The sequence below is a fragment of the Falco peregrinus genome, chromosome 11 (assembly GCF_023634155.1).
Source record: "Falco peregrinus isolate bFalPer1 chromosome 11, bFalPer1.pri, whole genome shotgun sequence".
In the NCBI taxonomy this organism is placed as follows: domain Eukaryota; kingdom Metazoa; phylum Chordata; class Aves; order Falconiformes; family Falconidae; genus Falco; species Falco peregrinus.
This window is the reverse complement of record NC_073731.1, coordinates 16,920,820-17,064,998: the sequence shown is the minus strand read 5'-3', so window position 1 is coordinate 17,064,998 and position 144,179 is coordinate 16,920,820. Positions and strand designations below refer to the sequence as shown.

Below are 144,179 nucleotides of genomic sequence, written 5' to 3'. Positions count from 1 at the left end.
CCCTTTGCAGTTCTCAACCCAAAGGTAGGCAGGCTCACTCTGAGAAGATGCCCCTGAAAACAAGTTAAGCAAAACCAATGTAAGCTGTAATGGTCTTACCAAGCTGCCTACAGCACTGCTCTGGATTGCCTCCCTTCTGCGAGCCTTACTGTCTTCTGCCTGTTGGTATACTTTCAGTGTCAAGGGCATATTTCTCTTGGCCAGGAACATGGATCAGAGGAAGAATCTCTCTGGCCTCAGGATATCCCCTGAAATGGGGCAAAAATCAGGCTCCAGGAGAGCATTGCAGTAAAATAAAATTAACCTCCTAGGTCAGCAGAAATGTTCACATACCTTTTCTGCTTAAAGCAAATAAGCTACTCGCCAAAATCTACCAAGACAGACTTTTAGCAGCAAGGTAGGAGAGTGTTCTGCAAACCAACCAGACTAAGTTTGTCACCTTAAATCACCTTGGAGAATTTTTTCTTTTTTTAACCTTGACAGATGAATAAAATAAATATTTTGTGTTGTAGGCACCAGAATAAGGTTGGATAAGCAGGTCTACTAGCCCAAGATGCCAGTCTAGCTCAATCTAAACAAACATTTCAATGCTGTTTTAGCCAAAGACAACTTTTAGTCCATATTCCTTCTTGTTGGCCTGGTCATATTACTAAAAAGATGTTACCGGAAACATTTAAGTAGAATACAATTCAAAATCATGTATGATCAGCTAGGAGATTTAAAACACTGCATACTAGCACAGGGGAAGATTCCTACGGTGTTGAAGTACTTTGATGTTGAAATCCCTCCAAAAATTCAGCTTGGTTTGGTCATCTACATCCCTTTTGCTCCTTGGTACTCTACTCTTGTTACATTTAAGCAAATGGTAATGGTTTAAAAGGTTGTTCTATCTCTGATCTTCCATCATCCTCCCTTGTTTCTGAAGGAAGGGGGGAAAAAAATAATAAAATCACTTAAAAGACAGTTGTCTATGCTGGGGTGAACACATCAGCAAGTGTCTTGAATTATTTTTAAACTTCTAGCATTTCCTCCAAAGGACAACCAACATTGGGGAAAAAAGAAAAAAACCAAAACCAACAACAAAACCAAAACCCAAAACAGGTGTAAAAGGAAGGGTCAGTTACAAAGCAGGGATGACACGACGTGAGAGACCCCTCTGAGCCCGCTGCAGCAACTGATAATCTCCAAGAGAGGGCAATCTTGGACTAGAGATGATTCACAGAGAGCGTTCTTCTTAACAGCTGTTTTCTGCCCCGTTTTACTGTATGTACCGAAGAAGCTCGATGTTTAAATAGCAACTGTTCATCAAAAAAAAAAATAATCTTGGCTATATGTCAAAAATTACAAGTTAGCCTCTTGCAAGCTTCAAAGGGGAGGGAAATATTATTTCCCATTTACAGATGCTATAACATAAGAAACAGCGTTCTGCACATGGATTTAGTCCAACAAAAAAGTATACAGTTAAGCACATGCTCATCTTTAAACACACCATCAGTTTTACAGCAGACAACAACACTTTTCCTCGCTCCTGAGTTCACCAGCAGCAAGACCATGGTGAGAGACTATTGCACAAGTTCTGCAGGACCAGATACCAGCACAGAAAAAAAAAATATCTGCAATTTACATAGCATTTTCCCCCAAAGACAAAGGTTCTTCTGGGCTTTTGTAAAGTGGTAAAATGTTCCACTAATTCCCACTGCTTCCAACCCCTCCATGCTTTAGACTCATTGTTTTGATACTGGTATTTCCAGCCGGAGCACCAGCTGATTGACAGTGGCTCCCAGGCCCTGGAGCCAAGACACCAAATTTTGGGTGGTTACACTCAGAAGACAACTTCGTTGGAAATAACCCAAGTCCTAAAAGCCATTTATCCCTACTCACACCAATGCCGAAGGCAGAGCCACATGCAGGAAGCAGCACCCAGAGCTCTTGGGGACCAGGGGCAATGGTGTTTGTACTGGAGTCACGCAGAGTAGCAGCGCAACAAGGACAGATGCAGACTGTCCTTCAGGAGCACTGGAGAAATGTTTACCAGACTAGAGACGGAGGAACGGTTGTAAGCATAGTACTGCCTCAGATCAGTTCAGCATCAAGATCCTGATGCACATACATGAGTATCCCACTAAGGCCCTGAGTCCAGCTGCACAGCATCACACTCAACAGCTGCTCTTGCCTTGCAGGTGGCAAAGCCTGCAGACACGTTCACCGCAGTGAAAGAAACTTGACTCTAGTGAATTCTATTCCTTCAACCAGAACCACCCTCAGCATCTTAAGAGATGCACCTCACCCTTTTCCCCCATCTCTTTCTCCTCCAAGCATTCACATGAAGCCATCTTTGTTCATGCTGGTGACCAATTTAACTAAAGTCTGGTTTCATTAATTTCACTAACCTGTTGAAAAAGGTCACACACTCCATTTTTTTCCCCAGTAAGGTTAACCCACGTGGATATCAGGAGTTTCACAACAGCAGTGAGACTTTTGGGGGCAGAACACAACAAAAAAGAATACGGGGGGAGATCTCTTAATGGAAGTTGAAGTTCCTTACTGTGATTTCAGGGGTGCAGAAGGAAGCAAACAAGGACCTATTTTCTCACTTCTGTTACTGCCGTACTCAAAAATCCCTCCAACAAACACTCCACCAGCTTCTGCTTCCAACAGAAGAACACCACGGGAAACACCAAACAACTCAGATAAAAGTTGCTGCCCAGCATGCATACCTGGGAAGTTTTGTGGCTGTAATGAGACTTTCACAGTGGCTGTGAAGAGGCTTTTACAGCTATGCTATCCCCCTGGCCTTTACAGTGGTAATACTCAAGTACTTTTGCAAGCCAGAACAGCTAACCCAGCTACCACTGAGGTTAAAAAATGATTTTTCACTGGTTTCAGTGAAAGTTGGACCGGGTTGTAGCATTGAGGCTACCTACTTGGTAAGGTGCTTGGGCAAAAGCACCGAGGCAGGATTTTGAAATTCTCTTCACAACAATAAAGCAACAACGTACCTCAAGAGACCATGGCTTTTAAAGAAGACAAATGATCACTTCAGTAATACACATCCAAAGCTGGATATTTCAAGCAGCTTGAAAGAAGTTGAGTCCTTGAAGTGCTAAGCAGCTACAGTTCCCAAGCTCCAAACCAGAAGAAAGGAACCCAAAAGCGCAGAGTTAATTAACCTAATCACAGAACTACAAACACCTGATTTTGTAGGGAAAAGGCAAGAACACATGTGTTTATGCCAACACAGTGCATGTCTACAGAGAGGTAAAGTATCTTGCTTTAAACATGCAATACATGTCAAAGCTAGCCCTTACACAACCAAGCACAGACAAAAGAGTAATCCAAGAACATTACAGTAATTTAGGCCAGGTGGTTTGGGTCTTTGGAAAAAAAACGAAAGACGATAAAGAGCACTGGGATTTAGGGTGTGAGGCTCCTCTAAGGAAGCTGAGCCCACACCTGGCTGTGATCAGTTGCATCCCAGGTGCAAGCACTTCACCAGTCAGGCCTCACTTGCCACCACTGAGAAGAAGGACCAGGCACCTGCACACACAACCACACACTTTTTACACCCTGGTTTTGTAAATCAGAGAGTCATCTCCACAACTGTAATGCAACTAGGAACTTAACTCATTCTGTAAGACTTACAAAGCAGTTTATAAAGCTGAAGGCTGCAAGCGGGACCTAAAACATTTTTCTCCAGCAAAGCTTATATTAATCTAAAAAAGGGGTATCAGAAGACCCAAAACTCTCTTCTCCCCACTTGCCCCAAACCCAGAGCACATGCAGTACCTAGAAGCTGGCTGCTCATGACTGCTAACAAGTGTACTTTAAACCAGTGGCCTTTAAACCAGTCCCAAAGAAGACTTGGAGCAAAAGCATCCAATCTAGAATAACAGCAACCCTTTATACAACTAGCAGAACTGCACCTAACATTTGCCACAGACAAATTGCTCCATAAAACAAGGCGGCAGGAGTCCCACCTTCACTGACACCACCCTTCTCCCCTGCCCTGTGCCTGCCCAGCTCAGAGTGGCAGGGAGCACACCTGACCACACACAGGTTGCTGAGCAGCTGGGACACTTCTGCACTTCACCAAAAGAAATTTCTTTTTCCCCTCCTATCCCACCTCACCCCTTATAATTACAACTTGCAAATCATTCTTCACAAACTATTACAGGTTTTTTAATCGGAGCAACACTTCCTCTGGGACTGTGCAGGTGAAAATAAATGAAAATAACACTGCACTCTTCAGAGCATGAAAACCCACCTATAACACCCCTCTCCCTCTTACAGAAAGGCTTGTATCACTCACCCCTGCATCGCACTGAAGCTCTCCGACGATTCTTCATCTCTTGCTCTGAGAGCCAGCCAGTGATGTCCCTTCGGCTGTTGCTCCCCGTGCTCTGAACCTGCCCCCGGCCCTGCCCTGCCGTGCGGCAGGCGGGGCTGGGCTCCCGCCACCGCCCCACGCCGCTCCCGAGCGGCTGCGCGGGCAGCCCCGGGGTAGCGCCGGGGCAGTCCCGGGGCTCACCGGCACGGCGAGGGAGCAGCTGAGTCGGACGCGTGTCGCAAGCGGCGCGGCGGCCCGCCTTCCAGCAGCGCCGAGGCGCAGGGTGCGTGCCCTTTGAGGCTGCTGGGCGGGCGCGGGGAGCCGCAGGGTCTGGCTGATGCGCTCGGCTGCGGCTCGGCGGGCCCGTTCTGCTTCCCTTCAGCTGCGCTGCCCTTGCCCTCGGCCCCGCTCCTCAGCCTTCCGCTGCAGGGGAAAAGATAAATAAATAAATAGATAGATAAATTAATAAAGGTTTTGATCAGGTTTGTTAAGCGTGTTTACAGGTAGGAGCATAGTTTGGGCTCAAAATGTACAGCTGAGGTCTGAAATCAGCAATTAACTGAAAAGAGCCTGAGCAAACTTTTTGCAACAAAGCTGACCTCACAGCCTTTCAAAAAGCCCCAGCTTCTAGTTCAGAAAAAACTCTGGCTAGAGGGCCCCAGGATGAAGTTGCTTAACAGGAAGCAAGTTTCAGCTGTCTTGTGGGTTGGAGCCTTCCTTTCGCTTCCAGGTTTGCCCCTGGATTTGGTGCAGCCAGCCTCCTTACGGCAGAACAATAAATGAGTGCTGTGACGTGTAGCCTTGACTAGTAGGTGAATTAGCAAACGTTTTGGTTTGCCAAGATCAGTAATTCCCAACTCAAGCACTAACAAATCACAAATTAACTGCCAAAATCTATGGGAATTGTGACATTATTATTTTTAATCATCAACTGGGGGCTCTTCATAGTGGCTTCTGAAACTTTTGAATAGCTTTATGCTACAACCCGGAGGGTTAAAAAGCTCTTTTTGCTTGCTGTGGTTGTCTTGAAATCAAACCAGCTGTAAAATACTGCCTACTTTTAGGATTAAAATAGCTGAAACCACCAAGTTCCCTGTGGTTTTACATGAAAACATACGTTTTGTGATGAGTGAGCCTACTGTTGTAAAATAAGGGTATAGGGCACAACCAGGCAACTCAAAGGGTGTATTTGTCACCCCAGCAAAGGGCAAGAGCTGATCAAAGCTCAGAGGGACCTGAAGCAGGTAGGGAAGTTTTTTCTGTTCTTTGCTGTATTGCTACTTGACTTTATCAAAGTTATTTTCAATAATTTTTTGAGCTGTAGTTCCCAGAAGCTAGGCAGAAATTGCCACTTAAAAAATAAAAAGGGAAGAAAAAAAAGAAAAAATCCCAACAACCGAACCAAACTAGTTTTCACCAGTGTGGGAATAAGTTTAAAAGTGTATCATGGGTACCCATAGTGGCTCAGAGAGCATCTATCCAGGAAAGGCTAACCTATTTATTTTTCTCCTTGATTTTATGATTTGGGGATATGTATGTGTTTGGAATGTGTTTATGGTGAGGCAGCTGTCATAAGACTATTTAGTATTACCTCCTGTGTGCAGTAAATAAAATGCAAAAGACTACCAACCCCTTCTGCCCTTACCCAAACGTTAGCGTTGAGTGAGTATTAAACATAACGTTTCTATGAAGAGACCCTATTCTGGAACTTCCAGTGCTCTCACAGCTGTGACTAATTCTAGCTGTCATTTGAATTAACAATATTAAATTTAGATTGATATGATCTCTCCTGTTGATTAAAACCCAAGAGTTACCAACAATGAAGAGAAGTTTTCGAAGTCACTTGTACTATTGTGAACTGTATTTACGTACAGGTTATCTACAGGAAGTGTTTTCAAATTCAGCACAAAACAAAGGACAGGCTTCTCTAAGTTGTCTGGATGACATTCTTATGATTTTCTTATGAGAGAAAACACAGATTTGAAAGCAGCTTATTTACAGGTCTTACTTTTAAGTAATTTAAAAAAATAAAGTCAAATCACAGGCTGCCACAGAAATCCTAAAGTGATGAGGGGGCCCAGCATTTCAATGAGGGCAGTGGCCACTTTTGCTGGAAAAAGAGGAACTGCAGCTGGGATAAAGCTTCTACTCTTTTTTTTTTTTTTTTTTTTAATTGGTCTAGCTCTCTAAATCTGTGTATGTAGGTCATACCTATAGCAAGCATCCAAGCAACCTCACTTTGTGTGCTTAAATTTTCTTTCAGGAAGATTGTGTCATCATTCATTTCAATCTTCTGCAGATTTTTCTGCCTGTGTAAAGTGGACCCTCCTTGTAACCTTGCACTGCTTCAGAAACGCAGAGGCTGTGGAAATGCAAGAAGACCCTGCACTCTACACTCATTCTGCACTGTCAGAAAACTATTCAGTCACACCTGGATCTGAGATACACTTTTCTCTACTGCCTTGATTCGGACAGCCTTGTACATAGCATTGGTTTTGTAAATACATTGCCACTGGCAGGCTCAAAGAATATAATCTTGACTGAGGTCAAACTTAAAATGGATATATGATAACCTGAGTAGGATTAGACTACACCCATTTCACGTAGACCTGCATGGATTTTTGGTTATCCAGCCTGATTGTCAAATACTCTTTATGTTGTTTTCCTGTTAAGAACACAAAGCAAAGAGAATGCATGTGCATGGGGATATATGGGTGAATTATGCTTTGATTCTAACAACACTGGAAGGTTGATAAGATTGTAGTTACTCTAACCTGACGTACCATACGGTAGATAACTCCTCACCTTTTCTCAACTGGAAATATCCTCTACTGCGTGAGTAAAGTAGCATTAAAAGGGTCTAGTCATATTATAACCAGGCAAAATACCTTTTATTGGGGCTATATCTGATACCTTTCCTTACCAGTGTGGAAATTTCAGAAATCATGATACCTCAGTTATAAAGAATGTATGCACTCACCAGTGCTTGCTGGTCTGTTGCTGATGATAGAAACTGCATGTAACTACAGAAGATGGCACAGCATGGAGGGGAATGCTTCTGTCCCAGAGGTAGAGACAGCCCTAATGCAGAGCAAGATGTCTGCCCGGTGCATGGTAGTGAACACATAAGAGAATATTATATTCTCCTGAGCACCTCCCTCCATGCTAATAAACCCAACTCTGAAACCCCTCTGTGATAATTTATTATAGTAAGCAAAGTCACCGTGTTAATCCAAGGAGGTGAGGTCAGATAGAAAGAACACATTCCAAAATTATGTCTTATTGTGTGTAACTTCATTTGGGCAGATGAATGCTCCTGAATGATGCCAAACATGTTAGTGAGACAGTGTGAAGTCAAATGATGTCATTCAGTCACAATTTTCTTGAGGAAATCAATTCATTTTCCATAATTAGGTTACAGTGCATATAACAACAACTAAAATCCTGCATGTATGGTCATTGTAGAGAGGGAAAGATAATAAAAAAGCAGCCAAAACAGGGGCAAAAAGAGTGCAATACATTTTGTAGATAACCTTTTTAAGAATGTAAAAGAGCATAACAGCAAAACAGAACATGTAATGGGTTTGGGAAAAGCAGGCAGCCAGCTTTTTTACTGTATAAATCACAATATGAATAATGATGAGGCAGTATAGAAACAAGCAGTACTGGTTCAGGGGCCCAAGTAGGTTTTGGAGTCCTTGACTAAACTGTGGAAAAAGGAAATTTTATACTAATTTTGTAGAGCTGTAATTGACATTACAGGATTCGAGACAGCACAGTATTGCTGTCATGGCAGCTTTTAGTCAGAAATAATTACGCAGGTTTTCAACGATATCCAGAGTTTCAGTAAGGAGTTTGGTGAATGGGCTTTGGTATAGGACCTTTAAAGCATTTAAAATGGGAAAAGGCTTTTTTGGACACCTGTCAGGAGCTTCTGCAGTTATTCCAGGTAGTATTAGAAATAAGCTCTGAATAAACAAAATTATTTGCAAAACCTGAGCTACTTCTGCTGCTGGTTTCACTGCAGTCAGTGTATCAATCACCAAAGAATTAATGAAATTTTTGCTTCCAAGTGAATTGCTCCATGTTCTAAGCTCGAAGTTTTGGTTAGGTTTTGGATCATTGGTGGGGTCTTTTGAGTCACGGAAAGGCCAGTCCTGAAAGATGAATGCAGTCCTTCTGTTGGCTTTCCATCACTATAGAAGACGGTTTCTCCCATTGCTTATGCCTACCTGAATTTCACACTGCCTGCAGGTTAGTTGGAATATAGGATCCCTTCAGAGAATGACAATCAACTGACAAATGTAATTTCTTTCTATGTAGATGTTGTTTGGATGGTGTTTCACGTCTGAGGTAGTTCTACTTTCCTCTTTATAACCACAGCTTACTGCATTCATTGCAGGGATGGGAGCACTTTCAATAGCTGGCAAATCTCTCTATTTATTTTTTTTTTTAATATTCAGGATATCTGTGTTCAGATGAGATGATTCACTAAAATTAGAGTGTAACTATATCTCTGCTTAGAAAACTTAGCATGTACACTGAGAAAGGATGGAGATAGAAATGTAGCTACTTGAGAAGCCATCTCCCATGTTCCGAGAACAGAGAGGTACCACACATGCTGTTAGCAATCAGACCTGTGCCCAAGCCTGAGACACGATCACAGAGCTGACACCATGACTTTTTTGGATACCTGCTCTTATTCTCCTCCTACCCTGGGAACCAGCTCATGATGACAGCTGTACTTCAGAGTACCCCCACACTAATACCACTTGCATTAAATGTCAGCCTGGTTACTCAGCCTGCTCCATCTCATACTGTGTGGTCAGAACTGTCTCAGTATGACATTAGCATTTGAAATGTGGTTCTCTTATCAACAATCCTCCTCCAAAAAAGGATAGTTATTATTTCAAAGATAAAAAATAAGTTCTCAAGCCATGAAGACTATATTTTTTCTCTTATTAAAAAAAAAATCTGACATTTTATAAACTTTTTTGGATGGTGCCTTCCTCTTTATGACTAACTTTACTGAACACTAATAATATGTCTGTCTTGATATACATATGTAGATGAGTCCCTTCTCCCAGAACATTACCATATAAACAAAGGTCAGATGAATCAGTTAAAAGCCCAAGTTGTTCCTAGCACAGCTCTACTTTTATAAATGGAGCACATTACTTATTTATACTAGCTGACTTTTTTTTTTCTCTCAAAAAGGAAGTAGAATTACAATAAGAGCAATGGAAGCACAAGTGCTTTTTTAGTCCAGTGCATGGAAGTTGATAATCCAGGACACACATATAAAGAGCAATCTGGGAGACAACGCTAAGCGTTTTAGAGAAGTAAGGCAAAAAGAAAGCATGAAAATCCTTATAGGACAAAGATACAAAAGAAGAAACAAGTCAAATATATGGACTGAATAAAGAAAGGAAGCTAACAAAAAGCTTTAAATGGCAATTGCTCCTGAAAAACAAAGCAAATTAATATCACCAAGACTGGACTCTCTCATGGAGAAGCTCTAGGAACAAAGAACAATAGATGACTCAGAGGGGAGCGAAAGAGCAAAGAAATATTAACTGAACATAGACACTCTTGATGTGAAAGGCAGTCTCTGTCTTCAATCTGCATTTGTGTTATTGCCTGGGGAGGAAGCCAACATTGCCCCATCCCAGGGCACGCATCCCTGTGGCAGAGTGTAACCCGGCTAACGTCACGGCTCTCGGTTCCCTTCATATTCTCCCAGCAAGTTCGACAAGTCCTAGAGAACATTTCCATTTTGGGAATTTGCATTTACTGAAAAACTTAACAACACAAGAATATCCATCCAGCCTTCCCAGCTGGCTCCAGGTCTTCATACTTCATCCCTAATATAACTCCTGCTGAGGTTTCCTACCAGTATGACTCATCTTTGTCATGCTGGCTATCAGCCTCCTGCTCCCTGAAGGCAAATACCTACAGATTCTCTGTCAGCTAAAATCTCTAGAGAAGTTGACTAAGCATACCCTTTTTCCAAGAAGCAATTCCCAGAGTTTCCCCTTCAACAATTCTCAAAGGCACCTAACAGCTGTTCTTCTAATGTTAACTGGGATGTTTCTAGCTGGTAAGGACTTGGCCCCATTCCCCATCTTCTCTGCTGCTGCTACAGGCAGCCATCTCTTCAAATGGCAGCATCATGCAATAGTGGGAAGGGGAGGAGGAGAAGGTCATATCAGTCTATACAGCACAACTCAGGAACGATGCTGACCATCACAACACAGTCTAGTCTCCTTTACCTCCCCGTTTTAAAGACAATACCATGAGGAGCAACAGTCTTATATAATGAAGAAGAAAAGTGCCTGCTGTAGTTGTCATTCTTGCTGCCAGATAAACTACTGTGGCAACATAACGGCAAAAGAACACGTTATCATTCTATAAGGCTTGTCAAACCATTCTGGAGTCCAGGAATGGTGAATGGGCTTGAATGGTCAGATGTAACGGCACGAGGAGATGAGGCTATACAGACAAAGATATAACAAACTTCAAGGAAGTGTCTATCACCAACACAGTTACAAATATTCATAGTATTGGAAGATGGAGCACATGCAATCCTCAATAGTCTCATGCTCTGTGTCTCCATTTAAATAGCAATTAGAGCTCTCTGGAATGGATATGTAACTGGACAGGAACAGCCTATAGGAAACTCTTCTCCATTACTGAGCTTTCTGCAAAAGCACTCTTCAAAAGAGTGTGTCTGGGGGTCTGTCTGTGTGTGAACAGTATGCCTAATTGTAACCTATATTGTCTAGGTGGCCACGTAACATTTTACCACTGTCCAGAACCAGGCAACAGCATCACTAGATGTGGAAAGCTCATAAACTTAGTCTTAGACACAAGACTCACTACACCTCCAATGGGGAAGCTAAAGGAGCAGTATCTCATCTACAGCACAAAAAGGAAATGGAAACCCAGAAAAAGAAGTCTTGGTAAGAGAGCAGAGCACTGTGCTGTGTGGCGGCTCACTCACCAGGTGAACAGGTTATTTGGCGTTTGCAGACAAGCTGACCATGAGTCAGCAATACACCTTAATGGGGCATGATGGTCAATGGCATACAAGGCTGCATTAGCAAAAATGTAGACAGCAGGTCAAGGGAAGTGCTTATTCTCTCTGTTCAGCACTTTTGAGACAACATCTGGAGTACCGTACCCAGTCTGCACTCCCCAGCAGACAAAAGACACTGTCAAACTGAAAGAAGTCCAGCAGAGGTATGCTAAAATGACTAGAGGACTGCAATACATGAATGAGAGACTTGGGTTTGTTCAACCTACAGAAGAAAATTGTGTGCGCATATATCTGCCTGCTGTAATAACTACATAATGGGCAGTGCTAAAAAGAACTGAGCCAGATCCTTCTCAGAGGCATACAGACAAAAGCTGAGAGGCAACGAGCACAGGTCACAGCCAGGGAAACTCTGATCAGATCCTAGCAAAACATCACAGTGAGAATGGTCCAGCACCGGAGCTGGTGCCCAGAGGGGCTAAACGACCCTTGTGATCATGGGCTCAGTGTCACTTTTTTCAGGTGGGAAAAGCAATTTCCAGCTCCTTGAGTGGAGAAGCATTTAGTCGAGCTGAGCCTTTACTATCACTCTACAGAGTTACCCTCAGCCCAGCAATTAATTAGAGCTTGTTTCTGTGTATGCCAGTGGCTCCACGCTGCCTGGCTGCTTCACTTACAGTGCTTGCTGGAGGAACTCGGGCTGTGCTGGGAGCTGCACTTCTGGCTCAGGACGTGGGAGGATGTGGGTTGCTGATGTGTGAATAAGAGGGAGAGAGAGGTGTGAGATTTGAGGGTGGCGTAGGTTTGCATCCGGAGCTGAGATGCCAGTTTGTAGGAGTGAAGAAATACAGTAGGCTATAAAAGAGGTCTGTCTTTTCCTGTGTATATGCATTTTCCCTTATGGAAGGAGTCAAACATACCCAGAAACTCAGTGTCTCCTAAGTCAGATTTGAAAATCTCATGTTTTTCAATCACCTACCATAGAGAAAGGGGAAGAAGAAAGTACACACGTTATGGCGAAAATCAGAGAATCCAAAGACTATTTTGTAAATATTAGGAAAATATCTTTATTGATAGTACTGTGGGCATCAACAACGTGCATTTTCTTTTATGTAAATCATGGTTTTCCCCAGAAATCAACTAACTGGCAATGAGAATAACTTTTGCATCTGTAATGACTCTTGATTTTAGTGCCATTTTGGTGATAAACGATGTGTTAGTATTATGCTTGAGGTTTTAGAAGGTAAAGATGAGGTTAAAAGTCTCAAATCAATACATGCACCAGAACAATGAGATACAATAGCTACTAGCGTATGACCAGGAGGTTCTATGCTGGCAGTTGTAACAGGAGATAAGAAAGAAAACAGAAGCGAAGAGATTTTGAAGCAGTCACAGCTGTTTCACACTCAGTATCTGAAGGATATTGAAATAGAAATGATGCTCAGAAGTAAATACCTATCAAACCGAAAGGAACCTATGCCAGCTCTTAAGAATGGATGACAGGGTCTCTAACAGCTTAGATAAGCTTGTTGCTATCATCGGTGTCAGATGCCTTTCAATCTTTGTCTGATATTTTCCAAAAAGGGGAAAAAGCAATGTGACTAGGTCATTTGATTTATCTGTAGGTAACCCATCAGGATAATGTATGGAAAAATGTCTTAAATGAACATTTGCCAAAGCTGATTAGAGAGCTTTTGCTGCCAAACAATCTGGAAGACCTGGAACATCTCTGAAGCATGAACACACAGAAGATTATATACAGCTGGCTGGTGGATGTGGTGGGATTCAGAAACAAACAAAAAAGAAGATAACTAAATGTAAAAGGTGTTTGAGGAGGAAATGGAGAAGGGATGTCAACAGTCAGCCCAAAAATCAGTAAACAAGGATGGGAAAAGGAAGGCTGGGCAGGACACAGAAGGTACTATCATACCCAGCTCCCTCGTTAAATGCTTCTGCATTTCACTAACGTCTCCTTCCTTCAGAAAATACTCTTCAGAAATCCTCTTAGCCTGTTTTAAATTAATTGGGGAATATGCCAACAGTGGAAACGTATTCACAGACAAAGCCAAAACATTCCTTTTTGGGAAGCTCAAATAAATGAGGTAGGTTATTAAATTATGAGTTCTGCCCTGAAGAAGGAAGGTTAAAAGTTCAGAAGAAAAAGAAATTAAAACTGAAAAATTATATTCAGACTGCTGAGAATAATTGACTTGAGGGATGACTTCAGTGTTTTTATCTATTACCTAAAGAAAGTTACCTCACCGATGCGATCACCTGACATGGACTGTTCAAGGCCTTATACCATCAGGTCCTCACTTCCCCTTGCCTTACAGAGCATCCAAACTCTTCCTGTTAACACAGACCTATTACATATTTTGTCTGTTTTGCACAAGACAGAGCCATAAGAGCTGCCTCCCTCTTTGACAGTCCTAGTATCTACTAATCCAGTGATTAGACTGCTCACTTGGAGAGATGTGGAGATCTAAATTTGTATCACCACTCCAAATCAGAAGGAGGATTCAAACAAATCCAAATTCTAAATTTCATTTTTCTGAAAAATGTCACAGCTTGAAGCCATCATCTCCAACAAGTGTGAATCCTAAAGGGAGAGCAAAAAGCTACCCCTGAAGAAACACAAGACAAAGTCTGTTCCTCCTCTTAGCACTTCCAGATGGCTGTCTTGAAGTGTCACGATACCAACCAGCAACTTCTAAATTCCTTTGAGTTACTGTTGAATGCTATAGTTCCTAAATCCCTCTCTCTGTTTTGTCCTTCATATACCTGCCTCAAAAATGTAGGAGGCAGGTTTCTAAAAGTATTAGGGCACCTAATGACATCTCCATGATTGTGTGAAGGTTTAGTCAGTATAATTTGTCAAGAGCAAATAACCAGCTTAGGCGTTTGCCTCTCATTAGCTAAAAAACATAGAGGTGTCAAAGTCATTAATTGGGTGTTTGCATCAGTACAGCTAAAGATGACAAAAACGATGGATCCTGTAGAGCTAATGGACAATAATAAGAAGAAATACTATGAACTCACTGTTTAACAGATTAAGATCTGACACAAAGCTCTCAGAATACAATTGATTTTTGTGGGTTGTTAGGGTTGACCTTAGGTTGTCCAAGCTGAAGAGAAAGTCTGTGGTGGTCTGGACAATGAAACCAGAACAACTGAGTCTATTCTGTCTTCTAGCCACGTGATCATCTAATGAAATCCACCACTGAGATGGCACTTGTTTGAGTTTTAAACTTTTTAAAAACTGAATACCACTGCTGTATTTACCAGCCCTACGTAATTTGCTGTCAGTCAAAAATCTAACACATGGTGGAGAGGCAAATAAGATTTATTTTGATATCTTTTGAGAATTATGCAGTTACAGAAGGTCATTCCCCCCCACAAAAGGCTACAGTTTTCCTTCTCCATAGTGAATTCTCTAGAAACTTCTTTGAAATTCTTTCATGCAATTTATCAGATTCTTTTTAGATAGTGAAGATTACTGGGCATTTTCTTGCTCTTCCAATATAGTATTGCATGACTTTCATATATATATATACTTTGAGAAACTTTATCTAGGCTTTCTTTTACCATTGCTCATGACATTTTAATATGAGCAGTTCTTAGCACTGAGAAAACAAGACATGTCTGCAGTCCCTTGTTTTCCTTCTTGTCACACAAAGTAAATTGAAACTACCTCTTCCCAACTGAAATTTTCTTTGCCTGGACTCAATCCACCAGCAAAGCTTTGGACATTCTAAAAAGCACTGCCAATGTTTTTTGACTACTAAGATATTTTTCCACACAGACTGATACACACTATTTTGAAGAGAAGGAATCAGCAGGTCCAAGTCTGATCCAGTGACCACTGAAGTAAAGAGACAGATTTCCACAAAAAGGAATGTATTTCAGCAGAGTTTCACTTAAGTAATTGTCCTGATTTTGTCCATATTACATGAGCTCTAATCTTACTAGTTCAGCTGATGTCTACAAGGATGTCATCAGTTCTGATAATAGCTCTAATATAGGTGATAGATCAATGAGACATTCTTTGGAAACACTGATTTCCATTTGAGTCCTGAAAACAGTCTACACTGAGCATTTAGCACCTGCTCTGTACAGTGTGCAAACCTATGTCATCCAAACTGATTGGGTAGCAGCAACCCCACATGATTGTTTCTGTCTGTTGTTCAGGACACCTCCCATGAACAGGCTTTTTTAGTACCCGTTTCTTATAATAGACTGACAGGATAAATAATCTCTTCCTTTTAATTTCATTTGATTCCATTAGGTCTGGCCTACAGCCTTCATCTATGGCTAAAAGGGTTGGCCTGTTTTGCCCTGCAATTGTTCCTCCACATTTTCTTTCATTCTCAAATATGCCAGACGCTATAGTTTATACTTCCTTACGTTTCTTCCCCAACAGTGATTACTTCAGTGCGTGCATGGCAGGCTTGCATTTAGAGATCTCAGTAATGCAATGTCACAGGAGATTCCCTTAATGTTTCTGGAAGCGTATGTTCCAAAAATGCCTTCCACTGTGCAACCCTCCAAACACTGCCACTGTCATTGGGCTCTAACCAGCTTTACAGACTCAAAGCCTTTCAGTATCAGTACACATTCATTACATAGAAACCTATGCTTTGGTAGCTTTATCTTTGCATACCCCAGCTATATGGAATAGATATGTTGTGTATTCAGTAATGTTAGTGTTTTAGAATGGGCCATGCTTCCTTACATGCTCTTACTCTATTTGTGCCTTACTATGGTACTCCTTCTGCATCTGTTAAAATAATTCTGTATGCTTTGTTGCTCTGATAAAGCATGACAGCATCACCATTGCTGACATTCTAGCTCTTGAACTGTTCTCCAATTATATGCACTCTGTATCTCATGTTTTTCTGCATACTTATGACGTGCATTTGTGAAACAGTGAAAACCATTTCTCACTCCATACAGATTTTCCATGTTCTCATGTGCATGACATTCCCATTACTGTGCATGAGGCAACTCACATCTACTGTAAGTCTTCTGTGTCTGTGCCCTTACATAATTTTTTATCTTACAATGATGGATATGGCTGGCACCTAGCAATTCTTTCCTTATCCCTTTCTTCAAGAAGAAAGTCTGATTGTTGGTTCAGTTCACATTTCTATTATATGTACATTGCAATGGTGCAAATAATTTATTGCAATTGAGTACTTCCATTTGCTCTTCTGAAATGGCTTTGACACAATTTTTGTACCTCTTAATAGACTTTTTTCTGCATTTCTTTTGGACATCCATGAAGTTATCCAACAACAACTACATCTGTCAAAGGCCAAGCTTACATAGCTTTCCCTGTGGAAAACAACAGGCTTTGAGTAGATTGAGCACTACCACCAGCTTTCTAGCTGCCTCTGTGCACTTCCCAGTATAGGCTGGTGCTCTTTCAGGATTTCTTTTTGCCCCATATCCATTACAAAAAAAAAACAAACACCCACACACCTGCCTGCCTCTCAGGTATTTTCCTGCCTCAGTTCCTGTGAAGATCTGTTCTCCTAATTACTGCCTCTTTGTTCAGTTCTCAGTTGGTTTTGCTTCATATTCTGCAAAAAGAAGCACAGCTCATCTTTTCTTCTTTTGGTGTTCTCTGTCTTCTTGATTAAAACTGTTCATCAGAAATGGAGACACTAGGATGGGGCAGAGTAATCAGATATTTCAAAGGTACATTTGTGCTTAGCTGTTCAGTTCACAGGGAGGAGAGAAATGGCATGAAGGAATCAACACCTTAGAAACACTTTGAGAAATTCTTTTAAAAGCATTTACCATCTAACCATGACAACACTTCAGTGTTTGCTGCAGAACTGTTATTTTAATCTAAGTAAGACTCACACTTCTTCCCGTTTTCCCTTCTCTCTCACTTTCCTCTCATCAGGAATGACAGCATCATCTTCCTACTCACTAAGCACAAGAAGGGCACCATCTTTACTCATCCCCCCTCCCAGATTGCCTTGTATCTTGGCTCTGTTTAAATCTTATCACTCCTTCCTCCACAGCTTTGCAAAGACCATCATGTTTTGCCTGAGAGACTGCCAAAGTGTTTGTCGATGGGATGATAATCTTGTTGCTTGACTACTGTCACCTACACTTTTCCAACTCTGTTGCCTCCAGTTCTTTTGTCGTTCACGTCTACGCCAAACACTAGTGCTGTTCTCTACTTTGCATTTTGCTTATGTCTCCAGCTCCACCTTGCTTTCTTTTTATCATCTTACTACTTTAAACATAAGCTTCCTTCTTAAGGCTTTAAAGACTGTTGCAAGGTAACATCGCTATGGTAATTAGATCTTTTTTGGCAGAAAAATGACAATGGCAGTTCGATATTCTGCTAACACACACCTCTGAATAACTTTCCTGATCTCTTTTGATTGATACGTGACACGATATGAAAATTGCTATCAGAACACAGGTAAACTTCACCAGTGCATTCTTCAATTTCCTTTTAAAGTCTTTTCTTCTCCAGGTCTTCTGGTTAATCATGAGTATTTTGGAGGGTGAACTAAGACCACTCTGCAGCATGCAGAATTACACAGATGAAACTGCATCTTCTCTACCACAGAAGCCAGGAAACAGGAGGCAGGCAGGAGAGAAAGTAGGAAAGATTGCTTAGTAATCACAGCTTGAAATCAAGTCTCAGGTAAACTGCATCCTGACCTGGCTCTACTCCAGGCTGCATGTTGGGGAAACTCAACATCATCCAGTTTTCCAGGCTAGAGAGACAAAGGGCTCCACAACCCTGCAGTGACAACCCTGGTGCAGCAGGCAGACAGCGAGGGCAGCACAATGGCCAGTGAGGTCAGCACGGCTGCTCCCTGCATGGAGTTGTCTGCAGGGAGAATGAGAGGCTTGAGAGACAGAGGCTACCATTTATGAGCACAGCATTAGTTTCTCTGATTTTGTATCTAATTTTTCAGTGCTAAGAGTAATACCATCTAGTTTCATGTTTACTCACTTTATGTAGACTTTGAACGATGACAGAATTTAACACCTGTGACAGGGAGTTTACCTTTTCTGTCTGATTTTTTTAAATGAAATCTCTTGGCCAGGTTTCCTGCACTTACTTGCTAAATAAACAGATCTTCAGAAAACATCCATCAGCTTACCTCAACTAACATCACTTCTGAAAGGGCACCAAATTAGGCAGATTTACATATGATGAAAGTACCCAACATGAAGTTTTAAAGAAACGACTAAGCAGCTAGATACCTCCAGTTATAGTCAACTTTAAATTGTTCTCTTCTGAAAATAAGACTTTAAGGGTTTGATGATACAGAGCCTGGAAGAAAGAAGGTCCAAAGCAGAAGAGTATGTGATACAACAGGACTCAGAAGTGAGATAAGCTTCAAAAAAATAGGTGGCATAGAGAACAGTCTAGTTTCCTCTAGCTTTTTTCTGCTTATAAGCGGAAGCGACCTTCAATTTGAGAAAAGGTAAGCAAGCCATAGTAATCCTGCCAAACGTTTGTACCATCACTTAGAGTTCAGTCCCACATTGCTGATTTGGCATTTGTCACAGATGACAGGGGAAGACATTTCAAGTAAGGGAAGGGAAAAAGTCTTTTAAATTAATAAATAAGTTTGTGAAAATGATAGTCATGAACTGGTTAACATTGACAAGCTCTACTCCATACAGCTTAGAGATGCTAAAATATTCAGAAAAATTTTTTAAAACAATGTAAGAATGTAAAATACATGGTAATAGCAATTAAAAAAGCTGTAGCATTAATAAGCTCAAATTTTCTTACATTGAGAGGGTAGACAAATTAATGACTCTTGTTGATGTATGACTGGTTCCTGCTGTACCAGGACTGGAAAGGAAGGGCCTGGGGTTAAATTTGCACCCTGCATAACACCATTAGCTAGATTTGTACTGATGACAAATATGACTTATCTCATTCTGAGTTTCATTCACTGTGACCCTTCTGCCTTTTCCATCCTGGTATCAGGATTCAGGGTCTTCAGTTTAGTTATCCTTATCTCATACTTGCCAGTAACAGAATGGATAAAAGACCAAGTGGCAGAGAAAGCAGCAGAAGCTCCTCTATCACTCCTCAGCATGGCTTCCTCCCAAGCAGCAGTGACTTCCTTTTCCCTCTAGCCGAGCAGAGCTGAAGGAACCTTCTTCCTCTTACCTACCGCAATCTTCAGCTCTGACATTTGACTAAAAGAAGCAAGTTTTTTTTGCCTTCTTCAACCAAAACTGTCACTCTTCACAGATGCCTGGTGGCTCGTCAGTGTCTTCCAACCGGCAGCTTCACTACACAAAAGTCTTCTGTATTTTCCTTTCCAGCTAATTTGCTGTGTGGTACCTAGAAGATACTGCCCTGCCCTCTGCAAGGAGGAGAGGCCCACAGCCCATTCTCTCCTATCCTACACTCTCTCCGGAGTGTTTACATACAGCCACTCATCTTTCCAGAATTCCTTGCTGTAACTGCCTGCCTTGAGTGTATAGCCCCCAAATTTCTTTGGTTGGAGGGGAATACAAGGAAGGCAAAGCTGAGGTCAGAACCTGTATTACAGGGGTCACGTTTTTGTTTTTTTTTCCTGAGGCAAGGGAATACTCATTCAGTCAGCTCAAAAATACCCTGTGGCTGAATAAATTCTGCAGAAACTGAAGTGGAGATTAGAGGACCAAATCCCAGGCAAGGGAAAACAAGCAGTTGTGATGATTAATAGACACAAGGACAGCTCATAGGAAAAGAATAATGAGACATGGAGCATGATGTAAAAGAAACAGGCCAGATGGCAGTACAGCTGTGGGGAAACTCAGCTAGCTCTGAAATGAGTCTTCAGTTATTCAGACTGCTGACTGCAAAAAAAGCTCTGGCTGTCTCAAGCAAGTGGCAGTTTGTTAACAATTACCCAATTGAAAGCAAAGTGGAGCAGGTGATACTAAGAAACCTATTATGGCACATCTGATGAAGAGCCATACAAGAATACCCACAGCCTCTTTTTCTTGCAATGGCACAGATTTAGAGACACTTTAGAAAGTAGAGGTAAACTTAACCTTTAAGTAATGCAACAGTTAATAACTTTACTCTGTATCAGATTATTCAATTGATATCAGTTCCAGGAAGTCTTTTGAGGTCATGCAATACCTTCATGGATGACTCTGTATGAAAATAGGAAAATGAATTAGAGCAGTATTGTGAAATAGTTTGAATATGTAGTCGTATGGAATTTCTGTTATATCATACATTTCATGAATGCTTGCAGTCTACCAGTGACAAAAAACACAAAGGAAAAAATGCTAATCTAACGCAATTCTTATGTGAATTAGAATAATTCTTCAGGGACACCAGTGCTCTCATATTAGATTCCTAGCTTTCATGCTAGATTTTAAAGCAGCTACTAGCTACCTAATATATAGCATGATGCTGTTCTTACAGTAGTTAAATGGAGCAGCATTTCAGTCTTACATTCAGCACACTGCTCTAAGTCCCAGAAGTCTCTTCTGGGACTGGTCTGGGAACCAAAATCCAGTCTCCAAAGAGTAAAAAATAAGTAGCAGCAATGACCTCAAGTGACTTCACATACAAGTTCCTAGAAGCTGTATGTTATTTAACTAGTCATGTGGGAATTAAAGAAAAATTCTGCAGCAGATATAAAAATGTCTAGAATATTGCTGTTCCTGTCTATGCTACTAGAGAAGAAAAATAGCTTCAAGCATAAGAAAGGGAGAGTTCAGTGGCAGAATATTTAGGTATTCAGAGACATTTTAGCATACACCATCAAGTACTAGCTGAATGGTTTCCCTAACTAAGCAATGCCATCAGTCTGCAATTTGTTGGTGTTCGCCCATGCAGTTCTAGTGGTTTTCAGTGTATCATGACAGATGTCAGTTACAAGTGCTTGCCCTTGAATTATTCACAGCTGGATCAGCTTGTAAGTCAGATGGGAGGAGGGCAACTGTCTACCACTATATGATCAGTTTTAAGGAAGGTAGAAAGGATACACTAGATTTCCCCACCTGATTAAATTCTTCTCTGTATATCACCTATTTTTGCCCTGTTTTTCTTACAGCCTATTGAAACATTACAGAACATCTATGTGTTTCAAGATCAGATCACTTTGGGTTTGTACTGCTTCATCATCACACCCCTCATCTACATAGGAAAGGAACTGCTCTTTCATTGAGAAGCATCAGCTATTTGTTATTGTAATGACTGTTATACCTAATAAAAAATCTCTGGAATTATTTGCTTACTCTTAGTTCTTCCTCTCCAATATCAGCCTTCTCTGAAATTCCTGACTGTAGTCCACAATATTCAGATGTAAGGATGAAAGGCATCTTATGAGAAGCATGAGCCATGTGATACAAGCCATTGGTGTTTTTTTCTGGTACTTCACTTTTGGAGAACTCCTCCTGATGCCCTATCAGCCCTGTAGACTATTTCACTGATAATAAACTGTTTCCTTCATAAAAAAATAATTTAACTGAGTATGGTATAAGAACGGATGATGCAAATATGTACTACAGCATTTTGTCAGCTTCTTCTGTCTATTTGAATGCTATGTGTGATGCCATCTTAAATATCCCAAGCAAGACATATCTTACTAACATGGGAGGCTATTCTATAGTGTAACAGCTATTGCCAGGAATATCTGACATTGTATGTTTTTCTCTTCATACTTTGTTGTTCTCTTTTCCATACTTCAGTCTTAAAGTAAACCACAACCAAGGAAAAAGACAACCATTACTTTCAACAAATATTGGCATGATCTTGTGTTGTGCTCACTTTAGACAGCTTTGACCAGTTAGACTCCAGATTAAAGAGATTTCTGTCAGACTCCTTGATTTTAGATGATTGCTAAGCAACAACAAAAGAAGCAATAACTAAGCAAGCAAAACAAGCAGAGGAAGAGAAATTAATAGAGGATCAGAGGAGCCAAGAGGAGATCAGGGAAGAAAATATTAGGAAAGATCTGTAAAGGAAGACTGATGTTCCCAGGTAAAGCCCCAATGCACTGCTGGATCAACAGAGCACAACAAGGTTATTCTGCGAGTTGAACCAGTTCACTGAGACACTCTTCAATATCTTCATACTGATTAGAGCTGACTGAAGAGTATAAAACAGGTTACATGGCATGGCTGCCTACAATATCTGAGAACAAACCTAAAGAACAGTTCTAGTCTCATCTTTCTAATTCAGCCTGCATTAGACAAAAACCCCACTGTGAGCCTAGAAACCATTTAGAAAGAGAATATTCATACCTCTCTCCAGTCATAAATCATACTGCTCATTTTTAAAGGTTCTCTATGAGCCTTAGCTTGGCACCACTGTAAACCTATTTAGATTATGTAAGCTTAGACTTTGGCTCAAAATAAGCAAGCAAAAAGAAGAAACATATATCAAAACCTCATTCCCCACTCCCAAACTCGATTTGGTAAATAGAACCAGCCATAAATCCTGAAAATGTTCTTGAGTGGTTCTTTTTCATTAAACTTTATCACCCATGCAAGTCTGGGGTATCAGCTAGACACACAGACTAATAAAGAGGAAGAACTCCTACAGCAAATGGAATTTGAATTAGGAATGCCATGCCTGATTTAGAGTTTGATGCAGAAGAAACAGATTATAGATTTACATTACTGGCTGGATGCTTTTCCTTTGCAGCTAGGTTAGCATTCATCACTTCAGGAAGAAGAAAGTTACTGCCATGCTGCAGTTCCAGTCCACTAATTTGCTACTGCAAGGCAAAACACAGATACCCACTGTTCAAGCACACCATGCCCTCACACCTTCCCAACTCTCTCTGTCACTCCCCTCACAGGAGTCTTTGGGGCTTTTAAGATCTCTACAACCTCTCTCTCTCATTCCAACCCCTCCATGCCTTCCTGGCCCATCCAGCTGTTCACAGCCTACTAAAATATCTCTCTCCTGAGAGTAAACATTGCAGCACAAACAAACTAGTAGGCTGCAACAAGGCTTTTACCTCTGTCAGAATCCACTGCCCGCGCTGTCTCTCCTTCCTCCAGAGGTCACCTCACACTCCTCCTCCTCCAACTAACCACTCTCTCCCACACTCCTCAGGGCTATTTAACTACTTAGCAGGAACTATCTACAGCTGCACATCATCCATGTCAATCAAGCCACTGCCTTCGAGGCAAGGCCACAGCTGCATGTTATCAATGCTAATCAACCCACTGCCTGCATTCCTCTACAAATAAGTAAGGGTAAAGATTAATATTGCATAATCTGCAGATCCAAAATCCTGTAAGAAAGAGGAATGGTAGACATGGTTTTCTTGACAGACTCTGGTCTTCCCACACGGGTTGGTTTGTTTTTTTCAAAAAAACAAACCAAATCAAACCCAAACAGATTATTTGCTTTATTGAGAGAATAACCTCAGTTTCAATAGAAGGCCATGAAGAAGATTCCTAATTTGGCTGAAGGTCTGGGTCATGAAAGGATTTCTGACCAGGCAGAAGCAGCAGCTCTAGCTGACTAGAAGACGATGGACAGCAGCTCTACCATTAGTTAAATAGTGAAGAGATATGCTGCCAGTTGTTGATATGCCCTGTAGCCTTATCTCCATCTTAGTCCTTTTTATGAATGTATTGTCACATAGACTTCTCATGGAGCAATGCCACTGATGAGGGTCTGCCTTATCACCTCACTGAAAAAATTATGTTCTTACACAGAAACTGTGATCAGACCTATCTCAGTGTAGACAATAACTACATTATTATCTACAATTATAAACAGCTATCATTTTTTTGCAGTCCAGTCCTATGACTTCTTGCTAAGTTGTAGCTGAAACACAGCTTATGGTGGAATAAAGGATAAGCATCTTGCACTGAGCAGCATACATCAGCAAGAACTCTTGGCTACTTTCAAGACTACAGAATTTTGAGGACACGGTAAAGACACTGACAAAAGCCTAAACATTTTGCCATAACAGAAAGCCAGATTTGTTTCTGGACAAACACCTGCCTGTTACCAAACAAATGCTTTGGCTATTAGGCCAACAAGAAGTTCTTGTATGGTGAGATGTACAGAGACTACTTCCTTTCCCTTTGCAAGGTAAAAGATTGAGAGAATCTGACCAGACTTAAATCAATAGATTTCTGTAAGAGCCTTGGCATTTTAGAGACAAGAAGAACGTTAGGTGTTTGAAAGCAAAAGTCAGAACATGTAATGTGATAGCCACTGCCGAGAAACACTAACCAATTTAGTCTCTCCAAACAGGTCTTCCTGGAGTCCCTTGTTATCATGCCCTAAATCACTGGTGGACTGTTATAGTTTTATACCCTTTTCCAAACACAAAACATTGTCCAGCCATTTAGACTGAGCTCTGAGATTACTGTTTGCACAATATCCACTCACTAAAGTCTAAACTTAGATGCTGTAATAAGCAGCAGGAACAGGACCAGGTTTAGGCACAGGTCATTATATGCCTTCCTATATTCTTCAAATCCTGGGGGCAGAAAGGAATCCAGTCTGGTCTCTGGCATGATTCAGAGCAGCTTTCTATCTTAAAATTAGAGCCTGCTTCACTGAGCCAGTGGCCTTTGTGGAACTGTGGAACTGTCCTACTTCCTTATTCTAAAGGACATCACTTTTGTGGGTGAATAAGGGTTGATTATTTCCCTCAACAGAACATTTTTTTTTTTTTTTTGAGAACCCTGTTAATTATCCAACTTTCATAGCTGCAGAATGACAGCAGCTGAAGCAGGCCCCAAAGTCAGGTCCTACAGATGTTATTAAGATATTAAGGATTCCTTTCGGGACAGGAAACCAGCTTGCTACTCCTCCATTGTTAACTCACATTCCTGGGCAATGAAATGAGCTGAATGGCAGGTGCTGGCTGGTGTAGTGGGAGCATATGTAGTAACAGGAAAAGTGGATGAAAGCTGCTACAATAAAGGAGAGAAGAAATCCAAAAAAGGAGCAGAGCCATGAGGACAGGAAAGAATTAAGCAGCAGATTTAGGGTGACAGGCATGATGATGCTATAAGAAAAGAGGAAATTACATGCCGCTCAGCATACATAAGTTACGCATAACCATAAAAAAAGGACAGAAGCAGCCTCCATTAGAATGCCTAAGAAGCAAAGCAATCGCTATGGGATGTAAGGATAACAAAGCAGGAAAAATAACTGGCAATTATTTTAAAATACTTTTCACCATTTCAAGTCAAACGATTTTGTATTTTCCAGATGCCACTTTTTTTGAGAGCTTATTTGATATAAGAAGAGACAGGTATCTGTGTATAAAACCCATGTAAAGGCTAGTTACTAAATGCATGTGGTACAAAATCCATTCTGAAGCCCGTTTTATGCATTAGGACACATTAGAAATGGGCTTTACTCTGCTCAAAATGCTTCCCTGCACTCAGCGGAGTGCAGGACCTTCTGAGTGAGAATCAGCTGTTCCGGAGCGAAAATCCTGCGCGTTCGGTAAGGATATTAACAGTAAGCAGAGTCTTTCCAGCCACAACTCCTGTTTCCCGGTGAAATGTGAAGACTCGTTTTCCCTCATCCCGGGGGCTGGGGTGTGGACGGGCGCTGGACGGAGCAGCCCGGCCTCGGGCTGGAGGCAGCGCCGGCGCATCTCAGACGTGCCGGCACTACACCGCAGGAGATGGGGAAGGCGGAAGGTGCCGGGCCAGAGCAGGGGGCAGGCAGCGGCACACAGAGCCCGATTTAATCGCGCGGGCTGCGTGCTCCCGCAGACCCGCCCGGTGCCCCCGAGGCACCCCCGGCGCCGGGGGGAGCGGCCGCCCCGGCCCGGCCGACGTGACCGGCGCGGCGCGGCGGGCGGCCCCGCTACGTGCGGCCGCGGCCGCCGCTTCCTGGGGCCTCCGCACCGCCCCCCGGCCTACGTGAGCGCCGGCAGCCGCCGGGGCCGCGCCGCGGGGGAGCCGTGCGCCGGCCGGCGGGGCCCCTGTTAGCGCAGCTGCCCGTTAGCGGTGCTGGCACAGGCGGCCGGAGCCCGCCGGCGGAATCTGCGCCCGGTCCAAAGCTGGCGTGCGCGATCCAAGCGCAAGGAGACGGGCGTCCCATGGGAAGAAAGATGGCCCGCGGAGGCTGAGGTAGCAGAAGTGGGATGAGGCCAAGTCCCTACTTTTAGGGACGAATAATCAGTTTCTGCTGTAAACTGGGGCATTGCCAGTTTGGAAGCAACCGAGAAGGAAGGATCCAGGCTGTGAGCTGCCACTGGTGCCGCTATGAAAAAAGGAAATGCGATCCTCGGTGTTACCAGTATGAAATGCCACCATACCAGTGCGTTCAGGAGACTATAGTTGAGATGCTACATGCAGCTCCAGTTCAGTCATGTGATTCTGGTCCCTCACATACAAATACAGGTGAATTAGGACTAGCAAACCTGCTGAGAAGGCTTAAAAGGGAGGTGAAGAGAAGGGACAACCTGTAAACCTTTGCAAAACAAAGACTGAGAGCAGATAAAATCACTTTGCATAAGTACCTTGGGTGATGTAAGCCTGAGAAGGGGGGAGAACTATGTAAGCTAAAGGTGAAGTGCTTGCACAAAAGCAGTTAAGGTAACCTGTGGCAAAGATGTTGTAGTTGGAAATGAGGGGGGTTTTTTCCCTGTAGAGAGTGATAGCCTGCAACAGCCTTTCTGTGGAAGTAGAAGGGGGAAGAACACTGAATACAGAGCCAGCTAGAGCTCTACTAGTTCATGACAGTAATTATATATGTATTTGCAGTAGCAGGGGAACTGGACTTGACCAGAGCGTCCTATCCAGAAGTTTTCTTAAATGGGCCAGGAGTATCTAGATACCACAGCAATAAATCATGAAGAGAAGTAAATACATAAATAGTAATGACTATGTATGTTTCTAATGTACTTATACAGGGATCTGCAATGGCTATGCAAATGTGAATGCCTGATATGTGTGTATCACTCAGGAAAAAGCTAGGCAGATATTATTAGCTTCGTGTTGAGCTGGGAAGACTGAAGTATTTGAGTATCTGGCATGAATCTATTTCAAAGGTTTTATTTTCAGTGATCACAAAGCTCCATTGGGCTAACTAACAGCACATAGAAACTCTGGAGTGCAAACACCCATGCAGAAAGCCTTCATAGAGCAACAAGTAAGAGGTCTATGCTTGCCGGCTTTAAGAACTATCTGCTGCTTAAGACCGGATGAGGGCCCAAAATTTCTTTGGAGTGGCCTATGTTGTACTGTAATACAGTATTCTTTATCCTGGGGATAATAGAAAATAGTCAGAAGCAGCTATGTTAATTAGAGCAGCCTTGAAGTGGCTCTACATTTCACTGGAGGACATCACAATAATGGAAGAGTTCTCCCCTTGAGTGAAAGAACAGGGTGACTGAAAAATAGGCCATGTGAATAAGCGGCAGAGCTGAAAGAAAACCACAGTAACCCTAAATTCTATTCTAACCACAGTGAATTTTAGTCTTCATTTACATTCAACCAGCAGCAAAATGAAAAAGCCTATTACTTTGCATCAGCCCTCGTTCACTGGTCCATACTTGCCAGATATTTGTCCATGCTTTGCACAAGCTTGTAAATATAGGCAGTCTAGTGAAAAAGCAGACACTTCTCTTTGCTAAACTTAGCCCAGAAAACAAACAAACAAACAAACCCAAACAACTGGCAAAACTCAGTGACAGGCTTTTAAGAATTTATCAGAGGAAGAGTGTTGGTCTAGCTGTGTAGGCACATACCTCACAACAAAGGTCAGCTCTCAGGATGCTCATCAGTAGTAAGGGAAAAGATTAAGTTTGTCCCTGGTCTCACATGATCCTTGCTGTTCCACACTACAGCCCTGTGGTCTCAGGCAAAGCTAAGACACTTAGAGATCTCACCTAGAAACCACCACTGTCCCATTATATCTGAGTTCTGGGTTGAAAACATTTGTATATAGCAAATCATCTGTCTATAATGGGTTCTCTGTTGTTTTCACTTTTCCCCCACAGGTCATTTTTCTGTTCCTTAAACACCCAGCTTCTTCCCTTAAGCATTAGAAGAGCCCAGCAAAGCCCTAGCACTTCAACATTCTAGCATTTCCAATATCTGCAGCACTCAGTGGTAAGCAGAACCACACCTTCTTCTATGATGCTGAGTAAACCTTGGGGATTTATCCCAGTTCTTTCATTGATTTGCTACAGGGTTCGTACAAGTGAGTTCCTTTGTGTCAGTTTTCCGCAGTGGAAAAATAATAGTTCAGTTTAGTCTCATGATGTATGGGTGTCTCAAGTCACAATAGGCTGTCAATGTACTGGAGAGAAAAGAATTCCCATGGAATGCCTTTTGTTGACATGCAGTTTTGTTACAGCTGAGTTATTGGACAGCTTCATCACAGTAATTTTTGATACTATGCATTTATGTTTCTAAAAAAAAATCCATGCTTCAATCCTTTACCTGGGAAATGAAATGGAAAGAATGAAAAAAATGGCATTATGCAACCTCTCTTTTGCAGCAGACATCAGTGTGGTTTTCTTTGTTAGAATTTTTCCTTTCTGTGAAACATCATGTTGACACAGCACATATGGCAGAAAGAAATTCTGGGATGGACTCTGTACCATTGGTGCTGAGTCATTTACACCGTTGCTAGCAACCACCAAGTGAAATGGTTGTGTAAACCTCCTCACTGGACCTTTATAAATGAAGCCAAATGCAAAACACTGGAGGATCATATATTGTGTACTTTCTCACGTATTCTAGGCTTTACATTTTGGCACATACAGTGTAATTTCCCCATAATTCTAGGCAGTAGTTAAGTTTGCATTTAGGCCTGCATCAAACAATTCCGTAAGCTCATGTGAGGCCAGAGCTTGTCTTGAATAACTAAGAATGACAGGTTGGAAAATCCATTTATTTGGAATTTATGAATGCTGGATAAGGTTATTAAGTTGCTGTATCATGGAAAGGTTAAGATTCTAGTGAATCTGCAATTTGTTATCACAGCTGGTGTCATATAACTCCCTGAAAAGGGGAAAAAAATCTGAGTCACTGACATTAATAGTCTTCCATTTAAACAGGACTGTCTTAGAAGAAATGTGTAGCTACCCTTGCACCCAGTGGTCTGTGAGAGCTGGGGGTGTGTCATGAAAAAAAAAACAGCGAAAAAGAAGGAACAAAGAGCTGGCTTTTGAAAACATGGATGTTAAAGAGTTCAGAGGACTCAAAGGAGCACACTTTGTCTGAGGGAAGTCTTTTGACCATTGTACTGGGTGAAGGAAGATGACTTGTTGTGGGAGGAGATGGGTTTTGGAGCACACAGTCTGTGGCAGACTTCCTCTTGGGAGGGAAAGAGGCAGAAGAAGGAAGTAGGTGTGTGAAAAAGATGGAGCGCAGGAGTATGGCTGTTACAGGGAGATGCAAGAACTCTGAATGTGTGCAGTGAAATCTTTCCACAGAAACTAAAAGGCATGCATCTCCCTCATCAGTAGAATTGGGGTTTTACAGAAGAAATCTGAAAAGTTGTGGATCTTTGGGTTGTTATTTTAATTTCAAGAGCTTACTTTCTTCTGCCTTCCAGTTTTCTTTATTTTCAGTCTCACTGTATTAGGATTGCTGTTCTAAATCACCAGTCTTGGCCTGCAGTCCCACTTCCAAATTACTTTCCAAGCAGTGTAACATTAGGGATAAGCAACAGTCATCACAACGTGTCTGTGAATAACCACCTACTCTGGTTGCATTTCCCTACAGAAAGCTGAGTAACTGCAAGGGACCCAGACAGCATGGTAAAATGGTAATAGGGAAAGGAGCATCTTCACATTAATCTCTTTCAGCTGGTGATTATCTGGTGTGATGAGTGTGCATTGAAGCAAAACAGAGCACAGTTTAGAAGGCTGTTTCTTCAGTGTTGCCATGGGGCTGGAGTGACCATAGCTACACCTTTTAGCAGTGGAAACTTCCATTTTATCTTCACATTGAGAGGAAAACTGAGCCCCTGTGCAGCCAGTACCAGTGACTGGGGAATGCAACTTTGCTTGCAGAGAGCAAGCAGAGAGGGCAGACAGCCCTGTGCAGTCCTCACTCCCAGCAATGACTTGCCAAGCATCATTTCAGGTTTTCAGTGCTGACACACTGGGGACTGGCAGGCAGTTAGTTCAGTGCCCTGCTCTCTGAGTAATGGCAACAGGAAGTAAGGAGAGGAACTAAGGGGTGGTTAGCTACTCACTTTTTATGGACTGGTTAGAGCGATAAAAGCAGCTCAAAGCTTTAGGGGAAAGAGACTGTCAGAGACTTACACAAATGTCCTGGGCCGGGGTGGTGGGTGTCAAAACAGAAAAAAAATGTTGCAGCTTCACTTGATTTTTCATTATCTACAGACTGGGCATTAGATTTTAAGGGAAACCATGGGAACTGAGCCACCAAATAAAATTGCACGTGAATGTAAATTAAAACACATTTAATCACAGGTGCAAATTGTGCTTTTTAACAGTTCAAGGAGTACAGTTTAGGTTGTATTGATGCCGAAGCATTTCTTGTGTAAGGGCAATAAGGTCCCTAGGTGTCTGAATAAATAAGGTGTATTTGCTAATAACAATAGACACAAAAATTAAAGTCACAGGTTCTAAATGATCACATAATGTTTTCAGAGATGTGAGGGCCATGTTAAACCATGGTTTAAAATAGGCAATAGCTAGTTTTTAAGGGCCCTGTCTCCTGGTGACATTAGTCAGCCCTGAGACTCATTCAGGCTCTCTTTCTAAACAGGGAGAAGCTTAGGTGCTTTATCCTTCTCCTTCTGGAGCCTTCTGGAGCCACTTCTACTTTGAATCAAAAAGTAGATGCAATATTGAGAAAGGCAGCAAGAGTCCAGCCTTACAGCTAGCTGATGAGAGTGGTCTTCTAGGGTGTCTAGGGCTCAGGGTTGAACCTCTGGCCTTCTGGACTCAGGATGCAGTCTCAAACAAGGCTTTCTTGTAAGCTAGATGAGTACTTTAGCTACATGCTTAGACTTACCAGAGCCATCTGGAACATATTTGTTCTGTCCCATTAATATTGCAATAGGGAACTCTGTTCATTTGCACCTGCTTAATCTTTAATGGTCTGTTTTCCCTCTGACCTAGTTACATGACCTAAAACTTTGATTGTCTAGGTCAAACTCAGATGTCTGTAAAGTCTAAGCATGCTGATCTGAAAAAAACCCACCCAACAACCTTTGCTTTCTGGAAAGTTAATGGTTTCATCTGATAAGAAATGGAGAAATACCTTCAATCTTCAGAAGTTTTAATGGCATGGGAAAATGATTTATTTACAGTTGTAGTGCTGTTGTAGAGAACTGTGATAGAAATGCTAAGAGTGGTGTGAATGGGAATCGTCTGGGTGTGGAAGTACTGGAGGGGGCACAATGTTAGAAAAGGGCTATAGAAATGGCCTGTGTTGGTGGCACCTAGATTAGCAAGTCATCAGGTCCCTGGCACACATACATGTGCAACTTCTCAGCACACCCATGTTGAGAGACAAAGGCCAGTAAATCCTCATTACTCACAGAGGTGGGACAGGATGGACAGACTGGTCACTGTCAGCTCCAAAAGAATACAAAAAGGCGTATGCAAAACCAGCACATGGTCATCAACCTGCAAAGATGCAGATGGATGAGAGGAGGACTCAGTAGCTGATGCCCTTGTCCTCTGCATCATTGCAAGGAATCCTGTCCAGACTGCCTGAACACATGTGTTTTGGTGCCAGTGTGATGGATAAACTGCTTGGATACTTCCACACACACACCCACTGCCTGACTGCTCAGGAGGTTGCTTGGATGCACACATCCTGGTACTTGTACGTGGTGATGAGAGCGCCTATGTGTATGACTGACTTCTGTTTTGTTTCAGGTTTTGATTTTACAATAAAATCACCTTCCCCTCCTATAGGGTCTGGCATTGAGATTTGATAGACTGTTAATACAGTGTTCCAAAAATTGCTGCACTGAATATTTCTGAAAATACAGACCTATGGCTTTATGCTCTTAAGTGACCTCCAGAATCCAGTTTTTGTGTGTTTGTTTGAGTTCACAAAGTGATTTATATTTAAATAGTTTAAAAGGGAAAGTTAGATCATCAGTTTCATTTACAGCCACTGGTTTAGACAACTTTTCAGCAATCCCCATGGGTGATGCCGCTATCCAATCAGATAATAAGAATGAACACAAATTGAGTCATTAAGCCTGTGTGGTTTTAATAAAGCAGAGAAAGATCTGTGGCCACCAAGACGCTGCAGAATACAGTTTGCTGAGTGAATAGGGAGACTTCCTGACTACAAAACAGAATTGCGGGGTGCTGTGTACATCATTCTGGCTTAAATTAATGACAGAGACTCTTACCCAACCATGGATCATTGGCGTGGGTTTATCATTGTAGACATCAGAGTGAGTGTTGAAGGCAATGCCTCCCAAGTGAAAAAACAGATTTATGATTTTTATTAGCATTGCATAAAAGATCTCTGTATTAGCAGGAAAATGAAGAAACTGATCTCACTCTTGGATAAAAAGGGGTTTAGTTATATATATGGGTATGTGTGTATACATATACACACCCATATGTAGACACATCAACAAATACGGCTTTTACTCATCAGAGATACGAAGATGCCACTAAACATAATCATGACTCAGCACATACCTCTCAGTCTTTGTTTGAAAGGATATTAGGAGGGCAATAAATAACTGATAAATTTGAACAATCTAGAATCTACAGGGTTTTTAATCCTTCATAAAATATGGTTGTTATTAGACTACAGTCTTCTTCTGACCTTAAAACTAGGTTTAAAAAGAGAACTGACACAAATAATCTCAGCCTTTCTATTTACCCCCCATCATAACTGCTGAATGTCAGATTTGTTAAGCTGGGTAGTAGACAGGCCTCAGAACTACAATACCTAAGCTTAGATTTTTCTTATTCCTCTGTCTACTTTACTTGTCCCCAGACAAGTCATCTAAGCCAGTTTCAAAATCATCAGCCTAACATTGGTATTGCACTGTCATTAGTGCTCAGATATCCCTTTGTGACCTTTGATCCAAAATCACAAGCTCAAATTCAGCTTTGCCTAAGCAGAGCTTTAACGCTCGCAGATACCTCATTCTTGTGCTGAGAGCCTGGTGGCATTATTCAATGGCATGCTCTCATGTCAGAGAGCGTATGTATGTATAAGCAGGAAACACATATCAAGATAAAGATCAGAAAATCTAAAATTATCCATCACCATTAAAGTAATTATTTTGCTAGGACTCTTTTATCACATGCCATTGTAAATGGCACCCCTACCTGGATGTCAAGACATAACACCTTCCCAGAAGAAACATACTCTTCCAGGCAACTTCAGAAGTCTGGGGGCTAATGTGTGCCTTAGATGCTGCTGCCCTGCATCACTGGTTTTACACCAGACCAAAATGAGTCAGCACCTCCTGTTTCTTTAGAACAACAAATCCAAACCTTACGTGGAATCCAGAGGTGGTACTTTTTTCTGCAGTTGCCAATGGTGAAGACTGCAGTGTAAGATAGTTAACAGGCAGGGCTCTGAGGCTTCATTCCTTAAAGTACCATGGGCTCCTTCTATAAACCCTCATCAAAGCCTTTAAATGCGGTGTCCAAATCTGTTCATTTCTAGAACAGATCTTGATTCAAAGCTCATTTATCTCAAAATACAGTAAAATATAAGTATGTTTTGGATTCACTACAATTTTTTTAAACAAAAGATAAAGCCACTTTAACTATAGATGTGCATGTGTGTGTGTGATATGTGTATATAAGCTAAAAACTTTGAGCTTTTATATGCAAAATTTAAAATAAACTGTTCTTTCAGCAGTATTTTTTCACTGTTATCATAACTCGCTGGCTTTCGGGAAACCTTTTTTTCCTATTTCCATTTCAAAAAGAAAATTGCATTAGAAAATATATAAAAAAAGAAAATGCAAAGTAATTGGCATATTTCAACCAGTTCATTAAGAACACTGCAGATTTTACTCGGGTATTTCTGTTCTGACATCATCAGGCAGAGATAAGTAATCTGTTGGGAGTAACCTCTGCTCCAAGACCCCCTCCGGGCTATGAAGAAGGTTTAGGAACTCCACATCAGCTTTTCTCTCAGTCTAGCATACAGGGAAGCTCAGGAGCACAGCTGGTGGGTGCTAAGCCTCTGCTTCACAGGACCCTAAGACACACAGTGCAAACGGCACTGGCCCCGAGGAGGCTCTAGCTCACAGTAAGAGTTGTTGCGGCCCCTGCAGGGCTCCAGTGTATGAATCCAAAGGTAAACCAGAATTCTGCTTCCTTGTTTGCGATCGTTTCCCTCCTGCCTGAAGTGCGGGAACTGGGTAGCTGAGCATAAGATCTGTTAGGTCCCTCTTCAGCACTAGGATACAGAAGCCCAATTTCTTTGATTTTTTTTTCGTTGTGAAAGGTGGATATACAAATCAAAACCAGTACTTCTGGCTCTTAAAGGTTTTATTGTAAACCGCAGCCACTAGTCATGCGATTACAGAATTACACAGTAAACACTTTCAAGTTTCCAGCTTTCATAATTATGAAAACTCCAGAACAAGACTTGAAGCCCAGAAACCAGATGTCAATTTAAAGAGCTCTAAGGCTGTTACTTGCTTAAAAAGAAAATTCTCATGATTTTTAAGCCATTCATGATTTTGAAATCCGAGTCATGATTTTTGAATACTTGGGCTTAGCAAAGGAGGGGAAACTACTGATTTTGTAGCACTGAAAACGTCGTGGGTGCAGTCCTGAATACAGTTTTGGTGTATAAACTGTTCTTTCAGAGGCACCCTCCATAAGGGACAGGAAGAAGAAAAGATGCAGCTGCCCTTTTTTAAACTGAATTTTGTGGTATGTGTTATAACAATAGCACTTCTCACTATAAAAGTTGCAACTGCCTCAGGGAGGCACTAAATCTGAAATGCTGTCTTTGTCTAAGAGTTTGTTAGAGTCTATTTTTTCTTTCATTTTAATAGATACTCTTTATAGCTGAGTTTTCATTTGGCTCCCTTCTGTCCTACTACCTCTGCAGCACTGCAGAGCCCCAGGATCATCACAGAGACAAGATCACTTCCATATGAAATAAGGTGGTTCAATAAATCCTGAGTCATAGTTGACCCAAAATATCCAGTTTCCTTTCTGTGGGTACCTTCACAAACTGCCTGTAACTTCTAGAACTTAAGCTCGTTACCTCAACTTTCTTCAGACTTTAGGGTAAGGGTGTCTCTCGACTATCACAGAAGTGCTCATTGGGCATTGCATCATGACAAAGATGAAACTGGCGAAATTCTATAAATGCTGTCAGACCGTTGCTACCAAAGGCACACACTGTGGTTAAAGCCGCTGTTTTCTCTCTAGCTCTGTGTTATACTTAGAAGCTTCGTTCTTTTCTTAGTAATAACTGTTCGATCAGAAGGGCTTAAACAGTGACTATGCCAGATCAGAAAATTGGACAGTTTGGGACTATTTCAGCAGATGCTAAAGAGCCAAACAGTCAAATACTGCAGTTAAGACATATATTTTTGAAGTGAAAATTAGAGAACAAAGCCTGAAAGAGTGTGTGCTCTATCTGCTTTCACACTTCTCTGTGACCGTCATAAAAATGCTGTGTTGCCGAGATCATTTATACACGGAATATCTGATGTTGATAATTTTCTTTTTTGCCAGGCAGCTAGATCAAAAAATCAGTTAATAATAAGCAGAAGTAAGTCTCACATGAATATCTAACCAGAAATTCCTAAGGACTAGAAGTATAGACACAGAGATCACTCACTTTCCATCTTATGTGCAGATATTCACTGGACAAATCATCAGCTAGTATGTCCCAAGAATAGAGACACTCTTGGAATTGACACAGTAACAGACTGTCTTTGATTTTCCTGTGGGTTTTTTTGGTTGTTTTTTTTTCTTTTTTTTTCTGGCATGTACCTTTCAAATGTAGAGTTACCTGCTACAGTTTTAGCAAGGACATAAATCTGGCTACTTTGCAGCTCTCAATTCCTGCCAGCCACTAATGTGAAAATTAGATGACAACAAACTTCTTCTAGTAAAAAAACTCCTTTCTGACAAGAATGTAACTTTCTCTAAATATGCTTTGGTTTGAATCCTTTTGAAGGGTCTCCAATATTCCAGAAGCAAAAATCCTTGAATTGAAAACAGAAAAAATGAAAGTTTCCAAAAGAACCTTTGGAAAAAATGTGCATCTTTCTTTTAAAGGAAGTATTTCCATCTCAATCTAAGAATAATTGTAATAGCTTTTGAAATTCCAGGATCATCTCCCTTCTCTTGTGACAAAGCATGGAGTAGGGAATAAATGGGACACCATCTCCCACAGCGTTAATATTTATTTTCCAATGACTAAAAAATGCAGGGATGAAGCCTGCTGTGATGTCTAAAATAGGAGCTGATAATTACTTTGTACACTGCCTGGCTAGGGAACTCTTGGTCCTTGACAAAAGGCACTGACATAACCCTCTTGGTACCATCTTGGTTCTTTGTGGACCCTAGTCTTTGGCCATCCCTTCAGCAGCTTCAGCTTTGTCCTCTTCCTCACTGGTTGACTTCAGTGAAGTTATCTGTGAGGCTTATAAAGCATGGATTTCTTGTAAAGAATGCATCTTCCAGCATCAGTTTTCGGTGCTGTACCTTGGCAGCCAAAAGCTACTTCAAGTTACAGTGTAGTGGCTCTGGCTCTGTTTTAGCATTCACTCTGTTACCCTGTATAGCACAGAAAGCAAAGCTTAGTTTGGTCATTTACACTCAAAGAGAGCAGCAGTACCTCAGCACTTCCAGGGGTGCTAAGGGGTACAAGTTGGTAGTTTATTTATGGGGTATAATGTGCACAGTACATATGGGAAGTGACATTCCTGAAGTTATCACTACAGGAGCATTGTTCTGACACGTTACTATCGTATATATTTATAAACCAGAAATCTGGATGCTTTATCATTTACTGATATTTCATTTTGGTCAAGCTTAACAATTGTATTAGGAACAGGGCCTAGGAATGAGTGTGTTTCCATCAGGGAGAAAATCTGCTCACGTACAAGCGAAGCTACCTGCCTTTTGTGAAATTCAAGTGCAAACTCCAGTTTGTAAGTTGTATAGTTGAAGTTATTCAAGTTGCTAAACACCGCCTTGAGGTGTTGCTCTGTGATATTTATCTTGCTCGTCACGTTCTTTCAAGTCAGAATGGGGAACAGTGCGAACACTGCAGCAAAAGGAAATAACATGAGGAAAACTGCCTGGGTTTTTGAAGGAACCTGCTGCAGTATTAGGGAAACACTGGGAGGATAATGACTTTTCTGTCCTTTGGTGTGATTAAGCGCATAAACACTTTGGGTTTAAGGACACATTGGTAACTCAGATGTTCTGGTATTTGAAGCTGTAGGATATATGTCAGTTTAAATCCAGATAGCCAGGGATTAGTATCAAGGCTTATTTTCATACAGAAGCCACAAAGGATTAAAGGAACTACTTGCTTTTCTGCTCATACAGAGAGGGTGAAAATAAATCCTGGAGAGCTCAAGATTTATGCATCATTTAAGTCCTGCTCTGATGCTGCTAAGTAGAGCATTGTGATGTCTCTCCGCATAAAGGTGACCTTAACCCAGCAGGGGTACCCCAAGGTGTTTATCTGGCCCCTGTCAAGGCCTGTAAGAGAAATGAAAGTGTTTCTAAGGGCAGATTTATAGCACTAGCAAGAACCTGATTAAACTCTCCAAGAAGTTTCCAAGGGGTTTTTGGCAAAACCCTCAATCCAAGTATTTTATTTAAATATTTCTTGAACTCCAGTAGTGCGTTTCATGAAAGGTATGTGTATTATTTAAATGGCTCCCACATTACTATTTATAAATCTTGCTTCTAATCTAACCCTTTTAATCAAGTTCTATTTTAAATTAAACCTCTACATTGGGATTATAGAGTTTATTGCTGATTTGTACCCTAAATCACTGGCTTTCTAAAGTCTTCCAGAATATGACCCAAACTGCAGGAGACTGGAGTGCTGGAATTTTTGCTGGAGCCTGCACACCAGCAGATATACAGCAGTCTTCACTGGACACACACAAGTTAAACTCCCCTGTTGTTATTAGCAAAACAAGATCTTTGTCTCAAAGAGTTTAAATTCAGTTATATCAATTATGATCCTCTAGGCTGACTTCTTCCAAAGGGCTGACCAAATAAAGTAACCCAGGAATTCCTATTTAAAGCCTGTAGCTCTTCTTTGAAAAGTAGTCAGACTGCCAGGAAGGCATCCTCTCTTGTCATAGAGACTATGAACAGGGAATTCGGTACACCCAATACCCAACTGTCCTTCACTGTTAAAAACATGCAGCTACAGCCTGAACTGTAGCAGGACTTTCAGATACCCATATTGGCTAGATCTCTCACTCCTAATTTTTGGAGTCTTCCTCCCCACCTTACCATGGAATTTATTGCCAGTCTATCTCCTACAGAAAGGCAAGCTCTTTTCTTTTTTTTTTTTTTTTACCCCTTAGGGAAATTTTATTGTGACCAGCAATCATGACACTGAATAAAGGCACAGAATCTAGGCGCTCTGAATGGCTGTGACTCCTGGGGGTCTGTGGGAGCAGAAAGAGTTCATCCATGGCTATGAATGGCAATGCCTGGCATTCAAGCTACCTTTCCCTTTACCACTGCCCTCTACTTCTGTGGGTCCAGAAAACCCACAGAAAAAGTCTGTGGGGAGGCAAGCAGGAAGGAAGACACCATGTGTGTTCAATCACCAGCCTTTTGTATCAGCACAGAAAGCAGTCACATACTAGTTCCTAACAGAGATAAGAAAGCAGGATCAGTGCATTGCTGTGGGTCTGAGGGACAGATAAATGCCACACCTAAATATTAATTGAGGAGTTTTAATGATTTAGCTAAAAATATGGCATCGCACTGTTTTAGTTCAACCCACACAGCTGTGTATGTGCATAGTCCATAATAGTCCAGGGGAAACTTCACCAGGATACGCAAGGTTTGAAGGGACACCCAGTTAAACTGGTGCGACATTATCCTTCTAATGGCACTGATACATTTTCTCTGTGTAATGAACTGGTTTGGAGACCCCACTGCCCTGTCTGCATCATTGTTTACACCTAGAAGAAAAGGGTAACTTACCAAATCAGCAGATAGGATACTTCTTATCAGATCAAAAGTTCCCAAGGCGACTGCAAAATCAAGGCTAATCTAATAATGCCTTAATGCTTTTCCTGGTAGGTTTCTTATTTTTAAAGCAATCCAGGAAATGGCAGGGACTATAGGTCAGTATGATTGATCTCCATAAGCCTCTGAGTATGGGGGTAATTGCTTCTATGACATGTTTCTGTTTCCACCCAGGTTTCTTAGCTAAGCAAATTCCTCTGTGTAAATAATCTGATCAAATGACACAGGGACAAATACTGTCCAGCCTGTACTCTGTATGCAAGGTGCCAGCCATTCTAGGACACTGTATCTGTGGATCCCAGTGAAATGAAATCCTGTCCAAGAGTCCACATGACTACTACCATCTGACTAAGCACAGTGAAGGTCCTTGATGCTTCCTCCAGTATAACAGCACTGGAGTGACTCTGGAAGACTGTGGTACCCTGGTGTGTCCTGCCTACCAGAACAGTTCACTCCTGCCCAGCTCAGTAAGCTACAGCCCTCGAAGGCTGTCAGTCTCAGAGGGAGAGCAAGCGCGCTCAGAGGACACAGTATTTCATGGATTCACCCCTGCAACACGGCAGGGATTGAGCTCCAGCTGTGGCACACACATAAAATGTGTGGGCTCTGCAATTGCTCTGCAGTCCACTGTTATAGGAAGTGTCAAGCTATGGAAAACAGAAGGTGGGAGGGGGTGAAAATGGATTGAAGGTCTATTTCATTCCTTCTGCCAGATCCCCTGCCAAACATACAATGCCAGAAAGGTCTAATTCCTGTTCTTTACTCCTTTAAGATCCCCCACCTGTGGCACAGGCTGCATAGAGAAGTATAGGCTTCACAGTTAGATAGACAGCTGTGAATAAACAGAGAACATATTTATGTAAGAACTGTCCTTCCCACGTAGCCCCGATAGCCTGTCCACAATGGAGTGCAAATTCTTGCCTTGCTGTCTCTCCTTATCCTCAGGGACAGGGAGTCCATGACACCTGTGTGTTTTGAGGTAAACAGGGGCCACAATGCCAGTCACAGACACATGAGAGGAGCTAGGATCTGTCACAGTCCATTTGGTTGTCAACTGTATTCTGATACTGAAGAGAAACATTATCCCTTGCTTTGTAAGAATAAGCTTATTTGATCAAGCTTTTTATATGAGGCATGACTCTAATGCTGTCTGCTTTAGCTGTTCTGCAAGGCAGGAAATCTGCAGTCTCTCACTGAAATTATAGCAAGTCCCATATTTGCTGTGTATATGTTATGTAAGAGTTACTATTCTGGGCTGTGCTAAATTTAAAAGAGAAATCTATCAGGGACTCCTACCAGCAACTTGGGCATTGAAATGTTCAGAAGGATCTCCTGCTTTGATTAGGCAGATTGTGAGCAGAAAAGCAGAGTTTAGAAGCTTAATTTAATTCCAAGTTCAAGCCAAAAGAGAAAATTGTAAAGCCCTAGACAAATTGTCAATGATATCGTCATTTAATCTACTCACAGAATAAAGTTTCAGTTACAGTGGTACACAACATTTATAAGGGGGCATATCCTGAGGCCCTTCACCAACAAATTAAGTTCCTCACCTAGACTGGCTGGCGGGGTCTGTTGTGTAAGTGATATTAAACCATGGATGGTCTATACTCAAGCCCCATAGGCTTCCTGGAAACTTATAGAAATCAGCTTTCTTCACTCCTGAATATTCATGGCTTAGGTAGGGGTCACACAGAGACATTGTACTGCTTTAACTCCTAAAAGTGATTTTTAACTACTTTTAAGTAGCTAAAAGTTGAGGCTTTCACACTAACAGCACTTCACTAAATAACAACAATAATTTGTTAACTACTTGATTTACCAGTGCTAGGAAAACAAAGAAAAACATGAGGTAAACACTAAAAGCTAGATTTTCAAGTGTTTACAGGCACTTAAGTGTACAGCATAAACCTGTAGAAACCTAGATGTTTTGACCAATGCTCGTAACACTGAATACCAACTGTCTCTGAAAACTTTTCATTCAATGATATAGGACAGCGGATTGGAAAAAAGTGTAACACTTTTTAGAAAGCTTTAGCAAGAGGGCAGATAAAGTGAGACTCCCCAAAGGTTGACACTGTGACAAGCAAGGCAATACCCGAAACTGTGACTGATCCCACTTTGCTATCTATCCTGCTCCAGGCCAATCTCATTCAGTTCAAATCCAGCTCCAAAGCTTATGTAAGCCCTGAGAAGGTGTGGGAGCTTTCTGTCCAGTTTTACCTGAGCTGCTTTGTGCCTACTCTCTGTTGGTGTGGCCTGGGAGGCCCATTCAAAACCTGAGGTATAACAGCTTTCCTCACCAGCCTCAGGGTGACCACCATTTGAGGAATAATGGAGCTGGTCAATAGATATTTTTCCCCAAATGCTCACTTGAAATTCAGTGTCTTACCAGAAAACACACTACCATAGGCCAGGTGCTAGGCGAAAAACAGTGCCTGAGGATTTTAAAACTTGGTGAAATGCTGGGAGCTATATTTTCAGCCATATGCACTTAAGAGCTAGGTATAGATTCACCTTGGACAGGAATAATGCATGTTTATCACCATGGTATTTTACCTGTTCAGCAACTGGTGTGTTGTAGCGTGAGAAGCAGTCCTTTGCTGCTGATGTTGTTTCCACTGGGAAGATGCCTTCCTACACACTGGGAAGGAGCAGGACTCCTTGAGGCACCTGAAAATCCTCACACCAGGGCGGCAGCTCTCCCCACCAGTGCGGCTCTCCACCTCGGCGCACACCCAGCTCAGTGAGGCATCGGAGTGGGGCTGCTGAAGTTGTTGGCCACTTGCTTGCTACACCAAGATGCAGGCAGCTCTACAACACTTTCAAATGCTTTTTATTTCCCTCCATAACAAAAAGGGCAAGGCCCTCCCCAGCCAGCCCCCTCTGCGGTGACTGGCGGTGCCGCACCCCTCCCGCCTGCCTCCAGGCACCGGCCCTCAGGGAGCGCAAGATGGCGCCGTGCTGGCCACGCCGCTCCCACATGGCCGCCACACCAGCATCACGGACAGTGGGAGCTGGGCTAACCCCTGCGCTATTGCTGAGCATGCTCATTTTCCTACGGGCAGGCTTCTCCTCTGCCTAGGAATGGCCTCCGTACTGAAAGTGCTGACTGAAAGTATCCCAGAGCCTCGGATGTGAAAGCCTGGGCCTTTAGGAGGGCTGGGCCATAGTGAGGGCTGTGTGGGCCCCGTGGCGGGAGCAGCTCCCCGGGTGCTCCGGGCTGCGCGTGTTGAGTGACTGCAGCTGCTTTTCAGGTCCTTAGGAAAAACTCCAGACCAAATGTGGCCTTCCACCCACCCTTGTGCCTGGTGCCTCTCCAGTAGCACCTGTCAGTCACGTACCTGGCACATAAAACAGCAGGAAACAAGCGGGTTTTCTGCCCTACAAGTTTAGGAAGGGGAAAAGGACCAAGCAAGCCAAAATATTCTGGTGATCTCCTGCAGCTCTGCAGAGCCTGAACCCCTGGAGGTGGTCTCAAGTGCCATGGAGGAAAGGCGCTGCACTTGCTGGGGACGCAGGCTCAGTCACCCAAGCATGCACCGAAGGACTGGAAGACCCTTGCTTATGGTCAAGCAGTAACACCTAACACATGCACAGAGCTCATCTTGTCCCCAAATTTTCAGTTTTCATTTTCTTTCATTTAAGAAACTAAATAATCATATGAAGGCCTTCAGCAAAGTCATGTAACAGGTCAGCAACAAAGCAGGGCACAAGCAGCAGGCCACTGAGCTGCTGGCTCTTTTGGGAATACTCATGCTTTAGCTGGGATAATCAAAATAATGGTTGCTGGATCTAGTCAGAGCTTTTTAAGCAAAGGCTCTCCTGGAGCTGAAACCCAAACGTGACTGAAACCCTGGTATCAAAAGCAGAGAAATCCCATCCCGTTCTGATATGCTGTCAACATTAACAAGGCTAACTGGGATCTTGCTGCTCCAAAGCATTACCACTGCAATTGGTGTATATATATATATATATATTAGAAAAACTATGCCACGTTTCAATCCAAAGAGAAGATAAGCAACACCAGGCAAAAGAAAAGGTTTAGAGATGAGTAAATGTACAGAAAAATCTTGATTTTCATCTTTTGAACAATACTGAAGCTGTATGGAAGTTTCAGGTCTGTAGTCTACAAATAGGCAGAGATCGCAGATGCGTTAGTGAGAAAACTAAAAAATACAAAAATCTCTGCACTTTTAGAATACTTTCCATTAGGATAACTCAGCAATTGCTATCATCATTTCATGCATGGTGTAACTTGCCATGGAGGTCAGTGCCAAAGCTGGGATTTTAATTTAGGACTTTTAACTCTCAGCCAGCCTCAGCTTTGGTCCCTGTGTAACAGTGCTATGGTAGAAAACTATCCTCACAGGGACAACTGCAGCTTTGGAAATTTCCAAGGTGGGGTTCCCCTTCATGCTGAAATGGTGTTCAGCTGTTGAGAGCATATCATCCTGTGTCTTCCTCCCAGGACCCTCCTGGGACTTGAATGATCCAAACTACACAAAAAAGGAGTGGACAGGCTTAGGAGGACACTCAGTACCCCTGGAAAATCTCCAGAAAATTATGTATTATTCCAGGCTGTTCCATCCTCCTGTGAAATCACCCTGCCAGAGCACCCAGAGCGGCTTCTAGGGCAGTGGCAGGGCACAGACTACCTCCTCCTTGATGCAGCATCCTCTCAGATCCCTGGAGGACATCTGAGCTTGTAGCAACCCCATTGTCTGCAGGGTAATCCTGTGAACAGATCATGGAGGCATTTCTTCCCTCTACCGCCTCTCCTGCAGATTTTTCCTTGGGAAGGAATGATCTAAACCCATGTGATTTGGGATTAAATATTTTTATCCTAATGGCAACTGTAGTGCACTTCCCAAGTAGAAAAAAAAGAGTTTTGCTTCATTGCTGTTGTTTAGCAGCTGCTTAATAGTCCATACAAAGTATACCTCTGTGTCCAAATTCAGGCTTCTCCTTTAAGTAACTTACAAACTAGCCTTCTGGAAATGCCTTCTGCTTATTTAAGTGCCAGTGCTGCCCTCATCACTGGGGGAGGAGGGGAGAAAGCCGAAATATGAGGTCATGTTCTAGTCATGTGACTGCTGCAGCATCTGTCAACTGTGATACAATTACTAAACCATAACTGTGCATTTATGACATTCAAACCTGCTCAGCAAAGCCTCTCCTGCCTCTGGTGCCTTCGCCCTTTCTATGCTTAGGGATCATCTTAAAAGTTGTCTAAGCAAACCAGTACCAGGAAACACAAAGCATACATTTTGGTGGTCATCTGTTACACCCAGTATTGCAGTGCACCATGAAAATCACATTCTGATTACATTTTTTCCATGTAAAAAGCTTCAGGGCTGTCTCTTGGGTGGGACTGTTTGGAGCAGAAAGTTTAACCTCTGTGTTTCAGGAGAGCTCTGAGCCTGCTAGGCTGAGCAGGAGTGAATGCATGTCCTGCCCAGAGGAGCTGGCATTTGAGACTCTTTTTCCCAAACTGACTGACTTCAGGATTCTCACTTCAGCTGCAGTGTGGCTGCATAGGATATGCAATCATTGGATAAAGTAGTTTTTGGGTTTTTTTCAGTGACTGTTTTATGACTACAAGAAAAGCCAGGTCTGTTGCGGATTATATCAGGAGGTGCAGCAGCACACTTGTGTTTTTCCTCTCTCTGTAGCCTGCGTTCTGTATTGCAGACTCAGAAGCATTGCAAGCACAGTGTGGACAGATTCCCATTGTTTACAAGTTTCTATTTTTATTTGGTGAGCCATGGCAGAGAAGAATGAGTACTGGCTGTATACTAGGTAAACCCCCAATTATTAGAACCATATATATATTTAATTACATAGGGTCCAGCAATATCCTATTGGTTAAACCCCCAATTATTAGAACCATATATATGTATATTTAATTACATAGGGTCCAGAAATATCCTATTGGTTGCTAGTAGTAAATTCACCAGAATTGTACAAGTCTTTACAGATGAGCCCCTGTATGACACAGATTACTCACTATAACAAACTTATTAGCCAAATGCAGAATTTTTTGGAAAAATGTAAGAACTTTCATGCCATACCAAAGTCCAGCTAGCTCAACATCTTATCATCAACAGGAGCCAAGGTTGATGCTCATGGAATGTTTCTCTCTGGAGTATATCTTCTCCTAGAACATTATGGCACCTTTTGGCAAAGCTGAACAGTTTCTTGAGTCAGAGGTTGCACTTGGATCATCCTATTTAATAGCCAAGGATGGAATTATCCTCCACAAATCTTTCCAATCGTTTTAAAGCCCATTTATCCATTTTTGCTGCCACAACTGATGGTGATGAGTCCCACAACAGTATTAAGCACTGTGTTAAAGCAATTGTTTTCTGCTTGTTTAAAACCTGTTGCCTGGTAATTTCCTTACATTTCAGTTCACGTCAGTTCACATTTATCTCATATATTAAACACCACAAAACTATTAATCACATTTGGGGAGTTACAAGCTGATGCATGTACATGACTCCCTGCTCAGCAGAGACTGAGAGAGAAAAGTAAGCAAGCTATTGAACTGGTGGGAAGAAGAGCCAGGATGTTTGCTGGCAGCATTTGAACTGTCTCTGATGCTGGTGCTGGGGATGTGGGAGATGAGCTATACTCCGTAGCTACCCCATAATACCAATCACATACCCTCAAAGGACAAAAGAAGCCCAGTAAAGGAGGAATGCAAAATCTCTAAGGTTTTTGTAGCTGTTGATTGGAAAGGGTGAACAAAGGAGAAAAATAGATCACCAACAATTCCCCTCAAAGCTTTGAGTCCCTTCTGCTTCTGTTGGCCCACTGGAGAGAAACTAGAGATACTCAGCTCTAAGCTGCTTCCTGTATTCTCTAGCTTGAAGGACAATGCTTACCCAGGTGGCAGCGAGCTGAAGGTTAGGGCAGGCTAAAGATCACAAGCAGATGAACAATATAAAGTGTCTGGAGGATGTGTTAGCCAATAATGCTTCAGGATGGAAATTGCAGTCGCTGGGAAATTTGTGATCCCTGAATAATTTTTACAAAGTCTACAAAAATTGGTAGAGGCTAATTGATTAAGGGAGAGATTTCTGTGAATACTGGCAAGGGAGAAGTTGAATGGGCCTTGAAAACAATTTGCTAGCTATCCTTAGTGACTAACAACTGACAACTCTGATGCAAGTATCAATAACAACAAGAATGAAACCATCCTTTACATAGCCAAATTTCATAGAATCATGGAATGGTTTGGGTTGGAAGGGACCTTAAAGACCATCTACTTCCAAACCCCCTGCCGTGGACAGGGGCGCCTTCCACTGGACAAGGTTGCTCAAAGCTCCATCCAACCTGGCCCTGAGCGCTTCCAGGGATGGGGCATCCACAGCTGCTCTAGGCAACCTGCTCCAGTGCCTCACCACCCTCACAGTAAAGAATTTCTTCCTTTAATCTAAATCTACCCTCTTTCAGCTTAAAACCATTATGCCTTGTCCTACCACTACCTGCCCTTGTAAAAATTCCTTCTCCACCTTTCCTGTAGCCCCCTTTAGGCACTGGAAGGCTGCAGTAAGGTCTCCTTGGAGCCTTCTCTTCTCCAGGCTGAATGGCCCCAACTGTCTCAGCCTGTATTCAGAGAAGTGCTCCAGCATCTCTGTGGTCCTCCTCTGGACTTGCTCCAACAGGTCCATGTCCTTCTTATGTTGGAGGCCCCAGAGCTGGACACAGTGCTCCTGGCGGGGTCTCACAAGAGCAGAGGGGGAGAATGACCTCCCTTGTCCTGCTGGCCATGCTGCTTTTGATGCAGCCCAGGACACGGTTGGCTTTCTGGGCTGCAGGCACACATTGCTGGGTCATATTGAGCTTCTTGTCCACCAACACCACCAAGTCTTTCTCCTCAGGGCTGCTCTCAATCCGTTTTCCACCAGCCTGCATCTGTGCTTGGGATTGCCCTGATCCATGTGCAGGACCTTGCACTTGGCCTTGTTGAACTTCATGAGGTTCGCATGGGCCCACCTTTCAAGCCTGTCAAAGTCCCCCTGGATGGCATCCCTTCCCTCCTGCGTGTCGACCGCCCCACCCAGCTTGGTGGTGCTGGCAAACTTGCTGAGGGTGCACTCGATCCCAGTGTCCATGTCAGTGTCAAAGATGTTGAACAGCGTCAGTCCCAATACCAATGCCTGAGGAACACCACTCATCACTGGTCTCCACTTGGACATTGAGCCATTGACTGCAGCTCTTTGAGTGTGACCATCCAGCAATTCCTTATTCACTGAGTAATCCATCTGTCAAATCCATGTCTCCAGTTTAGAGACAAGGATGTCATGTGGGACAGTGTCAAATGCTTTGCACAAGCCCAGGTAGATAACGTCAGTTGCTCTTCCCCCATTCACCAACACTGTAACCCCATCATAGAAGGCCACCAAATTTGTCAAGCACGATTTGCCATTAGTGAAGCCATGTTTGCTGTAACCATTTGAATCAGTCTCATCCGATGCTTTAGTTCTAATTAAAATGTGGTGTGAATGTGATGTTTGCAACCAAAAAGGGACAGGAATTCTATCACATCCCTTGGCAGAAAATGGAATTGCATGTCTGTAGGCACTTGATATATGAGAAAATTCAAGAAAAAAGAACAGCATAAAACAAGGAAGAGCTTCATATTCGCTCCTAGGAATAGCTGTCTGTTAGGTAGCATGTGAAATGTAGCATGGAAGCTGAGGTCATCCCTGCAGTATTTAATGAATTATGAAGTGGTGTCAGGACCATCTTCTTCTCACTTTGGACTGTTAAGTGCAATTCAGGCTGCAGGCTGTGAGTTCTGGTTGCATCAGCTGAAACAGTTTGGTGTGCACTTTTCTGCCCTCTGCTTCTCTCCTTGTTGCTTCTGACACTTCTCTTGCATTCTGCATCCCTGCAGCAGCTAGGTTGTTCTCAGACTGAAATCTCCTTGAAGAAGGCAACACCTTACTGCAGGTGATAATACGATAGAGCCTCCAACTGCAGCAAGGTCTCCAGGAATTTTATTACTATGAATGCCTTCATTTGTATAAGTCTTCCTTTGCATTTGATAAATAAGCTGTGCAATGAGAGAGACTTCCAGATGCAAGATACTCTCTGTGAGCTTCCTTAATAGAAAAAGCATTCGATGCTTGAAAGAGCATAGTAACAAGTTGGCACTGCATCTAAGCCTTTTATAACAGTTTAATTCACACCCTCTCTCCAAATGTAAATTAATCCAGATTGGGAAATGTTGGAAATCTGAAGTTATGTATGTAATTTGGTACTAGTGTAGGGGTGGGGAAGGAAGAATAAAATAAAATATCCTGCTCAGACCCTTATATGAGCATTAAGACATTTTTTAAAGCCTTCTTGTCTTGAGGCTAATAGTGCTGCTAACTCCGACATCCAGAAACTGAGAGTCAGACCCCAAACTTCCATCCCCAGACCTGCTGAAAATTCCTCTAGTGTTTGAAACTTTACAGTTCACCTTTCCACTTTTTCTTCACAATCAGGAGGGCAAAAATTTTAATGAAACCAAACTAAGTTAGGACTTATGAAATTATGACTCCACAGCACAGATTTGGAGGAAAAATAAAAGTCTCTAGGTTCTTCATAAAAACAATATGGTAGAGAAACATGATTCTTGCAAAAAAGATCTTGCTATGCATGTATCAGAAAAACACACATACAGACTGTATCACATTTGGAAATGCTTTGTTCCATTTGCACAGATATCTGTAACACAGTTGCTTTTTATTTGTTTGTTTGTTTGTTTATTTCAAAATTTGCCCCTCTAATGATGGCATTTAAAAAACCTGGCCACTTCCCATTAACATGTTCCTAGGCATACCCTAGCAGAGCACAAAGGCTGGCATCCTGCAGTCAGTCGGACAGGTGGCAGGGCACTTGCATAAAAGCTTCTTCCATTAGCATAAGCACTCCACTTTTGGTTCTGCTTGGGCTTTTCGCACTTAACTCTTTTCCATCCTCTTTTGAAAGGATGGGTGGATAGGGTTGCTAACCTGGGAGCTGTCTGGGGGGTGAGTCCATTTTTGTATAGATGATGCAAGTGAGATTGAAGGCATTTTTCTTACTGCAGATTACTATTTGAGAAATGCACGACATAGCAAACAGGACTGATTCACTGTGGCTACAAGAGAAGTAAATTAATGAAGATAGCAATAATTTTACAGGCCTTGTGTTAATACAGCACCATTGCATGCAAACACACAAAACTGACTTCCACATAACTATGCTACATCCAGCTCTGCTGTCAGGAAAGGACTTGAGGTTTTTAACTTGGTCAAGGTTGTCTATGATTTTGGAGTACTCTGCAAGGTCATTCATAATTATGCAGTGTTACTATCTTAGGGGGAAGGTGACCTATATTACTTTTCTCCGATGTCTTTACTGTATGCACTGTTATTTCTGCAAATGCTTATGTCCCTAAGCTCCTGTCTGCCTCTGGGTTTCTCGCGGTCAGTAAGATACTGGAGATCCACACACAGGATGCAGCAACCTCTTTATCTTTTCCAGCTACAGGACAACACAAAGAGTGCAGTTCCCTGCCTGAAAACATGAAGTAGAATTTTCTACTGGCTTTTCAGATAACCCAAAGCAGGATGACCAGTAAGGGAACTGGGATTTGTCTGAAGCCAACAGACAAATCTAGAACAACTCATGAAGCCTGAAATTAAAAAGATTTACAATGATTACTCCCAGCATTTTGGCAGCTGTTGTCGTGAATGAATGATCATATTACTTATTTCTGGGAGAGGAAGGGGGCACAAATTGAAACATGTGAGATGATGTCCAGTTTCATTTAAGTATTTGTGAATTCAAAAACAAGCCCATTTTGACTTGGCAAGAAACAGCACTCTGAAAATATTTTGCCTGGTTCCAATCACACTTAATCACTGGTTGCCACAGAAATCTTCCTCAGGGGGAGTGTTGGAGTTGTCTGTGCCTGAAATCCTTTTGTTCTTCTTGCACTGCTCAACAGCGCGAAGGCTATGTAAAATTTATTTCTAAAGCAAGATCTGCTTTGTTTGGATTCATCCGCTAACCAAATTCAGACATCACAGAAGCTGATGCAACTGGGCTGACTCATTCCACCACTGATTTATTTTCAAAGTCTGTTACTATAAGGTAAAGTCTACATCAGTTTTATCTCCTTGAGGTCTTGTTACTGCCCAGCATCAACTGTCAATTTCTGATGATGGTTTAATGGGTGGAAGGAGTAGTGAATCTGGGAGCAGTGCACTCATGCACATTCATGAATATGTGAACTGTTGAGGTGTTTTGTCATTCCTAAGTTGGCATGATAATACCAGTTTTTCAATAGAAAATGTTTCTTCATGTTATTCTTTAAAATTTTCATTTTAAATGCTTGAATTAATCTTTAAAACATTTTTTCTTTGCTTTTGTCACCACAGCTTTTTCAAGGTGTCCTGGGAGGAGGGGTTTCAGGTTAAGGAAACAAAAGGTTAGAAAGGTTGTAGCCACCCTTAAGAGACAGCTGTTGTATACAGTTTACATCAGAAGATGGAGGGGGTGAGAAGTGTGCATCCCCTGTTTCTACTGACACTGCTGATCCTTTACCCCTATTATCCTGTCAATATTACTGACATGCCACAGCATTTCCATCCTATTTTAGAGATGTAAAACTGAAAAATTAAGTGATGAGCTCATGGCTGAGATTTGATAGACCTTGGACTAAAGGATTATATTACCTGTAGTCTTAGGTCAAAACTTCAGCTTCATTCTATCTTTCATCCATATGCGGCTGGGATCAGAATTTTAAAAGGTGGTCATGTACCACACCAAGAGCCCACTCAGGTACTTCTGAAAGTCCATCTGCAAAATGTGACAGTGAGATCCACTGAGTATTTTGGGATAACTACCCTTCCCTACCCCCTGCTAAGAGATAGGAGCTGAGCTCTGTTGAAAACTGGTGCAGTGTTTGCAGCTTCAAACAGTTATGCATACATATTTAAAAGCTAGTTTCTCTATATATACCTTCTAAAGAAGCCTGTTCATCCTTAGCTCAGTGTTTTCTGACTGCCATTAAAAACAGAATCCATGAAAGCAATAAAGAAAATAGCAATATGGTGGTGAACCCCACCACTGGTATAAAAAAAAATCCAGTCAGCAGGAAAACGTTCAAAACCAAATCACCCCCACCCCCACAGCATCCCCCCCCCCCCCCCCCCCCCCGCCCCTAGCCTACCATTCCTTGATGCATCTGGTCCTTACTAGAAACTTCAGAACTCCAGTAGCTTCAGATTTTTTTTCTCATCCTGAATCACAGACCAGCACATTGCTAAGATGCTTTCTCAGGCAATATTTTGAGCATCAAGGAAAGAGTGAATTTCAGCTCGTAAAGCATCTTTTCTTCTTACTGACTGACAAAACCCTTTAATTAATGCAAAGTTAGGATTTCCTGGCAGTAGCTGGAGCCCTTATGAAATATCAGCTTCAGCAAAATTCAGACTTTTGGAAGTCAGGAAATACAGAGTTTAGGTCAACATTCTGGCAACCTTTATTCTTCCCTCCTGGGAGCTGGCAATAGGAACAGGGAACTGGCAGTATTTGCTGAGCTGAGTATTGCTGCGTCAAATGGTAGCAGACTTAGTAAACTATGATAGTAGGAAAGATGGGACGCCATACCCCTCAGATGGGGCCTTAGCACCACAGTGCTCACCACTTCTATGGATGGGATCAGAAGAAAAACATACACACACGCCGAGACAGCTGCATGCCTCTTCTCATAACTGAGTTCCGTACACTGAATCAGCACTGGGAGATGGAGATGTTTTAGCCACTGGCACTTGTGCGAAGTAAAATAGGAAAAATATTCTGTGGGCTTAATAATACATATGTGACTAAATATTGTTATCTGGTGAGTAGTGGGAAGGATTAAATTTAACTATTTTGGAGCTGTTTCTAGGAAACTGGGTCAGAGTATGCATGTAAAGGAAGTGTCACTGTCAATACAGCCCACTTTTCCAAAGAGAACGTGTGCCTGTGCTATAGTAGTTACATACTATATTCTCCAAAAGACGCTCACTGAAAAGGTGAATTATTTCCATTACAGATATACTGAGGCACTGCTATAAGGGTTAGAATTAATATTGCTTTATTAGCCTCTGTATTTCCTGGTTTCTCAGAGATTTGAATTATGCTGAGCTCAGCTTTACAGAAGCAAGTGAGCAATCTTAACCATACGTTAGTAAATCTTTTCAGCAAAGGAATGTTTTTAAGAGGGATGTATTTTATTTAGATCTTAGAGGTTCTTTAGGTGTTTGTAGTTACAATTGCAACAACAGCATTACTGAAAGGAAGTGAAGGGAACCCTGTGACCTTGAAGCCCTGTTCTCTCCATTGTTATATGGAAGGGGGTTGTCACCACTCACTGAAATGTTTGGAAGGTGAAGTTATGAACAGTGTCATGAGTCAATCCGCTGAAATTCTGGTTCCACGTTGATTACAATAAACACCTAAGAAGAAAATGATGGATCTTTCCTCCCTCTCCTCCATTTTGTATCAGGATATAATTAACCCTGCCTGAGAAAATTTCCAGCATGCTCTTCCCTTCCAACGCTATTAAGCCATTAGCTTTTTAGAAGCTATTACACTTAAGGAGTTTCTCACGCTTAAAGCGAGCCACTGACAGCCCATGGTTCCCTGCATATGCTAGATTCCCCAAGTCTGGATTTCTGTCCTCAGGTCTGTTTTTTAATTCCCTCCAGCATTCTCAACATGCCAAATTACATGAGAAGTTGTTGAAGAGGACAGCCAAAGAAGGACTTAGCCTTTCCTTCCTAGAGCAGGGTGGATTCAGGTCCTAGAGCAGGACTGAGCAGGGGTACTGTGAGGTTCCCCTGCCTTCCCATCCACTTTTCCCATTCTCTGCCATCCACCCCCATATCCCAATATCCCATCCATCACCATTCTTCACCTCCGTGTGTCAGTAGACTTTACTTCACTAGGAAGTTGATAACTGGCATGAGTTAAAATATGGCTACATTTTTCTGCCTGAAACATCCTCAAATCAAGAAAGATGTTTGTTTCAGAATTTGGTTTTACAGCTGAATCTTACTGGTGTACAGAAGATTAACTAGTTTAGGAGCTTGCTTTTGTCTATCAAGCAGATCAAGAGTCAGCTTCAAAGAAGGTAATGAAAGAAGTCCAGACTTTGTGAAGATTCAAACCCAAATCCAGACTTCATTAAAGCTTGGAGAAATTCCAGAGGTCAGCTTTAGGCACAGATTCATTTGTAATAAGTGGAATTAAAAAGAGGTATTTTCAATGTATATATGTTTAGAGCTGGAGGATTTGTTGGTTGGTTAGTTGGTTTTTTGCACAGAGAAAAATATTATCAGATTTACCAGAATTAATCAATAATTAATACTGGTAAGAACCGAGAGAAATAATCTGCATTGGAATTAGTACAGATCAGTAAAAATGAGACTTAGAACATCGGCCTTGCAATGATGACATCTATCCTAGCAAATTAAACAAAGCCAAGGTATATTCTTGAGTGCTAAGACTGTGACATCCCTAGAGTATTTTTGAGGGCAGTTTTGGGTGGAGCAACACCAGGACTCTCCCAGAGAACTCACCAATGCCACACAGCAGTCAGATTTGAGAAGGCACCATTTGCAACAGGGTATGAGACATCAGTGTTGTGGATGTGGCCAGGTTGTGCCTGCTAGTCCTAGGGCCATGGAATAGGCTCAGGTACCATTTAGTTTAGTTGAAGGGTTATAGCTAGTGGCCTTTTTAGCTCCTCAAAGATTGTTTTCATTTAGCCAAAATGAAAGATTGCTGAAGCTTTGATATTGTCTTCCAAGAGCCACATCTGGGATAATCACAGGCACGAGCAGTGGACTGAGACACAACATGGCAGTGATCCTGGTGCCCTCTGCTGAAAACAGGGCACTCCATTACCAAAAACACTGACAAAGAGACTTCAAGGGAAAAAAAGGTATTATGAGTTAGAAGGGAACGTGCTATTTTACCATAGTTTAGCATGCCATAAGCATGAGGGAGTGGGTAAGCTATGCAGAGGATAAAAATTCACTGTTATGAACATTGTTAAGATTTGTCTTTGTCCTAATCAGGAATGCAACCTTAAAATTTTGAAATCCCTTAAAAAAACGCAAAAAAATTTCTAGAAGAAAAATGCTGATTGATTGAAATGTTTAATGATGTCACCTTTTCATTATGTTACACTGTATTCTAACACTATGCTAACTTAAATTGAAACCATAGTGATTTAGAAATTAAAATGCTTTGCTCTAAAAATATAGAAACTGGATGCTTTGAAGCTGCCAGAACATTTTTTTTCTGCCTTTCTTAAAACATTTTCATGGAATTCACATGATTTTGAAAAGTAGTCACCTCAAAGGAGCTGCCTTTCAGAGGAAAAGGTTCCAGTGATGTATTTTCTTTGACCACCTTTAAAGTTTCTGCACTACAGTTATTAAGGAAAAGCACATAGACTAGTGATTGTGACACTTTCCAGTGGCTAGCGCCAAATTTATTTTTAAAACATCGTATCTCATTCTCAGCAATGGGCTCTAGTTGTTGGTCTGGGTGCCACTGTTTTTCTTTAGTCAACTAAAGACTCCCATCTCAGTTAGAGCCATGCAAAAAGGAAGGAAATTATTTAGGGTGGTTAATAAAGTATCACAAGCTGTAATAACACAACGGAATAAGGTGAGACAGTTCAAGAGACAGTGTGTCATCCTGTTTTATTCTGGTTTTATATACTGCATGCCTTTGCTTGGAGGCATCACTGTGTTCATGTTTCACCTTAGAAGGGAAGCAAGCACAGTTGGGACCCTTTAAATTGTCAGGAAATTAGTACCGGTGCTTTTGTAAAGGATTAAAGATATTTTGGGGACAGAGTAGAAACGGACATTCAGAAGGAATTGGATCTGCAGCTACCAATTTGCCTATCCATTTTTAGCACATTAGAAATACGTGATTTGTTTCCTTTCTGTTAGCTGGGACACATAATCATTGTTTGCATTACATAATCTTGGGTAGAGAAGCAAAACTATAATGATCAGATTTCATAAATTGTAAAAATGGTGTTCTCACCATTTATGACAACAGTATATCATTCTGACTGCAAGTCAAGCTTGTGTTGTGTCCATTTGGATGTTACCTTCTGCTGCTCTGCTCAAAAATGAGAGACTGATTGGTCTGAAAGACAGTATGTTGCAAACAGGGTATACAGATGCCATTGCCTTTTTCACCAACTTTCCTAAAGACTTAACATGACTTGAAAGTCTAAAATCCTTTTCAGAGAATCATAAACCATGGCTCCAATCTTCCACAGACAGGGATGCCTAAAAAAATTAATCCTCTGATGGACCTTTGTGGGACTGATTGGAGTGTTTTTGACACATCACTGAGCTTTGGCTGGGACCTGGCATTTTTAGAGGTGTTTCCTCTGTATCTGCTACTCCCATTAAGTGATTTCACCCAACATGGCAAGATGTCCACTTCAGTAGTGAGATGCATGGCCACTCTCTAGCGGTGCACATCAATCCGGTGACATTGACAAGGTGAGGCCCTGCGGCTTATCTGGCAGGGTGAGCAAGAAGATATGGACAGAGAAATGCTGGAGTGTACTCACAATGCAGAGTGACAGCGCAATTGATGAAAATAACCATACTGTGTAAATTTCTAGGTTAGAGACACGTTAATAATTGAGATGGACAGATTTATCTTTTCCAAAGGTGTTGAATTTAGATGATTAACAACACTTATTCCCTGAGTCCATAGACCAAACAGATCTTTTGCTGCTTACCAAGGCCTGGCTCCATCACTTTCTCTTGTATTTTAACCGCTACTGGTTAACTACTGGTAAGGACTTTGCAATGCTACTTCACAGTCCCGCTCTATGTTCTCACTTGCAGAAGTCTGTATACCCCAGGAATTGCTTTCAAGAAATGTTTATCTTCCTTGACCTAGATGCATGGTCAGCTATGGGGTTTCACGAGACTTGTGTCTCCATAGGCTTCTCATCGTTTATCAGACCTCCTCAACACACTTTCCTCCATTACTGACCTGAATTATTTGGAATAGGCCTTATTTCTTGGGGTAATCTAGCAGTGTTTCTTCCTCCCAGTGAGTGCGCAGCCTCATATGTATAGAGAGGTCTTACAGGAGTCCTACAAAACAGAATTTTAATTTCACCACAATGAAAAAAAATGGACTGTTTAGCACACTCATACATGATGCTAAAGTAACTGTTCAATGCATAAGCTAGAACTAGTCACAAACTGTCCTTAGAAATTAATTTTTTTTTGGTGAAAAATGAGATTGAACTGTTTTTCATTTCCTAACTATCACTAAGATAATATGTTTCCTTTTAACATTTCATACTGGTTTATTTTACCACCTTATGAAAGAAGTTAGGGGAAATGGTTAGATTTATTGTCTTTAATGAAGACATTTTTAATAATATTTGTCATCAATAATTATTTTAACATATTTTTTATATTTCTGCTACTGAAAAATGGAAGCGTATTACACAGAACAGATTGTCATCGATCTGAAAGAAGGATGTGATTCCTGGTGAGGTATTTGTTGTGCCAGGATACAGCTGAGTTGAATTCCTACATTGAGCCACATCAGTTGACACCCGCAGAGGTGCCAACATGTTCTTAGGGAGTTGCTGGAATTCAGAAAAGTTTAAGAGAAGAAATAAATTTCCAAGAACTCTCGGTGAGTGTACTCTCCTTACTGTTGCACCCTCCTTACCGCACTGCTGCGGGTGCTTGTTGGAAAATGACATCTGCAATGGTGAAAAACAAGCACAAGAAATACGCTGTGGATGAAACCACCTGAGCACTTACAGTCCTGTGCTCCTGTGGGTGATTCCACAGAGCTGTGCTGGCTGTGGGGCTTGTGTGAGGTTTCACCAGATCCCACTCCAGCAGCTACATGACCCCCATGGCTGTGTGACCAGCCAGGCTGGTGAGGAGAGCCAAGGCAAGTGTTTCAGATTACTAGTTCTGCATCTTCATTTTCTCTAAATATTTAGTGCAGACTAATTGGCCGTCCATTGTCTGAGAGAGATGGGGGACTGGATGAGAATCATTTGGCTGAGACTGTGCAAGTTCAAAATGATGATTACAGGATTTGAGAAGCAACACTAGCAATTAAGCAAGCAGCAGACCAGAGGGAGTATACTTCCCATCGATTGCGTAGGTGGCAGCCTGGGGTGCTGTTGCCCAGGCATGCTGGTGCTGAGTGCTCCTAACATACACATTGGCAAGTAAAGCAAAAGGGAAGTGGATGTCACCTGGGCTACTGCCTGTTTGCCTGCTTTCAGCTCCCTCACGGGTACCTGGAAACCTCTAACCTCACGAGCCAGGTCACTGTAAAGTAGTTTTCCTGGACCTAGTCCCAGACCTCATCCTGAAACAGCCACTCGTGGGGGACATACCTGCTCGTTAGGAAAAGTTTCTCTCGGAGAGACCCGTGCGCCAAGTCCTGCGCTGGCTGCCAGCTGACTTTTTGGTAAACCCAGCATTCTTTTACAGCTGGCATTTTCCAAAGGGCTGAGGAAATACCTCCTGGGGCAGCCTGTCTGCTCCCGTGTTTGTGTTGACGCTCTCTGGATGAATCGGGAGGAGATGGCAGTAGAGCAGCCTTGGATGTCCTGCTTTCCCCCCTCCATGGTCTGAAGGCATGAAAGTTTGATTGACAAAGCTGAAAAACTTGTGAAGTAATGACTTCTCTATTTTGTCCTGATTTGAAAGCGTGTTTCATTGACTATTCAGATAAGCTTTGTGCAATGTGGGATTTGCATTTATTTCCTCCCTCAAGCATGTCAGATCAAGCAGAAACACAAACTGTACGACAACTGAGGTCTCTCCTCACGGTTTTGCGCTGCTGCGCGCCGTCTTTTGTTGTAATTGGACAGGGCTTACAGCATAAAGCTGCAAAAACCCACACACTAGAAAAGGCAACTGTTTTCTGTCTGACAGTGTGTTTCACACCGTGTGAAAATGTGAAGTTGGAAACAGCTTGCTAGGGTGAAAGCCTAGTGGCACCGACCGGTGGGGGCATCGCCACCGGCATTTGCGGGAGCATCATTTCCCTCGTTTTGCAAGGCAGTACCTGCTCTCCCTAGGTCCTGTCCTCTGGTACCGGAGCCCTTCCAGAGGGTACCCGAGACTGTTTATACCGCACCCGTCAGCGTTCTGTAAATGCACGCCCGCTGCTGCGTTTCAGACCCAACGACCATAAGCTCGGCGCAGAGAGAAATCCCTTCTGGTGCCGTTGATTGTTTCCGCGCTTACGGACCCAGCTACGGGCAAAGGCCGGAGGACGGAGCGAGGGTCCCCATGCACGCCCGGGGCGATGGCGGGCAGGGGGCCGCCAGGGGACGGACGGGCCCCGCCGCCCCCGCAGCTGCCCGGGGAACGCGCGGGGCGCGCCCGCAGCCGGCGGAGCGGGGTGCCGCTCTGCGGGCAGCGGGGCCGGGGCGGGCGGCCGCTCGTCCCCGCTCGCCAGCCCCAGCCCCGCAGCCCCGGCGGCCGCCGCCAGCCCACGCGTGGGGCGCCCCTCCCCGCCCCGCCGGCGGCCGCTCCCCGCCTCCGCCCGGCCCCGCGCCCGGGCGGGCGCTTCCCCTGCGCGGCGCGGCCGCGGCCGGGGGAAGGCGGCTCCCGCCGGGCCCAGCGCGGCGGCGGATGGCGGGGGGGCCGCGCCCGGCGGGGGCCGGCGGGGGCGCCCGCTGAGCGGCGGCGGCGGCGATGCCGGGGGGCCCGGCGCGGCGGGGCGCGCCCGCGGGGCCATGAGGGCGGGCTCCGGCCATGGCCCATGGCAGCGCGGCGGTCATGCTGAAGTGCGTGGTGGTGGGGGACGGCGCCGTGGGCAAGACGTGCCTGCTGATGAGCTACGCCAACGACGCCTTCCCCGAGGAGTACGTGCCCACCGTCTTCGACCACTACGCAGGTGAGCGGGCGGGGGGCCCGGCGCCGGCGGCGGCCGCCCGCGTCCCCCGGCCTTACCCTGCCGGGCGGCGGGGAGGGGGCTCCGGCCGGGTCTGCCCCCCTTCACCCGCTGTGTTTCTCCCCCTCGCAGTCAGCGTTACCGTCGGGGGCAAGCAGTACCTGCTGGGGCTGTACGACACCGCCGGCCAGGTGAGTGCCGAGCGCGGCCCCCGGCCCCGGCGATCCCGGCGCTGAAGTTGTTTGCGGGGCTGCGGTCCGGGCTGGGTGATTCAGAGGCGGGTTGGCGGAGGGGGGCGGGGGGCGATTGATGCAAACCGGCTTGGAAAGAAAAACATCGATCCAACCCTTATTCCCGAGGGCGGGCTGGTGGAGACGGGCTTTATTTTTAGCGGTGCGTGGCCGCCTGCGGGGGAGCTGCGGCCGGGGCATAGCCTGGCGCTGGGGGAGGGCGGGTTGCGCGGCCCCGACTGTGCAGGCATCACCGCGGGCAGGGCATCGCCCCCGGCCAGCCCCCCCGGCCTGCCGACCCTCCCGGCGGCCTTCAGATGGGGGCAATGTGCCTGCTTCAGCACGGGGGGAACTTGCTGCCTCAAAGCGTCAGCTCGGGCACAGACCCAGCCTGCCGCAGCTCGCCGTGTTTACGCTTTACAGCTCTCAGTAGCTAAGAAGAGTTGTTCAGCCTAAAGGTGGAAAACAATGGAACGTGATTCCCAGCCGCTGCCTTTGAGATAACCCGGGTTTCTTTGCTATCCCAGACAATTCAAGTGATTCATTTGGTTAAGGTTATTACAGCCTGTTGTGAAAGATGCGATGTCAGCACGTACCTTAAGTAACTTTAGCGATGAGTAAAGAGCTTGATGTTTGGGGGGGTCACAGGCACAGTTTCTAAAGGCAGGGCTCCATTATTCAAGTCACTTCTTGGATAGCTTAACTTGCACGGCACTGGAGTACCGTCTCCTGGGTTAAAGTACCCCCAGCTCTCTGGGGGTGCCTGGTCGGTGACAAACTGGTTTGCAATGGGCCTGGCCCCGGGAGGGGCCCCGGGCCCCCCCAGGAGACATGGAGGGTACACAGGAACGCTGCATGGGTTTTTGTGAAGTTGTCTATTCCTTATATTAAAACTTCTTCTTGCACTGTGAGCATGTGTTTTGGTCTCACATGACCTCAGACATGCTTCCTTGTGGTAAAGAGCAACTAGTAAAATAATCTCACTGGGCGCGCATGGGCTGAAGCCATATTTTTTAACCATGCTGTTCCTATACTGAATTGAACAAGCGCTGCCTAGATTAGTGCACCTTTTTAGACCTGCGTACAGCCTTAAGTAAGGGAAGCAGCATTTAATTGGTCTTTTATATCTTTGTTAGGCCTGAGATCGGTAATGAAATTAATTCCATGAGAACTGTACTTAAACAGACCTGTTTCCAGAAAGCTGATTCCTGAAGGGTGAGACTCTTCCCAAAAAGGCTGACTTCATGATTGTCATCTCACTGACGTAAACACAAAGTAGTCATATTTATGCCAACTAAGTGCATTTCTTATTACTGTCATAGTCCTGTTTTTCAGTAGTAATTTGTTCAGAACACAGCTTGTAAAATACAACTTAAGTAGGTTACAAAATGAACATCCAGTGCTTGGGCAAATGAAGCATTTGGTTAATATGCAACTATTTTTCTCTTTTTTTCTTTTTTTATAACGAGCATTGGAAAATGTGAAAGCAACCGTAAGCAGTACTGCACATATGCATAGCTTATTTGTGGATGCTGTCTCAAACTGCTTGTGCTGGCTTGTTGCTATTAATGGGAGCGTGTGTTGTTAGCTCTGTGTAACCTTAACTAAGGTGATTTTGTGGTATCCTGCTCTGCCTGCATGTGCCGAGTACAAAGCTGAGTGACCTTTGGTCTCCTCAAAAGCTGGTAGGGTAAACCGGCCAGTTTGCAGCAAACAGCAAGGGAAGGTATTCCTGTTATACTAAGAAAAACTTTTCAGTGCAAAATTGTATAGCCAGACATGTAAAAAGTTGAGGTAAGCCTTCTTTTTTCCCTGGATTCTGAGAAGCTGAAATCTTAGGTTTGAATTACAAGGCAGTTTCTGATGTAGCCAGGACCAGATCTTGCTGGCCTAATTCAGAGGAGCCTGAGCTCACACGGGGTATTTTAATGAGGCTACCTTTACAAATATATCTGGTCTTGGCAAAACTCCCCTTTTAGTCAGACCTGCAACGCTAATAAAATCTTTACCATTATCCCCATCCCACTTCAGCATGTTTGGGGAACTGGTGGACGTCTAGGGCTGCCCACGGGAGCCCCATCCCAACATATAGCACAACTAAGGAGGGGAATCTGTGAAGATGCCAGTCCAGCAATTTCATTCAGCTAAAAGCTGCTTCATCAGACAGTGTGCTGACAAGCAGTCTTCCCGGAGCTATGCAATAACAGAAAGCTTACTTTAATGCTTTAAATGTGTATGGTAAAGAGCAGGAAAGACATGAGTTGATGGTGCCTCCTCTGTGTTGAGGAAACAGCATGCTGCATCTGGTGCATGCCTGCTCCTTGCACAGACTTCTGTACGGCTTAGATTCTTCATTGCTCAAAGTCGGGATTTCTGTGCCAGCATATATCACTGCTTTTATTTCTGTCACCCCCAAATAGTTTTACTTTAAAATACTGGCCTGATAGTACCATTTCATGAAAACTTGGCAGTGCGTGATTACTGTGGTATCTAAGAAGCTGACGATCTTCAGCATGTTTATCCTCCCAGCTCTGGACAGAGTACATGGGTACAATCTACAGATCTCATTTTGGAGGGGAAGAGGAATGAGGGGGTAAATGGAGGTTCTGACCACTGTGGCCTATGCCAAATCCATGCAGGAAGCCCATAGCAGAGCAAGGATTAAAGACCTTTTGATTTATAACTGGTGCACAGCAGGCTCATTGCACTGAAACACTGATTTACCAGCCTATGAGTCTCTTTTAACTTGCATGGTTATGTGTTAAGTAAGTCATGACAGACTTCACATTGGCCGAGGAGTTGCAAGCTTTTGAGTTCGTGGCATCCAGTACTCATTTCTAACTCACTTCATCCCAACACACACAGGATCACGTGTAGTAACTATGCTGGTGACATAATGCCTCCTGTCTTTGTGAATTTAGAATAGGTTGAGAATAAATCCATTAAAATCCCATTTTTTGCCAGGTTATATATAGCAGGGAAAAACTTCAGTTTATATGCAGACAGACTTCCCCCCCCTTGGGTGTGTGTGAGTTCAGGCAGGCTTTTCTCTGGCTGGAAATACTGAGGCGGCCCTGGTTCAGCAGAAAATAGCCAGTACAGCTGCTAGGCAGCAGAGGCTCTCGGAGCCCGTTTGGGTTTGCAGCTGTGGAGGCAGGCTGCCGCGCCAGGGAGGCAGGTGGGAATTCGGTGCTGGTGGTGTCCGAGAGGACATTCCTCCAGCAATTCCTCCCAGAGGTGGAGCCGGCAGCTCCTTTTAGCCTCGCTGCTGCACATAGCCATGTGCTGAGACTGAGTGGGCTTGGAGTGGGTCCTGGTTTCCCCAGGAGGATGAGAACTATGGAACCTACCTACATCGCCTGGATCTGGGAGTATCAATGCACTGAGGTTCAAATATAAAGTGCTTGTGATACTGATGCTTGGATGCCTTTGGCTTTGCAGTAGCCCCTTTTGCTCTGGGAGGCTAACTCGTTGCCGGTACTGCTCTTCATTGAGCAGGCATATATGGCAAAATCAGCCTGGGAAGAGAACTGTGGCTTCTTCAGGGGTTTAACTTCACTGTGTTGGAGTGCTGTTGAACTAGTGACAAGTGGTTATCATTTTGATCTTCTATAATACCAAAAATAATACTGCCAACTCTCATGATATTAAAACTTTTGGAGAAATGTCTGTAAGCACTAACAAAAAAGGGCGGCTGCGTGTCCCTTTGCCATGTCCCAAATAACTGGGATAAGTGGGAGGACACACGGGAGTTACCTCTTGGAGTTCTTGCTCCATACTGAAAGCTGCTGTTTAAGTTGGCATTTGGGGTCCATCTTCCTCTCTCTCAGTCCCTTTTGCTGCGGGGTTTTCATTCATCGTGTCCCTTTTCTCCAGGATGTGCTGAGCACGTACAGGTGGAAGCCTTTCTCTCTGCTCCTGTGTCTTTGCTGTGAAGGATTGTCAGGACCTGGAGGGAGGATGGGGAGGATGCAGGAACAGAGCTTGTGATGCTCCTGCTGCCCCAGGAAGAGAGATGCTGAGGCACAGCATGGCTGTTTGGGCACCAAGCCAGCATCTGAGCAGTGCAGAGCAGGGTACAAAAGGAGCAGAGTGAATCTTACTATGGTGCAGTGCCTGGTAATAACATGTGTATCCCTCAGCATCATTTACTGTTGTGATACTAGCATGGCCTGGTTGGAGAAAGCTGAGGTAACTGTTCCTTGGCTTTCCACTTTTTGGTCCTCTGCCTTCAGTGCCCTCATACAGGTAGGATAAGCTGTAGGTCTGATACAGTAACATTCTCAGTGCCTTCTCAACTGTTGCCAGAACAGTAGCCACAAAACATGTTAAGCACAAGAGCAGAAGGAGCCACTTGTTGGTTCTCTCAGCTCAGATACCGATGGCTAGTTGCAGCCGCAGCCATCTTAATTCAGGTACACCGGTTTTCTGGTTGTAACAGAGGCCCTGATGTTAGAAGCAGTTTTATACTAAAGCTGGTCAGGCTGCTGAAGTGCATAAAGCTGAGCCAAATATTAGGAAGATCAGTGCCTGCATTAAGGCCAGGTGTAAAAACAAGCAGTTATAACTGTGAATGTGCCTGTGGGAAAGAGCGGGGTGGAGGTGTGGTTATTAATATGGATGGTCACCAAACTTGTGGTGGTTGCTATAAGTAAAACGAGAAATAGCAGTAATCTTTGTACTCTTTGCTGTCTGTCTGTCTCAGCTCTGGTATGTAGCCTTGGCTTAGCAGGTACCACTTCAGTACCCTACTGAAAGGAGAGGCAGCTGCTGATCATTTTGGCTGGTCTGTTGTGAAATAAAAATGTCCCTCCCGAGACCACGTTACTCCTTCCGAGTTGCACTTACCACGCAGCCGTAGTGCCAAGTGCAAGCCTGAAACACGCAAGCACGGTCTCACACAGTGCAAAGCCTGCCACCCTTTACTGTAGAGTTGTAAACACTGAAACCTATAACGTGATTTTGGGAGATCTAAAAATTAAACGTTAGCAATTAACATCCTGTCCTCTTTTTGTGTTGCTCCCCGCCCCCCCCCCCCCCCCCCCCCCCCCCCCCGGCGCCTCTCTCCTCCCACATGCATTTTCCCTTGCTCGTTTTACATTGTCCCAGCCGAGCTGGCAGCTGGCACTGGGAAGCAGTGAGCTCGCTCCCGACATGCTGGCCTGTGAATAGCTCAGCCTCCGCTGAAGCTGCTTCGTGCTTCAGGATGTTGCCAGCCACATAGATTTAATGGCTCTGCAGCAGCAACTGGATATATGCAGATAAAATAGAAACGTGCATAGATTCTCCCTTTGAAATTTAAGTTTTTCAAGGCAAAAGAAGGAGCTGAAGTGCCTGAATTTACAATCTCTCTGTCAAGAGTTCTCTAGACAAGCGTTTAAGCAAAGACAAGATTTCCCTTTAAAAGGAAGGGAACCTTCAGATTCTCTTTTAAAAAATGGCCTTCCAACAATAATAATCCCAGTGCAAAGCTTGCATTCAAACACCTCGCTGTGAGCTGTGAGTCACACTGAAAGCGTCCTAGCTTCCCTAGAAAGGTAAGTATTTTTATCGCCAGATGAGGATTCTCAGGATGGGACAAGCTGCTTTGAGTTCCCGAAAGCATCCGCTAAATATATGCTGGAAATGCAAGACGGTTATGTTTCACTTTCAGAGCGTCAAAAGCCCCACAGTACTTCTGAGTAGCAGCATGGAGTTTTGTTAAAATCAGATGTAAGGGATGTGTTTGAAAATGTAGATCTAGCATGTCTTCACCAAATTGACAGTAAGAGTGGCAGACCAAAGTAAAGGACCCAAAGCAAACTAAGTTTGAGAGGTTCTCTGAAACTTCAATTTTTGGTATGTTAAAAGCACATTTTTATGAAGACCCCTGACCTAGAGAGATTCTTCCTAAACATTGATTATGTAATCAAGTAAAAATCCTTTTTTTCCTGGGTTAAGAGTCTATAGCTATTCTTTAGTTTGTGACAGTTTTCTCTGAATTTTACTCATTTATACTTTCTTCAAGATACAGTGAGTGACAGCTTTCAATGCTATCTAGACATCAACAGCTAAAAAGGCAACACTGAATACAAGCAACAGTTACTGCTCTTCCAGCACAATGCCACTGTGTATCCTCTTACTTCCCAACTTCCCAGATCTGAAGAAGGTGTGTGCACCTGCACTCATCTGAGTATCATATAATGTAGAGCTGTACTACAGGAGGCAAGAGTGATGGAATGGGACAGCTGAGTAAGGTGGCATGAGCTAGGAGGGTTTTTCTGGTTGAGAACATATGAGCCCCTGGGAATTTTCGGCAGGTTCGTAGTCAGACTTCTTAACTGAAATCCATTTCCTTTGCAAAGAGCTCTATATTTTGGTAAATATGAAAAGTATAAAAAATGTGTATTTTGCATTTATAACCTAGCTCCTGATTCAGCCTCCAAACTACATCTTAAAACGAACTAAATATAATTCAGACTGGAGTACAGCCTCCGTTGCGCAGACCTGCAGTGCAAAAGGACTTGCAGAGTGTGTTAGGGTCTGATCCAAAGCTGTGTGTTAGCAGGCACCCTGCTGCTGATTTCAGTAAGCTTTGTTCCAGTTCCTTTATTGAGAACACATGGACAAAGTAGACGTAAAACTTACTTCAGCAATACTGAGGTTTTGTCAGTCCCAGGCATTCAAAATGATGAGTCAGCTATTGCAATCCGCAGACACCACTACCTAAAAGACCTAGGAAATCAAAAGGGGTTTGAGACTTTCTTTTGCCCTTTGCTGGATATGGGTTTCCTTTAAAGCTTTGAGCTTCATGTATTCAAGTTTTCTCTGTATCTGTGGGGTACTAGCAATTTATCTTTCATTTAAGGGTGAAAAGGATGTGATTTTTCTTTATATAATCATGAGACTCCAGGAACCTGGGCTTTAAGAAATAATATAAAGCACACTGATTCCAAATCCTGCAGTTTTATTGTGAATTATAAACCCCAACATCACTAAAGTGGATGCTTTGGAACAGAGCTTCAGGACTTTTTTTTTTAAACCTCCAAATTAGCAGTTACACGTTTAACAAAACTGTCCCATGTCTAATTAGAAAACATGCAAAATGAGGGCAGAGAGGAGGGGAGCCGTATCTTTTTACTGCTCTGGTCTGCGGTTTTATAAGCAGTCTGTTGGTTTGGATTAGCGACTGGATGATTTGTGTTAAGAAAAATGTGTCTGAGCGCTACATGACACTTTCAGCAGTTCTGAAAAGGTTGTGTCATTTGATGCGTTAGCAGCTACTGTCCTCGGTCTGTTTTAATCCCCTGCGCTGCATCCATGTTGTGGCATGTCTTAATAATTCTTTGCAATGGCTGGCACTTGCTGGTGTGTGTATAAAAATGCAGGTGGCAGCATTATTCTCCAGAGCAAAGGAACATCTGTCAGCATCCCAGGTGAGCGTATTGCTTCAGATTAATAAAACACAGACTGAAAGTGTCTCAGGCAGCTTGTGCTCTAAATTAGATGTAGCCATGAAGGCTAGAAGATTATCTGTAGGACTTAATGCTGGTTCCTCGTTGGTCAGATTTCCAGCTGGGATGCAGTGTCGAGGTCAATAAGGGATGCTTGCCAGGCACAACCTGGGATGCATCTTCAGTTAACAACCAACAGATAGGCCAGCCACGGGCAGTGAGATGGCTTACACATTCCTCACTTAAGAAAGAAAAAACATAGGCAGTTTTTCAACTGCCTTAATATCTGCTACAGTGAAATCATTGAGTGTTCTACCACATTCTTCAATGGAAGCTGTTAGACTTGACAAATTGGGACTTGACATAAAACAAGGTGCAGAAGACTCTTAGGAACTCCATGAATTCCAGCAACACTTTTCACTGAGATGTGTTTATTCAACGTGCACATGATGGCACCGATACGCTGGCACTTCATCTTCTGAGAAGTTGCATGATGGGAATTAATCTTGAAGGAGTCAGTGGGAAGGCTTAGTCTTCTATCTTACAAAGCCGTTACTCAACACTGGACTGAAGACTGTGCTTTTGGGTTTATTTGTAAAAAGTGAAAGGGAACGGGACACCTAACTGATCAGTCTCTCTTGTCTGGGCAGGATTTGTATAGTTAGCAAATGAAAAGACATGTACGACGCGATATGGGTAACTATATGAAACCATCTCTATTCCATAGTCTGTTTTCACTGTGAAAACAAGTTTATTGGTGGTCATACTTCTGTAAAAACAAAGTGAAAGGACCCATCTTTCCAAAGAGTGGGTTCTGCAGAGGGTCCGACCACATCCCCTGTGCCAGTGTGAATTGTATTTTTTTCCTTTGATTGCCCATATCTGAAAGAATGGAAAATCCTGACTTCATGGCTGCAGTCACCAAAACCAGGGTGAATTCCTTTCCTGGAGAAAGTGGAAATCCTGTGTGGGAAGAGTGCTGTTCGTAAGGTCATTGACAGTGAGAAAGGACCTGGCGCAGGAGCGCACCACAGCCTGGTGGTTTCTCATGGGTTAGGAGTTAAAGGGCTTGTCCATGGCAGTTGCTCTGCCACTTCTCAGTGGGTAAGCAGCTGGCATAAGGTGTTTAAGTGAAACTGTGCTCGCTGATACTGCTTGCAGTCAGTGGAATCCATGTTCTGTTGTTACAGATGCTAACAGAGAAAAGTCAGGGACTTCTATTTTTATAAAACCATGAAGAAACCAGCAAGTTGAAGTTCCTGTGGAGGAGAGAGTGTTCTGTTGAGACTGTCTAGGAAAATAGTTTGGCATCACCACATGGCAAGATGTAGGATCTGGGCAGTATTTAATCCCACATTAAGACTGGGATCAATTCCGATCACTTAAAGACAATTTTGTGTATAATTAAAGGAATATTCTTGTCTCTAATGCTCTAAAATCCATCTTACTAGGCTCCGGTTTCCAGCTAGTTATTTCTCTCTGTACAGAAAAGCTTTTCAGATGTGTAAGCAGCTGCATAGTCCTCAAATACGCCAGAAGGAAAGTTTTGTCAAAAAAAATATAAAAATTGTAATTCACAAAGCTTGGGCTTTTTCAATGTATAATTCATACCTTCTTTGAACAGGCCTCCTCACAGGAATTTAGAGATGGATTTAGATCCGCTTACTTCATTTTTAGAATACAATGAAAGAGCACTTATCCTGCATTCTTGCAGCCTTTTCTATAATTTAAAAATAGATGCTGGGCCCAAATCGGCAGCTTTTTGCACTCCCTGGGAAACCTCTGTGAATGAGCCACAACAACAGGACAATTCTGCTTTCTTTAGCCATGCAGGCTGTATCCCCAGAAGCCTGTAAAGAGACAGAGGGTCTGTAGTGCACTTTTCCCCTGCAGCCAGGGAATAATCGCCCCATCGTGTTTCGCGTGTTGAGAAGCTAGTGGCTACAGATGTAGGCGACTGAGAAATCAAATGTAGCGATTAGCATAACAGGGCTTGGGTTGCAGAATTGGGCAAGCAGACGTTTTACGGTGATGCTGTGTCAGTCCTGATTGTTGTTGCCAAATGGTCCTGCATTAGTGGTGCCTAGCAAGCGGCAGTCTGGGTACGCTCCACCCTCCTTCCTTGCAAAGGCTTGCGGTATTGTACGGCCCGGAGTGAAAAAACTCAGAGAGTTTTTTAGCCAGGGAAGCAATTTGTGCTTGGCATGGGGCAGGACAGACCACTTCCCTCTCTCTCCTCCCCCACCCAAGCATCTCACAGAATCAGAAACCACAGGGTGATTCAGCGGGGCGAGGGCTGCTTCCTGGTGTGCCTCTCCAGGAGGTTTGCCCGGTGCTCGCAACAAAGCTGCCGATCAGCCATTAATGCCAAATAAACTGGGGGAGATGGCAGGATGTGTCCATGGGGGTAACTGTGAGCTGTTACTAAGTCCCTGGGGCACACGTTGGATACAACATCATTATGGTTCACTTGTTACGTTTCCGAAAATATTACAGGGGGGGGGCCTTCTGAAGCGGAAATTTATTTTCAGGGAGGAAAACTGAAAAATGCAGTCTTGAAGGATAGCTTTGAAATGCACTTCAAAAATTAAAGCATGGCAATTCATATTGAGAGAGGACTTTCAACTGCCATTACCAAGCCCTACTGTGAAATGGGTTAAAACTTGGACTTTTGGCTGGGATTTTGCTCCGCAGAAGCCAGCTGGTTACATATGTGTGTCTCACTGAGACCCTCGGAGCAGCAGCAGTGATTACCCTTCACTGCATGAAGGTTGGATTCCTCTAGCAACTCTGCCTGATGTCTATTTTTGGCTTCCCCTCTAAAAACAGATGGTTGGGCGTGAGAACCTCCTCTTACGATGGCTGTTGTAAGCTGTGAAAGCAACAGGTGGTTGCTAACACAGAGATCACAAACCTAGAGTTGTTGAGCTCCGGTTTTTCCTCCAGTGGTGCAAGCTTTGTTTTGTTCCCTCCCGTCCACTTCATACCTTCTCAGATAGAAAAGAAAAGGCCTATCCTTTTGTTTGTAAGAGTATGTCATTTAACTGGAGATGAATAGTTAAAATTTCATTCCTAAGCTGCAAAACACATAAGATCATTAACTACTTTGGTTCCATCCGAGTACAAAACACCAGGCCTGGATTAAAACATAAGCGTGACACACCTTGTTCAGGGCCCCTGCTGCAATGGTAATGACATACCAGCATTTGGTTTCTCCTCTGTGCTTAAAGTCCCTAGCCCTCATATATGCAAGGAAGAAAAATCAAATAAACAGATCTAGGTGAACATCTTCTCCACTACCTTGTCACAGCAGATCTGAGAGGTATGGATTTCCCCAAAGGTCTTGGTCAAGGCACCGGAAGGTATCGCCTGCAAATGTAACGACTCTGCCTTTCATCTCTCCAAATTGGATAAACCCTAATGCCATTCCAGCGGAGAAAGAGGTCTGTGGCCTCACATTATGGAGAGAGGGGTAAGGACCTCTGTCTCCATCACTTCACCTTCGTCAGGGAGGAGCATCATACCATGAAACAGGGGAGCTACAGGGGCTCTAGTACTGTGGGCTCTCAGTATTCCTGCACCTCTTAACCTCAGTTTTCTGATAAATACAAGGAAATAATGCTTTTTGTGGGTCAAGAAGGTTGTCCAGAAATTATTAGACTTCACTTTTTCTTAGTTTATTTTTTTTTTAAATATCTCACTGCACATAAGCTATGTACATCAAAAGCTTTTGGAGTGCTTTGCAAAGACTAATGCATTATTAAGCTAGCAAACCTCTACGGATGGGAAGATGGAAGTTGAGAGGATAATGGTTTGCTCAGGGCTACATATTGGGTCAGTGGCAGAGTTAGGAATATAGTTTATATTATATATATTATATATAATTAAATATATAATATAATATAAATATATAAATATAAACATTTATAATAAATAATAAATATATAATATTTAATAATATATTTATTATATTATTTATATTAATAATATTTAATAATATAATAAATAAATAAATAAATAATATAATGTAAATATTATCTATATTAAAAACTATGTGTCTCAGCTGATATCCATGGAATCGGGCAAAAGTATTAGTTCAAAATCAATTGTATAACTTTGAACACACCACTGCATTCAGCTTTTAGTCTGAGCAAACACTTGCAATGAAGAATATAATGCTGCAGACTTGCAATGCCATTCTTCAGTCTCCATACAAAAAGTTCAAGACCTCTGGTTTTGAGCAGGCTGTCAGGAAAAGAAATAGCTAAATTTTGGGCATGTTAAAACAAATCCACCTGAACATCCAAAATACAGCGAAAATCAGTGGTTCAGTATTCAAGTAGAAGGCAGCAGAAAATCTCAGAGACGCAGATTATTAGGTACTGCAACGTGGAAAAAGAGACCTAAAGCACAGACTTTAAGGAGCTAAGATAAAGGCAATGCTAGACTTACTTATGGAATATCAAAACTAGGATGAAATGAGAATTTAGAAGCGTGAATTTCCATTCTCCCCCCTTAAAAACAAACCAAAACACCCAAACAGTCCTTCCCAGTTTGGAGTTGAGAAGCCAAGTCAGGTCATTAGTTCTTTCACCTCATCTCCTTCCCCATGTCTGTTCTGTGTTGGCAGCTGGCCTGGGTTACCACAGGCATACTAGGAAAATGATGGACAGTCCTGCTGCAATGTCGTATCTTTTATAGGGAATCACAGCTCCATATAATGTTAATTAAGCCAACATACTTGCATCCAGTTTGAAGTTATTACAACTCTCACATTTTCAGCATGTTTTTCTATCTGTATAGAATTCTGTTTTGAAGTCCAGAGTATGCTGGAGAATGAGCCATTTCACTATTATAGCCTCGAGTTTTTAAGACTTGTGCTGTATATTTCAGTCCTTAGTAGCTTTCTTGCCTATCTCATTCACATTCTTAAAATATTCCAGTTAAATTCTTTATAAATATTTTTAATGTCTAAATATACATGCAGTGCCTCTCCCAATTAGATTGGAAGTCTGATTGCTCTAAGTGTGGTGTGTACATGCACTCAAATTGGAATTTGTGTTGACTGGCTAGTATAATTAGATTTTGCCATTGCATTTAATTTTAGAATAAACCATGTTTCTTTCCCTTACACTGGATTCAGGAAATAAATTGTAGTTGAATCAACCAGATTTTTCCAGGCTTGTCTAATACTCAGTCTAAATACATTTGGTATTTCAGATTCTTCTACCAAGTGCCTCAGCTACTGAGGCCCGATACATCAGAGAAGGTTTTCAAGTTTGATTGCCATTTCTGAGGGGCTGTTGGGGAGCAAAAGGAGTTTAAGCACAGATGGCCTACTAGATGCTGGTAATATTTAAGCTGGGGTCTCTCTTAGGAGTACCCAGGACCAGTCTAATCATGTGGTGGGAAGCTTTATTAGAATTACTTGCCATTATTAGTATCAATACAAACCTAATTTTCATAGCACAGACAGGGTTTAAAGGAGAGCCTGACAGTGCTGATTTGATTCAAGCAGCAGGACTGGTGGCTATAGCCAACTTCTCTGTTAATTTAAGTAAGTGTAAATGCAGTGAAGTCACTGTAGTGAATACCACTTACATTTTTGGCCGTGGTACATGATGTATCCGATCACACTGTACTTGCCTTCAGTTTAACTTCTTAATTACACAGGATGGACCCACAGCTTGCCCAGTGCAGATGGGACAGGGTATAAATCAAAAGGCATATAAATAGATAGGGGGGCAGGAAAAGGGTTTGGCAACGCACATGCCTAAAAAAGCGGTAACATTGCTCACTCCCAGATGAGCGCTGATTATCACGTGGGAAGTAAGGTGCAGTACCAAGATGTGGCTAAATGCACAAGGATTGGTATCCAATGGGATTTAAAAAGATAAACCAAATATAAAAGTTTTGAAGTAAACCATGCAAATGTAACTTGGCTTTGCAGAAGATGCCTAGTATTTGCTATGAGTAAAAAGATCCATCTGTAATTTGAAGTGGATTAACTAAAGAGATCTTTTACAGTCAATGGACTAACATAATTTCTGGTGACAGTGAAGTGTTTTCTCCATTCCAGCATTTAATGCAGACAGTATTCTAGGTACTGTAACACAGTTGCAAGGTTTTCAGAAAATGTTGAGTGTAGTAAAGGCAGCCTTTTGGTGGCAAGAACAAATTACAACTTTAAACTAGATATTTTTTTAAGAAGACCTATTCAATCATACCCCACATATGATTACTAAGCTGAATTTGAGAGCAGCCGACAGATCTGTCTGTGTGTTCTCGCATGCAGATTATGTACTCCAGGGACCAGTGTAATTTGCAGTTGGGAAGCTTCTTTTAGGATTTTCATCTCCACCCCAGAAAACAGAGTGGCAACCCTGAGCAGGATCTAACTATATTCAGTAGTAGAAGTGAAATGTAAAATAGGTGCTCAAAGAAAGAATTGAATGTTGAATAGTTTCAGGTTGCTGTTGTGATGTTCTTGAAGTTGTTTCTGCTTTCTGTGGTGGATGTCTACAGGTGCGGAAAAGACACGTTCCTGTTTCTCTCTTTTGAATCAGGATAGGAGCCTGACACTAGCAGGGAAACTGATCTTCAAAAAGGCCTGTCAAATGTTGTAGTTCCACAGGAGTGTCAGTTACGGTGCTTGTGAAATCGGGGGCCTACGTTTAGAGCCAAGTATGCTCTAGTTTATTGACAGAACTGTAGAGTATACAAGACTGGCAGTAGAGTATATAACCAAATGGCACATGAGAATACTGATTACAAATAAGAATATTGTATAAATAGACACTGAAGAGTACTGGCCAGTGGTCAGCTCCTTGCTAGTGCATAATCTCCTCCAGTGCTTGTCTTTTCTCCATTTCATGATGAGGGTAACAGCCCTCTTCCCATAGCTGTTGACTTCCAAATGAAATGATGGGTCTAGCAGAAACTGTTCTGAGGAAGTTCTTACAGGTTTTCTGAAATTCTAGCGCCTCTGCCTTTAAAACTTAACAATCAATGAAGGGCTTTTTTTGAGGGTGCAACTATAGGTTAAGAATCTGGTAATGTGACTGTTGCCAAGGAAACAAAAATTTAATTTTCTGTCTCATTTCAAACGTGGAGTTGAATTACATTTCTGTCTCTGCATTTAATGAACAAATCATTCCAGTCTTTGTGAGATTTAATTAAGATGGGAAGCTTAGATGGGGAAGAGGGAGGCTGCTGCAGCCGTAATAAACTGGTGTTTATTATGGAAGAGAAGGCATAAACCCAGCATTCTTCACTGTCTCTGCAATGCCGGGGCTCAGTGTTAGTTATCTATGTTAATAATAATAATACTAATAAAAAAGGAAAAAAAAAAAGCCTAAGGTAGGAATGGTAAGACATTCATTCACTGCCACAGACCAAAGGAAGCCTTGAAGAGAGAAGATGGGGCATGTTCCCTTCTGCTCTTAGCTAAAAAATATGGCAAAAATCCACTTTCTCTAGCGCTAGAGGGAACTCTGTTTCATGACAGGGGCAATGCTCTTCCATACCTCTGTTGTCATAGTATTGTAGGCCCTGGCAGTAGGACTGGTGGCTTTACATGCTGTGGCTCTAAGCAACCATAGCGACTTCTTGGTGGAAGAGCTCACAAGCCACTGTCCATCATTTATCAACAGCCCTGGCTAACCAGGGAGGTCCCAGCAGACTGGAGGCCAGCCAGTGTGACGCCCATCTACAAGAAGGGCAGGAAGAAGGATTCAGGAGACCACAGGTCTGTCAGCCTGACCTCAGTGCTGGGGAAGGTTATGGGGTATGTTGTCCTGAGTGCCATAATGTAGCATGCGGAGGACAACTGGGGGATCAGGCCCAGCCAGCACGGAGTTATGAAAGGCAGGTCCTGCTTGATGAACCTGATCTGCTATGACAAGATGACCTGCCCCGTGGCTGAGGGAAAGGCTGTGGATGGTGTCTACCTGGACCTTAGTAAAGCCTCTGACACCATCTCCCACAGCTTCTCCTGGAGACACTGGCTGCTCACGGCTGGGACAGTTACACTCTGCGCTGGGTAAAAGGCTGGCTGGGCCGAGCCCAAAGCGCGGCGGTGAATGGGGTCACATCCAGCTGGCGGCCGGGCACAAGTGGTGCTCCCCCGGGCTCAGCACTGGGGCCAGCCCTGTTAATGTCTGTATCGGTGATCTGGACGAGGGGATCGAGCGCACCCTCGGTCAGTGTGCAGGTGACACCAAGCAGTGGGGAGCGTTGATCTGCCTGAGGGCAGGAGGCTCTGCAGAGGGTCTGGGCAGGCCGGGCCGATGGGCCCAGGCCGGTCGTATGAGGCTCAGCGCGGCTCAGTGCCGGGTCCTGCCCCTGGGTCACACCAGCCCCACGCAGCTGCAGGCTGGGGCAGGGGGCTGGGAACTGCCGGCGGGAAAGGGCCCCGGGGGCTGGTCAGAGCCGGCTGGGCATGAGCCCCCCGTGTGCCCAGGGGGCTGAGGGAGCCACCAGCTCCGGGCTGGTGTCACAGACTGTGTGGCCAGCAGGGCCAGGGCCGTGACCGTCCCCGTGCTCGGCCCTGGTGAGGCCGCACCTCGCACCCTGGGCTGGGTTTGGGCCCCTCACTGCAGGGGGGACGCTGAGGGGCTGGAGCGTGTCCAGAGCCGGGCAGGGGCTGGGGACGGGGCTGGAGCACCAGGCTCACGGGGGGCGGCTGAGGGAACTGGGGGTGTTTAGTCTGGAGAAAAGGGGGCTCAGAGGGACTTAATTGCTCCCTACAACTACCTGAAAGGCGGCTGTAGGCAGGTGGGGGTCTGTCTCTTCTCGCAGGTGACAAGTGACAGGACAAGAGGAAACAGCCTCCAGTTGCACCAGGGGAGGTTTAGATGGGATATTAGGAAAAATCTCTTCACTGGAAGGATGGTGAAGCATTGGAACAGGCTGCCCAGGGAGGTGGTGGAATCACCATCCCTGGAGGTGTTTAAAAAATGCCTAGATGCGGTGCTCAGGGATACGGGTTAGTGGTGGACTTGGCAGTCCTGGGTTAAAGGTTGGACTTGATGATCTTAAAGGTCTTTTCCAACTAAATGGTTCTACAACCCAAGTAATAATCCTTTCACACTAATTTCCTCCCAAGAAAAGGGCATGAATGTTCCCCTGTTACTGTTCTTGTTCCTTAATTTCTGTTCCTTCCCACTCTTTTCTGGGCTTGCTTACAGAAAGCAGAATCTGGACAAAAGATGTCCCTTCTGATCCTTACTCCATCTGCCCTGATCACTAGCAACAGGACAGTAAGGTTTCTGAAAGTCAGAAAGGACGGTCTTAAATATCACCTCTACATATGATCCAAAAGAGAATATTTAAGTGCATTAAACAGCATTAATCTAGTCTAGCTTTGTATAACCGCGATGGCGCTATAGCAGTCACATGTGCTCATTTTTCTTTGGTCAAACAAATGCTAACCTTTGATCTGCAAATATTTTGAACCATAAGCCTTTTTATTTTTCTTTAAGTGAAAACTTTTTAAAGGGTAGTCATCTATATATTCTCATACAGAAGTAAGTTTCTATCAGTATTAACACAGTTTTAAAAATATTTATATTCATGTATAGTTACCCTCATATGCAGATTTTGCTTTAACAGCCAAACTAACCTGGAGTAGTTGTAAACATTCAGAAAGTTTGTCTCAAAAAATTCCTGAAATAGGCATACAGTTAAAATTAATAAAATGCAGGCATCAATTTAATATTGCAGGTAACAGAATTTTTCTTTCTCAGGAAGACTATGATCGTCTGAGACCTTTATCTTATCCTATGACCGATGTCTTCCTTATCTGCTTCTCAGTGGTAAACCCTGCTTCATTTCAAAATGTGAAAGAAGAGTGGGTACCGGAGTTGAAGGAATATGCACCTAATGTTCCCTTTTTACTAGTAGGAACACAGGTATATCTGGTTCTGTTCTACTTTATTTAAACAATTCACATCATTGTATGGCACCTTCTCTTTGGGCTGCAAGTTCAGGCCCAACAGGACCTGAGCAGCACCTCCTTCTGGCTTTGGAAGAAAGACCGTAACAAGTGGCAGAAACCCCTAGATTGGAGGTGTTCTCTAATGAGCCACCTCCATTTTGTTAAAATATATGCATTGTAAACGAAGTGGCAAGATTGGCTGCATCTCTCAGCATGACTATAGAAAGTCATGGACTTACGGAATAAAGTTGTCTGTTCATACCCATGTTACTGGAATTACTTGGGTCTGCAACTATTGGTCATATCCAGTATTTGCTGAAGCAAAGGAGCAAGGGGAGAAGTACCCATTCTTCTTGCTTCTTGTGGGCAGTGGACTGGGCTTCAAATACAAAGTGACCCACGTGTTGGTATTCTACTTGGGTTAATCTTTCTGCCACTGCTGGATATACATTCTGGTATTCTGAGATGATCACATCTAAATGAAGAGCTAAATTACAGAGTAAACATTTGTTCCCTCTGGTAGTAGTTCATAGCTTACATTTCCAGGGCTTTTGGATAAGGAAGGGTCCACAATCTGAATCCTGACGTGACTCCATTTTTATACATGTAATATCCATTAAATAAATAATTCTGCTTTAAAAAGAGGGCATGGTATAGCCTGCTGACTGTTTAGGAAAAGTATTCCAACATGACTGCAATCTTTCTTGCTAGATTGATCTTCGTGATGACCCAAAAACTCTGGCAAGACTGAATGATATGAAAGAGAAGCCTGTATCTGTGGAGCAAGGACAGAAGTTAGCGAAAGAGGTAAACTGGATATTCCTAATTGAAACCAAGTAGTAAAGAAGCAAGAAAACCTATTTCCAATTGACTTTTTCTTCCTTTACCGCTTTTCCCATTTCTTTTACAAGCAATGTGTGAAACCTTACGACTGGTTACCAGTTAACTGTATTTACTTGCATTGTTGAATACAGCTAACAAGCAGACCTGTGTAATAGCACTTCCCTGTTAGTAATCGTTCTTTCTGTTGTGAACACTCATAGAACTACAGAAGCATTAATCAGAGAGAATTAAAATCACGGAGTGGCTGAGGTTGGATGGAGCCTTTCCTGCTCAAGCAAAATGTTGGAAGCATCTTTAAGAAATTATTTGAGAATGCTATACTAGCATTTTAACACACTGCGTGGTCAACGCTTATCAGGACACTACTTACATGGTCTTATTTTTGAAACATAAATTGGTCATGTAATTCTTTTTTGCTGTTTAATTATAAAAAATACCTTAGGACCCCACTGCAAATCCAATTTAATATGCTTCCTTTATAAACCAAACCAACTTAAATGCATTCCAGATCTTTAGCCAAATCTTAATTTTTCCTACAGGGGGATGCACATGCAGATAACTTTTCTAGGGCACAGCCAAACATTGTGATGTCACTGTAGAAAAAATAACCATGCAGCAGCGCACTGATAGAACTGAACAGCTGAAAGATACTGCTACTGAATTAACTTATTTTCTTGACAGATAGGAGCCTACTGCTATGTGGAGTGTTCAGCTTTAACACAGAAAGGACTGAAGACCGTTTTTGATGAAGCTATTATAGCCATTCTAACTCCAAAGAAACACACAGTGAAGAAGAGAATAGGCTCAAGATGCATAAACTGCTGTTTGATCACGTGAGAGACATTTGACGATGGCCAGGCTTACTGTGAAATTCTACTGAATTTAAATACAATGCATTAAGTACACAGTGAACTTGTTACAGGTTTGAAAGCTAAAACTACAGTTCTGCCTTCTGCAACCAGTGAAATCCAGAGGAATAAAATCACACTCAACAAGCTTGTAAGAAGAAACCACCACATCTGTTACAAATACTTTATTCAGACTGGAAGGTACAATCTCTCAGGGTTACACAGTCTAGAAGCAAAAACTGCACCATGTTGAAATAGCATCTATGTGATTTTACTGAGTGGAGATGCTTGGCCTGAAAAACTCTAAATGAATTTGGATAGTCTTCTGCTTTGACTATACATATATATTATATATATATATCTCTCTCTTAAAAAACCCAACTTTTGCACAGTCTGTATGGAATCTGCACAAAGAAATACCTTGTCTCTCTTTGCTCCAGTTATCTGCTTTTGTATGTAAGCTGCTTCCGGTTCCAGTGTATCCACAGAGGTGCAATAATCAGACCAGCCGTATAGCCAAAGGTAGCTCCGAGGGAACAGGACACGGGCCATACCTGAGGGGAGAACACAAGGTAAAAGCAAACAACGAGGAGAATGTTTGTGGGTTTTTGTACTTCGTGAGCACAAAATCTAGGTACTGAAAGACAGTACAGTCTTATAAAGCTTAACATGCTTTCCTAAAAATGCCAAAAGTGTAACAATCATCTTCATGAACACTAAATGCTGTTGTACAGTTTTTAATTAATATGCATTAAAAGGTAAACAGGCTTCTGGCTATTGCAGACTTTAGTCCAATATTCCCAAAACTACATGAAAAATCTTGTAAGTATTTGTATCCCCTGAAGTGTTCAGCTAACCTAGCTTCCTGTTCCGTTGCACACACCTGGAAACCTGTAGATTCCTTGGCGATTTCTCCTTCCGATCTCTCATGGCATTCTAAAACTTTTAGAGTTGTCTGTATATATGAACAAATATTCAAATAAGGCCATAGACTGAGATTAAGAGAGGGGTTTTCTTTCTTTTTCTTTTTTTTCCTTGAAAAGTAGGCAAAGGGATGAATTTCCCTCCGGCTTGCAGTAGAGAGGGAACATGTTTGGAAACTGACTGAACATCTTGCACCCAGTTCAGCAAATATGTAGTAAGCCAATTATGTTACAGAGAGCTCAAATTATAAGCTATTTCCTAGTATAAGAATAGGGAACTGACTGTACAGCTGACTTGCTTTCACAAACCATCTGGTACTGAGGCAAAGTAGTAATGGGACTCTCCCCCTTCCCCCCCCCTTTTATTTTTTCAGTTGATTTGCTGGGAGGAGTGGTTAAACAAAGTTTAACCAGTCTATCCGCAGATGTAGCTTATATTACCAGTCAACTACATACCGTACTTGATGAAAGCCTCAACTAAGTTGGTGATTAAATATATTTATTCTAAAATAAACTGAATTCCCATCCTCTTCAAAATTCTCCTTTGCATATTTTTTTTCCAAGGACAATTTTGCACTTTCTGCTGTACAGTGCATGTTCCTGAAGCAAGTAGAGACTGCTCTTTCCTATTTTTTTAACTTTTAAATTAAGGGGGACATTTCCACCTTCTATAGTACTTGAGACTGAGAAATGCACTAGACATTAAAGAAAATATCCACATCTCAGTGTCCAGCCTTCTTTTCTACTTCATTTTGATTTGCAATTCATGAATATCAAATGAACTTACTCTTAATGGTACTGGTTCCTCCTTTTATTCATTTTCCTAGCTCTGATTCTTCTATTTACTTCATTACCACTTGGAAAAATGTATTTAGTCACATCCTTTGGTCATGGGAATTTTAATTAGGCATAAGAGTAATGTATTTTGTCCTCAGCTGTTTCATCTTCACATTCCTTAGCATTTGCAGTTTTATGTATTATTTGGAGGTCTTAAGGAGTGTAGCAAAGATGACTATAAACAAGGTGCCTTAGGTACTCTTTATTGACCTTGTTTCATTCTTCCATTTCTGGACACCCTGTCTCTGCTACTTGTTTTTGTTGCTGAATATTTTGGCTGTTGCCTCTCAAACCAAAGACTTGCTTGTTTTCATTCATTTAACAGTGGTATCGTAGATCATCTACAAAAAGCCTTGAGATGCTTTGGCATGGTAAGATATTATGTATATTTAAAACTCGCATGAATTTGTGGCCTTGGCTAAACTTACACATCAGGTGGATCTTCTTAACTTTTAAATGAAAATTATTTCTAGCATTTTGCAAATTACGTGTCTAAAGGACAAAACAATAAAAAAGTCCCTGCAAGCTCAGCTGCTCACTCAGTAACATTCAGTTGAAACAGGAGCTGTACTTTCTTACCCACTGATGAATTCAAATACCACTCTAATATCCACAAAACTATGGACAGAGGCTTCCTAACTCAGTGGTCTTTTTAGCAAATTCTCTGAGTGATCAGTGATCCTTCATTAAATGTTACCTACATTAGGTGAATCTGTAGTTGCCTATTTGCTTTTCAGAAGTACAGGTAGATGCTGAACTCCGAATTTTTAATGTTCCCTTAACTAGAGACCCAGTATTCCTGATGACCCATTGACCCTGTATCTTTTGGTATGTTGTGTATAGTGAGTGATTGCTGGTACAATTAAAAGGATCTCTGATGATTGTTGTGGCTTCTTTTACATTACTGAACAGCAATTTGGAACATAGTTTTTCAATAGCTATGTAACTTTTAACAGTAATTATGCCTCTGTCTTCCAAAACAATTTTTGCTTTGCTTTTTAAAAATCACGTTACCTTATGGAAGTATTAGGCTGTCAGTTAACACACGAGTCTCTCAGCTCTGAAATCCAACCCTCACCAGTGGCAGCTGGCAGAGATAGGGGTCAAAGGAAAAAAACCACAAAACACTCCATCTCTCACTATCTATGAATGAGACAGAAAAGAAACACCACCTCATTCCTTCTAGTGGCATAGAACAGAAGGGTACTAGGCCACCTACTCGTTCTTGCCGTGCTGGTCAGATGGCTCAAAGTAGTTCTGAAGGCAGTTCGATTGGCCTTTTGAAAACTTCCTATGCACACAAGTTAAAAGCCTGGACTTAAGAGCATTGCTGTCCTTAGACCCTTTTCTCTAACCCTCAAAGAAGGGCAAAAAACCCCCCTTAACAGGTAAACGATACTAGTTCTGCACCTTTTACTCTTGACTGCTAGCCTTTAGGCTACATATAGCCAGATGCCCCTATAAGTGTATCTAAAGCAGCAGGTTATCAGAGATTTAAGATGTGGCTCTTAAGCATATCAGCTGTGCTAAAATAACAGCCCTTGCATATGCTTTTTGTCCATCTATGAAAGTGGGTTGCTTTATTTTGCATCAGCTGCTGGCCTCGTTTTTTCTGAGACCGAACTGCTTTCCATTGGACCTTTTTAAATGAATTTGACTTGTGCTTGGTCAGTCTGCTTTTGCCCTGACTTTTGTATTATCTCTTAAACTTGGTTTAGCTTCCCTGACTTGCTATGAACTGCTTCTAAGTGATAAAAATCTAAGCAGCTAACATCCATCTGCCTGTTCTAAGAGATTCCATTCCACTTGTTTAAAGTACACGACTTGTAATACACCCCTCTGATCCCCTGAGAACTATTCGGCTCAGTTTCTCCTACTTTATGCTCCCTTCTGCCATGAGGAAGCTGACATACCCTGCTTCGGTACTGATGTCATGTCTAGGCTGGGTCAGCAGCAGGGGAATAAGATGTTTCACAACACCACTTAACTGCACTGTGTTTGAGGGGGAGGAAGGCTGGTCTGGAGGCAAAGGCATGGGGAGCACAGGAGAAAGGACAGAACATTCTTCAGGAAACTGTCATGAAATGCCTTCTGTCCCAGCAGCTGGAAAACATCAACTACCATTCTCACAGCCTAATACAAGAAGGCTCAGTTTACATATTAAATGCATGTGGGAAAGGGCAATTTTAACAACTTGTAATGATTATTAGGAATCTGAACAGCAGCTTGGCAAAACCAAATCTCTACCTACATGCTTCACAAGCACAAAAATTGTATTTTAAGGGACAGAGCATGAGCCAGTGGTTAAATGCAAAATAATCCTGACTTCTGCTATTTGTTTAAATTTTCTTTATGCCTTTTCATCTGGCAGCAGTGATAAGACTTAACAGAGATTTCTTTGGGATAGCTAAATAGACACTGCAGAACTGCAAGGTTTCTAGTATATATATTAGATCTTAAATTTTAAGAATAAGGACTCAAAATAGGAATTGCCAACCTTTCAGGACACAAATGAGCTGGTTTCCTCCGTGCTCTTTAGAACACCTATGAACTGATTTGAGAATACTTGACATATTGCATGTAAAGCAGAGCATGTTGCAGGATCCCAGCAAGGTATCCAGCTCTGCTGTACTGTGCATGTAGCTAGTTAAACCGGAATTCTGACTGCATGACAGTTTTGTCATCTATTACAAGTCTGTAACTTACATCCCATGCAGTGGGAATTACATAGGCATTGATAAGGACATAAAGGCCAGACCCTAATAAAGTTTTTAAAGATACTATAAAGTGGCTGACTGCTGGAACTTTAATTAAACAAATGCAAATACAGTGGGGCAATCTACTGTTCTTAAACTGATCCCATTCTTTAGATGAATGCTTTTCTCATATTCCTAAACTCGGTATTTTTTGTATGCTTACTATTTCAAAAGATCCATTTCAGACTGTCAATTAGAAAGCTATGTGATAATTTTTGTTACATTTTAAAACTGAATAAATGAGCACAAATACTTTCCCTCCCTGTTTCTAACATGCCTTAAATTCCCAATTGTTTAGTCTCTACTGTCTTAAAAAAATTCAGTACATGCCTTTAATCTATTTTGGTTGCATGCACATGTTAACTAAAAGTGTCTTATCACATTGTACAGAATGTGTGTGTTGACAAGCACATGCTGAGGAGAAGAAAGTGTGAGGTTTTTTTTCAGGCTGGCATTTGTAACTAGAAGCTGGTTTTGTGGATTTGTGTTCTAAAGTTAAAGCAAGCATAACTGCCTTTGATCGCACCATTAAGGTTTACATTAAGAAAACATATCATTAAATAAACATTGATAACCATACTGAAGTGGAACAAGCTTCTACCTCGGTTTGAAAAGAAACCCCCTCAAACACTGGCTATTATCCCTTCTACTCACATAAAGCAACTTCTTTCACAGTAGGTAGTAGACTCAAAAGTAAATACAAGAAGGAAACGAACTCTCTCAGCTGTGTGAATAACAAGAAAGTGTGAAAGTTTATATTCCTATTTCAGCTTACTCAAGTAAGCACCAAGAACCATACCGAAGATTCTCCAGATGATTTTTCAGGTTACAAATGTCTGGGAGGTATCTAGGCTAATATTTACAGTCATATTGGCTAAATTGCATAGCAGTCAATCAACTCATTTTCGTTATATCATCAGCACTACCTATTAAGTTTGCAGTATCCAGTATAAAGTGGGTATACATCAATTTCACTTTTAACTAATGATATGAAAACACTGTAGGCAGAATACCGTTTCAAATAGTCACTTTATGGTTAGTAACTGGTACTACAGATCAAAATTACGCTACAAAACACCCAGATGGATAGGTAGGCATGCACACAGTAAACCCAGGAACACGTTTTAAAAGTCTGTTACCAAAACATGCAATAAACCCAGGAACTTCACAATTCCCAAAATTCAGTTGTTGTCAACAGTGAATGGGGTGTCTGGAATACTACTTCCACTGCACAATGTATGCCGATAAGGTTTTGGTCTTCGATTATATCATCCTGTTCTGCAACTAAATTACCTCAGGGTGAGCAAAGAAAGGATGTGTCACAATGTGTCTGCTAACACAGAAATGATCCAGTTCTGTTTCAGTAGTGGTATGCTTTTAAGGGTGTCAATTCTCAGGTGACACATGAAGCCAGGATCCTAATTGCATTTGGTTATTAGAAGTACACCAACTTGAAATAGGCAATCTGAAAAAAATGAGCAACTGTAACGAAGTTTTTGTATTTCTTTGCTAGAACTGTCCTAACTAACACAACCCTTATGTATCCACTGTGCAGAGTGCTAGAAGCAACTAGAGATGGATATACAACTCTTTAAACCTTTTGAACATCATCTAGAACAGCCTTGTTTAAATTACCATAATTGTGTTGCAAACTTTTTTTAAAATTGTTTAAGAATTAGACAGTAATCTCAAAACACTGGCAAAATTATTCTACCAGTCTGACACTTGTAATAAACTGAAATGTGTCTTGCAAAGTAAATCTTGAAAAGTTTGCTGGGGGTGGTATGGTGGGGTTTTTTGTTGGTTTTTTTGTTTGGGTTTTTTTTTTTAATAGAAATGTAACTACTGCAGGGAATAACTTGCATTCCTGTAAGGCAGCTATCTTTACCTTTGTCTGAGATAGGCTTAATTCTGCAGACCTGTAACCATGAACAACCTAGATTAGGCCTCCCTGTCCAACTGTTTTGCATTGTTACAAAATATTTTTTCTGAAAACCAGGAGAGAGGCAATAGGCATGGCCAAATTATCTTAACAATTTACTTCAAGACCAACAATAGAATAATGAAAAATGATGAATCATCAGGATACCAACTGACTTTCAGCAATATATTTTATACTTCTAACAGAAATGCTTTATATATTTTTCATTTCCATTCTGAAACATTATTCAGAGAATTAATGTAATTTTATTTCCAAACCAATATTCTGTTCCTATTATGTAATATTTACTTAGCGTAAAAGTTGTTGTATGCTAAAAAAATGCATTTTACATTATTATTTTTAAATGTAGACAGGCCCACTAATCTGAATATCCCCTGTATGCAATATTTTTTCAAACATAAACATGGAAAATAAAGTGAAGATTTTCTGACACATCTGTATTTATCTTGGTTTTGTTGCATGTCACAAGAGGTACATGTAAAGAACCAGTATATTTTCCTTGGTTTACGAATAACTCAGAATGGAGTAGCATTTTGGCTTTAGCCATTAGCACATGAATTGGAACTCCCAATGATGAATTTCGTACCAAATTTACTCCACAGAAGTCTGAAATACTTTGAAGTAAAAACAAATTCTAGTGAAAGATATACAAGACGTATTGACATCTCATTTTCTGATCAGGTAAGATATAGGTAATAGTACTACAAATTTCTCAACTTCTACTAATACATTCAACCATTATGTAAAGATTACTACCATATAATTTTCCAGTTCTTCTATTCAGATTGCAGGAAAAGATGCTAGTTCCAATGCAGACAGCTAAGGACAAATAGATTAACAGAAAAGGAACCTAATATTGCCCTCAATTGCTTTTTCTTTTAAGGCCACGAAGCAGCAAAGTAACATAAGAAGAACTGCCATATGTATCAGTGTAGCAATTCAGACAACAGGTGCCTTACCGAAAAGTGCAGGCAGCTTTACCCAATACTCTACTGCCATTCCTCAGTACTCTTTTCTTTCCTCCAACCTTGTTTGCTTCAGGTGAGTGACTGCAGGCCATTTTCATTTGAAGCCATTTCTACAAAACCAACTTCACAGAAGTGGCTTTACATACTCCACTTCTGAACTGGACTACAGTCAATTTAAAAGTAGACTGTTGACACCCTGAAATTGTCTGAATTTTATTGACTTGGAAAAGTTTTCAAACAGACCATTACCTAAGTTGTGTCTCCTACTATGGGAAGATAGGGAAACGGACATATAAAGTAAAAAATTAACTGTACTTAAAGTATCTGTCTTAATGTATTAGTGACTGACTTAATCATGAAGTTTTCCTTCTATTACCAGTGTGTAAAAGGTGAATTTTTTTTATACACAGCATATTAGCAAAGTCTGAGATTTTGGGAATAAAATAAAGCCTGTTGGATATGACATGCCATTTTAAAATCCTAGCTGGGCAAGAAAAAATTGCTTGCCTCTCACTGGAACAGGAAAGTGAGTAAGACTTCATGAGAAGATACGAGATTGCACTTCAAAAATCAAGGGATTCATTTGGTTTCATTCATGCCCATCAACAATTAACTAGTGCCAACATAGACCTATGTCAGTTCGATAGTGAAACATCTTGCAAGAGTAAGCCCAAGTATTTTTAGGGAAGAAAACCTGACTTTTTTACTTAAAGTATTAACCTACCTCTATTTTATAATAGAAATTTTAATATCTCATTACACTGTCGTAAAGAAAGGCTGGTGGCATAAAAGCAGGTTGTTAGCTACTTCCAGAAGACAGATTTCCATTGCAGCTGTAAGCCACGATGTCTCTACAATATCAGAGAGAAAAGTGTGTTCACTGTTCTACTGATTTCTGAAATAAACCTTTGAAACCATCTGCTTAAGAACAGGCCTGGTAGATACTACTCAGTTTACAGTCCGGTAACCTGAGGAAAGAAAATACTCACTGAGGACACTTAGGAAGATTTTATGGCAATTGCAGACTTCTGTAATGTTTAATGGAATCACTTGTCCATGCCAAAAAAAATATGAAAAAAATAGCACAGACATTTGAATTTATAAAGACAGAATCTGCAATGCCAGCTTCACATTTATTGTTGTGCAACTACAAAGCTAATGCTTGCCTGCCTTTGAAATCAGAAGGTAAGTGTTTAGCACAGTGCTTTGACCACACCATTTCCACAAATCAATCCAAATCCATTTAAAATGCATTCTGTTAAGTGGTTTTATGGAAGACAGAAGGGAACTAAACCACTAGGAAAGCATCTTTCCTTCCTTACCCATAAACAATAAAAGCTACCAAACCGAAGGCAAACTTGGAGCCATCTTCATCATCTCAAATTTCTCCTCCTGTTTGTCTAGCTGCTTCTTATCAAAATACTTAACAGCTCTATTTCATGATAAAATTTGCATGCAACACTCAAATGTGTAACAAAGAACTGGTTACAAATGGAGGTAAAAATTTTGCATTTACATCCTTACACTGTAAACACCGATGCTTCCAATGACTTTAGATGTTTGGCATAACCCTGTAGCGACAGCTTGTAAGTCCAATATACCTGTACAGTTTCAGAGTAGCATAAAACTAATACTTTTATTTTTATGATAAAGTTATACATACTAACCTGCCAAGGCCGATCCCAATCAAGAGGAATAGGAAATGCTCCAAACCAAGCTCCAAATATAGTGCACATGGTAGTAATCTGTAGACTGTTTTCCCAGATGGACATAGCTCTGTAAAAACAGTGTGTTACAGGATTTCAACAACAGCAGAAGTTACCATGTCAGAGTGTTAGATTTTATTTCTTCCAAGAATTTTCAGAATATAAAAATCCATATATCTGATAAATTGCATGCAGGTTTCTCCTAAAAGATAGAAGCTATATCTAAGTCGCATAATCACAATCTTTCCTACACCACATATTTAGGAACTTCCACACCCCACCCCACCCCGAGATGTTTACTGCAAAAGCTTATTTATTTTACCTGGAAATACTACTATTGAGCTTGACACACTGCTTGACTGAACAAATGAAAATATCACAATGACACTGTGTGCATTGCAGGAAGAAGCAGGGCAGCATAGGGTTGTACAGAAAAGCGCAAGCACAGTCACAAAGTAGTCTATGGTGTAGGTATGTTACTATTTGATGACTACAACAATTCGAGAGTTAAAACGGAAGTCCACTACGTGAATATTCCAAAGCAAGTTTCCATCAGCTGAAAAGAAATATTGCAAATAAAGGTAACCTGCATGCTGCAGCCCTTCAACAACATTGCATCCAAGTTCCGGTATGCTGGCTGTAGGACAAATCTGCTGCATGCTAAAGAACTCTTGCATTGCCAATCACGGCACATAAAAGATATCATAAAAGATGTTAATGACTTCAATTTGCAGTTTATAGCCTTCTACCACTACCGACTTGAAAAGTTTTAGAAAAGTTGGTTTCTGTTTAATAGATAAAGCACTTATTTTCCATCAACAGTCTACCAAGTGGTTGCTTTGCTTTTCTCAAGCCATGAACTATGGAGTACTTGGTACTGGTTAAGAAACAAGAACAGCAGAAGCTCAGAACACAGTAGGGCACAGTTCTGAGACAGGAGAACCAGGTTGAAATCCCTGCTCCAGATCAGCAAGGTAAGAGATGTGAATCTTAAGTTTGCTACATCTCAGATTATAAACACAAACGTAGCTTTAGCTAACAGAACAAAAAAGATGTGCATTTTTATAGCTAGAAGACTAAGTGGATAGTAAACACTGAACTTCACATGTGCTGTTTGGGTTGCATGACATGAAAGCTTTAACCCTACACCTTGTTTTGAAGAGTCTAAAATTTCTGACTTTACTTCTGAGTATACCTAACTCACTGCTGCATTTACTGATGACCAAAGAGCTCACAAGTGTAAAGCGAACATTCTTCATTGCTTGCAAAATAAAGGTCATACAGATTATAATATTTATGGCGCAACTTTGACATTTTGAGCAGAACTGTTTCTTTTACAATAAGCCCTTTAATTTACAACACTCCAATTCACAATCCTACCAGCCTGAGATTATTTTTTTTTAAAAAGGAAAGGTACTGATTTAACTATAAAACTGTTTAGGAGTCTGCACATAGAAAATTCTTGTAAATTATTTTCAGAAGCTGAATAACTAAGCAGAGAGCTGTTAGGTGGCATGGCGAAGAGAACATTCACTCCAGCCTTAAAGCAATGAAAGAGCCAGCAGAATATACAGAGGACTGACTGAGGTACATTTATACCCGACAAGGCATCTTATCTGGTAAATCTACACACATACTGCTGCACCATATGGAGATACCAGACTGAATCCAAAAGCAAAACAACAAAATTAGCAAGGCACAGTGCCCAAGTGAAGAACTTGGCAGCCATTTGAGCTGCTAATTCAGCCACTCCGCAGCATGGACACTGGCTACTGACATAAAACTGGACTTGTCCTCCAGCATTATCCTGAAGGAACAATGCTTGCATTAGTCTCTTTTCTTTGTGGAACGTCAACTACAGGGATTTTTGCAGGTATTCTTTAACCCATTAACTCATCATATAAACCCCTCATTTGTCTGAGGCTAACAACATTTATAAACTACTGAGTTTCATAGGTTTCTTTATTTTTAACTATGAATAAACTATGACTAAGATAATTCTGCAGATAAAAGTAGCGGTATTTAGGATAATAAATAACGACTAGTGGCACAACACTTAACGTATTGTATTATTTAAAGGGGTTAAATATTGTTTGAATTAAGAGATTAACTAACAAAAGAATTTACTAGGACAGCTCCAGGATAGACAAGATCTGGAATTCTGGGCTGCAGCAGGACTGAACTACTAAGCAGCACTTGGTATTTGATGATGCCTACCTTTAAAAAGGACACTTCCAAGTCTGTGTTCACAAACAAGTGATAAAGTAGGTGAAATGAAAACTGGAAGGAGCCCTAAAATTATGGCTTTATACCATTTCTTTTGCAAGCTCCAAATATTTCCTACCCAGGTGACATCTTATAATTGCTGTTATACAAGAAATTTCAACACAATTATTCAGACTAATGATTTGAAATAAACAGTCTCCAAAAGGAGCAATACAAATCAGCAATTGAAAACAGATTTTTTTAAAGGTTTTTATGCAGGAAGCTATTGCAGCCAACAATTACAGAAAAAGCCACTTTAATTATAGTCACCTGCTATCCAGAGCAATAGTTAGATAATTAATATCTATTACTTATTTACACTTGATAGATCAAGAAAAACTTTCTTTTTCTAGATGTCTTTATTTTTCTGCAAAGACAATAGCACAAACGCATTTTGTTCTTATAAATATTGCACAGGCAAATAAGAGTAACAAAAATAAGTGCCAGTGGTTACTTAAGTCTAAATTGTATAGATATTTTTTAAAAACATACCTTTTTTATACTAAGCTATACCCTTAATCAGACTTTCTAGCTTGCTGTTCCAGTGCAATTTAATTCACTAAACTCGTATTTCAAAGCAAACTGTTGTGTTGATCTTACCTAAGCATCCTTCTCCTCCATTCAATCAGTCCCACCTCATTCCATATGGTTAAGACAGAGACAACCTTTTAATACATCATATCTACACACTCAGCTCATGCCTAAATGCAAGACATTCCAGCTCATTGATGAGGTCAAATAAAAACACACAGGACTTTGTTTTTAAAAGAGCAGCTTGCTACAATCCGTACAAAAACAAAAAAAAAAGCTACGATATTTCTTTGTAGTCTATTTTCATTCAAAGGCCAGTCTAAATAAAAATCATTATTAAACAGACATTTTTATTCAGATAACATCACATGGCTCACTAGTAAGAGGTATGTACAAGTTGTCACAGCAAAAATGTCAAAACAAGACAACTCTGTTTCCTATACAATAATTCCGCTGAAATAACATTATGATCTAGACTAAGAAAAAAGAAATTGACAGGCATTCAAAATCTAACCTGGCACAAAGACAGACTGCTGTCAAACATCTGTTACTTCAATTCAACTATTATTTCCAAATGCAAAACCTTCAAATATGACTAAGTGAATCAGCAATGACTTGTTTTGGCTAAACAACTCCATCCTTTTATTAAAGTCTATTCAACCCTTCCACTGAAAATAAAAACACAAACATAAATGATCTGAATAAGGATTCGAGATAGTTTTCAGTAAGCTGAAAACTGAGATAAACCAAAAGTCAATACCTGAAACTACTATAAAAAGTCAACTTTTGCCCTCCTCTACAGAACCATGGAAAGTAACTTCACAGGTTAGCAGTGTTATACAACTTTTCACTTTTGAAATGACACTTCACCCTTATGAACTATTAAAAAGGTAGGAATGCCCAACATCTTATTATTAAATCTCAAGCATATGTACGTCTTTATGTTTCACCGTCCCAACAATCCTGTTATCTAGTGAGTGAAAAACAGCAGAATATAGAATACTTCTGAAAAATACATTATCCTTGATACATGCTAGTATCAAGGCTCTCACTGAGGTGAAAATGAGGTAAGAAGGCTTGTTTTACTTCAGTCATACTCTTGAAAAAAATAATGCTTGAAAACTCTGACAATGAAAACATCTTTCTTTGAAATTTGAAAAAAGCATGGGTAAAGATTACATAGTTAAGACCATAGCAAATGATATGTAATTTTCACCATTACATTCAAGTTTAAAATACTCTTAAAATAGTGGGGTTTTCGGCTTGTTATTCCTACTTCAAAGCTGTATTTATGAAGGTGCTATTGGATCATGTGCAGGGTTGTCCCTGTACAGCTCAGTCTTAGGTCTCCTCTATTTCACAACCGTCGTACATACACAAGGGTTTTAACACCAGTAAAACGTGCATTTGAAACTTTATTTATACAAAGTGAGATTTAGTGTCTGGCCACTAAAAATAAAAAGGCAGTTTTCAGAATCAGTGTCTTCAAAATAAATAATCATTTTCTTTGCCAGAAGAGCTTTCACAAAGCTGTAATTACAAATATGAAATGCATCCATAATTCAGGAAGTTTTCCCTTCTCTGCGAAAAAAATCCATTATATATTATTTACACCTATTCTGTTCACTTCTGTTCTGGGTAAAATCAGAAACTTCAGAATAGAACTTACCCATTTTTACTAAATACCCGTATCCATGCTTGTATGTTTGGTCCCAGCATACATAAGCATTGTAAAGTAGTAAAGGTAGACAGAAGAACTGCAAACAAAAATGTCTCAGTCACTGACCTACAAAGAAGGAATATTACAAAATTAAGTGAGGCGGTTGCTGATTTTCTAAGCGTTCCAAGATCTGAGAAAAAAACACCCACCCCTCTAAGGCAACTTGTTAAAGCATGCATGCTTTCTTAAACCACGTGGAAGAACAAAGTATTCTCTTCTTACTACAGAGTAAAAACACAATGTACCTCATATAGAACATCAGTTCTGAATTGAAGTACGCTTGGATATTTACTTCATTATTCCATTTATTTTTCTAGTTTGATGTTGTAGAAGCAACCATGAAACCAAACTACATGATGCCATTGTTAGCCAGTAACTTAGTATCTCTCTCTGAAATCAGGCTGCTTCATGTCTTTTTTTTTTCCTTTTTTTAATCATTCCTAAAAATTAACACACTAATATCAAAAGGAGAAAAGATATGCAAGATGCATGTTTTAGAATCTTATGGGGAAAATGAAGAAATAAAACTTGGAAAAACATTTGTACCCATATACTTAACATAAATATTAAAGGAGTTGTTTATAACAGTCTTGAACAATACATCTCCAAATACACAGAAATTGCAAGAGCCAACTTCTACAAAAAACCCCAAAACAAAACCAAAAAAACCCACACCCCAAACAAAAAACAAAACAACAACCACCAAAAACCAAAACAGCCCCCCTTCTTCCCCCAGCCGGGAGCTTATCTTTTAGCTTCCAATGTACCAGGAAATACACAAGTACTTATACCAACATGTGCAAGAAGAACTGCCCCTTAAAATGTTTAGGGAAAGATAAAGAGTATTCAGACTTACTCTATGAGAGGTGCTCCATAAAGAACAATAATCGCATGAAATAGTATGCAAGACATGAAAAAGTATATACAGCATTTTAGAAATCTGGATATCTAAAAAAGAGCAATAAAATATCAGAAAAATGTTTCAAAAGAAAAGAGAACATAAATAACATACACAGTCTAGATCTTATCAATAGCATTGTACTCCATCTCTTCAATTTCAGCTACAGCACAGTATAACAGCATAGCACACTTCAAAAGACTTCCCTGTGTTTAATACTTTAAATAATTAATTAAAAACTATGATGTTACACCTACAATTTTTTCATGCACTCTATTATAATAAGGCGATCATACAAAAAATATAACTGGAAATGACAAGATAAACAGAGATAATTTTATTGGATGTTTTTACATTTCTGTTTTACATCTGAGTGTTCTGTTCTGTCCATTCATTAAGAGGCACCTTTCACAGAAAGTGAAAAAATATTTAAAAGCAAGAAAATATGTACACGGAAAAAAACCACATTCAGAATCAAATGTAACATTTAAAATTATATTAAATAAAACCCACTACATTTTCAGCTTGGCATGTTAAATTCTAAACCCATCTGAGAAGTGTCCATGACTTTCTATGAATCTGCAAAACAAGTACAATTTTCTATGAATGTAAACGACAGTTCCTGGGTACTTGCTATATCATACAGAAGCACAGCCACTTGATAAAACAGTTCTGGATAGGTCTGTTCTGATCAGGTCACCAATGGAAATCCATCATTTCACTGAACACTTTTAAAAAATATTTATCCCTTATGCTAGGCTGGGATGAAATCTCACCTAGAACATGAAGCCTGCTTCATTTTTAAATCACAGATGGCTAAGATACTTCTTTTCCAGAATTTTATGTATTTCACATCCCACTCATTCAGCAAAACTAGACAGAAGCTTTGCATACAAAGATACTGCTTTCAAGGATGTTTGCTTAAATGCTTAAGAATCACATCAGAGCACCAAATCTTGGCTGACTCCACAAGTTAGGAGTAAAAGACTATCCATGTGACTTCAAAACGCTGGTATACTCCCCCACCCCTGTACAAGTTGTGTGCTGCTCCAAATTTGTTCTGTTCAAATCTATTTCATTGGGATTCATACCTTCAGTGCTTTTCTTACAAACTGTAATTGGAAAAATTTCTCCCAGATTTAGATTCTTTTGTACGCAAATCTCATCATTCAAGGAAACGCAGCCACTCTAATACTTTTCCATATAGTTTTCTATAATCTACTAACTTTGTTTAAATTATCTTTCTTTTAAACTTGTCTCTCTTTTGTCTCAAGTTCTAAAAACTGTTTGTCTTTCTTTAGAGTTATTACAAACTTACAACTATGCGTGCTAAAAGTTTTTTTTATAACACTGAAGGCCCAGCTGGACTACAAGAGTTCTGCCCCTGTTCAATTTTGTGACCATGTAAGAAGATCAGTGGCTAGGACTACAAACAATATATTGACAAGAAAGAGGAAAGGCACAGAATCGCTCTACCTTAACAGGTTATTTACAGGCAGATAAAGTTTAATATCACTAAAATATTGGAGAACTTATTTTAAAAGGTGCTACATGCAGCTCATTCATGGAAAACAAGAGTTCATCAGCAAAAAATGTCATCTTTGTCTTTTAATTATTTTAGGGAAAGAATCCACTTCCCCTCCATATGGTCTGATAACAGTTTAAGAATAGAAATCTTACCTTGTGAGCAAACGAACTTCTCTTAGGAGACAGATTCGGTTTAAGGACTAAGTGCAATAGTATATTAAAGGTACTAACACAACCAGAACAAATACACAGCCACGTGAGGTGTGTTCCCAAAACCGTGAATCCGTCCCAGAAGAACGCCGGAACAACCGCTGTCAGAACAACCGAGAGGGCGCAGAGGAGGTTGGCAGCCAGGAGCCTCCTTATTGCTGCTTCTTTCATCGTGTTCCCCGTGAAGCGGCCACCTGCAAGACAGCAAGTCGCACCCCGTTACTGAAACACACCAGAAGCGCTACACGGTTCTGCCTAGTGGCACCACCCGAGGCAGAGCTCTGAACATAGCTGGGGGTGAAAGCGATTATTTTGGGGCAGAAGAACGCCATTCGTTTAAAAACCGACGGCAAACCCGCAGCTGCAGCAGCAGCAGCCTGCCCCCCCACCGACCGCCTGGCCCGAGGGGAGCCCCGCCTGCGCCCAGGCCGGGCTGCTCCTCGCTGCTCCCGCCTCAACCGGGAGGCGGCGGCGGGCAGGCCCCCAGCAGGCCTCCGCTCAGCGGCACCTGCCCCAAGCCATGAGGGGGCGGGGGGGCGCCGGTCCGCCTCTTACCGCAGCGCCGCCGCCGCCGCGGGGCCGCCCGGCAACGGAAACCGGCGCCCCCCACACGTCAGCTCCGGGGCGGGCCCGGAAGCGGCGGTGTTGTGGCGGCGGCGCCATGGTGTGCGAGAAGTGTGAGTGCGGGCGGCCCGGGGTGGCGGTGAGGGCCCTGACCAGGCCGCCGGCGCCTGCCCTCGGGGGTCCCGGCGTCCCTGGGGCTCAGTGGGTGGGCTGTTGGTGGCGGGCCCGGTGGCTGTCGCTCTGCCGTAGGCGGCGCTTGCCGCGGTACTAACGGTTTTAATTCGTTTCTTTGTAATGTCTCCTTACGTAGGCGAGAAGAAACTGGGTACGGTGATCACTCCCGATACCTGGAAGGATGGTGCGAGAAACACGACAGGTAACCTTGAGGAGGTTTAACGCTTGTTTTCTAGGTTGGGCACCTGAGCTATCTCGCCTTCTTACGGTTAGAATGTGAAATAGTTGATTAGGTTAATTTTAACCCCTTAGTTTCCCTCCCACGCACATTTAACGCACCGGGAAATACCTATCCCGAGCCGTTCCGTATTGACCTTGCCTGGGATTTTTCTCCTTGTGTGTAATGACAATATGCAAATAGAGCGCGGTGTAAGGCATACTGTTGTGCAGTGCTTTAATGCTGTGCTGTGTGGTTTATTTCTTTGTGACTTTTTTTGCACACGTGTAAAAGCTGTCAACTAAGCTTTTTTTAAGTATGGAACTGGAAAACTTACTGGTTCATGTTCTTGTTGTTTTTGTAGAAAGTGGTGGCCGCAAGTTAAATGAAAACAAGGCACTGACCTCAAAGAAGGCAAGGTTAGTATTTAATATTGAATTTGGCTAAAGAAGTCAGTTTGCTGTAAATAGCCCGTTTCCTCCATATCTGGGCAACTGCTCAAACTTGTCCAAAATACATTTAAAAAACCCAGTATATTTGTGTGGATTATGTCATTTGATTAGTTGGTAAAAGCATGTCCATACATGTTTCACGGGTGCTTTCTGCTGAACCATAGACCATGGGCAACTGTTTTACTGCAGTTCTCACTGTTAGGATTGGAGCCGGGAAGGCTACTTTTCTGTGCTGAGATTGCTGGTACAATCTCACAAGCATTTCCTTAATGTTGGGCAGGGGATATTCTGTTATGCTTCTGGGAGGTGTTTAAGTTCAATATAGTATGGTATCTGAAAGAAAAAGACATATTTTTAGTTCTTCTTTTGTTAAGTTTTTGTCCGTAATGCAAGAAATCCCTCAACAGGGAAAGTGGGAGCTTTTCTGCAGCCTATTAGAAATAATCTTTATATGTCCTTCTTCTAAATCATAGTTTTTGCTGAAGTTTCTGTCTGTGCCCGCTGGCTTAGACTTTTGGGGATGTGGCAGAGGAAATACTTTATTTCAAGGTATATAAATAAAATATTTTTCTTTTTTCCCAGATTTGATCCTTATGGAAAGAATAAATTTGCAATATGTCGGATTTGTAAGAGTTCTGTCCATCAGCCAGGGTCTCACTATTGTCAAGGATGTGCCTATAAAAAAGGTGAGTTTCACTGAGTACCAAATTACCCCAGTTTGGTTTGAAATTAGAGAACAAGTAGAACTCTTGAATTTGATTCACCATACAAAGAGAAAGCTAAGGCTAGATTTAACTGCTGTCTTCAATTACTAATAGGAAGGCATAGAGAAGGTGGAGTCAGACTCTTCTGAGATGCGTAGTAATAGAATAAGAGAAAATGTACACAGAATGTGGAAAATTCCAATTACGTACAGGGAAACACATTTTCACTGTGAGGCTGGTTAAATATTGTAATTACGGGGACCCACAGAGCTTGTAGAACCTCTAAGGGAGGCATTTAGAGCTTGACTTGAAAAGCCCTGAGTCAGCCTCATCCAGGATGGCTGTGTTTTGAGTGGGCGGGCAGGACTAGAGCCTGCTGGGGATCCTTTCTAACCTAAGTCATTCTATGATTCTACTTCTTTTAGAATGTTTCTGGTATCTGAAGCACTAGAATTGGAAGAATAATTGTAAACTTAGTTTTGGCATTTGCATAGAAAACAGTCATCTAACAAGTTCAGGTTTTCTTAGTTTTAAAAAAATTATTAGGTTCTGTAAAACTCAATTGCTTGTTGCAGTCCCTTTTCTGCTCCATTATCCCCTCTCCTCTTTTTATAATAGCTAAATCTAAAACTGGAAGTAGTGGTCTCAAAAAAAAAACAACAACCAACCCAAAAGCAAAACAACCTAAAAACCCCAATCCATTCAAAAAACAAACAAGAAAGAAAACTCAAACCAAAAACCAAACACCCCAGACTCATCCACTCCCCCCCAAAAAACCCACAAAACAACAACTTATAATCTTGGTAAAGCATTAGGCTAGTTTAACAAAAGTAGAATACCTTGGGAATAAAAAGCAAAGAGAAAAGAATAAATTGAGATGTAAAAGCAATTCAGCAATTTGTCTCTGAAGGCAGATTATGCTTACGGTTGTCTTTGAGCCTGCGTGTACTCTTAGGCATTCAGTGGCTTAACATAAGTCACTGAAAGGTTAATTTCTCTGCAAGGAGCCTCTGGTCCAGTTATGAACATGCTCAATGCATCATAAGTCAAGCTTGGCTTAAGGTGAAACTGAAAAATGAAAAAGAAGAATACAGTCATCGTTCCAAGAAAGCAAGATATTGCACTGTACAGTGCATAATATATAAAATCTTTTTTGTACTTACAAAATTCTGAAATTCTGCTTATACCCGGAAGGTTTCTATCTCAGTCTTCACAGTAAGTCTTCAGTATTGTTAAAACTGTTCAAAACCTCCTGAGGGGGTAATAAAATCAATTTCAAGCAAATCTGATGGAGAGCCTTGAGGATATAAAACTTCTACTAGTGTTGCCATTTTGAATAGGAAAGCAAAAAGGCTTAAACTTGTAATTTCTGGGGAGGGGAAAAAGTGACGTGAACTCAGTTACATTGTTAATACCAAGAAATGCGCATAGCACAGAGACATGGGGTGATCCAATTGCTAGATGCAGAGCTACAGCTAACTAGTAGTAAGTTTTGTTTATGAAATTTAATTGTTCTATAAATGCGTACTGAGTCAGTGCTTTAGCAGCCTGCTGTAGGAGGCTTGCCTTTTCTGGTTGCTAGATGCTTGCCAGATGGCTGCCCAAATCCCATACGGTAGAACCTTTTTTGCTTTCTTAAACTTATGGCTGGCTGGTTTGGGTGGGCTTCAGGATTTCGTCTTCGCCTGCTTGTATATCCTTCCAGGTTGGATCTGGTCTCCATAAAATTCAGAACTTTTTAAGTGCTTTAGGTTCTAGTTCCAGTCATCAAAGATATGGTTGTGACGTGTTTCTTTAAGCAAATGCGGTCATATGGCTTAGTGCTTCAACTGTTGTGTATCTCTGAAACTGAGAGTTAATTACTGGTCAATTTAGACCTGAAGTGAACAGCATGTGGGCTGGATTTTGCTCTCCAAAGTAAAGCATGTGAGATGTGCCCTGCTGTTCTATTTCCTAATGGACTTGTAGGTATGTGACCGGTCACATCATGTCAATATATGAAAGCACATGATTTGGAGAGAGTTAACCAGAATAGTTGCTGCTTGACTTGTTTTGTGTCTGCTGTTGAATGATCTTTTAAAACAAGATGTGGCCTTACCAGACAAAAGATGTAACACCTTTCTACTTTAGAAGAAGAGGGAAACATTGAGGCAATGCACCCCTCTGCCCCTGCTGGACATGTGTACTTTTGCTGCTGTTGTCTTCTGACTTGTCGTTCTCTGGGTTTAGGTCAAAGTCCTGTGGGACATCGGTGGTTATCTTCACTTCAGCTCTCAAGTATTTGTGGTGTCCATTGTTTCTCACTTCTACTACTCTAAAAATAGCTTAATTCTGTGAAATCGACACTTTCTCTGTTGTCTGAAGCTCCCTACCTGTTAATCCCCATTTAGCAGTCAGTTTGTTGGTGACTATATTTTCCTAGGCTAGCTGCTTTCTCTTTATCTCAGGCCTTGGTTTGGTTACAGGACTCATGAACTTCATGAGTTTTTACCTGTTTGCCAGGTGGGAGCCTTTCCTGACTCTTTTCCAGTATTCCAGCAAATTATAGAGGCTTTGGGCAGTATTGTGAATCATAACGCTCTCAAAATAGAAACTTTTTTTCCAAGTGGCAGTATTACACATATGCTGTAAATACTAATTTATATTAAATTCATTATTATTGCTGAATTTGCAATATCTGGTGAGAAAATGCACGGACAGATTGTCAATGAGAACTCTTTTAAACAATTTTTTGAACATGATCTTTACAAAAACATAGCAACTATGTTTTTGAAGAAAAACTTTTATGATTTTAAAATTTACACACCTTTTGTGTACTTATAGGCATCTGCTCAATGTGTGGCAAGAAGGTCTTGGATACGAAGAACTACAAGCAAACTTCTGTCTAATTGTATTGACTAGTCTTTTTATGAACTTTAACTTTTGTGTCTTTGTACAGTAACTTTTCTTGAAAATAATTTGTGAATATTGCTTTCTGGAAAATATTTGCTTGGAATGAGATAAGAGGTAAAGACAGCCTGATTGTTTGCCTAGAAATGTACATAATGTTTGATTTTTGTTCGTACAGCACTAATTTTAACTGGTATTTAAAGGTAATGGTTTGCAGCAACTGATAACAGTTTGAAGTGAATGAGAAGATCCTAGTGGATATGTTGAAACTGTTACCATTATAACACAGATCTTTGAGATTAAAACTTTGGTTCTTTCGCAGTATCTTGAGTCTTCCACTTGTCTGATAGTAATACTTTCTAGATGTATAAAATATGAGCTTGTATCACCTCGTTATAGTAGTATCTTCATTTAGTTCTCTGCTTATAGGTATTTATAATTACTCTCACCCCAAAGTATTACGTCCTCCCCTCTTAAGTAATGTTCTTCAGATTTTAACGCGAGTGTCCTGTTGAATTTTGTGTCTGCCTACAGTAGGGTTGGTTAAATCACAAGTATTTTTAACTACTGAAATCTAGTGTGCTACTCTGCCAGTTCTTTCTTTGACAGTAAGACTGATCAGCTATTCCCTTGTTAGGTTCTAAGGAGACTTCACACAGGGTATCTGGTGGCCCAAGGCAATAAAATAACGAGCATCTATTTCTAAAGCCAGGTCTCAGTCTCATCATTTCCTCAGTTAGTCTGGCTTTTAAATACTTGGTTTGAAACTGGCTTTTGAATTCTATGATGTAATTCCTTATATACGTGTCAGATCTGACAGATTGAAACAGGCTGCCTTCTCTTCAGCATTGGTTTGATGCAAGACTTGAAGTGAGCCTCTCTGAACATGAGAGGCTGAGCGTTGCTCTGCATTTCTTTTGTACTTTGGTTAGTTTCTACTTAAGAAAGCAATTTCTGTTATGGAGAGTAATAAATGTTCACAGTGCATGCATTTTAAGGGAAAAAAATGGTATTATTTAAATTTCTGGTGGGGTTTTAACTAGACCTTTACTCCTCCCAGCAATCCCCATTTGGCAATCCCTTATGCTTTTGCAACTTTCTTTCAACTGTAACCGAAAAACTGTCAATGGGAATTTCCCTATGAATAGATACTCTGGTTTAGGTTTCCTTTTGTTCTTACATCTATTACTGAGACAACTGCATGACTAATGGAGATTGAACAATCACTGTTCTATGTGTTAGTGGGAGAAAATAAAGAATACTGGGGATATAATTATTCTCTTTGCTCTTAGCTCCTGCCATGCTGTGGTTGCACTGGAAGCAGTCCTCTAAAGGGGGTTGTCTGACATTTCCTGTTACCCTTAACTATCCATTATTGGGCATCTGTCACCAAAGTTCCTTGTTCCAAATGCGTTCACATCCTGCAGCCGCTAAAATGGTAATTCTTTTCAGCATTTTAAATTTACTAAGAAGCTTTGTCAGGATAGTGGAATGAGCTGCGTCTCCCAAAAGAAGTGAGCAGTGCTGCTGCTGTTCTTCTTAAAAGTTTCAGTTACCTTAACAATTGAATGGAGGTATGTGGGCTAGGTAGCTGGTGATAGCTGGCAACCTCCAAAATTATTTCCACGTGGTGGTGGCCATTTTTTTCCAAACACATCAAAGAATTTTAACATTAATGTACATCTCTATGGCACTTCCTTTATAGGGATGAAAAGAAAATGTCTATAATTGGCTTCAAGTTTTGCAGCAAGTGCTTGTCAGCGGTGTGTGTGGCGTTTTCAGGTGGCAGATTCTGTGATACTCTGAACTTTTCACCCTTCATGGGTGTGTTCTGTAAGATTGATTTTTTTTTTTTTCTATTCTGTGAATAAAACTTCTTTTCTTGTCTTCCTAAAACTTGCCAGTATCTCGATTTCAAAAGCATGACTGTAATTCTTGAATACATGGTATGAATTGAATATTTATTGCACTCTGTAAACAGTGGCACTGAATGAACTCTTACCTCATTTTGTAACTGATTTTAAGAACAACAGGGATTTAAATAATATGATCCATTGTTCATAGTTACTTTGTGAATAGAGCTGTCATGCACCTGTATCTTATTACTGGGCAGCTGCTTTTGCATGTCAGAATGTATTTTTGTTGGAAAAGGAGGACATGTTTTGTTTGGATGTTTTTTTGTATGTTGTTTTTTTTTTTTAATAGTGGATACAAACAGCGGTTTGTTGTTCTGGTGGTTTGTACATGCTTGGGATCTTCCATCTGTAGCTCTCAAACCTTCTTAGCCTTGTGAGGGGTTCCGTTTCTGAGATCTGTAAAATTTGCTGATGTAACAGCCAACTTCCGGAAAAGCCCATTTTCGGAACATTGTTTTGGACACCCGTTGCTTTAAATTTAGATCATAAGCCCTATCCTGCACCTCTGAGATGCACCACAGTTCAAGGCAATCTTGGCAAAGATGCACTTAAGGTTAGCTTTGAAACTAACATACAATCCTAAGATACAAAACTAACATAAAATACAGTTTCAGTATAATGAAATTGTCATATAAAAGCATTTTTGTTGATACCAAAAATATTTTGTTAGCAATGGATGCCTTTCCTGAGACATTATGCAATGGAAAACAAAAGAAAATCTGTAATGGAAAGTTGCCATTTTTGTTTTGTGTACTGCAAACACATTAATGTTCCCAGATGATCAGATTGTCCTCTAAATCACAGTTTACATAAGAGATTTGTGTTGCCAGATTTAGTAGGATTAGAATTTTCTTCAGTACTGCTGGATTCTTATACTGGCTTCACTGTTTCTGCATGTTCATTGGCCAGAGCTATTACTGAGCTAAGTGTGAGCAACATTTCAACGTAGATTATTGAAAGAGCAGATTAGTTATAAAAATGTTACTGTGCCTGTAACAGCCAGTCAGATGAAAATCGAGCAGGAACTGTCGAAGGGTCCTTATTCTGTTATGGTGTTCTCACATTCTTCTCCATGTTGGTTTTTTTGTGATTTTTTGTTTGCGTTTTTTTTGTTTTAAACCCTGTTCTTTCTGCTGTAGAAGCTGATGAAAGGAACATCCAGGATAGTCATTCAGCAATACTGTCCCAAAGCATTAGGACTACTTTAATTGTTTACTTATAGAAATGTGGTGGTTTTTTTTCCCTTCTTAGGTTTATTCTGTTTATTCATCATCAGAAGGATAACAAGAAAGACTTTGTCTTATATACAGAGATGTCACTGACCACCTTGCATTCAGTTTTTCTTGAGAATGGCCAAACTTATGCCAAAATCTCTTATTTAGCAAAGTAAGAGATATAGTTTTCGGATGGTAAGTCTGTTGCACCTATGTATCACCCTATATAATCAGCCCACCCCTCTGCAGTGCCTCAGATTGCACAAATATTCCAGTTCTCTACAAACTGAGTGTCGCTGTGCCCAGAGACGCTTAGACCAGGACACTCTGCTGATCTCACAGTCATAAATTCTGGGCAAGAATGACAGGTGCCTTTGTATTATCAGTGGACATAAGAGGTATATGCAAGAATTAAAGAACAACAGATTGAATTAAGCAGCTGCTTGAAGTAGTGCAGCGAACTGTGTTGCTATATTTCCCTAAAACAAAGCTGTAAGTTTCCCAGACATAGAAAGAAGCCCCAGCAGGACAGATTCATTATTCACTGAAAGATGGTAAGCCAAGAGCAAGAGCTGTGGCTATTAGCATCTGGTATGGCAAAATTTAGTTTGTGATAGGGCCTCTACACTGCAAATAAGATTCTGGGGCTAATAAAGTCTTACAAAAACCCCTCAGACAAGTCATTGTTTTCCCTGGATTGAAACTGGGCTTCCTGATCTCCTGTAAGTATATATGGCCTAAAGATGGGCCCCTTTCTGTCATTCGCTTTGAACCTTGGAGAATCCAACAGTGGTTTTTGGGATGTTGCTGCCCAGTCACTGACTTACTGGCTGCTGTAATAGAACTATCTGCTCAGTGGGCACATGGGGTCATGCAGGGATCTGTTTCGCTTACATTATTGTACCACATCACTGGACTGGTTCAAGAAAAAAAAAATGTTGCAGGGTGCTAAATGGAATCCTGGTGGCAGGAGAGCTCACACTGAATATCACGAGGGAATGAACACATGGCTGCATCACAGCTGAGGTTTGCTATTAAGCAAAAATATTTTCGCTCTCCCAGTCAGCAAACTGGTTGGACAATCTGATAAGGCATGGTGACAGCCCTTACAAATAACAGAGCCAAATGTTTTTTCTAGTGAGGATTACAAATGTGCTTCATGTGAAGACCAATTGGTTTTGAACTGCTTATCTTCCTTCCAGACTTGTGCTTTTATGGAAGAAAAAGTTACCATCTGAAATTCATCAGAAGCTGATTTTTTCATCAACTTTTATGGGTGGGGGCCATAGTTTACTTCACAGAACGTGCATGAGGTACACATGTGTTTGTCATGTCTGGCAAATGCCTGCAGAATGCCTGAGTTCTCTGTTGACCAGGAGTGCTTATTTCATCCACTTCAGAGCAACAGGAACAGATGTGTTAAAGAGACCTCAAAGAATTTGTTTGTAATCTTGCCAAGAAACTGAAGGAAGAGCTGAGTGGAGTATTCTCCATGTGGGTATTGCTGGTAAAGATTACTTTCTTACATGGTTCATGAAGACACTTACGATGCTTATTTTTTTTGCCTTGCTGCCATCATTTACGATAAATAAGCAAGTAAATTTTTTAGGCACCGTTGAATTGATAGCCAAATAACCACCTAATTAAGCAGACATTTCCAGATGGGCTTTCTAGTAGAAAACCTCTAGAAACTACTTCTCCTTTGTGTCTGTGTGTCTCTGTCTCTGCACTGAATTTAGCAATGTTGGTGATTCATTAAGCATAAGCACTTCCAGCAAATGCACTTACTATATGCTTGTTTTCCAAATGGTATAGGGAAAACAAATGTTGAGGTGGGGTTTTTTTTCTGCCTTGTCATGGTTATGATGATTAAATATTAGTACTGTTAACTGTTTCAGGTAATGTGCAAACACACAGAACTCACAGTTGCCATTTTCTACCAGTTAATGGGTCTCATCGTAGGCATCTTAAATATATCGTTATGAGTCGAGTCTTCAGGAAATCATTCCCTGTTGTTAATCTTGTTACTCCTTTTGCTGCTTCCATAGAAGATAAAGATTTTAAGTTTATACAGCTCCCAGATTGTGTCATGGACATTGACTATTCTGATGCATTTGCTACTCTTCAGTAACACATCAGTGCAACTGAGACCACATGTGACAAAAGGCATGGCTCTCAGAGTTGGCATCGAGCCCAGTCCAACTGCCGTCTCTTATTGATTCAAATATTTAAATGCTAATTGGATTAAGCAAAGACTTTACTCTGGCGTCTTAAATCTCTGTCTTTCTGTGGAAGGCTTTTGAAGAAGTGATGACATGACATTTCAGTGATGAACAGCTTCCTTTTATGGCTTCCAAAATCATTGTTTCCTGAAGGATGGGAAGTAAGCAAAAGTGATATAAGGGAAGAGTTATTCTACTGATTTTCAGACCTATTTGTTTGGTTTTCAGGTAGTCTCTACTTATTAGGGTTTCACAGAAATCTTTAAAAGGTTAGGAGGAAGGTTAGGTGATAACAATTGATCTGTTAAGATTTTGTTGGTAATATTCACCCCTATTTCTTTCTGTTTTATCCAGATTTCTTATCATATCTACCTCTCTGCACGTGGCTAACATATAAGCATACGCTCCTGCTGAACTTTGAGTAAGTGCAGCATTGATAGTTGCACTGAGATAAAAACAGACAGCCAGGTATTATGGTACATGAAGAAAAGAAACCCATGAAGAAAAGACTGTCACATACATTCATTATAAAAGAGAAAACATTTAAAATTATTTATATTAGCTAAATTAAAAACAGATGATCATGCAAATATTAAGGATGTACACTAGCTTGCAATCTCCATGTCTTTTTATTCTATAAAAGATTTCTGAAGATTGGGGTGTTTGTTTTTTCAGAAACAGCTGGAGGCCAGGGACAGGTTTTTTTAAAGGTGAAGTTTATTTAAGCAAATAAAAAGTTTTAAATCCTTTCCGATATAAGACTGCATGTGGCAAGGTCATGAAGATTGTTTGGAGGTGAATATATAGGCTAGCCAGGTTTTGACAAGTGTGCTTGTCACACGCTAGCTGTGAAATGCAATTTTATAAAGACTGCTCTACCATAAAGTGCCATATGCTCTGGCTTCATTCCTGCCTTTATATTTGAAATGAAAAATCGATGCTTGGATGGAGAGAGGAAGTTGTAGTACTGGCAACAGTAGAAGTGTGTGTAGCACAGGCGCATGCATCTGTCATTGGGCACTCAGTAAGTGTTAATTTTCTCTCATAATGCCACACAAGATAGATAAACAAGAACCATTCAGCTGATCTGTCCAAGGCTGCTGAGGAAGCTGATGTCAGGTTGGGGTTAGAATTCTTTCAAAAAAACTTCGGCATATGTAGATTGCTAGGAGATGTCTGGTCTCTGTGTGTCTTTTGTGTGTGTAATACTTTCAATACCTGTATGACCAGGGCAGACTAAGAGTTTGACACAAGAACCCCTTTAATGAATCAGTTTATTTGGAAAACAAACAGAGCATAGTTTTGGTACGTTGGTGGTTTTTTTTTTACCTTGAGGTCCATTCAAACAGTTTTCCATAACGTTTTTTGTATGAGTATGTAATTTTCCCCACCAGCCGTTAATACTTCAGGCTATACAGCTGTCTTATTTGTGTAAACACTTTCTCCTTATAATTGTTCAGCTTTCAGCGATGATTATAGTTAGGCAGGAAATGTGATAGTTATTGAACATTTCATACATAAAACTATCAGTTTAGCCAGTTCTTATCTGGACATCTATGGGTTATGACACATTATCCCAATTCTGCCAAAGATTAAGGCATATCCAGGTTGTTGCAGGACAACATTTTCTCAATAAGATGGGTCAACAGGATTACAGTGCATTGAGGAACCCACAAGTAAATCTCAAAGTACATTTGCATGTGAAAAATGTTACATTTATAAAACTGGTAAAACTAAGAATGCTGAAGAAAGAGCAAGTATTAAAATAAATCAATGATCTGATAAGAAAAAAACCCAAATATCTCTAAAAGATAAATTTTTGATTCAAATTCATGTTAACAGGCAGATTTTGCCACACTTCTTGATGTAGAACAGTATCTTTTCCTCCAAGTATTGCTCCTACTTTGGTTCAGACGTGCAAATATTTAAAGGTAGGTAGGGACCTAATTCCATTTAATTGGTTTCTTTGAGAATGGATGCTCACATCAAGCTTCTATGAATAAGGCATAAAAAGTGGCATTTAGAACAGCTGGCATTTTTTTAAATACCATTGTCTGATTTACTGTTACTGGCAGGTTTATTTCCAATAAAGCTTTAATAAAAATTAAGCTTGCCACTAGCAGGTAAATAGAGATACAACAGTAGCTGATCTTTTCCCTATGCAGAAGGACCTGGAAAGACTATTTGATTTTAGAGATCTAAAGAAACTGCATCATGTTACCTTGCTGGTTCTGTATTCCCTTCAAAAAGTGGCAAACAAGACTTCTGAGCTGGAATTTCCACTAGTGATAAATAAATTACCTTCAATGAGAGCAATGAGACAGCCTGCTAACTGATGACTGAGCATTTTCCATATATTGAAACAGCCTGATAGTGCAGTACTGACTTAGTATAATGTATACTTTGCATGGCATCGTTGCATGATATAGTATATCATTCAACCCTTTTCCAGTCTGTCCTAGGAAATAACTTTAGGTTAAGGAGAAGGATTACAAATATTTTTTGAGAGCTAAAAAAATACAGCTTTTTTCTCTTCTTTGAATTCTGCAGAATGCCCCATAACGTTTCTGTGTATTTGAGAGTCTTAATTTCAGGATATAGAAGCATTCATGTGGAGGAAAGAGGCAGTTCAGGAGGTGAATGGCTCTCTGCAGCCACTTAGACATACTTCATTGTAGTCCACTTAACCAAATTTCTGCTATATATGACTTTTAGGAATAGGCACGTAATGCCCTTGCTGTTGTTCCAGTGGGCTATGAATTCCAAAGGGCAGCTTACCAGGCAGCAGTTTCTGAAGCCCTGTGGGGTGCTTGTCTTGCTATGCCAGCTGGGAATTTTAGCTTGCACCCTAATTTTGCCAGCCAGAAAGGATAGAGGACAGTGTAGAAGGAGATTACATCAGTCTGGTATCTTCTGTACATCAGTCTGGTATCTTCTGGGAGGAATAGGGGGAATGCTGGCTGGGGAGACTTTTTTTTTTTTTTTTTTTTTTAATCAAAGCACCTTTTGGAAAGTAACCTATAGAATCCTTTGAAAAGGGACAGAATCCTCAGGAACTGGATCCTCAAAGGTGTGTGGTCATCCAGCTGTTACTGAAATGTGGGTAGTGCCTGAGTGTCTTCGGGGATAGGGTGTTAATTTTGTCTTCTGTAGACTTTGTTAGTAGTCAGGATGAGTTGGTTTGGTTTTGATTTCTTGTGGGGAGATGAGTAGGTCATTTTACATTTCAGCTAGTAAAATGTTAACTGTGGTATTATGCTGTGAACAGTGAAAGAACACCTTGTCTGGTTTTTGTCGAGTAGCTGTGAATTCAATACTTTTATCCTTTAGCAAGAATTTTAGGAGACTGGAAGGTGCTAACAAGGCATGAGAACAAAGCTGTGAAATAGCTGTTTCTCTTGTACAGATTCTCCAAACGTAACAGAAACACACTACATATGGTAATCAGTGTCTGGCAATTGTTTTTACTGTTAGTGCCGTCAAACTGTGATTTGGAATCCTTTTGCATTTAATTCTTTATCAGTATAAGAAAATTCTTCTTTGGATTTTGGATCTTCTTGCAAGACTGTAAGAATGATGCTGGTGGCTGTCCTGCTGTTTGTCAACACTGAGCAATTCCATAAATATGTGTCCACAAAGTGATCTGTTCAACGTTCAGCCTTAGTTTAATGTCCTAATATATTCTTAGTCTGGATAAAAGTTCATAGGAGTATCATTCTTAACTTCTGAGAACAGCTCTGAAGTGAACTGCTGTTTTTCAGTAGTCAATATTTAAACATGCTTCGGTTAATCAGAAAACCCACATATCACCCACTGTGTATTCCTTTCCTATAAGAATGATCTGCCTTGTATTTCTAGAGTGGAGTTCGTAGTTAAAGTCTGGCTGAAGTCATATTCCTCTTCTTGTGCATTTGATACCTAGCAGCCTTTAAGCATTAAGGCCTTAACACAGCTTAGGTAGCTTCTCACTCAGACTGTTGCTTTTTGAGAATCTCATCGTTCAGGCCCCAACAACTCACATGCTTTTGTGCAGGAAAGCTGCAGTGCCCATCTCAAGGCTGAAGCTCCCGTTGCACATGAGCTGGCCTCGCAATGAAGCACTGGAACACTGAAGTCTCTTTTGTGGAGCTAGCTGCAAGTGACTTCACCAAGGTCTTGGTATCTGGGTCATTAGCAAAATCAGCTTTGGGAGCTGGCTAAAAATCTCCCCTAAAATCTCTCAAAGGGAAACAACAGTGATACACTAGGACTCTGTAGCTGTTCCTGACTTTTTAATAGCAGGCATTATGATTAACCACCAGGAATTATTTCACTTCTACAACTGTGGGCACCCCAGTAGGTTTCAGAGCTTCAGTGACTGCAAGAGTAATCTTTTCGTAAACTGCTCTTAAACTAGAAGAAAAGCGGGGTCTTGCGAGCCCTGTTTTTGCTGCCATACTTGTGAAGTAACATTGAGATGGCCCTACTGCACTTCAGGTACATGCAATGAAATTCTAACGTGAAATAACTATGAGCTTGTGTGCTAGAATTTCTTTAATGCTTTGGAAAGCCATAAGTGTAGTGCTATGAGGAGTACTAGGCTGGCAACTCTAAAGCTCTGAGTACTTAAAAAGGTGTTGTCCTGACTATTAGTGAATATAAATGATTGTACACCACCTTACGTAATCTGATTAAAAATCGGTTAGACATCCAGGCCTATTAATAATACCTTACATACTAGTTACCATTACTATATTCTCTGTAGAATTGTCTGTCAGACTATTTTGGGGAAATTTTTTTGCTTTTTTTTTTTTTTAATACTTAGCTGCTATTGCAGTTTAGATTACGTGACTGTTACGACAGTTCTGGGGTGCATTCAAAGAAGGCATTAGGGGCTCCCAGCCTTATTAGCATAAGCCAGTGAAGTACATGCCTCTCATTCTGTGGTTCAAGTGTGGTTGAACCCATTTGCTTCTCCCCTCCAGACTGGCCTTTGTCAGGCCAGAGTTACACCAGCATCCACCTATTTTAATCTGTGTAGGTTATACATGTAGTTACAATCTTCTAAGGTCAGTATATGAATGCCTTTGGTTTTTCTTAAGACATCTGTCAGCCAAAATAGAGAGATCATAGTTTACCAGTGTGATCTATTTCCAATGCATTATCAGCCTTGCTACCACAACTATAAAGCAACCTCCAATATCACGTATTCGCTGCAGTTCAGAGTACAGTAGGAATATAGTAGGGTCACTGGAATACACTTTATTATTTTGGGCTCTTTGGCTTGTGAGCCATTTTTCCAAATATAGGGAGTATGCTCATTATTTGATAGCCTCAGCCCCTTCAGCAAAAAGGACAGCTCCTCACTTGTGAGAATTATTTTTTTTCTATCCAGAAGGAGGCACTAGTCTGAAAGTTACAGGTGCCCCTGATCTGTTTACAAAACTAATCTGACGAATCTAGCAGATGACCAGCAGGGCTGTCAGCAGCTGCCAGTAAAATATGTACGCTTGGTGGTTAGATCTTAACTAAACAGATCACAGAATCTACCCCTCATACAGACCTTAGCTTCCTGCCAAGTCCCTCCCCACTGAGAAGTCTGAGCAATAGGAAAGTATTTGCAGCGTGCCTGTGAAGCTATTTCAGTTCAGGGTGAGGTGCCAGCTCCTCAGTTAAGTACCTCTGACAGAGAACACCCTCCTGCCAATCTCTTTCTGTTTGTAGACGATGGAAAGTGTTGTGTGTGCAAGCTTTCAAGAAGTCTGCAAAATGCTGTCAGAAGATAGCATTTCTGTGGCATGAAACAGTCCTGCCATGAAAAAGCTGCAAATGACTATATAAACTATAATAAAAGCATATTATGTAAACCCTAATTCTGTAAAAAAAATAAATGAATAGTCATAATCTTTGTTACAGGTATAAACAAACCACAATCTATCATTGTCGCTGTTCCTGTTGTATGTAAAAGACCTTTGCGTCCCATGAGAAGGGAAAGGTATTCCCAGAACTTGAGATGGAGTTTCATGTGTGTACCTTGCCGCTGCTCCCTGGAGGTCTCTCCACTTCCTCAGGCTGGGAGACACTGCAAAGCTATCTGCCAGTTTTTTTCGTGGCTCAAAGTTGGCACAGCACTGCCACAGTATCAAGACTTCAGTCCTAGCTGTGAATCTGTCCCTTTGAGTGGTTCACCACCCTAAGTGTCAGTTCTGAAAATTAGACTTGCCTCTTGCACCTTAACTAGTATTCCACAGATCTGGTTGTCTATATCCATTCAGTTACCTTGCAAGCTTGCATAGTGCAACCACTTTCTTCATAAGTATCAAAGCATACCTGCAAAAAGAAAGGGTGTAAGTGCTGAATGACTAGTAGGAGCGATCGTGGATAGAAAGGTGAAGTCTAAATAAAGTAAGGACTGAAAAGGCTTTCTGTGCCAAGTCTACAGGGCTGCCCATGGTCACAGCAGTAAAGGTGAAAATCAAAGCACTGTAAACACAGCTCTTGAGCTGTGGTTCTCAAGCCTGCATGTCTTCCTATTAATACCAGTAGGAAATTCAATACAGCATCGGAAATTCTGAATAGGTCATCAAGAAGAGAGACACACAAAGCATGGTAGTTGTAAATAGGGTACATGTAGAGGTGCTTTACAGCTGAGATGCTAAGAAGCCAAGAAATTCAGTTTCTACCATTTCAGGATAAAATTACTTTTAACATTGTGAAGGATGGATTACCCAGGAACAGTCATCCAGTTCATGAAGATAAAGTGACATTTTAAATGAAAATTTGGTTTTGACAAGCCTTTTTATTCCTATAGCTAGGAATTTAACCTGATTTTATTCAGCTAACAAAACACTACTTAAATATTCTGAATGTTTGTATTATATTTGAATTCCAATTTGCACCTAAACGTAGCATAACACTAATCAGGAATCAAAAAGAAATCAGCTCTAAGAAATATCAGCTACCTTTTTCTAGCATCATAAAATAGAAGCATTTTAAATCTGAATAAATATATGTTATGTTAAATAAGTGCTTGTGTATGTAGAGAGCGTGTCTTACTGATTAGCAGAAAGAAGACCCAATTTAATGTAGAGGCTACATACTGCTGCAAATTAACACTAGATTAGTGATGAATGAGAATCCAACTTTTTTCAGGAAGTAAAAAAATGGGAATAGAAAATGATAAACTATTTAAGTCAGGAATTTCCATTTTCCAAATTAAATCATAATTAAAACAGTGATTCAAAGTATTAATCGGTCTACTTTGAAGCACAGTTTATGCACGTCTGGATCACAAGTAGGATTTTTGGTAAGCAGGAAAGCAGGCAGATATGTTTTTGCACATTCCAAATTATTCGAGCTGCCAAGGATTCACGTGGAGGAAGTACTGAGGCCATAAACAGAGACAGCTTTAGCTAAGCAGCATGTGCTTAGCTTTGCCTAAGACAAAGTGTATGGCTGAAGGAAAAAAAAAAAAGAAGTTCTACCAGAGAGAAAAAAATCATCTGGTTTGTTTGAAGTGTCATTCTAGTAAACAAATGCAGCAGAAATTTCAGTTGTAGAAGGATCTCAAGACTGAACCAGTGAATGTAAAATTTGGATTGTTTGTCTGACTTTGGGTAGAGATGCTTCCTTGGTGTAGCTTGCACAGTGTTTACATGAGCAATATTCCTGCTATGGTCATTCACTTCAGTGGGAATTATGAATGTCTAAAGGAGAGCAGCAGCTTTACCCCTTACTAGGCCATCAGCTTTCAGCTATCTAGCTACAGATATACATGTAACTATCACTTTTGGTGGATATCTAGAGTTTCCATCTCTGGACTGCTTTATGCCACAGGTACAACTGCTTTCGCATTTTGTCCTCCTCAACTACCTTCTTAAGAAACTGCTGCTTTACATATTCTTTTAAGGGTATTTTAATGGGCATTAAGAACTCGCAGCATTTTTTCCTCCTTTATTCGCTTTACTATTATCTCCCATTATATTTCCTTTTATTCGGGAGAACATCCAAGACTGAAAACCAGATCTTTGCAATAAGACAGAAAAAAAAGAACCTACAAGAAGTACATGGTGCTTATGAAGGGACAACCTGTCAATATTCCTGATGGTCATCATCTTGTGATCTTCACCAAGACAGCATCACTAAGTGTACTTAAAAGGATAGAGGTGACCTTTTACTGGAAAGGGACTATCTGACTTTAGAGAAGAAAGCTCTGCTCTAAAAGGATTTACAGTTGTAATGCAACAAATGAGCCGTACAGCCCAAAGAGCCAAAGAGAAATTTGCCAAATGGGAAATGCAGGGGTACATTCCAACCCTTGAACGTGGCTTTAATGAAGAAACCTACAGTTAACCTGTGGGGTTACTCTGAAGAAACAGGAGTTCTAAGAGGAAGTTGGGGGTTGCATCCAGACCTGCCCTTTCTTTTTCCATCCACTCAAGAAAGTGAGAGTTCTGCTCTGGATTAAAAACTGTGACTCGGGTTCATTTCCAGTCTTAAACTGTTCACCTGGATCTGAATGTCACTGAGATTTCACCGAGTTTGAGTTCTGACCAATTTCAGTCTCGGTCACAATGTAATAAATTTCTAGAATTAAGCTTGATTTGTTTAATTGTTTTACTGATTGCAAATCAAGGCACAGTGACATTCCCTTCTAAATGTGAAGTCTGACAATACTCGTAAGGTCATTTTTCTGTGTTTTGACAAATGACATGGATTTGTTATACAGAAAAAAAATCAAATAAACTCTGAAAAATCAAATCCCAAGTTTACAAGTAGTGAGTGTGCTGAGGTGAAGGGTTGGGAAGATAGGTCTCCCATGCAGAATGCAGCAGTAGAGAAACCTCTTCCCAAGCATATGAATTGCAATGAGAGCAAAATCAAGAAGCCATGATCCCTGAATGAAATGAGTCACAGCAAAAGCACTGGATAAGTCATTACTTTCAGTTTCACAAGTAAAAGGCTGCAGCTCAGAAAGCAATGATAAAAAAGAATGAGCATTTATTTGAGAGGAAGGAAATTTTCCAATATTAGAGAAACTGAGCAAAAGAAGATGTAATTTATTGAAGAAGATTGAGTAAAGCAGTTTTTATACTTTCCATAATTTACCTTTCTTTTGTATGAACTTATTGCTTGCAGCTCATGTCACATTTTCTTCATGCAAATCCTACCTTTAAGTCACTGCTGCAGTACTGCCTCAAAACGCCTTTACCAATTATTAACAATGTTACAGTATTATCATAGCCTTAAACTGGCCAAAAAACTGGGCAGCTTGCCAGGGGAAAAGCAGAGGTAAATGCTAGATGACCTTAGTAAAAGAAAGGGAAAGCACAGACTAAATGCAAAAGATGAGCTCTGCATATCTCTCTTCTCATCACACACTAAATGTTCATTTTTTTAAAATGCCCCTGATTATATTTTTTTGTCTGAAGAGCACTGTCCATGAGTACTTTCTGACCTGATGTATGACCTGGTTCAGTGAACACTTTGGCACCAGCATTACTTGAATCGTGTTAGACCAGGCAAATTCCATGTGAACAGAGATAATGCATACATGTAAACACTTTCAAGATGGGGCCTTTGGTGTTAGTGCCTAATTTTCATACATAATTGGAGGGAAAGCATCTTAAAAGGTGGCTCTGGAATAGATTTTCATAATGGAGGATAAACACAATTGTGTATGTTGGTGCTTCTTCTTATTTTCATTTCATTAATGACAAATATGTTTGTAACTACTTGCTGTTTTTTCTCTTTGCATGGAGAGGGCTTTTTTAGTTGCTCTTTAAATACTGACTCATAAAGGACCCCTACTAAAAGGCTTATCCATGACATACTTTCAACAAAAGAAATAATAGGACTTTCTAGCCTACTGCTATGTGAATATCCAGAATTTAAAAATAACAATAGCAATGGTAGAACTAATGTGTGCAGTGGATTTCCAAAGAAAAATTAAGATTTTAAAGCATGGAAATGTAATCCATGGGAGTAAAATTCAGATTATTTATCATCTGTGTTATTAAAAATGGAGAAAAGGAAATAAAAACCCTGGGCAGTTTTGAAAGGAGGACCTTTTAAAAAAGAAACAACTTTTTGCCATTAAAAAGATTCTTTACACATTTGACATAGCAGACCCGTGAATTAAAATAGCCCATTGTAACAAGAGTATATCTCATTAAGTAAAAATGATTTCTCAAGAAGTAGGAAAATGGTGCTGTTTAGTAAAGAGGAAACCAGCCATCCCCTGGCTGCACCCCTTGTTTCAGGAATGGCTTGTTTTCTCAGCCTTGGGAGGCACATGCTAAAATCTTACAGCTCAGACCTGTAGGGCATATTTCACATACTGCAGGAGATGATGGGTGGAGAAAGTCCAGAAGTGGTTCATAGCTAGGAAATAACAGTTACTGCCCAGGGACCCTCCTGCTCCATCACAGGATGGGGATGTATCTAGTCTGAGTGTCCTGCTGAGCCTGAGAGCATCCATAAGATGGTGGCAGCAGGAGCCCCAGACGGCTCACTCCTGACAGCTCTCCTGCACAGCCTTGCTAGATCAGCATATCCTTAAGTTCAGAACCTTCTGGCAGGGAAGGGACCTCTGTTTACAGCAACTAGACTAGCAAGGGAGCAGGTTGAAAAGGATGCTGTTATCACGACTTTCTCTTAGTTGGCTGGTATTGAAATTTATCTCTTTGGGGAAAGGCTGTTTCTACACAACTCTCAAAAATTTCCATCAGACAGTGCAGGTCTTGCTGAGTGAAACTTGGCTCTGTTTATTTGCAGCAGTTTGAGCCAGGAAAATCTAAACACCCTTGATCTCAACAACTAATTTCCCATTACTGATAACACTTTCTTCCAATATTATCTAGGATGGAGAAATTAGGAAGAGGAAAATCTAGGGAAGCAATACTCAGTCACCAGTGGGAAAGCAAAAAGCAGTGGAGGTAAGAGCAATGCGGTGCTGGCTGGGCTTACCTGCAGCTGAGAAAGTACCTTGCTGCCCCAGGCTGCATGAATGAGCCCTGAAAGGGCCAGGCTGCCTTTGCCTGAAGACAGCTTGCCATTCTTGGGGGATCCCTGCTTCCCCCAGTCATCCCTCAGCCTGCTAGTGAGATGGTGCGGGCTGTCAGCCCAGTATAGCCCAGCTTGAGCTGGTATGGCATGACCTGCCACAGCTGAGTATGGCCTGTCCTGGTATGGGGTGTGCCAGCACAGCGTGGCATGGCACAGTCTGGTATGGCATGAACCAGGCCATTATGGCCCAGCACAGCATGGCTCAGTGTGGCATTGCACAGCCATCTGCCCCTCAGCTCAGCTGCACACTGCCTGGCACCCACAAACCCCATGCTTCCCTGGTCCAGTCCTGGCCCAGCTCCCCTCCCTGCATCCCGCATCCAACTGAAGCTGCCTTTGAACAATGCTAGACAGCCTATTTTCCTGGGTCTTGGTTCATGTATTCTTGCCGTTCCAAGCATTCAGGCTTTCACTAATGGCACATTTGCACTTTAATCCATGCTATTATGAAATCAGTTCTGTACTGTGTTTGGAAAATGTTTATTACAAAGAAAACTGTAAAGCTGGCAGAACTGGTGTGGTGCTCCCAGCACCAGCATGAGCTGTGTGCACAGCAGTAAGCACAAGGCAGGCTTTCCGCACTTGGTATGCTAAGGGAACCAGTGAGGCTCTGTGCTGGCTAAATCAGAACAAGGTAAAATCTATTCATATCTATTAATTTGAGACAACATCTTTATGTATAGGAGTGGCTGTTCTGGATCAAACTGTAGATAATCTGCAATTGGTCTCCTGATTTTGCCATTCACCTGAAGTATGACATTTTTGATTTTTCTTCTACTCAACCAATTAGCTGAATTTAATCTCTGAACCATTGGCAATCATCTCATAGATATCTAGAAGGTCTGGAAAAGAGAAATGGTATGCATTCAGCTCCAAAGAGAAGTCAGAAATGATAGATTTATCAGCCTAACTTCAAGCCCTGGAGAGTTTTGGCATAAAACACTGAAGAATGAATATGTGAGAACCAAGATAAGGCACTGATAAGTGTCCGCCCACAACTTCCCCCCCCCCTTCCCCCATCTGTCATTAAACAAGTCTAATTTTCTTTAAGAGGATAATTAGCCTAGCAAGGAAGGGAGAAATTGTAGATGTATATAAAGAAAATAACCACCTATGTAGCAGTATAGCAGAAAAGTATGTGGGAACAAAAGTATTTTACAAACTATAAATGAGTCAACTAAATAGTGTCATTCTAGGATGAATGAACAGGGCTGTCATACTTTAAACAAGGGAAGTAATTATTCTGCTCTACTTGATCCTTTTAAAGACTCAGTTGGAAAACTTGTCCTGATGGCAGATTTTAGAAAACACAACTTAAAGCAGAGCTTAAGGAATTAGCTTGCTTACTTAAAAAAGAGGTTATGAGTAGAGATTTTAACAATTTTCCAGTGCATGAATGAATGTTATAAATACGTAGTGCTCAGCTGTTCTCCATCCTTACAACAGTAACATATTCCATGTGTTAAACATATATCTTCCTTGCTGCAGATTAGGCTAATTTGTTTTCATCATTTGATTATGTAAAGTGCTAAAATAGGTTGTATAGGGATGCTGTGTAATTGCCTTTATTGCAGCTTTTCAAGAAAATGGACAAATACCTTTGCAGCTGGTCTAAACACACTTTAGCTGGCTTTTAATGCATGGAGTTGGACTATACTATCTCCTGAAGTTTTTCTGGCTCTGCAGTCTTACGTTTCAATAATTCTGTTCTAGTACATCTTTTAGACAGAAAACGCTTTGAGGCAGGGTATGCCACCATTGTGTTTGTGCAGTGTCTGAAACAATGATGTCCTATATAGTACATCTGTCTGCATAATTATCTAGAGAGTTGTCAAGACTTAGTGCTGCAGATCACAAAAGCTAATGTGATATACTGTAATTACACAAGTAATATACCAGCAAAGATAAGGTAAATATACCTAGGATGGTTATCTAAGTAAGGTATGTATTTATGTTTATTTGTTTATATTTTCTGGTATGAATGTATACAGATACAGATCTTCTCTATATTATAATATCTTTATCTGTATACCTTTTTTTTTCTTTTGACATGTGATGCTTTATCATCATTTAGCAAACAAATACTATTAACAATGTTTTTACAAAGCTTTAGTGTTAATTGGTTGACATACCATGAAAAACAAGATTGTTCTAATTCTCTCAGAGTTTCCCTACAACCTTTGATCCACCCACGTAAAGCTGGCTACAGAAAATTTTCCTGCCCCATGAAACTTACAAAACAAGAATAGTGTTATTCCACAGCGTGGAATTTCCACCAGCTTTCATAGCTCTCCATAGAAAGCAAACCCAAAACCCTAACGAACTAACCATGAGCACCCTTAGTCTTACCGGAAGGTTCTCCTACAGAAGGACCCCTTCCCAACACCCAAATGCTTCCTGCTTGCTGCATTCACACGGGGTGAAGGGTACTTGGGTAGGGATGCCTGGTTTGCTTTCATCAGATCAGCACGTTGGAGCTACTTGTACTGTATTTTAAGAGGCAGGTTGCCACCTCCAGCTGGGCTTCACCTTATGAATAAATGTAAGAAAGTGCTTAGAGCAAAGCAGCTGGAAAGATAGATGGGGAGAAACCACCTGCCCACAAGGAGAAGAGCAATCCATCAAGAAGTCAAGCTTCAAGTAAGCATGGCCTACTAGGCTTGCTAACCTGGGGGTTTTGGCCTTATGAATCTGGATTACAAAATACTGGTTTGTTTTAGAAAAGTTTTCTTGTTTACCTATTACTATTTCTGCTAAATCCCCATTTTGGTGCTTAGGTCAGAGAGTTGAGCAGAGGCGTGGGTGTTTCCAAACTCAAAAATGGAAGGAGTTGCAAAAGTCATATGAGGAGCTAGATGCATTGGATACTTGCAAAGGCTGTGTAAAGTCCTGGGCCTACGCAAAAAAATGTTGACACAAACTCTGCCACTCTGACAGGCATATGAAGCCTGGAGGCTGAACATGGAGAAGCCTTGTTCCAGAGGTGGAAGCTGCTCTGAGAGGCAGAAACCCAGCTAAGACCAATGCCTGTGCTCAGTCGCAGACTGGCCAGGCAGTTGACGAGGAAGTGTCACCTGTTTAGAAAGGTGGGATGCACCTGAGTAAATCTAGATGTCAACATCTAAATGTCAAAATCTAGATGTGAACAGGGGTATGCACATGGGCTGCCCCGCGGGCTGGGGGGAATCTGCTCCAGCACATGGAGCCCCCCCTGCCCTGCCCTGGGGGGCTCTCACACACGCTCACCCCTCTCTCTGGCTCCAGGTGGTTGTGCATTTTTTTTGCCCTTCTGAAATAGATTATCCTGGAGGCGCTCCCACCATCACTGATGGGCTCAGCCTTGGCTGCTGCATTCTTAGATATTTTTGCAGAAGGTCTTCTAACATCTCTTCCAGTTTGATTTTATACAAGAATCAAGGCAAACTGTAATGTTGTCGTTCAAACAGCATTTTTAAATCCATTTGCATATTAGCGCATGGTAAAATTAATTTTGCTGACATGCTACGTGACTTTTCCCCTTTTAAAATTTTGACTTTCTGGACAGCCTCTGGCATGATGGGAGTGCTGACTCTTTTGAGAGTCTTTGGGAAATGTCATGGCACAGAGAATTATTATCCAACACAGTGAGACAGAGGCATTAACAATAGTAAGCATTTCAAAGTGAATCAGACCTCCAAACTATGAAGCAGACTTAAAAATCATAGCATTTTACCACAAATCATTTTGTGAGGAGGGACTTGGGTCTTCTTATTTTTGAGCTTTTAGGATTTATGGTTTTCCACCTTTCTCTGTAGTCTTAAAAGCAGTTGCTTTTTCCCTTTTGTTCTTTTTCTTGTTTAAAATGGAAGTTGAGAGTTTCACAGAACTTTAGAAACATAAATAAACAGATTACATTTCATTAAATTCATGCAGTTTTGAACAGCACTGGGATCCTACCTTCTCTCCAACTCAATAAAAGACCCAGAAAAGGAAAAACCCTCTGGTTTTTACATTAGGTTTCAATTTCTGGAATAAATCCTGGAATAAATGTAGTTCTGATGTTCAGCTCTAGCTCAGCTTCCACCACAGTAAATGAAACAGCTTCTGCTGATTGTAGTGAGAGCTGGGCTGGACCCTCATGAGCTGTGCTTTTTATTTTTTTCACATCTCTGTGTTCAGAAACAGTTCAGTACTTTGTGACAGTTCCTAACCCACTTCAAATACAGGGAACCTAATGGAAGAAAAGAACTTTAATGTCTGATCAAACCAGGCACACCAAAGTGCTTCAGTCAGCTTCCTTTTAGGTCAATAAGAACTTTCCGTTGACTTCACTGGGCATTGAATCAAGCCAGATAAATCAAAGGCTAGCCATAAATTTAAAATCTGAATGGAATTTGAATGGAACTGATAGCCTCAAGAGAGATCCTAGGTAATAATCTTCATATACTGGCAAGCCAAAATTCAGAGGGCATGTACATGCACAGCAATATAAAAAATTCAGGCAAAGTCCATCAAAGTGTGTGGAGGAATTGCTTCATTGCTGAAAGCCTAGGTGAGTAGATTTAAATATAGCGGCAAATCAAACTTTAAATTATCAAATGTATTTTTAGGCTATATAATGCGTAAAAAAGACTAGATGCATCTTTTGGCTAGTTACTGCTACAAGCAATATTTTTCCAGAAGTCCTGTGGAAGTACTATCTGCAGCTCTGGCTGTGGTCTGTATCAGCACATTCAATCAAAAATGACTCAAAGAAGGACTTACTGCCAGTAATAGATGTGTCAAATCAGGGCCTGCGAATACTCCACACAGATGACATTTATTAAGACTGGATTCTGTTAATGACACTGTATAGGACTGCATTTGGCAAGCAGTGCAAATAAAATGTAGTGATTGGGCAGTTTGTCTACTTTGTCGTGCTGTCACTCAGATATGCCAGCAGCTTTCCCTGTTTCAGTCCTTACACACTTTTGTTTTTCTGGTGTCCTTACTTTTGAACAGAGTTATTGGTGATGATGGCAGTAATATCATACGGTTCCAGTGCAGCTGAGGTCTGAGTGACTCTAGTCCACAAAAAAAGAGCAAATGGAAACTGCTGCCACCACGAGCTGAGATACCACTGTGTGTGGGGACAGACGCCAGCATTGCTACTGTCATTTTGCCGGAATGTCAAAAGTACCAATAAGATGTCTACATGTGAACAGAGAGGATAGAAATGGCACCACTAATTCCGGAGGGGTCCTTTATAGAAGCGATGAATAATGTTTCAATATTGAGTCTCTGTCTTTTCTCACATTTCACTTTCTTCAAAGCTTTGTTTTGGGCCAGGCTGTTTCTGCTAATCCTTCATTATTCTGTGGAAGAGCTGAGAGTTTCAGTTAGTGTTGTAAATGTTTATTTGGGTCTACAAGTATTAATGAAGATTTTGCAATGACTCATGAGAGCTCTGACCATGATTCATCTAATCTGTTCTGAAAATTCTTTTCAGAACCAGGTCTTCCAGACTGAGAATGTTTTGTCCTACGCTCTCACACACTGTATGTCAGGCTTTCAGATCTGATTCATTCCTGCAGCAGAATCCTTGAACCTTTTAACTTGAATACTTTTCAAAGTGATAAGATACAATTCAGCTTTTAGTCTTAAAGTAGTTCTTCATGCAGTATTGCTATCACTTCAGTGTATTCCTGCTTACTTCTTCCTGAAATTTGTCTTCCAGATTACTGTTCCCCTTTTCTTCTTGCCTAGCCATGCCTTACACACGGAATGTAATATTCTCCATGACTCATATTGCTGGCAAAATGCCATTCACCCTAATGGAATGAAACAGAGTATATTTTCCTCCTATTAATTTACCCAAATCTGTTTTTCGTTCAGATCATTTTCTGTACTTTCAAATAAATCTTATTTGTTCCTAACATCTTTTAGCTGAGGACCTCATCACACTTCACACTTCAGTAGATTAGATCTTACAACTTCACTATGATGCATGTAAATACTAAGATTTGTTTGGTTTTTTTCAAATGAAAAATTCAGATAGGATAACTTGTAATATTTGTTAATGGTTGTAAACTGGTAAATGAGCTGTGATCCAATTCAGTATCGCATTATTCCTTAACCTGAGCTTAACTCCTAATTAGTTGGTACATAAGCAGAGTTTTCTAGGTGAACATGTGTGTAAAACTCACACTTCTGGAGATGAAAATTCTGGCATGTTCTGTATCACATAAAAAGTTTAGTTTTAAGTTGGGAAAGAAAGTTAGGAAACATAGTTCTGATATCCGTGGCCATTTTAATGCTTTATAATAGTTCTGTATTGTAGGTTGAAAATACTGATGTTTGTCTGTATCACAGAATGGCTTTAATTTTGTAAGCTGCTTGCCAAGCCTAAAGAATGACCACTCTCTTTACAGGCTGCTCATAGATGCATCCACCAGTTCATCTCTTTTTTGCCTGAACACTGAACTGTGAGCAGCAGCTATTTATCTCAGCCTGATATCTCATTCCTGATAGCTTTTGAGCTATTAGGAATTTTGGAGGAGAATTATGATGCATCCATTTCCAACCTCATATTGGGAGGGATGTGGTTGACCTGTACATTACATATGATTCAGGCATATCTAGTGGATATATTGCATTTTTTCCATTTCTCTTGTCTCCAGTGAAAAAGGGTTAAAGTAAAATTATTTATTTGATGTTTTGCTTGCTAGTGGGGAAGTTTTGCTTATTGAGCATTGTAGCAGTATCATTAGTTTGCAGATTCCTGGCTTTGGGCTTGAGTTGATGCTGTGTAGGTGCATTTGTAAGGACACATAGAAATTGAAGTTAGCCTTTTGAAGCTTTTAAAGTCTTTGGCAGATGATCTACAATTACAATGTTAGGAAAGCAAACTGTCTGCAAATGAGTGCTTAAGGCAGGACTGCTCAACATCTGGGCAACAGGGCTGCATGTGGCTCACAAATGCAGTACTACTCTCCAGCTTGTGCTCATCCCAATTGTGTGAATTGGAGTTATGTGTCAGCAGTGCTTGCCTATGTACTCAGGACTTCCCTGGATTTGGGGGAGTGGTGTTGCAGCAGTTAGCTGCTCAGATAGACATGACTTGAACCTTGCGGTGGCTGATTCTCAGAACAAAGTTTTTATCAAAGTTCTTATTTCCATTAGATCCCTAATGAATGGGTAACAAATCAATCTCCTGTAACTGGCCCTTCCTTTCTTTGAGAATATTTAACCTAACTTTTCAAAATGTAATTGTGTCAAAATGAGTTTGAAAATGACCTCATCCTAGGAACCTGATCTACCCACGCACTGTAAGAGTGACTCAGGGCACCCAGTGGGCGTGTGAAGTAATGCTGATCTGCAGAGGAACTGCACAGGTTATGGACTTCTGTTTGTTTCATAAGCAAAGCAAATTCCTGACGTGTTTCACTACAAAATGTTTTCCAAATTTTAATGGCAATTGTGACTCTTTTCTAAATCTTCTCAGTGTCTCAACACTGAATTTAGCAGAGATCAATCACACAAATGTCACATAGGTCCCTTCAATTTTGATTTATAAGTACATTTATGGATTGCATTAGTGCTGTTGGCTACAGAATCAGATCAGAAGCTGAATGCTTAGCAGACAATCTGCCTTATTCATTGCCAAATCCTTTCCAATGTCACATCTTCACAGGACAGATCTTCCAGCTTTCATCTGTTGTCTGAATATGAGCTGCATGCTTTCCTCCTGAATCTGTAACTTCATGTTTGATTGTATTTTCTGCTTGTGTCCAGTTGACCATGTCACGCAGATTATTCTGTATTACTGACCTGTCTTCATTCTTCACAACTTCTGTAATCTTTGTTATATGTCTAAACATCACCATCAGATAGGCATACATACACTTTTGTTTTCCCTTCGGTATGTTTGTCTGTCCTATGCACCTTCCCACCAGAGCTTCTGTACACAAGTTTTTTGCAGCAGCATATTTCTGGTAAATGCAAGATGTACAAGCAACAGAGACACGGTGTATTCTGTTTGCTCAGTCTGCTTTATGGTGGGCTACTTTACATAATTTCTTTTGCCTATGGACTGGTCCCCACTCTGTAAGCCTACTGGTAAGAGTAAGTACTGGTAAGTTCTAAAAGTAACTTGATTTATTTACGTGACATAATGCTGCCATAAAAACCACAGAGACAAGCACTGTGTAGGCATCACAGCCCAGTTTCCAAGGAACAGTTTTACATCAAGAGCGGATCCAAAGATCCTTCTTAGAGACTTGGGTCAGAAGGATTTAAGAAAGGGTACTTACTTCTCCACTGAGAAAATAAAGTCTCTGTCCAGCTGCATTGATGTCTATGAGAGGTTCCTTATGATAATCCTTCTGATCACAGGACCAGGATCTACTGACAAATAACTACGTGAACTGAGCCATTTTCCCAAGACTCAAGTAATTGCACCCTCTTGCATATCCTTGGCAGACAGAAATTCCTCTTCCTGCAGAACTCCAACTGTGTACAAACAGGAAAATCTGGACAGGGAAAAGAACAGCATCAATAACTTGAAACAAGAGAGTATCAGAATAGAAATGCTAACGAGGTGTCAAATATTTCTTCTCTTTCTGTCCTTTCTTGTTAATAATTTAGTAACAGTCTATCATTATCTCACAGGTAATAGTCTCATACAAACTGCCTCAGGGAAGTATGATACTGGCTTGAAAAATGGCTACAGATTTTTCCACAAATATTGCTATAAAGCAGTACACAGTGGATATTATGCACTTCTGATGTAAAGTTATTGTAATTTGTTTCTCGTTCCCTAGGGTTTGGTCATACAGTGGGACCAGTAAGATTATCAGATAAGCAAATATGACATTTTCTATTCAAAAAAGCGGTAAATATAGAAAAAGTTAAAGATTTTTATCATCTTTGTTATTATGTAGGTACAGATACAGTTTGCAGCTGTTTGCATTTTTTAATCTTGCAGTCAGTGTCCATACTTAAGATATAAAACAGGTCAACTAGTTTTTCTATATCTAGCAAGAACAATCAATTTTTAAATTAGAAACACCTTTTTACAAAGTTTGGCTTCATATGCTAGGCTTAAGCCAACTGGTACCAGGCTAAGACCAAGGGTAGAACTCTGTCTATCTGCTTGCCACAGGGCTTTTATAGGTTTCTTTGAAGCACTTTCTACCAGTCACTTTCAGAGAAAAGGTTTTGGGCTAGATAATCTGGACCTGCCCATGCTGGCAGCATCCCTGTATAGAAACTGTTTCAGAGTCACTGTCCTCTCTGTAGACTCCAGCACTAAATTGCCTGTGAGTTTACTTGGGTTACTTTTATCTTGTATCGATTTTTTTTCTGTCACTTCCTAGATAATGAGACATTTTAACGGTAGATTTTGAAGTAATTGACAGAACTACACAGCGACCAAACGATGTCAGTTTATTGACATAAAGTGGAACATTTTTGTTTCTTTAAGTCAGCTTTTCTGTATGTGTGGACCCTTGGCACCATCTAGTGTTTGAAAATGCAGGCCAACTCCAGACCCCTAAGCACAGAACACCACTATAAAAAGCTTTCAGCCATAATAAGTTAGTGGTGCTCTGAACCATCACTTAATTAATTTCACACAATTACACTTTTCCAGTTACAAATACACCAGACCAGGATATGGAAAACAGTTTCCATGCTCGTGATTTCCAATCCCTTGTCTCTCACATGATGTTACACTGGAACTAAGAGTGTCAGGTTCAGTGTCGAGAATGGACAACTCTGTGTCAACTAGTGGCAAATGTACAGTACTTTTCATGGAAATAAGTATGGTGTTGGATAAATCTTCAAGTACAGCTTGGATGAGGAAACTTATTTTCTGCTTTTGTTCTAGATTAGTGGCAGCTTCTGACCCAACAATAACAGCAACACTGTGCATCCCCAATGTAGCTGCTGATTATCCGTCTTCCTAGGGGATGATGTTGACCTTCCAGTTCTTGCATGGAGTTCTGCAGAAACAGAACCATAATTACATCTATATGTACTGTATAATCACATGTGCTACTCTGCACCAATCTACCAGCAAAGCTTTTCTGTCAACAGTTTGCATTTCATGAGTTTGCTACAGTAATTATCTTTTAGTAAGATCAGTAAAGCGTCTATAGTTTTAGCATAGAATTCTGCACCTTCTAACAAAGCTGAGCCAGTGTAGTCTCTGATTGCTGATACCTCGGAACCATCGCTTGCAGCAGCTGAGTAAAAAGATCCGTGTGAGATGTGCAGTGTGGTTAGCCAAGTGTGAAAGGGAAAAACTGCTGTGACAGCAAATTACGCTTCCTTCTACGTGCTATGAGAAATGTGGTCAGAGAAAAAAAAATAATAATTACATCCCTTTGTCAGTTTATGCCAGGCCGAATGAAAGCCAGGGAGAGGAGATACCATTTTTAACTGATAGCTTTGTCTTGTTCTTGTGACTCCATGAATGTGACCCAGCTGCTGGTTGTTGAGGTATTGCCAGGAATGGCTGGGAAAAGACAATCTGCTATAGATAAGTAGAGTTAGAGGCAGAGGATGTGTGGAAGACAGAGAACAGAAAGGGTATTCAGCATTTAAACTAAACTTCATGGAGTCTCATATATACACTGAATCTGCCTGTGCATGGAACAGATTATGAGTGCTTTCCTGGAAAAGTAATCAGCTGGACTAGACAGTCTGGCCTATCATTAAGGAAATAATTGTGATTGCCTTTCCGTAGCTGTCAAAGAATTGGACACCTGGCCTAAGGCTGTCCTGATCACTGCCTCACTGGTCAACAGAGAGAGGCAGCACCTTCAGGAGGTGATTCATGCCTTGTCTCCAAGACATTTGTTTTGGAACGGAGTGAATCCAGAGCTCAGAAGGTAGTTCTTGCTTTCCCAGGCTGCAGAGGAGACCAAAACGGGCTTAGACACAATGTCAGTTTTAGATCAGTTAGGTAGGATGAATCCTGTACTACGTTGGAGGTAGAAGCAAGGCAAGAAGAAGACACCTGAAGAAAAGCACACCATTAGTGAACTCCCTTCTCTGTTGCTTACTCAGAATATTGAGAGTAAAGGTAATTGGCATGACAGTGTTAACCCGTGCCCTGTAAGTACATAAACTGACAGGCATGCACTTGCCACCTCTGTTCCCCATTGCCCTCTGCCCATGGACTCCATTTACATTTGTTTCAGTCCATTTTTGTTGTATTAAACGATCTGACGAATGCAAGGATCTACTCACAAAACCAGTGGCAGGATCAAGCCTTTCTCTGGGACTGATTGCACCCAGGTCTCTGTGCAAACTAATTGACAGCGCTTTACCTGAGCTGTGTCTGGGCTGGTTGTGGCTGGTGGGTACAGGCCCTGAGGCTCTCTTCCCTCTGAGCTGTCACAACGTGAGATGATCTACCCTGCTCCGTCCCTCAGAGTCATATACCCTCCTCCGTCCCTCAGAGTCAGCCTCAGGCCTTTACAGAGGGCTTGCTGCGGTCCTTTCCGTAGAGGAGAACCCGGAGTGACATGGGTCACAAGCTGAGCGCTGAGTCAGTTGCATGGCAGGATTACAGAACGGACAAATGATGTTCTGGGAAGTGTTAATCATAGGGCTATATGTAAGCCAAAGAAGATAATTTTGGGGGTCTGTTTGGCACTGGATTTTATTTCCACAGCTGGAATAAGAGTCCGGTTTGGGCACTGTGTTTTTAAAAGAATGAAAAACTAGACAGAGCTGAGAGAAAAGCAATGGACATGACAGGCTGTTCAGAAATCGTGAGCTCTGAGAAAGGACAGAAGGAAGTTGGGCTGAAAAAACAGGGGAAGCTGAGGGAAGGGGCAATAGGGCAGCCTGCTGAGTGTATTTTCAGTTGTCACAAAGCCAATTCAGCTGTTGGCTATGTTCAGTGAAGGTACAAAGCTAGAAAGTAATTACCTTAATTTGTAACAAGAGACATTTAGATTAGCAATTAGAAAAAAAATCAAATTAGAAGGGCAATGAAGTAGAGTGAGGGGATGCTGGCTGTGGTCACTGTGACACCACTTTCATTTTTTAATATTGGAATGTTAAAAAGTAAGCATCTGTCAGGAATAGCTTGATATACGTCATTCTGTGCTGGTGCTGGGGAATGGAGTAACTGATACCAGGAAATCCCTTCCAGCTATAGATGTCAAAATCTTGTTAATGCTGTCAAAATACAGGAAAAGCTATATTTACTTTGCTTAGATGGAGTGACATATATATATAACCTTTCCCATCAATTTAACAATATGCCTACTTTTTTTTTTTTTCCCCTAAAGCTTACATTCCTTGGCTGCATCTGGATGTGCAAATTGCAGTGGAGGCAGGAACCCCCTTGTGCCTGACTACGAGCCCGTGAGCACCTGTCTTGGACAAGGACTGTCCTGCCTTCCTCTGTGCACTTCTCACTTCCATCCTTGATCACTGCACTCGTTCTCATCAGAACAAAGGTAATCTGAGCTAATTCAGAAGTGTGCACCTGTACTCTGTATTGTATCATACACAGATAGTGGCGTAGTGTGGTGGTAAATCAATGTAATGCCTCCTCTCAGAAAAGCCAGTAAAAACTAAATACCGTGAACCTATTTAAATGTTTGTATCACATATATTTTTAAAGTACGGTCCAATACAGAATGTATGGTCCTATGAAAAATACACTCCTTACAGGATTGTGCCATGTAGGGACCACAGGGGCAGGAGTTTATATTTTATTGTAAAATGCTTAAGAAGTTCTCCAGCTGCCCAGGTATCTGAAAGCTAAATAATTAGCTTTTTCTGTCTGATGCAGAAACAGAAGAGGGGGGGTGGAAAGTTACTAATGGTGAGTATCCTTTGGTAAGAGGAGGATGTAATGGAGCCTTAAGAATTAAACGTTTCATATGCTCCCACTTATTTGCTTACACAGCTCCTGCCAGAGAGACCATGCTTCCAACACAGAATGTAGATATCAGACTCCAGTATTAAAAGGGATCTTGTACGTCACTTCCTAAGTTGTTTATAATTGTCAGTCATCCTGCAGATTTTACAGCTGATACTAAAACCAGAACAGTTTATTGCCATGTCATGTCTTGAAGGTTATATGAGCCTAGACTCTACCTTGTCAAATACGAGCTGAACAAAGGAGGATAACATAGTTAAGCGTGTAATTCTTCCAGTCCTGCTGTGTGGTATTTTAAATAGTAAGCTGTAATATTTAATAAACCAAATAAACAGGCTTTGAAATTGGCAGGGCAGATAAATAGTGCAAGAGCTAGAAGTACATCTGGTAGGATACTTTCTTCTCTTTCTGTCATCTGCAAGGAATTTTCCCAAGACAATAAGGTCAGAATTGAATTGGGGAAACGGTAATTGTTTTCCACTCCTGTCATCAGGAAACTGAAGTCAGAGCAAAGTACTTCTGTTACCACAACCACAGATGTCTGTAGCCTTCCCCCCACCCCTCATACTCCCAAATTGTTTGGTAAGTGTCTGCATTCAGTGAGTTTAGCGCTTTAGTATGTGTATGCGGACTGTACAGGCAACCTGAATGTTCTTGAGTGAAAAAAATTAATATGGAAGTATTACAAAGGGTTGATTGTAGCTGCATGTTACCTTCTATGCACTTTATTTCAAGTTGTCCACTCAACAAAATTATAGCTGGCAAAAATTAATTAGGACTGACAGGGATGTGTTAAAAGTTCAGCAGTAACTTTCCAGCTTTAATAGATCAGATTCTGGCCAGTTCCTTCAGTCATTTCAAGGAAAAAGAGACTCCTTCCTGAGCACCCACTGTGGAACCACTGAGGTGCTGGAGTCTCTTCCAGTTCCTTGGGATAAGAGCTACTTAGGCTGGAAATGCAAAGGAATGCAAAGGTACTCCTTGGTTTCTCCAAGGATGAAACTTTTGTCCTGCTAAGTCAAAAGGAGTTTTGCTATTGTTTTGACTACAGATAGGAATTCTTCCCAGCAGCAAGTGACAAGGGTGAGAGGCAGTGTTTCCCCCAGCAGTCTCAGAGGAGGGACAGAGCCTGCCTCGCTGGGGAGCAGGGACTATAAGGACTCCTCTTCCATCCTGGATCTGGATGGAGGCTCTCATAACTCTCATCTTGGTCTCAAGGGCAAGAAGTGTAGAGGCTGCAGGCCATCCTGCACATAATCTTCTCAGTCCCTTCTCAGTCCTTTCAACCTGAGTATTATGTTTAAGGAAGTTCTGTAAAAAGTTCCAGCTGCCTCTCCAGGGTAAAGGGGTTCCTCTGTGCCAGATTTTTTAACTGCTATGCTGTAATATCCTGCCATGGTATGCATCCTGGGAAGAAAACCCGTTTTTTGGAGGTACGTGGTAGCTTGCTGCAGAAGCCTGCCAAAGACTGGCTGAGCAGCTACATCTCCTTCATCTTCCTGACTATACTAAGTATCAGGCCCACTGGCATGGCGCATCCCGGAGAAGAAATGAGAATCTCGTGTAAGGACTTACTACTCCTGCATCACTCCTTGTGCCTCTTAAGTAATCCTGTTCAGCCACATACCAGTTCTGGTGTCTGCTCAGTGGTATGGTATGTGAGTTACCTTAGTCTCTAGCTCCTGTTTGTGCCTTCTACCATCTTTGCAAGATTTTATGAATGATTAATGGAGAAAATGTAAAGGACAGAGAGGCAACTGATTGACACTGGCTCCTGAACAAGGCACGGTCCCTGAAATGTGTGTATGCAAAATCAGCAACTCTTCTAAAAACAACTGCTTGCGTATACAGACGCAGGAGTTGGTGGGTACCACAGTGTATGGATTTTGTCAACTGTCCTGTGTAGGTGCAGCTTTGAATATTAGGCGCTAGGTGATTCAGTTGCCTAATCAGAGGCATCTAGTGTCTTCTTAGATCCTGACACACCTCCAGCTGCCGCTTCAAAAGGGCTTAGGTCTCCTGTAAGTCCTTACCATATCTGTCAGCCCAATAAGGATGCCTTGGACAGCCTAGGTCATCTAAAATGGCATAGACCGCTAGTTCAGATGTGTCCTGATTGCTCCCAAGATGTCTGTGTAGCTAGGGAAATGGGATATATTTGAAGTTCAAAGCTTGTATTTTCTGTATAGAATAAAATTATTTCCTTTGTCTTAGTTAAATGGATCATTGGGAGAACTATAAGCCCTTCATGGTTTTGCACATGAAAAGAAACCCAGAAGGTCACAAGCTGTCATATGCAATGAAAAACTGTAAGTATATAGCATGTCTATAATCTGTATGTAAACCACAGTGAAAAGTGCCATGTTTTATGTCACTTGACTGTTTTCATGTAATCAAAGGCTGTGGGGTCCTTTGATCAAGAATTTATGACATTTCAGTGGCACCAAAGACTGTCACTATTTAAACATGAGTAGACTCCTGTGAGAACTGAAGCCATTGTGTGATAAAAGGAATGTACTGGTTATATGACTTGCATACTTCATCTCAGTTTTCTACATTTATAGGTTTCTTTCCAGAAATTATTTAAATATGTTTCATGCCATGTGACTCAAGCAATTTCATGAAAGAAGTGAAATGAAATAAAATGGTAATAACATGGAATCTTATTCATTGCTCTAGAAGCACATGACTTTATTATGTATCTTACAATAGTAGGATGTCATGGAGTTCTTAAATCCAAGTGCTGGAATCATGTTATGTCATGTGACATGGCAAAGAAAAATGATGAATTCTAAAACCCTAAAAATGTTAACAGAAAAACCTGCAACTTATGTTTTTGGGGTGCTGCCTCATGAATTTTGAATATTTGTCATTAACAATACTGAAGTAAGACACTGGGCTTTAACTTGTTAGGGTCTTCAGGATGTTACAGCTGGTCAAGCACAGCACAGCCTGTGTCTTGCTCCACTGATCAACACTGGAAACCTCAGTTTTTCCAGTGTCTTCATGCTGAAGTTCAGCAGTAGTGAACCTGGTGCACCAGCAATCCCACACACCTCTCTTTGTACTCCGTAACTTCTGTGAGCTTGACAGGAATCCCTTAGACCAAGAGTGGATCTGTAAAGGCAAGTCACTGCAAGATTTGCTTACCCAGGCATCCAGACTGAAGGGAAAGCAGCTGCAGGGAAAGGATTGTGGATGAGGAGAGGGTGACTGCAATGCCATGTTTACGTGGGCATGCCTCATGGGCAGCTTGTGGCATTTTGGCAAACACAACTAGACTTCAACAATCTTTCACAGCCCTGTTTGATGCTGTTAGAGGAGCAATAGCCCTTCAGTCTTTCCCTAACGGTCCCTGCCTTCCCTTTGGAGTCACTCGCTTACATACCCTAGTCATCTTTGCTGGTGACATCCTGGACCTGGAGACATCTGCTGGTTGGCAGTCCGACTTCTCCATGAATCCAGTGCCCATGCAGGGGTGTCTCTTTCCTTGTGGGATCTCCCTCAGAAGGAACTTCCCTTCACATCACAAGAATCAACCAAAACACATGCCTTGCTGGAGGACATTGGCATGGCTGATACACATATATGTCAGAGTTCTGTGCAGACTACCAAGTAAGCAAGTGACAGCTGTGCCAAGAGCCAGCCTTTTGCCCTCAGCAACACCCTGGATGTTTCCTTTCTGCCTGGCTTAGGGCTGCACCCCAGTCAGTTGTTCTGGTCATTTTGGCCATCACCATTCTAGCTGCTGGCAAGGCAACCTAGTTTGCTGCAGTTAGCAGCAGTAGTGTCAACTGCTGTAACTAGCCTAGAAGTTGATCTGTGACACACAGCTACTTGGGCTCTGCATGTTTTCAGGCAAATCATTTCGCACAATAACTCTGGCATAGCCTTGACTGGCCAAAACTCCTGCACATGCATCAGTCAGTTGCAAGAATGCCCGTTTTTGCATATTTTTTTTTGGTTTGGTTTGGTCGGGGATTTTTGGGGGGTTGTTTGTTTGTTTGTTTGTTTTTTAAATTGGCCAGTTAGCAAACATATCTTGGTTCTCTGCTGTACAGACTAGAAAAAATGGACACAGGGAGGCACCAATTAGCCAAAGGCCCGGTCAGGTTTTGCACTTTTCATCAAGGCTTGTATGTCCTGTGTGACATAGGGCATCCACTGTGCTTGGTGGGTTTTGTCACACTTGACAAATCCTGTCTTAGGAACAACTAACTTTGGTATGCCCTTGTACTTGCTCTAGCACCTCCCCCTGCTGTCTATCCTGGTTTCCTTCCTCCAGCCTGGGTGGACTGAGAACCTCAGCTGGCCTTGGAGGAGGAAAAAGCAAAGGATTAGGCAAGACACCATGCCTTATAAGGTAGTCAATCATTCCTTAAACTATGGCACACACTATGACAGGCCTTGTCCTAGAAGATGTAACTCTTGAGAAAAAAAATAACGTGGCATATTATATATAAGAGCTGAAAAATGTCACCCAGAACTGACCCTCAGGATAGGAACTGAAAGAACAGATGTACTGCTATGTAGTATTTAGAAACACTCTGATGGGCTTTGTGATAGGCTGTGGACTCCCAGATGAAATAAGGGCAGAGGAACCAGGCTGTTTCTCACTCTGCCTTCCAGAAGAGTTTTTAGACTTGCCCAGATATGCTGCCATCTAAGGCTGGTTGCAATGGGTGGGCATGCCTGGAAGGGCAGTATCAGGGAAGGCTGAGGGTGTAGCTAGATTGATCCATGTGGCATGCACGCTTCTGGTATGCAATTTCATGAGTTCTGGGTAAAACCCGACTTTTCAGTGCAATGCAAGTCAGTTGGGCTGTGCCAGACCCCAGTCTGAGTGTGTAGTGGCTTCTGGGCAGCTTATGGACAAACAGAAACTTTGTGAAAGTGGGTTTGAAAGCAAGCTTCGAAGCCATGGATGTACCCAGGAAGAGCAAATTCTGCAACCTTCACTTCTCTGGAAACTGACTCTGTGAGTTACTTAACTGACTTTCACATCCTTATTCGCTGTTTCACACAGCAACGGACAGAGGAAAGATGACAGAAGTAGCAAGTTTGGGATTTGCTTACTTGTGCCTTGAGTCATGCATGCTACATCAGGCTGACAGGGTTCTCCTCTAACTTCGATTTTGAATCTGCAATGAAATTTTGTACACAGATAAGGTATTGAATGGCTTCTTTATGACCAGGCTTGTCTTTTTGTGACACAAGTATGTATTTTTTTCACTGTCAAAAAGTTCCTTCTTTCCTGCAGAGAAAGAAGTAAACAGGCCTGGAGAAAGACCTGTGCAAAACTGCAGTATCTACTGAAGGAGCAGAGAGGGAGCAGGAGGAGTGAGGGGACAGCAGGTCATGCAGAGCAGGACAATAGAGAAGAGATTTGGAGACAGGCAGGCAGAATTGTTTTCTTTGAAGTATGCAGATTTTTGCAGACTCAGAACTTGGTTTTCGTCCCTTTTGAACCACTGTGAAAGACTAACTTTGCTGGAATCTATGGAATAAATTTCAAGGAGGTGAGAGCTAGGCCTCTTAAGTCTCCTTTTTTTCTGGGTCCATCCTAATTTATCCATGGCTTTGCTGTAGATGCTTAGCTCTCCAGCACAGAATTTGTTCTATAAAGGCCAGATGCTCAGAGTGTAAACGCCCCTGCTCATGCGGGTGCAGGCAAAAACTGCCTCAGTGGTCACTGCTACTGCGTGACCAAGAGTCTTCGGTTTACTGTGTGGACAGGCAAGAAGAGGAGGGATGGAGCACACACTGAATCAGCGTGTTGCACAAACAGATTGAACAATACATGGGAGGCACGCTTCAGGCATCTGCAACAACGGTGCGCTTGAAATGTTGCCACTTAAGTCATTCTCAAGGATCTGTACATCTAAAAAGGACTATTAAATTTTTATGTCAGTTAAACAGACATCATTAGTTCAAATAATGTTTTGGATTTTTTTTAAATGAAAGGGAAATGATTAAGAACAGGCAAGGTAAACAATTATCTAAACAATGAGCTTTATTGCAAAAATATACAGTGGGCTGAGAGACAGTTTTATATGATGCCATTCTAAATCCTAAAAATCACCGTAGAACATTGAAAAGGTGACTGGCATTTAACTGTAATGGAGCTGTAACACTAAGACAAATTTATCTGAAGAAATATTAAAAGTGCCAGGATAATTAATGTACTTATAATGCTCTCTACTCTCTTGCAAAACCTCGTATTCTTCCCTGCTGATTTTTCCTCTAAAGCAAAATAAATGTTAGCAATAATAGAGGCTCATATCACCTTACAAAGCTGTAAAATCATATATCATAAGAAATGGGAATTCTTTGCCAATGAAAATAGAAAAAGATTTTCGCATTCTCAAATGTCTTAGCTTTTGGCATCTGGAGTAAAACCAACTCTTTCTGAAATATAAAGCATTATTTTATGGAAAACTTATGTTCCTTAAGAGCCTAGAAGCTATAAAAAGAGGCTTTCTTGAAATCATAGCAATTTCTATGAACAATAATGCAAGTCATATGTTTTCTAAAACAAATTTAATTAATTTTACTAAATCTCTCACAAATAGAGTAAATATTTCTATCAGGCCAACATATCACACCAGAATCGGCAACTGTTTTTCTATCTTGCTACTGAAGAAAATGTCAGAGGTAGAAAAATGCATTTCAACAGAATGAATGAGACATGGGAATCCCACAGCCACAGTGTCAGTGCTGTTACAGTGCCATGTCAGTACTACTCTGGCAGGAGCAGAAGGCAATTACTACACAAAACCAACAAATCTTTTCAGATTTCCTAAGTATAGCGTAGAGGTGTCAGTTGTGTTCATATTACAGATTAATTCTATGGAAAACCTTCACCTTAAAAAAGCTAGAAAGCCAAGTTCACAGATCTTGGGAAATAAGAGCTTGAAGGTCATTTAGGCCTCTCGAACTCTGCTTCTTATGCACATGAATGTATTTACTGTTCCTCATGTGGGGGATGACTCCCCAAGAACATGGGCTCCTTCCCAATGCCTCTTAATTTCTTTATTTATTCATAAGCCCTGCAGCCAGAAAGAGTCATCACAGGTCATCTTGTTTACTCCGACATATCAATAGAAGCAACTGGATTTCACAAATCAAGCCCACCACTTCCAGCAGAAAGATACCCAGCCTAGCTTTTGAAGTGGCAGATGCCAAGGGGTCCACAAGGCATCCTTCTCCAATTTCCCTGCAGTCCTCAAGGTAAGCCTAAGGGTTCTGGCCCCCCAAAAGAAGGAAGCTCACCTGTGTTGAGTGAGTGACTTGCTGAAGGAAGGCTCCATTTATTGGGACAGAATTTCCTAGTTACAGGCAGAATCCCAGAATGAAATCTACAGTGTTGGGTAAGGGTAGGCTATTGAAAATTTGAGAAGAGTGAAAACTCCTTTTCAAACTTTTCAATTTTGACAGTATTTGCTGTAGATCACAGAAGTCACATCATCAGACTGAGGAGGCTTTTGGGTTTTTTTTGCCAGAGAATCTCCAATCACACAGCAATGCTAAATGAGTAGAAAAGAAAAAGAATAATTTCTGAGTCCTTTCCTCGGCTCACTTAATCATAAAACACATTTCAGTCATATTGCAGAAAGCCCTCTGAGCAAAGATGAACCTGCCAAATTTTAGGCCCAAGGAAGGGGAAAACTGTTAAGAGAGATCTACAGATAATTCCTCAGATCAGACAGAGCTGTATTGCTGCACCAGTAGGCATCAACCTGCTGCAATAGCACCATAATTCTGTATTGTGTGAAAGGATGGCCAAGAAGGTCAAATAGATTTCAAATGCATTCAAATTTGAAGGGAAAATTTTAAAATCAGTTGTCTTTATTCCTAGTGTAATGAATTTTTACAATACTTTGTAAAATGCCCTTAATTATCAATGTAAGTTCAGAGCATGGTGAAAAAAAAAATATGATGATCTTTGTGACCATTCTGAAAACACAGTGTAAACACAAATAGGAATGAGCATCTTCCTGACAATGAGAGAACTGCACTGCTGGCTACATACTGAAGCAGAAATTTTGGTCTCATTTGAACTGAGATACCTCAACCACAACTCCAGAGCAGTCAGCAGAGATCTCTGGATTTACTCCTGTGAAAAAGAGGACAGAGCCTGGTCCTGAATAAGTCTATTGCTTTGTGCTTTGCATGCACAGAAGTCATAAAGAGAAGAAGGATTTAGCTGATTTTAATTGTGCACTTTGGTAAAGAGCCAAGTCTGTTCTAACACACTTCTTATGTTTGTAGGGATAAAAGGGAAAATAATAATATAACAAAAAAATAATGTAACAAAACCAATCCTACAGAAAGACAAGTAAAGTTATATAGAAGTCCATATTATTGCCATTAAGTAAAAACAATTTTTAGAATTACTGAGACATGAAACTACATAATCATAGGAGGTGGGGGGAAAACATTCCACTACCAAGGAGTTACAGAGATTTGGGAACACAACTGAACAGCTGTGAAAGTTCAAATCTAAACTCACTATCTTGGTAGTGCCCATCACAAGTATACTGCAGGCAGTAGGAGGATAAATCCCAAGTTCATTATAACCATTATTCCTGGTTGTTGAAAAAAACTGTGAAATCTGCTGTGACACAACCTGTTAACTTTTAGCATTTGATACCTTTAAATCAGAATGAGAAGCTAATGCAATCCACCAAGAAACTGAGCTAACAATCTTCCAGCAACTCACCATGAAAATTAAAAAAAAAAAAATATTGAAGTCAAACTGAAACACTGACAAAACTAAATGAGTTCCTAGTAATAGAAGAAAAGACAGCCAAAGTGATATTCCAGATGGAGATTATTTGGAGTTACAGCAGCGAACTGTGTAAAGCTAAAGGAATGGTAATAAAGAATGAAAATGAATCTGACTATTAAATGGAGAGGATAGAAAACGGTGCCACTGAGAGATGGGCATGTTAGCAGCGCGAAATGGGATACTCTTCGCAAGAGATTGGCTCTAGAGCTGACAATCCTGCAGTGTGTCAATTCTTTTTAAAGCAAACCCAGCAACTCTTATTAAATATCAGATCATCCATCGTGAATTATGAAAGCTGACTTGCCCATGCACTATTGCTTGACAACAGTGAACAGAGAACGAGTAAAATAAGTCCCTCCATCCTTCCCTTGCTCCACAGGCTGGCCAGCAGAGCTGCTTTGCAGTACTGACTCTGGGAGCCTCCTGCTGCAGTATGGACAGCTGATAGCAGACCCCATGCCTCAGGGAGATGGGTTCTGCAGCACTCTTGCACTGGAGCCCTAAGTCCCTGAAGCTTAGTGACACTATCCAGTAAGCATTCAACAATTTCCTCTTCACTCTTAAAGGTGATGTGATAAAAGAAGATACCTGGGGTGAGAGGGAGCATTTGAAAGGGGCTCCCTGCTGCTATCTAAACTAGCTATAGTCAAGGTCTCAGGTGCTTAGTAGGGTTTCTGAACTTCTGTGCCCCATCTGGCAGCCTCCCTCCCACTGGGTGAGCAGCAGCAGCAGCTGGGAAGAGGAACCCAGGCACTGATCTGCCGTGCTCTAGGGCATCAAGGCATCCAAATCTTTCTTAAGGTTGAAAGAGTTCATTATATGTTTTATTTCAATGTAATGTTAGGCTACAGATGACACTCACATTTATAGGCTTCTGCACAGCTCGCTTTCCAGTTTGCTCTCACCTCTCTATCAGAGACCACCTCCACTGGGCTCCGTTCCAGCTAGACCCTCCACTGCACTCACAGACAGCCTGTGGCCATATGAAATATTTAACCTGGGGAGTGGCAAAATCTTTTCCCTGCTGCGGACTGAAAGCCCTCTGAACATCTTTAACAGGTCACTACTTGACTCACATCTTAACATTAGCCAGTAGTAACCAGAAAAATAAACAAGGTATGTGTTGGCAAGCAGCCTGAAATAAAATCACAAGTCACACTGAGGTTCGACTCCCATCTCCCTCTCCCTTGTTTTTCCCTTTCTCTCTCAGCAATTTAAAATGTTACTCTTCCTCAAAGTGGCCATTTAAGGCTGAGAACAGGGAGTAAAAGCCACAGCCTTCAAACACCTGCCTTTCTCCCATCGTCTAGAGGTAACAGCAGCAGCTGGGAAGGGTCTCATCCTCCTGGACACAACCATGCCCTGAACTCCAAAATTCGCGTGCCTGCTATTTCTGCACCAGCCTCCATTTGTCTGGCCCGTTGCTGTTTGCTGCCTCTCCTCCAGTTTATCCACCCACTTTTCACTCTCCCTGCTCATCCTGGTTTTCAGGTTCTCGCCCTCCTCTCTCCAGCCTCCTTCCTACACAGTTGGTCCTTCCTTTCTTCACCTTCTTAAACCTCAGTGCCCCCCCGCATCACCCCCTAACATCCAGCACCAGTATCTTCTGTAACAGTATGTTTTGACCTCTCTCTTCATGTACATGTGCACACACCCGTTATGTGACTCATATATAAAAAAACATGCTTCATACACAAGTCAATGGTTCGTTATCTTCATTCACCAGGTTGAGTGGAGAGAGACAATTTATTCACACAGGTACCTGCTCTTTGGAAAGGACTTGCACTGGAGCAGTGGTTGGTTCCCTACTCTGTTGCTTGATGCCATGTTCAGGGTCATCTGGGAAGGAACGGACAGATTAGACTGGTTCTGTCCTGAGGCAAAGCAGCAAAGAGAAAAAAAAAAAAAACCAACCACAAAAACATGCAACAGAAAGCAGATGAGACCAAGGTCCTCAGGCTGGGTCAAGGGTTTAGGATTAGGAACAGCATCACAGAGGAGAACTTTGTATGCCAAATATAACATCATGTGTGGTAAATACATGAAGCCAGATGTCACTGAATCTTCAGAAGTCACATGAGTTGACATCCTCTGTACAACTCCTAGGGGAAGGCTATATATATATTTAAAGCCTTCTGTTTCTATATTGTTTCTTAAGTTATATTTATTGCTTGACAGTGAAAAATTGATCTACACCTGTTACATCTAAGTATCTTAACCAGTTTGAAGTGTACCAGAGTGGAATATCTATTTGACATTTAAAACAATGAGACAGTTGTGTACTGTCTTTAGCTGTGACACTGTCAGTCAGCTCATTTTTATGTTTACTACGTTGTGCACACGAAATGTGTGAAATGTTTTCTAGATACAATCGGAATATAATCCTGACCTTTAGAAAAGATTTTTGCACATTTGGTATTTTTTACTGCTAAGACATATTTAGCACAGTCCTAAAATTGAGACTCTTATCAAAGCTAACAGAGTGGAAAGTAAAATTCGGCAAGAATGTCCCTGAATTAAACTGTGTTAGTCTTTTCCACAGTTCCTGTGATATGTTCCAAATGGGTGGCAGTCAGATGGTAATTATAAATCATTGCTTTCACTTCTCTAACTTGAGCATTATCCAAGATAGACAGTGAACACCTCTGAAATAGCTTATGCAGTTACCTCAAAGACTTCAGGAAGACGTTAGGTTTGCTGTCGTTCTGTAGAACTTAGATGGCAAAATCTGAAAAGTGTCTTCTCACATCAGGTTTTTTTCACTCCTTTGCAATTTGAGAATGCATTGGGCAGCAGCAGAGACTCTGGAATTATCTTCTGCAGACTCAGGAAGATGGTACTCTACTGTGTCATTCTCAAATCACATTTTAAATTTTTTTCAGGATCAGCACTATAAACTTTTTTAAAAAAATGAAAGTTGTTGGTATTCATTGGGGGACATCCTTACTCCTGCTGAGTGGACTTTAGGCACTTTGCTTTGGATCAAATTCTTCTGTCTGTCACTGACTCACAGAGTTCTTTTAATATTGTTCGAAGGATCACGTGTTGCACTCTTGATCTGTGAAAATTATAGACTAGGTAGGTTTCTACTTGCAGTTTCCTCTTGCACAGTTTACAGGATCCTGTGAAATGTTCCAGCAAATTCAGGCTGGAGTAGTACTAGAACAACTACAGAAAGTGTTGGATACACAAAAACTGAAAAGTGGGCAGTTAGGAGCCTTTCAAAGTGAAGGTTAAGAAAATATAAATGTGTTTCAAACAAAAGTCCTAAACCTGGTGAAATTTGTGCAGATGCTTAACATTTTACTTTGTGAGTAGCTCCATTTAAATCACTGGGGCTCTTCACAGCATGTAAAATTTGACACATACACAAGCCTTTGCAGGATGAGGGCCAGATATTTTTTTTTTTAAGAGTGTGACTTGCTTGGAGATATTCCAGAGGGAAAAAACATGTGGGGCTTTCTATAAAATTGTTGGCACCATTCTGCTTATTAAACAGGCATGAATTCCGTCAAATAAGATAAGGTCTAGACATTTATATCAAGTATGTGGAAGTTCACGCCTATTCCTAAATTAAAAAAGAGAGCATTAATGCTTTGAGATTTATACGCTGGGTTAAATCCTTGGTGTATATTTAGTTAGGGTTTTAGAATATTACTTCTCTTATTTATTTTACTATCTTACCTATAGTACTGCTATCAGGCAAAATTTGCTCTGTTAGCTAATAAATTGCCACAACTTTCAAGCAGACTGCACAGAAAACATTTTCTATTATCTTCATTATGACTTTAGATGTGGCAAAAAGTAAATCCTCCTATCTTACCTCAAGCTAATTCAACACCAAGTATGTAAGACAAGAATGTATGTTCAATTCTCAGCTTGCATATTGAAGAGCAATATATTCATTTCAGGAACAGAGTCTAATTTTAGATCAGTATTGAAGGTGCGATGAAAATGCGAATGCTGGGGGTGTCAGTAGGGCTTTTCAAGAGCAAGCCCAGTATAGTTCTTGAACTATGACGATTGTGAGATGAAAGAAATCATAGAATAGGCTTTAATGGTCCAAGTGGAACCTAGTATATAACTGAAATGATTCACCCTCCAGTTGTTATCATGGGCGTGGCCTCAAACTACTTCAGATAAATGCTTCGACATTATAGCTCTTCAAGAAAACAGACATAGTCGTTTGGCCCACTGGGTGCTGGACTGCTTGGTGGTAGGTGCTGCCAGCACTTTAAATAAGCAGCCTAGGGAGACACGTGGAACATCTGGCGACAGCAGCCACTTTTAATCACACAGGCCACAGGTCACGTTGTACCACAGCACACAAACCGGTGTCACATTTAGCAAAGCACGTTTACTTGACCACAGGGTGTCTTGAGGTCAGATTTAAAAGCTTCTGCAGACGTTGACAGGAACGCAGCAGGATTTTCACAAGCCCCTAAGCGCTTATTTCCATTGGTTTCTCACTAGGACTGTCTTTGTAGTAATACTTTAAAAATACTTCAAAAATACAGCATTAGGTGTATCAAGGCACACTGCCTTGCTTCAGGCTGCAGCCAGCCAGATGCTGCTGGCTGGGTGATTGGTTTTCAACTCCGGTTACTTTTTAGGGCAGCTGTCCCGTCCCCGTACCAAAATCCTCTAGGGCTTCTATTCAGGGAATGCAGGAGACCTGGGTGAGTTAACAGGGACAGTTGCTACATGAACCAGGTACTTTTTTGTTAACAGAATTGCATAGGAAGTCTTGGAAGCCTTTTTCATCTCCTGGGATATGGTAATCCCTGTGGATTTTTCAATGGAGATAGCACCCCATATACACAGGGAAAAGAATAGTTTCTTCACCAGCTGGGCTGGGCCTGGTGCTTCAAAATCATCTTTTCAAGCAAGGATACCTCCCCTCTCCTTGCTGGGGCTCTCCAGCCCCACACTCAGACTGGCCATACTGGAGGGTGCCAGGCCCCTTCTCTACGCGTACTTCCCTCAGCAACTTCTGCATTCCTATTTTTAAAAGTCGCACATTCTGAAGATAGGGGAACACACACTCTTTGTAAAGTAATCTCCAGTTCCTTCCCCATTCCACAGAAGCACACTGCTCAGAGCCAATTTTACTGCATAGCTGGAAAGTCTGTTATAGAAATGTATGTAATCTATATTATTACTTGCCTGAAAAAAAAGGGGGGTGGCGGGTGGATGGTGGGGGGAATGTTCCCGGGGAAAGTTAATTGCATTTAGAGGATTTCAGTGTTTAGAGCTGGAAGTAATGAATCCAGAGCAATGTCCTTGGAGATGCTATACCGTGGATGCAGAGTAGCGCTAGATGGCACTACAGTAATTTTCACTCGAAAAGCACAGGCCAAGCCCAGGGAAAGAGGGACTCGGGTCCAGCTTTGAATGGGCAGCTCAGATTTACCATCTACATTTTAGCTGGGTGGCCTGGGGAGATTCTGAGGAATGTGAGATACAGCAGTCTTTCCATGTATAGCCATGACTAAGTTGATAAATGGTATAATACATATATGTATTATATGTACGTATATGAAGAAGAGTGTGGAAAGCTACTGAATGCTTTCATTTCACAAAGTGACACCACAAGGCACCTGAAAACCTGTAATGTTCTATTGAACCTAAGGTAAGGATATCCAGACTCAGTACATCTAAAAGCATGTTGCTCAAAAGCATACCAAAAATACTATGTGTCATCTAGGCAACTGGTTCTATGTCTGTCTGAAGGTATAAACTGGCTGTTTATAACTAAAACTTCAGAACTTAAAACTAGTGTTTTGTGCCTTAAAATGAAAATTTGACTTAGCAGGCCAAAATCAGCTAGATTTTGGGACTAACCTAATAGCTTGCTTTTCTTGTCATACAGAGTTAAATGCTGTCTATTGCCAATTTCTTTTACTGTTTCCCACAGGTGGTAGCTGACATCAAAACTTGATACTTGTCTTGTTCCTACTAACAGAAAATATAGCTTGTTGTCTCTTAACAGATATTGCAATAAGCTGATTTGAGAGCCTGCTTTTAGAACTTTGCAAAAGTATAGTCTTTTATAGGAACAACTGAGTGATTCTATAGCTTATATTA

General features: G+C 41.4%; 3 protein-coding genes across 8 annotated transcripts; 2 read left to right on the top strand and 1 right to left on the bottom strand.

Annotated features, from left to right (window-relative positions):
- Nucleotides 1–59,117: 59,117 nt before the first annotated feature.
- RHOQ (ras homolog family member Q) lies at nucleotides 59,118–85,645 on the top strand. Of its 2 annotated transcripts, none has more exons than XM_055816352.1 (5): nucleotides 59,118–59,467; nucleotides 59,597–59,655; nucleotides 76,874–77,038; nucleotides 77,776–77,871; nucleotides 78,593–85,645. In XM_055816352.1, exons 1-5 carry the CDS (start codon nucleotides 59,326–59,328, stop codon nucleotides 78,623–78,625), a joined length of 495 nt encoding a protein of 164 aa, XP_055672327.1. In that variant the 5' UTR covers nucleotides 59,118–59,325; the 3' UTR covers nucleotides 78,626–85,645. The 2 variants fall into 2 exon arrangements, with proteins under 2 accessions (XP_055672327.1, XP_055672326.1); XM_055816351.1 differs by having other exon boundaries at nucleotides 59,128–59,467; nucleotides 78,589–85,645.
- PIGF (phosphatidylinositol glycan anchor biosynthesis class F) lies at nucleotides 66,624–95,661 on the bottom strand. Of its 2 annotated transcripts, none has more exons than XM_055816350.1 (7): nucleotides 95,594–95,661; nucleotides 94,982–95,232; nucleotides 93,260–93,351; nucleotides 92,353–92,469; nucleotides 87,849–87,957; nucleotides 79,176–79,309; nucleotides 66,624–68,386 (listed from the first exon to the last, which is right to left on the bottom strand). In XM_055816350.1, the coding sequence occupies exons 2-6, from the start codon at nucleotides 95,207–95,209 to the stop codon at nucleotides 79,196–79,198; spliced, it is 660 nt and encodes a 219-aa protein (XP_055672325.1). In that variant the 5' UTR covers nucleotides 95,210–95,232; nucleotides 95,594–95,661; the 3' UTR covers nucleotides 66,624–68,386; nucleotides 79,176–79,195. The 2 variants fall into 2 exon arrangements, with proteins under 2 accessions (XP_055672325.1, XP_055672324.1); XM_055816349.1 differs by lacking the exon at nucleotides 66,624–68,386 and adding an exon at nucleotides 76,574–77,839.
- CRIPT (CXXC repeat containing interactor of PDZ3 domain) lies at nucleotides 95,624–131,903 on the top strand. 4 transcript variants are annotated; one of them, XR_008749224.1, is made up of 7 exons: nucleotides 95,624–95,715; nucleotides 95,913–95,978; nucleotides 96,358–96,412; nucleotides 97,028–97,131; nucleotides 116,232–116,306; nucleotides 128,703–128,873; nucleotides 131,516–131,903. XR_008749224.1 is itself a non-coding variant. In XM_055816353.1 (5 exons), the coding sequence occupies exons 1-5, from the start codon at nucleotides 95,700–95,702 to the stop codon at nucleotides 128,780–128,782; spliced, it is 321 nt and encodes a 106-aa protein (XP_055672328.1). In that variant the 5' UTR covers nucleotides 95,624–95,699; the 3' UTR covers nucleotides 128,783–131,903. The 4 variants fall into 4 exon arrangements, 2 of the variants coding, with proteins under 2 accessions (XP_055672328.1, XP_055672329.1); XR_008749223.1 differs by lacking the exon at nucleotides 116,232–116,306; XM_055816353.1 differs by lacking the exon at nucleotides 116,232–116,306 and having other exon boundaries at nucleotides 128,703–131,903.
- Nucleotides 131,904–144,179: the final 12,276 nt, after the last annotated feature.

Bases quoted from the DNA above. Each gene is read 5' to 3' on its own strand.
- RHOQ (XM_055816351.1), top strand. From the start codon at position 59,326: ATGGCCCATGGCAGCGCGGCGGTCATGCTGAAGTGCGTGGTGGTGGGG. The intron at 59,468-59,596 runs GTGAGCGGGCGG...TCCCCCTCGCAG, and splicing joins CGTCTTCGACCACTACGCAG to TCAGCGTTACCGTCGGGGGC. The intron at 77,872-78,588 runs GTAAACTGGATA...TTTTCTTGACAG, and splicing joins GACAGAAGTTAGCGAAAGAG to ATAGGAGCCTACTGCTATGT.
- CRIPT (XM_055816353.1), top strand. The intron at 96,413-97,027 runs GTTAGTATTTAA...CTTTTTTCCCAG, and splicing joins CTGACCTCAAAGAAGGCAAG to ATTTGATCCTTATGGAAAGA. The intron at 97,132-128,702 runs GTGAGTTTCACT...TTTCCCCTAAAG, and splicing joins AGGATGTGCCTATAAAAAAG to CTTACATTCCTTGGCTGCAT.
- PIGF (XM_055816350.1), bottom strand. From the start codon at position 95,209: ATGAAAGAAGCAGCAATAAGGAGGCTCCTGGCTGCCAACCTCCTCTGC. The intron at 93,352-94,981 runs GTAAGATTTCTA...GCTCTTTTTTAG, and splicing joins GAAGTTCGTTTGCTCACAAG to ATATCCAGATTTCTAAAATG. The intron at 79,310-87,848 runs GTTAGTATGTAT...TTCTCCCCTCAG, and splicing joins ATTGGGATCGGCCTTGGCAG to GTATGGCCCGTGTCCTGTTC.